Below are 123,663 nucleotides of genomic sequence, written 5' to 3'. Positions count from 1 at the left end.
GTCATTCTTGTTCTTATTAGTTTAATTAATGTTGGGACTAGTTTATTAGTGAAATAAAAGGCTAAAAAAAAGAAGAAGAAAAAAATACTAACATTTCCCTGACATTAAAACAGAAAGACATTACTTTGTGTTCTCACTCTGTTGTTGGTCCCGATATGAAGAGTCCGGAGGTGACACAGAGCAGTCACATTAGTTGAGCTGAAGGATCCTAACCATAGACTGTAAAAAGAAGATCCTAACTCATTTTACTTACAGTAATGTAATGAGTGACATGTGCTGCAGTGAAGTGTCCAAGTAGGTCAGGCGCTGTCAAAGAAACTTTCACCGTGATTTGAACGTTTGCAACGCGTCGCCATGGGAGCCGTTGTAGTCCAGGAAGTGAAGTGTGTTGCTGTCGCCGCCGCCTGTCGTGGCCTTGTTATGACCGGACTGGACTGTCCACACCAGACACGCCACAGAAGAAAACTGTGCTCGAGTTCAATATTGTCATCATCACCTTGTGAGTCTGTGTTAGTGTTTAATCGTGGCTAAATGCGGATAAGACAAAAGACACATTATTAGAGACACCTTTCCAGGCTATCTCAAACCGAACACCACTGTTGCCACGGCAACACAGTGCTTTATAGACCGCCATCTTTTACCCAAGGATAATTGCCCATTGATATTTAGCCTATGTGAACTGCCATAATGTTCAAAACTTGTTTAGACGTGAAGCCTGAATCATTCCAGTTGTGAAGAAGTAGGATACAACTGGACCTTTCTTTTATTTTCATAACATAATGTCTTGACCAGGGCCGTCACTAGGACGGGGGGCAAACTTTCACACAACAAACAAACAAAGAAACACATTATAGAGTAAATTTAGAGTATTGAATCATGGGATAGTAGCCCAATGTATCTAAGAATTAGTAAAGTAACATCTAATGAGTAGCCTAACTGTGCAGAAGTAGGCAGCTAGATGCTAAAAAAATGCTAAAAAAAAAAAAAAAAAAAAGTTAACCTGAGTAATTTTACAGATGTTTTATTATCACGGATATGTCCAAGCAGAATTTGACATTCAGGTTCCTTGGGTACCACACTGGAAAACTAATTATATTTCACTAATAGCCTGTGTCATAATGGTTATACACTCCATCCAAATATTTTTGGCTCATTTTGATTTCACCCAGACCTCTTCACATTTTCCCATTCAAATAAGACCATACAACAGAAATGAAGTGTGACTCCAACTGGAGCAGATATTTTACTAATGAAAAATATAAAATATGTTAACAAAGTGAATAACCAACATAAACCCAAATTTGTAATAGGAGCAGATGTAGTATTTGTGGTGTCAAACTCAGAAAAAACAAACAAACTTCCTGGGCCTGTTTCAAAGTGAGAAACACAGCTGACGCTCCGGAAGGAAGTCACCCCAAAGATAGTAGGCTTATATGGTAAAAAGAGTGCACACTTCACCCTAGAAACCCCTTTTATTTATCTTTATGTAAACAACTATACTAGGACCTTCACAACAAATTTCAGATTTTTTTTACAGCATTTTCTTAAGCTAATAGCCCTATAGGCTATATAATACACATGTTACCTTATCGATTTTATTCTAACCACCTATCCCAACACTGAAGCTACCTAGATTTGTTTTTATTATTGTTCCAGGGTCAAGGAAATTAACTATTATTTATTGGCTTTTGGGACTTGAGGGGGCTGGAGAGGCCCTAGACCAAATTTATGTGCAACAATCACACAAGACTGATGAATATTCACAAGAGGGAAAATCAGTAACCTCGTAAATCCAGTCACGGACTGTTATACAGCAGATATCTGTGTAACTCTGGCCAATATACTTTGAGAACCTACCAGTGAAAAAAAACACAAAACTCTGCAAGCTCATTACGTCAGAGACAAAGCAAGTTGCAAAATGTGGAAAAAGTCCTCCCTTTATTTATATAGCGTCAAATCATAACAGAAGTTATATTCAGGGCACTTAGAGCTGGACTAAAGCATAGTACTCTTCACAATATAATTTACAGAGACCCAAATTCCCCCATGAGCATGCACTTGGCAGCAGTGGAAAGGAAAACTTCCTTTTAACGGGAGGAATCTTTGAGCAGAATCAGGCTCCATCTAAGAAAGAGGAAGGGAGAGAGATCATGGAGGAGGAGCGTTAAGAGGAAAGAGAAATTAGCACATTGGGATGTCTGTTAATAATAATAAAATCTATGATAATTATAATAAAGATGGTCTTTTTTTTGCAGTGGGTGTGGAGAAGGATCATGGAGCAGTGGATAATGTGGATCCAGATAGCCACAGAAGGGAGGAGCAACATATAGGCTAGTAACATGCATTAATGGGATATGAATTCATACAAACAGGAGGAGAGATGAGCTCACTGCATCATGGGAAGTCCCCCAGCAATCTTGGCCTATAGTTGCAGAACTACCGCTATAACTATAGGCTAAGCTTTTATCAGAAAAGACCGTTTTAAGCCGACTGAGATGTGGGGCTGTCTTTAAAGTTGGTGTTATATTGACATAAAATGACCAAAGTAATTGGATCAGTTTATATTCCTGCTGCAGCTCAGGACAATGCCTTCTATAGAGTAACTATATCATTAGATAGGTAATGTGTTTCTGAGCTGTCTGGGGCCAAGTACAATAACTAAAGTTTTGTCTGAGTTTAATAGCAGAAAACTTGCAGGTCATCCAGCTTGTGTTTTACCCTTACACACCGAGCATGCTGTAAAAATTCTTGACTGAAAAAAAGACAGTCCACCTCTGGTGCACAGCCTATTAGTCTCTTGGGCATCTTAACAAGGTCTAACCCATGTGAATGACAAAAGTTTACACACCTGGTGGCAATTATACTCAGGCAAGCGCTAGTATGAGGCCGTTATAGTATGTGTATGTTACTGACTCATAGCTGGGACCCCTAGTTTTTTGGATTTTTTGGGGGCAGTGCTTAATTCAAATCTGCCCTGTCTTAATACACGCCTCGTTTAAGCTCCGCCACTCTTCCCCAGACTTTCTGCAGAGTGAATGAGCACGAGACGCACACGGGATGCTGCAAGAGACAAAAACACAGCAACATTTGTAAGTTTGTGGAAATATGATGTTGCTCAGTGGAAATGATGGATGCGATAGACTCCACTGATCCATACAGCCGACCAGCGCGCAGGACACAATGGATCGTCAGCACCCTGGCTTACCATTACGGACTGGACCGGGGAGTGGAGAACGAAATTATAGTTTTGGCCACCGGGCTGGATCAGTATCTGCAGGAGATTTTCCATCATATGGACTACCAGGGTGGAGGCAAGATCTCCGAGGAGGATTTTAACATCCTGTGTGAAGTGCTGGGACTGAACAAAGACTCGGAGGACACGGAGTGCGTCGGCGTTTTGGACAATTTACCCAGCGAGCTCACCTTTAGACACTTTCACGCGAAACTCTGCGGGTACTTCAGCACGAAGGCGGGGTGTCATTATGAGAACGGCCGGCTCCTGGTGGGGAAGGACAGCGAGCACATAGAGACTCAGATCCGCCTGAGGAGCCCCCTGAAGCGGCGAGAGAAGCTGCTGTCTGTGGGCGTCAGCGGCCGCTCCTCGCCCTCCTCCGAGGAGGGACGGCATGCCTCCGGCTGCAGGGTCGGCTCCTGCACCAAGGAGTGCTATGAAGAGATAGTGGCACTGGAGGAAGCGGAGGACAGGATAACCAAACTGGAGGACGAGAATGCAAGTTTGAGGGAGTTGATTGAGGACATGCGAGCCGCGCTTCAGAGCAGTGACGCCCGCTGTTTGGCTCTGCAGGTGAGGCTGCTGGTGCTGCAGAAGTAAGAGGTGTATGAGGCACAAGCGGGAAAACTTACAAAACTCTCCATAGTAGGGCTAATAACACCCCAAGTTGGATTATACCAACCCCCACCAAACATATCAGGGACAATAGCAGTCCTTGTATGAAGGAACAGGTTTCCTGCTGGCCCCTGGTTTGAGGGGCATGTTGTCAGAAGACAGGCACAGGTTGTTAATAATGGATCATAGCTAAGCATCAGAGCCAGATTTGAAACCAATATAGCCATTATTCACAAGTTATAAAAGCTTTGTAAATGGTGCTCTATCATAAGTGGGACAAGTTGGGTTTAGTCTAGATGTCCTGCCTGTCTTTACTAGAAGGTAAGTAGTCTAACAGTCCAAGAGGAGTGTTATCCACAGGGCCAACTAAAAGGACAAAGCAAGTGTCACTCTGAGGCAAGGCAAACACCAGCTACATGGATGTTTCACAACTTGGCAACCCATAGATTGCAACACATGTATTTAAGTAAATTATTTATTTATTTTCACTTATATCAGGTTTGTTTTTTAGCCAACAAGTGATTACACTTTATTAATGAGTCACTAAACTTTCTTATACAAACTTGTCAGACAGTGATCATTTTGAGAAAAATCAGTGATAATGTGACTATTAATGACACATTGTTAATGAGTAATACCTGTTACATATGGTATCAATTAGGGTAATGCTTTCAAATCATTACTTACAACCAATAAACCCCCTATAAAAGGTGCCTTATTAGAAAGTGGTGCTGAAACCTGTGACCCTTCATTGATGTTTTTATTACAGTTGCAGAATTCATGGTCTATGAGAAAGTGAGAAATATCCAATATCCTTGAATCATAATTCACAACTAATGACTTTATCACTGTTTAAGAGGACTTTATCATCACCTTGACCATTAACCACTTACCATCAAGAGCTTTTTCACAGCCTGGTGAAAACTGTTGGGTTATTTTAATAAAACCATACTATGTACAAATGCTTAATCTTTAATCCTTAATATGTTGTGGTACCATATGTTGCACATTTCAGTATTTATAGGTGATCTCTTGATCTAGTTCCCTGAGTTCACCTGTTCCTCTTCTCCGCAGGTGGGACTATGGAAGAGCCACTCCAAACACAAATCAGAGGAAGGCTGTTTCGTTGCCCACCACAAGCAGGCTGTCCAGAAAAGTATCAGCAACAGTAACCTGAAAAGCAGCACCTACAGCAACCTTAAGAGCCTGCAGAGCATCATCCAGGAGATAGAACTGCTGCAGAGCTCAAGAGACCGACAGGTGGAGGAGGCTATGATGTGTAACCAGAGACTGGAACAGGAGCTGTGGACCTCCAAAGAGACTGTAGCTGCTCTGGAGGACTGCAACCGAGCTCTGAAGAGGGAGCAGGTGAGCATGAGGAGGAAAGTGGAGGAGGCCAGGCAGGCGCTGCTCAGCGGACTGGGCAAAGTGAAGGACCTGGAGGCCAAGGCCAGTCATGTGCCAGTGCTGCAGAGACACATCCACCAACTGGAATCAGAGCTTCTCTACTACAGGTAAAAACTGTGAGACCTCTGTGTTATGTGGTATTTTAGCATCAACAACCACTCTACACATACTGTATGTTCAGGAAGTAATGTATTAAGACTTAAAGCAGAAGTAAGCGATCCGGTCGTTTTGGCTAATGCTGCGTTCCAGGTAGGCTTTTGAAACCGTAAATTACAGCTTCAAGTCACAACTTACGACTTTGTAGCTTTTCAGGCAACCCACTCGTGTTTTTCCGACCTGTTTTACCTGTGAAAGTCACTATAACAGCCACTCGTAACTTCCGACCCGTGAACTCGTACCAGATCGAACTGGTACGACTTCACAGGTCGGAAAAACACGAGTTACGAGTTTCCTTGAACGCACCATAACAGTCCTCGTCCCTACGTCACCACATTCACGCGCATCCCTTGGCTGCACACACAGCCCTTCATGCCGTTCTCTCTCCTCATTGGATAAAAACTGTAGGATACGATAAATGTTTTCTCCTCGGCTCAGAGCAGAGCAGAGGGACTGGGAGACCCGTGTTTCGGTCCAAACACTCTATGTAAGTGATTGCTGTCGGAAGATATAACTATTTAAGACTTATATTAACACAAATATATCACTTACTTCTGCTTTAATTTAATAGACTTAACCACTTATTGTAGTATTTGAACTGTTGCTGGGAGGGAAAGGTATGGTGGTGGATGCTAGGAGCATAGATTTTTTTTCATGCTCACAAACACAATTTGTCTTTCTCATTAATTATTATTAATTTGTTGTATGCTAGCAGTCTTTTTCATTCCTTATATTGGCACATTGCACATTGTGTGTTGATGTGCCACATGGCATGGTTTCATCATGCCGCTGTAGGGGATAACAGTCTACATACACCAGTTGTGTTTCTACACTGATTAAAGAATGGTTGTTGTTTTTTGTTCCTAAACAAATGGCCGAAGACAATTTCTAGGCTTAAGGTGCATCAATCTTACACACACTTGTCGTCAGTTTCCAGCCGACATATTTCACGAGTGTAACAAAGTAGCTGGCAATGTAGGAAAATGATGTTAATACCACCGCAAAATCCTTACTGGTTGCCATTTCTCCAGCTGGTGGAAATTCTTCCCTCAGATGGATCTATACCAGACCTATCTGAATTATTAAACTAAAAAAGTCCTACATGGAGTCTGGAACCAGGCCGATGCTAGTTGACCACTGACCAACCATGAAGATTTACACATGCTTAAAAAAGGGCGTCTTGGATCATCTACCAACGTCTGATTTTGACAGCTGACTTGTTGCTGCTTTGGCCTTACTGTTTTTGTTCAGCAGTCACTCCCAGTTTTATGTAAGTGTTTGGAGGTTTCAAATGAGGAAGTATTAAATCTTTTCTTTTAATCTTTCTCTCTCACAAAACTACCTTTGAGTTTAACAAAATGCAGTGCCACGAGTTTCTTTTGGGACAGACAGTCCAAAAGTCTGCTCTGTTATTTCTGTTTATGCAATTATTCACATCAAGACAGAAAGTAAACAGAGGTCATGGAGAGTGATGATCTAAGTGAAAGTGATGCTGGTGAGTTGGAGTTTCTTCAGATTTTAGTTGGATTAAAAATTGATATCATCAGAAGAAATACGACCCCAAAGTCAAGGAGAGAGGGGATGGACTAGATTTAAGATTATTTTTTTTAAAAACCTCTCCATGCGGTCCAATCAGCTGTCAAACTCTGGACAAAACAATGTCTGGCTGTTCATTATGTCATGAAAAAGAAAAGGCTTGTTTTGGAAAGTTAGGGAGCCCTTTGTGGCCAGATGAACCATAATGAATTATAATTCCTTCTGGAATAAAATGACTCTGTTTACCTCTGGCGTCATGCCTGGAAAACTGCTATGCTATTTATGATGTGGTTTACTATTCCAATTTTCAGCCTTGTTGTGTTTTAGTTTATTTAAGAGGCATCGTGTGTGGCAGGTCTGTCCTGCCTGAGCGCCGCTACTGTTGGAAAACTATTCATTTTGGTGGAAGTAAGGGTGTAATTGGACTTTTAAAGTACAAAGCCATTGGCTTAATGTTTATCTCTGTGTCTGTTGTCCCTGCTCCAACCATATAATCAGTGTCTGCAGGTCTGGCTTTCTTAGATAGCAGATGTCTCTAACTGGTTGTAACATCTACATGATGCTGTTATTATGAACTCTAAGCCACAGTCATGCAGAAGCAGACCCATATGATTAAAGTCCTCACTACTACCTGCCGGGAGGTGGTTCTAAGTAACAAATATAGCAGCCACAATACCCGTCCTTTTACCCTAAACTCCCCTAATCTATGCAGACTGCGTTCCAAAGCCTTTTCACTGCCCTTCCATTGATACCCTAATGGCAAATAATTCAACACCACAAAGGCTCTGACTTGTCAAGAGAGAGCTCCATTGAGTGAGAAGCTCAACAGACTGGCCTTTCTCATCAATCTCGTCTCACTTCTTTCACTCTGCACCCAGATAAACAATACCACATAGGCACCCCCGTCCTATGGATCTTAGCAACCAAGCCCCATGTATATTCCCTCTGAAGGCCTCAATGCTCAATCACATCTGATCCAAGGACACAGGCGAGAACACACAGAGGTTCCAGTTTAGGTCTTAAAAGATTTGAGTGAGATACAAGGCTTTTTTTGTCTTTCTTTACTAAGACTCCGCCTTATCTTAAAATTAAGTTATGACTCTCTCACCACGCTGTCTCACTGTCAGATGTCTAGTGGGTTTAGAGACGCACTAATGTGTCCAGGGATCTGTTGAAATGATTAACCGTAACTTTATCCCTGTGGCTTATTTCTAAACTTCTGTGACAAGTAATGAGATTAGCTTGGATGCTGCTGGATCTCAGAGATACAGGGCTGGGGGCTGGGTGAGATCTGGCGCTGCTCCTGTCCTGTGGAATCTACTTAAGCGAAAAGCAAAAAATAAAAGTGAAAATAAGGATGAGACTGTCAGTGGTTAATGGATCCCTATGATACTCAAAGTCCAGTAACCTGAACGGCCATGTACTTTGCTTATTCCTATGCCTCCTGAAATAGCACCTCCTATAGCATCAGGCGTGGTGGAGCGTCATGCTCTTGGTTACAATAATAGACAAGCAGGGCTGTGTACCGGTGGGTGCATACCTGTGGCCACCCACCACACCTTCATGATCATGGTGACAGTAATAAACACGTGGCTAAGCTCATGGAACCGTTACAGTTTGGTCTTTCAGCCCAAGTTGTGTTAAAATAATGTCATGAATGAAGGAATCGTGTTAAATATTGTTTTCAATCACAAGGTAGTTACTATGACCACTAGAGGTCTCCTAACAATAAAACATAACTATAAGTCCTAACAAGCTGCATGGATTCCTTTGAATTTAATTTTTCATTGTGACTAATATACTGACACCTTTTCTACATTTGGAGTGGTTTATTCACCAATATGTTCTACTACCATTCTTCTACAATATTCACTAATATGTGGCCCTGGCTGATTCCTTGGCATAGATTTTGTGCAGTCAAACAGTATCCAGCTGTTAGTTAGCACGGACTAGAGGCCAGAAACCTCTGAATCTAATTAAAAGTATCAAAATCTACCATCACAACTCATAAATAAACAAATCATCTTTTTTCAAGCAGCACATGAAGGGCTAAAACCAAGTTGCTTCACATGTTAATAAGCTGCAGAGGTGCTCATAGGCAGGGCTTTGTGACTTCTTCACATAGCTACCCCGTTTCACCTATTTCCAGCATTATACTCTAAGCTAACTGACTGTTGGCTGTAGCCTCATATTTACTATATGAGTGGCTCCAGTCTTAACATCTGCAGTAAGTCTCAGCAAGGAATTGATTACACTTTTCCTAAAATGTGGAACAGTTCCTGTTACATGTGATCTGCATCTTGATTTCCTTTTTTTCAAAGTCATTTGTTGATGTACATTTTCCTCATCTAGAAAATCCACTTTCAACTTTCCATCAACATCCCAGCAGAAGTGAGGTTCAAAAAATGTGGTTGTCAGAATGAAACCGAAGATGTGTGGGTGTTGTTGCATAACGTCTGTGATTTCTTTGGATTGTGTGTAAGAACAGAGCGGAATCCATGCACTCAAGAGGAGTTGATTAGCACAAGAAAGTTTTTTGTGGAAAGTGTTGACTATAAGTGTCACTTTTGTTCTGTTTTTTTTGTTTTTTTAAAGTTCCACAGGGTAAAAGGGCATTTAAATCAGTCACTGTAGCCTTTAGAGGTCTGTGGACCAGAGGGACAAGACAATAGGAAGCACAGCACGAGGAACAAAAAGAAATGAGGGGGAGGAAAGCATACCATCTGGAGGAAGAAGCAAACACTCGACTGTTTGTTCATGAAATGACATTCATGTTTTGCATGACCCTCAAGCATTGAATGGCTTCATTCAACTTTCCATCTTTTTTGAGCCCTAAAGAAAACATTGGATGGAGATACAGAATCATAAATGAACTTTGGACATCTTTTATCCAGGACATCCTCTGCTTTACTATCCTCTTGATTCCAGGTCTCCCACTGTATATACTGTAGTCTAGGGATTTCTAGAAAGCACATGTGTCTTTAGTGTGCAATTTTAAAACTCACTTTTTGTTTTAATGGCATGCCTGCAGACTTCTTCTCTGTATGCCTCTAACCCCTGGCCCTCTCAAGCAGGCCTCAGGGGAGGCATAATCTCCCAGCCTTTTCATGCTCCCTGCAGGGTGCCCGAGAGTGAAGGGAAGAGGAGGGTCTAGTAGACCATTTATCTGCCTCCACACAAGAGCCGCGGCATTGTGTGGAGCAGGTGCTGCCACGGCATTCCTTCCCTTTAAATAATGTAGAATAGACACACTCGTGGGATGTGTGAAACCTGGTTCTGCTGCTGCTGCCTTACTGTTGTTCCTGCCTTCAAAAACCCACACTGCCAAGCCGGCTCATTTTCACATTGAACCACTGGCCCCTGCTCCCCCTCTTTCTGGTTTGAAGGTATGCTGACATCAGCAGAAATACATCACACACAAAATATCTTATAAACCTGTGCCACCCACCCTCGTTGGACTTCTCTTGCTGTATTTTGCACTCTACTTTTAATACCTTAGTTTGTTTGACTTTGGGGGTTTCTTTGCACTTTGCTTGCAAAGGAAAGCTTAGCCACTCTCTGTAAATGTTACAGACATTGGTTTTTGGATTAAGTTTTCGTCTAATGGCAAACAACAATCGCATCCCTGAAGCTGCTTTACTTGTATCCCAGAACACCTCATTGTACAAGAGAGAGGACTTGATTAATAACCGTCAGCTATGTAAACATGACCCCTCGTCCTTTTCCATCATGCTGCAGGGCACCGACAAGAAATTCAAGTTCAAGCTCAAGTTAACAGCGTCCCCTCTTTCTAAGCTATTCAGAAAAAGGAGACTGTCATTGACAGATGACACCTGAAAGGGGAAACTGCCCCATGGAGAGAGGAGGAAGGGGGGCAGTGTGTTGATGGAAAGTTCACTTCAGTGGTGCACTGTGATAAACACAGGAGGATTTGGGGTGTCCTGGCTGTAACAACAAACAGCTGGAGAACCCCCCAACAAGCCAAAAGAACATCTCTAGACGTCTGCTAATAGGGCACAATACAGGATCCTATTAATTAGAAATGCCCTGACATAGCACAATAGAGCTCTTCATGTATAATTTTACCCCTGTGTGTGTGCCTGTGGGGATGCTATAATAATTAGGTCTCCATTATATAGGCTCCAAAATGCTTCCACATACATTTAACTATACTGCTAGTTTCTGCCAAGAGTTTAAATGTCAAGCCAAATATACTGATCTAATGATAAGATGCCTTTTTCCTTTATTGCAAAGAATAGTAATGGCTAGTTGGCTACTATGTTACACCATATGACAGCTCAAGAAATGTTAAACTCTGCTCCATCTTTTTCTTCAATTCTTCAAAAACTGCAATATCATTTCAAGTTTTCAGCAACATTTTTACAGCTAAATTCTGTTTTAATTGGTCACCTATCTGCTTTATGAACTTCTATTCCCTGCGCTACTCTGTTGGGATATATCCAAGTCAGTATGGCTAATATATATTAGCAAATTCATACTGATTTACTAGTTCAACAGACACAGAGCCACATTATCGTCTGTCCACCTACTATAGCCTAAATGTGGGTGTTGGACTCATTCTCCTTGTGGCTTTGTTTGGTCTCCACAAACTGTGGACAAAAATATTAGATTTCTTCTTATGCTAGTTTTTAACGTTGCTCACTGTGTGATGCAGAGCAGCTATGGTTTTATTCAAGCTGTAATTTAACCATTATCATTTAAACAAGGCTAAAAACTGCTTTCACAATACTTTCGGCGACGGCTTTGTTTTAGTTTCGGCCAACTCCTTATAGGAAATATATTGCAGGTAAATGCTACACCATCTAGTCGCTAACTGTATCTGGCTCCTGTTTGGCCCTGGGCAGGCACTTTACATAACCAGAGACACAGTTAGTAAGTGTGGACCAAAAGAGTTGATTGGAAATGTCTGCATATTTCTCTTTCTCTCTGTGTCAGCAAAGTAAATGAATTAGCATTTTCATTTTGGCAGTTCAGACTTCTCCCATGCTGCTTTTGCATTTGGTTCACTGGCAGAGGTTCTGTTGCCTGTCTAATGAAATGCTGATCAGATTTTGTCTGTTCCTGCTGCATCCCACAATCTGAGCATTATCCAGGATGTCTGTCTGTCTGGACTACTTTCAGGTGTTTCTGCTCTTCCAGTTTGAATTCTCATATTCAGCAGCGCCACTCAACACTTGATCATAGCTCATCACTGTCAAGCCATGTAACAAGAAACCCTCTTTAAATATTATAAATCTTAACCACAGTCAAAAACAAATCAGAGCAGTTTTGTGTGAAAGTGGAGAGGTCATTCAGTTTAACGGCCTCAAAAGTGAAGTCTTTTTTTGTTGGAGTCTTTTTTTGTTTTGTTTCTCAAGACACAAAGCCATTTTTAACCTTCTATACATGTCAAAGGACTGAACAAGAGGCTCTGGCCTTGCTACAGTATTTGCTGGACACAGGCTGCAGTCTCTCTCCAGCCACTGTCAATTAAAGTGCAATTAGTCACACCGAAAGCCTGCATTTGAAAAAGCCCTCCATTCCACAGTCTATGCGTTCCCACAGCAACCAGAAGAGTTTTGTGTGTGTTCACGTCCATACACCGGCTCCATGTTGGTGCAAATGCAGCTGCTGGCTCTCATAAACTAACTCTGTCTTACCTCTACCATGGCCCCCACTAACTTAAACACGACTCTCTGATTGATTGCCTGAAATCATGCTGCAATTATTGACCTTCAGTGAGGTCAGACATTTCTCCCCAGTTTTGCACAAAGAAATCTAAAGTGGTACACAGATGCAGAGTATAATGTTGTCTTACAGCATAGTCTGCCTCGTGCCAACAGGATATAAGCATGAGGGCTCCGTGACTTTTTTCCTTTTTTTCACAGAGTAAGGCTGTTGAAAACCTTTTCGGATTTTCTTTTTTTTTTTCTTCTTTTTTTTTCTTCGGCAAGACATCATCATCTGGAAACACTTACTCAGTGATTTACGAAGGCCCCCTATCGGATTTCCCCCAACACAAAAGAGCAGACAGCAGGAGAAACCTAGAACATTCAAACCATTGCAGAATTGATTCATATGAACTGTCGTTTGACTTTTTCTCTGTGTGAATGTTTAAATGTGTCCATGGCATATAAAAACATGACATATGGACATTAAATGTTACACATCTTTTCACCTGCAGGTTTGAGCCGACACAGCTTGAAAACCGTTAATGTAGTATTATTATTACCATTGTTCTCCAATTTTACTCCATCTAGTGCTTTTACCTCACATCTTGCGAGCGTACTCTGACACACTAATAGCTCCATTCTACCATTGACCCACTTTACTGTAAAATGCCTGAAAGATACAATGTCTGGCTTCAATTACCCCACCCAGATTTGGCGTACAACATCACAGGCCTCTATAAAATTATCATGGCGGTTGTAGATGTGGCTTAATACATACTGCCTTGTGTTACTTGATATATTCTCTTTGATGTTTGGAATAGGTTTGGACTGAACATTTCTCATTTCTGCATATTTGAAGAACAATTTTAGCTCCTCGGTCAGTGTCAGAAAACATTCACAGCAGCAGAGATATGGTCTCTCATGTACAGAGAACCTGCAGTCAAACAGCTGTGATGAACTGGCTGTGCTCTCTTTTAGGTCAGAGGTGTCAAAACTACAACTCCCAAGCAGCGCCAGGGCAGAGCAGCAGAGCGCTGGCAGCAGGTTGAGCCAGAGATGCTGCTTGGACTCTCAACACGACCGGTGCTCCCCAACAGGGCGAGCTGTGACGACCCCAGACAAAAGTGAGATATCCTCTGACACAGAACCCAGTAAACTGCAGTGCTGATGTGTTTTTCCTGCATAGAGAGAATGATTAAATGCATTTATGTGAATTATAAGTCAAATTAGCACACACGGACAGTTAATTTTACTCCTGATAATTCAAGGAGCAACTGGAAGCCTGCCACAGTGGCTGATGAAGTGGAAAGTTAATTCTCCCCTCCACAATTTTGTCGCCAATTTAAGATATGAATAGATAAAGTTCTGGACACAAGCTGACTTTTCTTCTCTTGCGGTACAGCACTGCTATAATAATGGTGATAATGATGATTCTATTCCTGATGACGGTCTAGTGGAGGAGCAGCTGTTTCGTTCGGTGGAGGGCCAGGCCGCCTCCGATGAGGAGGAGGACAAATGGACCGGGGACCAACAGAGGCAGGTGGACGAGGTGAAGAAGATCTTGACCCGGCTGTCCTGCTGTGGGGAACGGTACTGCAAGTTATTGACGCTACTGATTGAATCACTTACAGGGGGGGATTGGGGTGGCAGTGGCAGCCTGGAAAATCCACTAATTCCTGTCTTGTGTTCTTGACCAGGTGCGACGACAAGGCTTTCAAGAAGCTGATGTCCAATTTTGGGAGTTCCAGGAGTGAGGAGAGCTGCAGCGCTGTGGTGGAGCTCCTGGAGAGGGTGACCAGGTTACATAAGCAGCTGGAGCTGAAGGAGAGCCAGGCAGAGATAAACATGGACCAGGTACAAAAAACCACCGCAGACGTCCATCACACCAGGGTGGGCTACTGCAGCATCCTCCACCCTGTTATGCTGGATCCATTTGCAGTGGACTGTTCTCTCTGGACAGTGCTCTGCCTTGCTTTACATCATTAAGGCTTTTTTTGTGGCTGTGTGTATGGTGTTAAACTAGATTACAGAGGACTGGGAAAGGTTGTTATGAAAGTTGAGGGCTTCAAAAGCAAAACCACAGCTAGTTCCATACAGCTCCCACCTAACCAAACCACCAGCAGCAGAGCACAGCCTCCCTCTGCATATGCGTGTGTGGGTGGGTGTTCGCAGCTGGTTCTTAGTGGAGCCGACCACAGAAACACTCCCCCTTGTCCCGAGTGACACTGAAGAATATCATAAATTAAAGCTCTCCCGTTACAGTCGAGTAGTATTTTCACAACACAGGAAGACAGGCAGAAGGGGAATCGTGACGTAATGTGTTCCCAGAACGTCTCAGCACTCAGACAGGAAAAGTTAAAACCAAACAAAGTCCTGACTGTGAAGCTTTGTTTATGTGCAGGATGTGTGGGGTGAGACCTTTGTCCTTCAATGTGCTGTGACGTAAAGGTGCACTACAGGGAATTCCAGCATTTTTGGCAGACAAACCTAAAAATATGGGCTGAAAATGACTGGATACAGGATATATATTAATTATTATGTTTAGCGGGCCTATAGGATAGAAATATTATATTTCAAAACTGCATATTCTCCTGCTTTTGATTTGGAGGACAGTGTTGATGGTATTGTATATTTTTATGGACCAAAACCAGTTGTAAACTGGTCCTATTTGTCAGTACTGTGTGTGTGTGTGTGTGTGTTTAATGCCTTGGCTTGTGCCACAGAGCTCATCTGTCAGCCTCAATGTTGTACACAGTTGCATGTCCCTTTAATACCAAATACCTACAGTAGTTTATCTTAATCTTCTATACACTGTCCTGCTGCAGGAAACGTGCACTAGAGCACCAAATGTGTGTTAATCTCCAGCTCAAAGTAGAACTAAACAAATGCACCACATCCTCTTTTCTGAGCAATGTTTGCAAAAACTTTACAGTCCCCACCTGCCTGAAGAAATCATTTTGTGTGTATATACAGTATGTATAAGTCAGTGTCTCTGATGTTTATATAAGGTGTTTGTATCATGATTATCATGAAGCACGACACCCAGCTGCTGCCTTATTCCATGCAGAAGGAGGTTATACTATACTTAGGCCAGACTGACTTGTGTTGTGTGTTTCAGATGAAGGATTCTTTGGTCCAGGAGCTACAGCAGAAGGCTGAAGAGACTGAGCTGCTTCAGATGGAGCTGCAGATGTTGGAGACGGAGAGGGTTCGCCTGTCACTGGTGGAAGAGAAACTTGTGGACATTTTGCAGCTCCTGCAGCAGCTCAGAGACCTGGTTAGTCACAGTCAGATTAATTGCACTGTTGAGTCTTGAGAACTGAAGCTCATTATAATGGAGGCTTTGTGATATTCAGCATGTTTCACGATTTCCCAAGATCTAGACATATTGTTTTGATTTTTAACCCAATAAAAGTTTCACAAACAATGCTTAGACCATCATGCAAACTAAAACTCTAGACTGGAAGTCAAAGTAATGAAAATCACTTTGCATTATTGGCAGCTCAGACAAAATCCACCCACAATCCACTGGAGGGATTTTCTGGTCGGTCATCAGAGAGACAAACAGATTGAAAGTATTCACTAGCATTGTTTGAGGACACGCCTCCATAGAGACATTAACTTATTGACACTCTGACATCAAATGTCCACTTTGACCTGTTGAGTGGGCAAGCAGATGTCTGACACAACCAGAGGAATGATAACAGAATGATTAAAGATCGCAGAGAAATTATTTTCACTTGCTGAACAGACTGTCTGTTAAGTGCCTGTTAATTGCCTGATAGTCATCTGAGAACAGCTTGCTCTTGTTTCAGAACGTATCACGGAGGTCTCTCGGGAAAATCTTGCTCAGCACTTTGGAGTCTTGCAGCGACCCGCAACACGGTTAGTAGAGCGCACATGCTCAATAAAATCAATGCAAGTCCTGTGAAACACGGTAATGAAAACTTACAGTTACTCAGGGCAGGGAATTAAATTAAGTCCTTGTAATATGATTCCCATCGGGTCACATCTGCTCTGTTTTTGCACAGGAAAAGCTCACATTCTGGAGGTGCTCAACGCGCTCTATCATGAACTGGCTGCCTGCGAGATCCTGTCGACTGGTGGACCTCTGGAGCGAACACAGAGTCAGCAGTCTCTGAACGCTCTCATCATCTCCTGCTAAACAAGACTGCCACCTGCTGGGCTGATTGATGTATATAGTGTATTATACTGTAGCTTTTATACTCCCCAGACCCTATTATCTATCAAGGGATATTAGTCTAGAATGTTAATTATTGTAGTAAAGGACTTTATTACATATAAAGTAAATTCTTGTTTAAACATGTTTTTGTCAAGAGCTTTTATTGCACATTACTCTTTCACCGTCCCTAAGGATTTTTATTTTATTTTTATTTCTCCACACCATAATTTTGAATGTGAAATGTTTAAATAAGCTAACATTTAAAGCAGCATAAAGCAGCGTGAAATATTTTCAACCTCTGCTATGAATTATAACATGCCTGAGACAACATAGAGGAAGCTGTATTTCAATCTATAAGGCTTTGTCAGTAAACACCTCTGCAAAACACAGAGATCATGAAACCTAATTTGGACAAAGTTCAGAAAACATAGTGTTGTTTCAGGCATTGGTGGTCTTTAATAGTATATTGAAGTGGTTTATTTATTAATATCAGTCACGTTGGGAAATGCTACTGCACCATCATGCAGCATCTGGCCCACACAAGGGCAATGATTATATTAATTAACTGCAGTGTCTAAGCTGCTATATAACTCCCTTATGTCTGTTCTTTTATAATAAAGCAGGTTTACCTTTAATTAAATGCTCTCTCTGAAACAAGACACTTATCATGAGCCTTAAATACAAGACCACTCACTAATATCACTGAGTCATGCCATTAAAGTGTTTTAAGTATGTGTTCTGGATCACTGTGATTTATTTATTGTGTGAAAATCAACTGCCTAAAGTAACTCTCACCACCACCAACTCAAAACAACCTGATCCCATGTAGCAAGCATAAAAAACTTGTGGCCAAAGCTTAGCCTACGCTTTTAAATGCCAGATGGATCTATCGTTTTGGGTAGAGGTTGACTTGTAGTGATCATTTTAATTACAGACTTTCATCCCATGGTGAAAAAGTAATTTCATCAATACTGAATTTCAGCATACCGTGACTGTAGCTACAATTAACAAATATCCTAAATTTGACAAATTTCATCAGTTCACTTTCTAATTTCCTGTTTTAGATGATCAAATAACTGGCCTGTCTCTGTTTTGCCATCACATGCTTTACACTTAATTTCACTCCCAGGTTTTACACACAACAAAATCTGTTGAGATTAGTAGGCCTAACGCTATTCTGACTGCAAAAAAGGTCTCAACTCTAGGCTACTTTAAAATAAGAGAAAAACAACACAAAAACTATAAATTTTCATATTTATCATGCAGCTCTCAAAGCTATGTATTGGAATATGTGCGTGCTATGTTTTATAATATTTAAAGTACTAGTAGCCCACGGCATGTTAATATTTGAGCCTACTCAATTAAAAACCTGGAAACTACTTTTGGACTGTAACTTGATATCAGTACCACACCATCATAGGCCAGGGTCACTCAGCAACCATTGAAATCCCGCGAGATGAGGCGCCCGTCTAGAAAGCAACGAACATCAGAAATTATCAGCCAAACTCCACGTTTTATGAGTAAAGGTAGAGACGAGGGCCATTTGCTAGGTAGGTTTATATGATAAGACATTGTGGATACATGTTTTGTGCTCTGAGGACAGTCAGTTTCACAGCATTTAACATGGGAACTTTACTCGAGTTTCCAGGTTCTCGCGTGATTTCCTGAGTTGCCTAGCGACGCGACGCTAATCACATAGCATACCTGCTCACTGTGGCATCTGTTCTTGAATTGCTCTGTCGGCGAAAGTGTCTGTCTTTATGGACGATTTATAATTTTTAAAAATAATATTTAAGACCGACCACGCTGTAAACATGGCCACGGTAGTTGCTCAGCCCCATTTCATGTTCGGTTTACGGACAGGAGTGACTAATAATTTGTGTTTCTTTGATGAGGAAACTGTCATTTTCCCCTGTGGAAACAACTGTGTGCGCTACAACATCGTCCAAAGATGTCAGAGGTTCATCCCAGGTAGGCCGCTTAATGATTGTTGACTGCTACACATCGCGATGAAACACTTATTTAAAACTTTGTGAAACACGAAATACTACTTTTTTCCCTTCATTTTTGGCCTCTGCTGGTATTACTATTTGTCTGTACAGGCACAGAGAAAAGCCAAGGCATGCGAGCTATGGCCATCAGTGCCAACCGGCGGTACCTGGCAGTGTCAGAGGGCGGTGAGAAGGCCTCCATCACAGTGTATGACCTACAGCATGAGCAAGGCAGAAAGAGAAAAGTCCTGACTGCTGGGGAAATGCCTGTTCAAGAGTTTGTCTGCTTGGCTTTCTCCCCTGATTCCAAGTACCTGATCGGCCAAGCAGGTGGTCCGGACTGGATGCTGATCCTCTGGCTTTGGGAGAAGCAGAAAGTCCTGGCCTCGGTGAAAACCAGTAACTCCAATAATCCTGTCACCCAGGTAAAGTCATTCATGCTGTGACTGAGCAGCATCCAGCTGGTGTGCAATAATATACTATTTACAGTGGGTTACATTGGTCGAAACTGAATTGTCACATTTTCAAAACTCTTAAACACAGTCAGCAAAACAGAAGGCCATATGGAGCTAACTGTGAATCACTTTTCATTGCTTTAACACAAAATGCATTCAATGACCACACTTCCCAGTTACTAGTAGTCCACCACCTGCAAAACACAACACTTTTTACAGGACATTTTTCAAATGCAAACACACTTCTTTCAAAACAGTTAAAAACACAATCAAAACAGAATGATAGAAAAAAATTGTGCATTTCTGCTGCAGTCAAATTGAAATCAACAGAATTTCAAATCAATATCATTATATATTGACAAAATGTAAAATGAAATATCAATTAATACTGAAAATAAAAATGATACGAATAATGAAAATGGCTGAGGAAGAAACGTCAGTGGGCAGCAGGTAACTGTGTATGTCCAGGTCAGAGAAGCACAAACATTACAATCTGAGCCGCTCTCTGCCATGATGGTTTGACATCGTTGATCTCATTGGACCCTACAATGCAGAGAGGTCAAAGGTCAAGAAACAGAATTTTGTATTTGTATTTGTATTTTTATTTAGCACATAAAAGATGTATAAAACAACATATTAAAAAGTGGAACGACAACAACAAAAGACATACAAAGTATACAGTAGATAAAGCAAATGTGCTGGAGAAACCAAAAAAACCCCTAAGGGATTGTCAAGTGGTCCTCCAAAAGACAAACATTCAACATAAATTTAATTTACAGAATGAAAAAACAACATAAAACAATTAAAAAAGAAAATCAATTTTGTGTGAAAATTCAAGATAAACATTTGACATACATTTGTTAAGATAAGCATTCAACATAAATTTATAAAGATAAACATTCAACATAAATTCAGTTTACAGTCATGTGAAAAACAAAACAATTAGAAAAAGAGAGAGAGAGAAACAAAAGTGATGTAAAAAGTATGTGGAATTATGCATTGCTCAATTGGGCCAATAGAAAGTGAATTGTTTGTTTCTTAAATGAATTTATGCTTGTGCAGTTTCTAAGGTGGATTGGTAATGCATTCCAAAAATGCGGACCTCTAAATCTAATTGAGAACTGAGAGAAAGTAGACTTAAAAAAGGTGGGATGAAGATTATTTGCGGTGGGATGAAGATTATTTGCAAAGAATTGTTGTTGTGTGTGATACAAAATGATGATTTTTTCCTCAGGTCAGCTTCAACCCTTTCAACAACACGCAGCTATGTGTGAGTGGAACTGGTGTGTTCAAGTTGTTCCGCTACTCAGAGGGAGCCCTGAAACAGAGCAGCTTCCCAAAGGTGGAGACCATCAACTTCCTGTGTCACACCTGGATGACAGTGGAGCAGATGATCGCTGGTACAGACACAGGCAGGCTGTTGGTGTTTGAGTTTGGAGAGCTGCGGAAAGAGATCAGCACAGCCTCCAAGGCCGCACATGAACAGTCTGACAGGTCAGTTCTTCCACATTGATACTATATCTGTCGTTAGATTACACAGTTATGATGGAAATAATCCCTAACAAATCCACTTTTTCCTAATGTTTAAATGTACGTTTCAAAAACAACCATGAAGACCAGCTTTTATAGTTTTTTTTTTTGTGAAACCACTTCTTATAATTTTGTTAAAAACTGTCCAGGCAAGTGGAGATGGGGAAGATCAAAGACACCAACGTGCATGAAGCCCCAACTGTCTCTTGTATCACAGCCATCCTGTCCCACTCCAAAGGATTTGCATGTTCGATGGGTCCCGGCACTGTCTGTCTATTTGAAAAGACGGAGGAGGACAGTTACAGAAAGAGCAGGGAGATACAGGTAAAGCGTAATGCTACTGGCAACACTGGTACTGCAGGGTTTCTGAATGCAGTGATTATATGTGTCCTCTTTTCTGTCAGATTCCACCAGACAAATACGTTAATGAGGTTACCCGTGCTGAATGCCAGGAGATTGACACCATGTGCCTCAGTCCAGCAGAGGAAACCTTGGCCATCAGTACAGACCAAGGACAGCTGTACAGCATCAGCCTGTCCTCTGTGGACATCAACAAGGTAGTACTGCCACCTGCACCACTGTCACCAACACCAGTGCTGCATTAAAGAGACATATGAGACAAGGAGATTGCACTAGCGGGGGTCCTAATGCTGAAGGCTCTGGTGTCTAGCAGAGAACTTTTTCCACAGTGCAGTCTGATGTAAGCTGATAGGGCTCTGTGTTGGCCAGTCAAATATGTGCAAGCACACATTCTTGGTATGTTTGTTTGTTTATGTTTGTTTATTTATTTTCACATATCAAAGTTAAAAAAGATATAACATATAAAATCCAAAACAATGTGAAGGGGAATGCCAAAAAACCCTCCAGGGGCTTGTAGGGTGGCATTCTCCGACTACAGTTCTAAGCTAATGAGCATACATTTGTGAGGTACAAAAGTCGTTCATACATAATAAATACAAACATGGTTTAACATGATTTAACATTGTACAATGCAATACAAAAAGCTTGATAAACATATGATAAGAAATATAAAATAATCCCAGTTTAGATAGGCAGACCATGTGGAAAGTATTGGCTGGTTAGCAGGAGAGACTTTAGTGCTCTCCTAAATTGTTGTAAAGATAAATCAAAAAAATGTACAGGTAATAAATTCCATATTCTTGGTCCACGATAGAGTATACAGAACTGTACAGCAGGTACAGCAATATTGGGTTCTAAGGTGACAAGAGTTACGTGTGGAATAGGTGTGAAATTGATAGTTGTAAGCAAATATATAATGAAAAAGATGATGGAAGGAGTTTTTTTAGGGAACCATAAACAAATAAACCAATCTGAAGATGATTCACTTGATAAACACTGAGGATACCCGACTGAAGGAATAGAGGCTGTGAAGAATGTCTTGTTGTTTTTTAACATCTGCATAATAACCATTAACTATACATGTATGTATGCGGGTGCTGGATATGATCCTAGCTGGTTCTTGCTTAATTTTGAACATGAATTTGATTTTTCGATATACCACATGATCCATTGTCTGCCTTCATCTTCGTCTTTCCAGAGTTGGAGAATCTTCTTTAGGTGTAAAAGATGTTTTTTTGTTTTGGTGGCTAATAAGTTCAAAAGTCGTGGATCAGTTACCCAAATGTTCCAAAATACCCTCCTGGACCTGTTTCTCTGATGAAGAGTAACAACCATGCATATTGCATATTGTAAGACAGTGCCATTTACTACCAGCATCCGCACACAATCACTACAACCACTCTTAACACCTCTACTAAACTCACCTAAGCTGATTATTTCATATTCTTTATCTTTTTGGTAACACTTTACTTGACTGGTGGGTGCATAGCACATACATAAGACCTTTCACAAGTGTTTGTAATGCATTCACGACAGCTTCATAAGGCACAATTCTATGACACTATGCATTTGTGACTGTTTTGTGAGGCCTTCATGAACCCTTGCAATGGAATGTTAAATAAATAGCGGTATTTTATTTTGTATTCCCAGGTGCAATTAGGGGACTTTTATTTTGAAAAGAAATCCCAGTACATTATTCCATAGCAATGCTGAGTCTTATGCCTTATCAAGCTTTTGTGAATGCATTACGAACAGTGTTGGGAACGTTACTTTTAAAAAGTAATTAGTTATAGTTACTAATTACTTCTCCCAAAAAGTAACTGAGTTAGTAACTCCACTACTTCACTATAATAGTAACTAGTTACCAGGGAAAGTAACTATTGCGTTACTTTTTCTTTCTTTTTTTTTAAGTTTAAATATGTCGAAGAATTTGGATTTTTTTTCTCTAATTTTTAAATTGTATTTTATTGTTTTCATATATTTCACTGATCGCAATTATGGAACGCGAGTGTGTGTTTTACTGGAAGCGAGGCTGGTGTGCCTATGAAAATAGGTTACAGTGGGTTTTTTAAGTGCTGGCTACAAGCAAATCTCATATTGTCTCTGTACAAAGACAACAAAGACCTTTTTAAATGTGAAAACAGCGGAGACCTATTCAAGATTTGCGTTTAATAACAGGCGAAACATCGAAATTAATTTATTCATGGCCACATTAAGTGAAATTATTAACTTTACCGATTATCCATCTGATCATCTGTCCTGCTGCGAGCACACAACTTCCGCGGATCCTTAAAAAGTCTTAAATTCATGTATCTAAAATTAAGGCCTTAAAAAGTATTACATTTATTAGAAAATTCTAAGATGGTCTTAAATATATAATACACAGCATCATAAAATATGTATGCACTTAAACTTTTATATGAAATAACAGAGTATCCGCGGGGTCTTAAAAAGTTTAAAATGTGAAAATCTAAATTTTAGGTCTTAAAATGTCTTAAATTTGTTGAATTATTGTCTTCAAGTCTTAAATAATTTTAGACAGGTCTTACATTTTCTTATGCCCACCATGGGCGAGCATTTCACTCGCATTTGCCCCTAAAAAAAATTCTCTGGCCTCAACAATAACAGTAGTTAGTGTAAGTAAGGGAGAGTGGAGCTGTCGGTGAAAAGAGGAAACAACGCCACGTCTGGTCCTGTTCTATGTTGTTCATTCACACCGTCACTGTTTATTCGTTACGTCCGCGGTGTAAAAGGCCGTAACGCAAAGACTCGGTAGACGCGACTTTTTTTTTTTTTGCGAGGCAATACACCCGGTTTTTTTTTGGCGACGGGACCTTCGCGTCTTCGTCTATTTCATTGTGGAACGCTTTTTTTTCGCTCGAGTTCTGACGCGCGACCAAACGCGAGATACGCGATTTATCGCTCGTTTTGACTCGTGACCATTTTGTGTAAATTTGCGTCTTCACGAGCTCGCCCATTTTCACAACAACAACAACAACAACAACAACATTTCTGCTCTCATCCACCATGGTTGAGGTCACAACGCTGCGCTGTAGCTGCTCTGGAAGTCCGAGACTCGTCTGAGGCCAAACGCCGCCGTCGTTCCGGGCTGATGAGCTACAGAGACTTTAGAGTCAAAGAGGAGCAGTGCGTCGCTGTGTCGGACTGTTTGGATTTAATGAAGAAGCTGCACAGAGTCAGGTGGAAATAGTAATTAGTTAGATTACTCGTTACTGAAAAAAATAACGCCGTTAGTAACGCCGTTTATTTTAACAGCGTTATTCCCATCACTGATTACGAAGACCCTATGAAAGGTCTTATGAATGTGCTATGCACCCACCCAACAAGTAAAGTGTTACCATCTTTTTTTTTGTTTCTGTTTAACTCACTTGTTGATTTCCTTGCTCTGTTTATTGTTTTCCCTTTTAAATGCTGGTATGTACTTTTATCCTCCTCCATTGCCTTTGTAGCACATTCTTACCATTACCTGCCTTCAACTGTATTTCTTTCCTGCATGTTGTAGACATCAAAACAACGTTTAGATCTGAGATGTACATTCTGCAACCTTTTAGGAAGAACCACCACAGTTTGAGTTCCTATCCCAGTCCTTCCACTCAAAGTCCATCACTGGTTTATCCATCTGCCTTTGGAAGCCCCTCGTAGCCACCAGCTCTCTGGACCACTCTGTCCGCATCTGGAACTATGAAACAAAGTAGGCCATTGTTGTTGTGTCTCTGTCGAGTGTGCACATCATTTCACCACATATTCTCAGGGATTTTTTGTCAAAAAGCTATAAATAAATTGCTTCAATGTGTTTTACAACACAGAAAGAAAATTGCTGGGACTTTTTAATGCATATAAAACATGCTACTGTGTTTCTGCTTTGCTATAAAATATCAGAGTGTTGGAGCTGTACAAGGAGTTCCAGGAAGAGGCGCACAGCGTGGCTCTGCACCCCACTGGCCTATTCATCCTCGTGGGCTTTTCAGACAAACTCAGACTGATGAACCTGGTCATCGATGAGATCCGCCCTTTCAAGGAGTTCACTGTGCGCTGCTGCAGAGAGGTGATGTATATATGTGTGGGTGATGATTGTGTGTTCACTCAGCAAACTTGAATTGCTATTAGAAAAGCTGCATTATGCTGCACTCTTTAGCTCTAATTCTCTTCCTCTCTCCACACCTCAGTGTGCTTTCAGCCACGGTGGCCACATGTTTGCAGCCGTAAATGGAAACGTTATTCACATCTACTCTGTCACCTCTTTCGACAATGTCCTCAATCTGAAAGGCCACAATGGAAAGGTGAGTCATAAGAGACATAAGAATGTATTCTCCAACAGACACATGCTCATTATTGTAATTAACTAGACAGTCTGTGAATATTCTCATTCATCCAGGTCATCGTTATCTCTGGTCAACAAATTGAATGTGTTTGTCTAGGAAGACGTTTCGCCTTTTATCCAAGGGGCTTCATCAGTTCGTAACGCATCGGTCTGACTAGTCCTCACTAGTCTAACTAGACAGTTTTTCTTTTTTGGCAGATACGTGGCATTGAATGGAGCCTGGATGACAGCCGACTGGTGTCATGTGGGATGGATGGTGCGGTGTATGAGTGGAACACACAGAATGGCAAGCGTGAGTCAGAGAGCGTCCTCAAGTCCTGTAGCTACACAGATGTGTCCTTCTCTTCAGACTGCAAGACCATCCTGGCTGTGGGCAGTGACCTCACACTGAAGGAGATCCAAGACTGTCAGGTAAGTAGGAGCAACGTCCTTATAATTAGTTGTAGCTGTGTGTCCTGAGACCAAAAGATTGAGTTGAAATCATCTTCACTAAATAAGAAATATGTACTTTACTCTATTTGTGATTTAAAAAAATATATAAAAAACAAAACAAAACAAAAAGCTGAATTTATTATTTTGATCATCATTGTGCAGGACAATATTCTCTTCTGTAAAACTCAGTTGTTGGTTCCTCAGGTACTTAAGGAGATTCCTGCTGATGAAGTAGCTCACACTGCGATAGCGGTGTCTCACTCTGGTAAAGTCGTCTTCACCGGGACCTCCAGTGGATCCATCAGGACAATTAAATACCCACTACCCATCCAGAAGGACTGGATCATGTATCAGGCCCACTGTGGCCCAGTTACCAAGGTGGGTCTCAGTGTTGAAGAACAATGTTCACAAAACAAAACACTAACATAGAAGTGTGGGATTTGAGTGCTGGAATATTTTGGGAACCAGAAATGATCTGTCATGTCAACCAATAACAAAAGAGACCTTTTACCTCCTCAGATGGTGATCACTTATGATGATCAGCTCCTGCTGACAGTGTCTGAAGATGGCTGTCTGTCAATGTGGAAGATCATTGATAAGGAGGGCCGAGGGCTGAAGAGCAACAGGCAGATCATCCACACTGAGGAGATTCTTGTAACCAAGTCTGACCTGGAGGAGCAGGTCTGTGTGTTCACATCAGCTGCTTGAAATACGTCTAAACACAACATAATGTGATCTTGACGGACATTGTGTGATGGATGATGTGTAGCTCATTACAACTACAGTCCATGAGAGTGATGTTTGTCTCTCTAGTCAACATCCAAATTATTAGTACTTTTCAGAAAGATAATATATTTTATTTTCTTAGGGAGAAGCCATTTTCCCAGGTTATTGTTGTCAAACTGAAAATTTGTGACACCGGTTGATATCATTCAGCTCTACATTCCTGTCTGTCTGTGTTACAGACGCAGAACATGCTGGAGCTGAAGATGCGTCTGGAGGAGCTGCAGATGGAGAATGAGTACCAGCTCCGCCTGAAGGACATGAGCTACAATGAAAAGATGAAGGAGATTTCTGACAAGTTTACCCAGCAAATAGAATCTCTGCAAACTACACAGCAGGTCTGCTGGTCACAGACCTACCAGCGATATTCCAGACATAAGTCTATGCATCATTTATATTAATATCTAGATTTAGCTGTGTGCAGTATTTGCCTGCATTCAATCAGCATGGTTGTTCCTTTTGCCTTTGGAATGTTTTATTTTTATTTTTATTTTTTATAATTTTTAATTATTGTGTGTTTATGTACTATTCCCATAGTCCATGAAGGCAGAGATGGAAAAGCAGAAGCGTGAGCACCAGGACAATTCTGCAGAAGTCTCTCTGAAAAACTCCAAAGAACTAAAGGATTTAGGTAAGATGAGGACAGGATGAGTGTGAAGAGTCGGTGTGTTTTCTTTCTATAAATATCAGTCTATGCATCTGTCTCTCAAACGCAGAGTTATCATACAGCCAGAAGTTGATCGTGGAGCATGAGAGATACCAGGACCTTCTGTATAAGTATCAAAGAATGCAAGAGGACTATGAGAAGCAGCTGAAGGCTGCAGAGGAGAGCAAAACCCAAGCCTTAGAGGAACTGACACAGTGCTCAGAGGCCAAGCTGCAGGAGAAAATTCAGGACCTGGCTCAGGTCAGTCAGCGAGAGCAGGAGGAGGTGGCAGAGCTTTGCTGGATGAACTGGGATGGCCACTTTGATTTTGTCATGTTTTTATTTTGATAGTGTCAGGAGGAGGCACAGCAGCAGACCCGTGAGTTTGAAGAATTCATGAGGCAGGTAGAAGAGGATGAAGACAGGAAGATCCATGACATCCAGATCAAGTATGAGAAGAAACTAAAGACAGAAAAAACGACCAACACAAGTCTGCAGGCAGAGACTGGTATCATGGCACAAAAGGTGAGAAAACCTTCTTCAATTAACAAAGATTTGCTTTTCGTTGAGCTTGTCAGTGGCCTCTGATTGCGTCCGCTTCTCTCTCATCATCATGTTTGTGTCTCACTCAGTTCTACAGTCTTCAGAGGCAGATCGATGACAGGTGCTTAGATATAGACAAGCTGAAGCAAGAGCGACAGAGGCTGCTGGGTTTGATCCGTTCGTTGGAGAGTGACATCGAGGACCTGAAGAGGCAGATTGCCGGACATGAAAAGACCAACCAGGACAAGGTGGCTGAGTACAGAGCATTATTACATTAGCTAACACTCTATGGTGTTTGAATCAGTCAACTCAAACTTATACAAACCTCTTCCACTAAAATCTCTCCACCTGATCATGCTCATGCAGGATGAAACCATCTCTGGCTTGAAGAAGAAGAACCAGGCTCTGGAGAAACTGAAGTTTGTTCTTGAATTCCAGTTGAATGAGTTTAAGATGCAGGCTGAGCCTCAACAAGAAGACATCAGTAAGAAGAAGGAGAGGATCCAACAGGTGTGTTAGGATGATGGCTTCATCTGGAGGCTCAGAAACCCCCTGTAGATGTACTCAGTTTCACATTTGAAAAGAAGAATAAAGTAGATGGCAGAAGACTCCAGCGTCAGCACAGAAATCTGATATCTGTTGTAGCAAATGAACGTTCAATATAAAACATCTGTGTGGTGTTAACAGTGATGTGCCGTCTCTGCTCTTCGACAGCTGGAGGAGGAGCTGGTGCAAACGGACAAGCGCAACACTCAGCTGAAGCTCACTGTCTCTGACCTGAGGCTGAAACTGGGGACCAGAGAGAAGGAGATGCAGAGGGAGATGCAGAAAGTCAGCACACACCTTCAACACCTACCTCCATATGATCACTATATGCTAACCTTTCAGTTTTTTAAATGCTTTGGAGAGCCAGTAAATGATTAATACTGTCGAGTGTTGAGTGGAGCGTTGCTTTTGTCTCCTCTCATTGATTTCGCTTCTCAAAGACAGATGTGTGGCAGATGTTCACATTGAGCTGTATTACTTTGCCCAGATTTATATCAAATAGTTTCACATTTATTAAGTCCATCTTAAAAGAACACTACCATACATATTTATAATATATATTAAAAGTGTCAGTGATGGCTGTAAATGTTTCTACATGATTACATTGATGATACAATGATACATGATACAATTAAATGTAGATTAATATGTTTTCTGTGGCCAGTTGAAAGATCTGGAGACACATCTTCAGCGGCTCAAGTCAGATCTCCACGACTGTGTTGGCTTCATCCAAGAGCCAAAGAAACTGAAGGACAGCATAAAGATGATCTACGCCCGCTACGTATCGCAGGCCGATGGGGTGAGTGCAGGTTCATACAGGAGATCCCTCTCCAGCTGCCTGTCGGCTTTCTTTCAAGGGGGAGTGTAGCAACCAAAAACGTAATAACGGCCAATAACGTAATAATTTTGGCCATTTTAAATGTAATAAAGCCAATAATGTAATAACATGCCAATAATGTAATAAAACTTTTGAGCCAATAACGTAATAACATTTTGCCAATAATGTAATAAGTTATTACATTATTGGCTGGTTATTACGTTATTGGCCTAGTATTAAAAAAACCTTTGACAATGTAATAACTGGTGCCGATAATGTAATAATACATAGATATGACTGCAGTTCTTGGAAATTAAAGGCAGTTTTGTGCAGTTTGCTAATCAAAAATAGGTATAGTGGATGACATAGTCGTCATATTTATTCATCCAAGATGTACCATCTTTCACCTTTCTCTCTCTCTCTCTCTCTCACTTCTACCGTGCTTAATGATATGTTTGCAAACGGAAGAAGTAAGCATTGTAGGCTATCAACAACCTCCAAAACATAACCAAACTTGTGTATTGAATGGTGTCTGCCAGCCAGTTTATGTTTCAGTCATGTATAACTTCCTGCCTCAGACAAACCATTGGGAATAGGTCATGTTAAATGTGATAATCCCAGCATGGCTTGGAGGAGCAATGGCGTTGATTTGATTTTACCATTGATTTTTTTTTTAATTAACATATTTAGCCATCATTTGTCCAAGGGTTAGGGTTATAGGGTAGTCATCCACTTACCTATTTTTGATTAGCAAACTGCAAAAAAATCTTTTATTTCCAAGAACTGCAGTCATATTTATGTATTATTACATTATCGACACCAGTTATTACCAGCCAATAATGTAATAACTTATTACATTATTGGCAAAAAGTTATTACGTTATTGGCTCAAAAGTTTTATTACATTATTGGCATGTTATTACATTATTGGCTTTATTACATTTAAAATGGCCAAAATTATTACATTATTGGCCGTTATTACGTTTTTGGTTAGGTCTAGTTTGCTTTGCAGCCTTTTGTAGTGAAAAGTACAGAGAAAACAAACTGTTCTGTGTGTGCTGTTTCCAAGGTGGAGAAGAGCAGCGTAGATGAAGAAGAGCAGAGCACATTCTGTCGTCAGCGTGAACACCTGGAGAAGACTGTCTGCAGTCTGAAGACGAGGCTGACCAAGTCCACTGCGGAACAAGAGAAAGCCTATTTCAAGATCATGAAGGTAGATAATAACACCACCTGTAGGTCTGGGGAACATTGTCACTGCACAGATGATCCTCCTTGTAAAGTATTTATATCTTGGTTTTCCCAAAAAAATGTATGTATAAATGGTCTAGTCTAATATGTTGAGTCAGTGGAGAATGAGCAGAATAATACCACCATCTATTGATCAAGATAGGACTTGCAACAACAGAAAAATAATTCCCACAGTTGGTTGCCAGACCCTTGCAATCTATCAATCCACCGATTGATTATAAAATGTTTATGATTATAAGATCCACACTGAATAGCTGAAGACCAAACTGGCTTTGTTACAGGGAGAGAAGCAACATGAGAAGAACATTGCACATTATACACAGACAGACTACATACACTGGTACTAATTTTCTCATTAGTTCAACATTTTGTTGGATAGGAAATTGTAACGTTAATATGGAAATATTTACATTGCTGATGTTCGTGTTATAAACAAAAATAAAATTAAAGAGTGCAAAAAAAAAATCAACCAAATGAGACAATGTTGGTACAGTGCATAAGATATTCTGATTACTTGGGTGATTTCCATCTCTGCAGGACAATTCAACTCTAATTACTGAAATCAATGAACTGCGTAAGGAGCTGCATTCAGTAAGGAATCAGGTTAAAGATTACAAAGCTCAGCTGACCATGTACCAGAAGACCAAAAAGGCCAGGCCCCTCTCCAAGGAAGGACCTGAAAAGGAGCCTAAACATGAAGACGTCAACTGATTTCTTCGACAACATCGTCCATCATTAGGGGTTGCACCGAGACAAATAATGAGAATTTCACAGCCTTTATATGAATTGCATTTTTAGCGACTGGAAATGAACCACTCTCATAAATCATGATTTAGCTTTAGAGGTCAAAGTCGACCTGAAATATTATGTTATTATTTCTGATTATGAATAAAGAACGTGGACAGTATGTAACTTGTCACTTTGATTATTTATATAAAATGACCAGAATTTTCTGTACACATGAAAAAACATCACTAGATGCCTCCAAGCTCCCATCAGCCCATGTGTTGGACCTGCTGCGAATAAAGCAAACATTAAAAAAGTATGTGGCATAAGAGTGCAAATACAAAGAAAAATACACACAGGCATAAAAAAAGTAAGTATAAAAGGCTTTTGGGTAACTAGTTAGTTTGATCAGATCAGATCAGCGCCTTACATCCCACATTGACCACACATCTATACAGCTCAATATTCTATATAACCTGATAGAGAGCAACCATCTCACTCACCCATTTCCATAATTTTTAACTGTTAAATTGCATGATTCAGTGTTAACTGTTCTTTCAGATGCCTTCAAAGTTTCAGCATCTCAACTTTTCTTTGGCACCTTCAACCTCCATGCTCAGTCCAAGCTAGCTAGATAGTGTAATTGCATTTTTAAATGGAAGAGACAACATCATACTGTTGGTTTGTGAATGTAGCATGACTTCATGTTATCAGGGCAGACAAACTTGAATAGTTGATAATGTCATCATCAATATTGATCATGATATAAAATCATTAGATTGTCAAGAACATAACACATTTTACTTTGTGAGAAATGGAAGCATGAGATTTATTAATTACTGGAAAAATGAAACATTTAAAATACAACTTTATTGAAAACATTTTAAATAGGAGCGATCGGAAAGACAAAGGGTTAAACAGTGAAGACAATGACAGGTTAAGTAGCAACAGTAACATAGTAAGTGACAAAAACAAGAAGCGATCCATTTAAAAGTTTGCCGACATCTTGACGACGTCTTGTTTCAGGTCCACGACGTGCATCTCAATTCTCCTGTGCAGATCGTCCATGGAAGCCGACAGGGTGTCATACAGAGCCTGGACAGAGTGAAATCACACACGTTAAGTCTCAAAAGCGTTATGAAAAGCTGCAGAGTGAAGCAGAAGATCCTGACTCTACCTGAGCCTTTTCTGTCTCTTTGCTGCAGACGTCTCTCAGGCTCTGGATCTTGCCCTTCAGCTGCTGCGTCTCTTTGGAGATCTCGTGGATTTTTTCGGCCATCTCCTCGCGCTTCTGGTGGATTTGGTTACACTGCCTGGAGAACAGGTGAGTTGAGTTTTATTTCACAGAACAAACGTGGCCGTCAAATTGTTTGTGATATTTAGTCTGTGATATTAAAGGTGTACACAGAAATGGCCGTTTGTCCTGTTTGTCGCACCGAGTTGTCACGAGCTGCAACACGAGTTTACCCGAGTAAGGAAAACTAATTTGATTGGTCGTTATCGAGCGGGCGGGATATTCAAAAGCTCTGTGTGCGTGTCTCAGACGTTTGAATGACGGATTACGGATCCAATATCAGTGGCTGGTGAATCGTGTACAGGCTGACGTATAATCCGTGCGCCTGCATTATCCAATGCGGAAAAAAAAAAAACACACTTTCATCCCAGATTTACTCAAAAATAGAATTTTGCACAAAGTTTGGCCTGCATCGTCTGATAGATGAGTTATTACACTAATTTTATGACCCAGAGTGGGCTTAAATTCAATTTTCTTTTCTGTACACCTTTAAAAAAAACGTGTCCGGTGGCGAAGCGTACTGTGAATATTATGACATTAAAATACCCCAAAACACCCTGAACGTGCTGCTCCTTCATCTCTCTCTTCATCTGTCTCCGGATGTTCTGTTTGGACTCTTTATCCAGCTTCATGCCCTGAGCTCGCTTCATCTGACCTTCCTCCATGCACAGGTTCTTCAGCTCCTTCTGCTTCTTTTCATATTGAACCATCAGCTCCTGGTGCTGCAGACACACACAGATACAACCCACCAATCACTATTAGCCGTTTGTTCATCATACTGACAAATTGCCTTTTAAATGAGTATTTGCCCCTTTGTGCCTATAGACAGGCTAAATCATGTTAATCAGTCTGATAATGATTGCTGATAATAATTATGATGTTTACAATAATTCAGTTGTCCTTCCTGTTGGATAGTTGTTGCTTTGCTCCTTGGAAGTTTTTTGGTTATGAATCAGGTTAAAGCCTGTTGTGTTGACTGAATACAAAAAGATTTTGGGGTGGAGTTGTTTTGTTAGGTTGAGCTGCAGCTGTCGGTTGACTGATCTCATCTAGATGAAATCAGTATTGGCGCCCCCCAAAAAAAGTGATCGGCGCATCCCTCCTTCCTGAGATCATACAATGGTTCCTTGGAAAAGCTCTTACAGCAGAAATAGACCAGTGCCAGATTCAACAACTCATTTACTTATCTGGAGCACGGATTCCTTCTCACTGTCTTGTACCGTGCATACTTGATCATAGATCTGGTCCACTTATTCTGTGCTGCTTTGGAAAATTCCCATTTTCCGATTATTCATTTATTTTGATGTTTACCTGAATGCGAGAAAGATCTTTTCTTTTCTATGTATCAGAATGATCATCACATATTTGCCTGGGCTGATGTGGTTAAAATACTTGTACACTGTTCCTACCGTCTCCTGTTTCTGCTTGGAGTTGTTCATGCTGCTCTCCAGGTCCTGCAGCAGATTCAGCATCTGCTGGATCTCCGCCTCAGTGTGAGTCACACTCTGCACCATGTTCTGCAGCTCCACCACACGCTCGTCTGTTTCTGTCTGAAAATCGGCGCAATCACAAAACTCGTTATAACTGGTTGTTGCACGTGTCGGTCTAACCTCATTTCAACAAAACATCTGTTCTCTTTTCCGCTTACAGTGGTGCTCTTGATGCTCTTGACGTTCTCCCTCATCTTCTCCATCTGACTCTTCAGCTCCTCTGGTGACTCCACGATCTGAGACTTGAGTTTGGTGATGTCTTCTTTCATGTTGGTGATGTCCACCTTCACCTGGGCCTATCACACAAACAACATACTTCTCATCAGTGAAAGGCCTCAACTGAGGACAGGGTTCCTACACATTTTAAATTTCCAAATTCCATACTTTTTCCAGACCCTAATTTCCGGATTTCCACTACAAAAAACTCAAAGTCTTACCAAGAATATTTGTCTTATTTCTAGTCAAAATGTAATTTCTAGTCAAAACAAATCTCATTCTACTTAAAATAAGACTCATCACATAAAAAGTAGCTTGTTTTTAGACACTTTTTACTTCTTTCAAGCAGATTTCCACTTGAAATAAGTAGAAAAATCTGATAGTGGAGCAAGTTTTTTCTTTCTATTACAAGCACAAAAAACTTGCTTTCACTGGCAGATTGTTCTACTTATTTCGAGTGAAAATTTGTTTGAAACAAGTGAAAATGATCTAAAAACAAGTACATTTTTAGGTGACGAGTCTTATTTTAAGTGGAAATAGATTAGTTTTGACTAGAAATGAGACATTTTGACAAGAAATAAGGCAAATCAAATATTCTTGGAAAGATTTTGAGTTTTTGCAGTGTCTCAGTAAAATTTTTTAAAAATAATTTGTGACATTTGAGTAAATAGATTTGTTTCACGTTAATAAAGCATGCAATTAATCATTTGTTTTCATTATTCTGAATTTGTATGCCATTATGAAACCAAATCATTTCCAGGATATTGTAGCTAGGTACAATAGCGCATAGGCTACAAAGTAATAATGTGAATAAGACCAAACCCAGATAAGTATTAAGATAAATATATTTCCATACATTAGTTTCCGTTTTCCATACTTTTCAAGACCTGGAAATGTATGAAATCAAATTCCATATTATTCCATACTTTCCATACTTGCGTAGGAACCCTGTGAGGACATTTGGGACACCAGTTGTTACATATTTAAGTGACAGTCACGCACCAGTTTCTGTGACTTCTCTGCGATTTTGGTTTTCCACTCTGCGATGCAGTCATTCTTTTCGTTCTGAAAGCAGACGACATTAATTCACTTTGACTCGAGGCTCATAAAACAACAGGTTTGCTGACTGTGATTCATAATCCCCTACCACTTCCCGGTATTCGTTCACAGTGGTGGCCTGCAGCTCGGAGAGAGCGGCTGCCAGCTCGTCTGCCTCAGCCTGCTGCTCTGGTGGGATGGTCCTGAACAAGAACAGGAAACATCTGTATTCATCTCACAGTGAAACACCACTTTGATCTTTCATGTGAGTGGAGGGCATGCAGTTCAATGTCGTGTTTTGAATCAATTATTTTTTTTTAAAGCTGCAGCGACTTTTCAAGCAAAAGCAAAACGTTTTCATGTTCCAGCATCTGACGTGAGGATTCGCTTTTTTTGTCTTGTAATGACAAATTGAATGTCGACAATCTGAAGACGCCCCCGTGGCCACATTGAACGTATTTCCCACTTTTCAAGAAAATAATCAAACGTTTAAGCAGTTATGAAAACAACTTTGCTACAGTTTAAATAATCATGTTGCTTTACTCTTTGGTCTCAAAAAAATGCCACAGTAAAACTGATCTGTGTTGACAAATGTTTGCAGAGAACAGGATGGTATCTTAAAACTTTTCAATCCTGTTTTCAAAAACTGTTCAAAAGCCCAAAATATCAGGGTTAGGGTTCAGTATGACTAAGCAATCCTACAATTCCTCATAATAAATCAATGTCTAGCATGTTTACATATTAAATTGCTTCCATAAATAATTGATTATCAAAATGGCCGAGGACAGGGCTGAACAATTTACTTAAAAATGATTATGGAAACTATAATAAGTTCAAGATACCTCGGCCTGAAGCTCATATTCTCCAGATGTAAGTAAAAAATACTTGTTTGGTACGAGAAACCACATCCGTTCATATTTTTTTCAGGGAAAATGAAAAGCAAAGGCAACCTTTTCACCTAAAACTGTACACGATATCTGTGCACATGATTGCAATATGTTTTTATTAGCATGTAGTTTAGCCCCAGTTGCAGATTTTGGGCGTCGGTTTAGTAATTAATTTTTGTTGAGGAACTTAACAATTAATCATTCTGCCAAGATCAAAACATAAATGTTCTTAATGTTATCTATATAAATACACTAAAAAATATGTTATCTCTTCCTTGTGCAACTGGACAAACAAGAAATCACATGTTTCATCAAAGACTTACGTCAGAATCTCAATCTTCCTCTCTGCTTCTAAAACGCTTCTTTTGTAAGCCTTCAGTCTGTCCGTGTCTGCCCTCTGTCAAAAAAGTGTTACAATATGTGACACACCAGGATAATGGCTAATAGCTTGATACCAATCACAAAAACAAGATTATGGGTGAAAGAAATCCTCATCAAGAAAAGCAATTGGCCAACAGTGACCATCATTTAAAAAAAGCCAAGATAAAAACATCGTGATCACATGAATCAAATTTAAATTGTTCCCAAGTTTCACCAATATTACGGTTCATACCAATTTGGCCTGTTTCTCCAGCATCACGTCCATCCTCTGCTTCCTGAAGTGAAGAAAGTTCATGATTGCACTAAGAATCGTCAGAGTCCTCTGTTTTTCTGGAAAGAAACAGAATGAACAAATACCTGGTTACAAGGGTTGAAATGCATTAGCTCCAGAAACATCTGGTGATTTTTAAAACAAGCTTTAGAAAGCTAAAATAATAAGAAACATGTACTCACTTGGGGCTAGAAGATCATTCAAGGAAAAATCATACACCATGCATATGGGCAGAAATTGCCGCCTGAAAAGATGAACAATGTTGGTGAATAAATACTGTTGACTGAAAATGGAAATCATATTCGAATCCAGCAACTTTTCAATACTGAACTCAAACAATTAAACTGATGATTTATTTTCATTTGAAGGATACTGTCTGCAAAGATACGGGAAAGTGTCCATGTTTCTGTTTGTCCAGGAGAGACAGCAAGAAAACTCACATGCGCATGTAGACGCTGATGATAGCAGCCGCCCCCTCATGATATTCTGGATAGGGAATGTTCTCCTGAAGTGGAAGCTGTTGGAAAACAAAAAGTGGATCAAGCTTGAACCGAAAGCAAGGACAACCGATGGTGGTGGTCTTATGGTGAAGACAGACATCAGCTACAGCATTATATCTGTCATTAATGCAACCTGGTGAAAGTGAATTAAAAGACTACATATCAAGAAATTGACAAAACTCTTTAGCCATGAACTGGAATTAAACAGTTGTCTGGATGTAAAGTGTCTGGTAAATCCAACACAGTACTTACCACAGAGTGACACTCGGGTCTGAAACGATACAGGAGATGCAACACTCGCATGTACAACGTTTGAATGGCATCTGGCTGTGAGAGAGAATGATGATCAGGGGTTAAGTTCATGGTCAGTAGTTTAAAGTACCTTCAATAAAACCTGTTAACCCATCTGGTCTGGTTCTTTGGCTCATGGAGGTTTAGCTACAGCTGGTTCGAACCTGGCCCATCCAAGTGTGTAAATCGGAACATAATTAAAACAGAGGTTTAGATTCCTCTGTCCTTGTGTGTGTGTATTGAAAAATGTTCTATAAAATGGACTTCTATTTGTAATCAGTCCTCCTGTTTGTATTGGCTGAATAGTGATTAATAATAACAAGATTCAAGTGTAAGAGATAGGAGTTACAGGGCGCCAGACTAACTTTTTTTTTTTTACTAGGAACACAGTGGCCCTTAACTTTATATTTTAGGAGCACAAGCAGAAAATGTAGGGGTTATATATTCACATTTCGATTTCATTCATGATCCTCACACACACATTGGCCTGCCACTTATAATGACAGATTCATTAAGTCGCCCCTTTCACGTTTCACCAGTGTAAACAAAAAAAAGAGCCAAATTTACTGGTTGCACATGCACAAGTAGATCAAAAATGCTTGTCAAAATACTCCCAATTAGGATCAGTCTGGAGCCCTGAGATAAAGTCCACAGACCTTGTTCTACGACGCTGAAGTTAGCCTCCGATTCAATACTTAAGGGGAAAGTTAAGAGGAAATTAACATAACGTGCAGTGCGACTGTTTGTACACTGATCGTCTGTTTTTTTGTGACACTTCTTGATGTAAAAACATTTTAGACATTTTTGGTAAGACATTAACTTTGCCTGACACCTACTATTGTGTTTGTGAAACGTTTATTTTATTTTTGAAAATGCTAAAGGGGAGATTTCACCGTTTTTGTTTGATACCTACAGACCTTATTAGACCAGGTCCAGATCAAAAACCACTGTACCCAGACTTCTCAAATCTGTCCTCCTAGGTTATCCTAAAGAGGCTAAACATTCATTATAACACAGTTTCTGATCTGTGAAACCTTTATTCTTATTTGTGAAAATGCAATAAAGGCACATTTCACTGTTTTCTCAGCATATTATAGACCACATTAGACCAGGTCCAGGTCAAAAACCACTGTACCTAGACTTCTCAAATCTGCACTAGATTAATCTAAAGAGGCTAAACATTCATTATAACACAGTTTCTTATCTGTGAAACCTTTATTCTATTTGTGAAAATGCAATAAAGGCACATTTCACTGTTTTCTCAGCATATTATAGACCACATTAGACCAGGTCCAGGTCAAAAACCACTGTACCTAGACTTCTCAAATCTGGACTGAAGATTCATTCAGACACAGTTTCTGATCTGTGAAACCTTTATTCTATTTGTGAAAATGCAATAAAGGCACATTTCACTGTTTTCTCAGCATATTATAGACCACATTAGACCAGGTCCAGGTCAAAAACCACTGTACCCAGACTTCTCAAATCTGTCCTCCTAGGTTATCCTAAAGAGGCTAAACATTCATTATAACACAGTTTCTGATCTGTGAAACCTTTATTCTATTTGTGAAAATGCAATAAAGGCACATTTCACTGTTTTTATGTGGCCAACTTCAGCGTCGTCCTTGTTCTGTGGTTGGATTAGCTTATGTGGTAATTTAGTGCACTGGTATTCGTAGTTCTAAACTAAAAGTAAAGCATTTTGTGTGGAAACTGGGTAAAGTAATCAGTGAAAACAGACGGGGCGCAGTTGTAAAATAACGTAAAAGTAAATATAACGTCACTCTCTTCATTAGGTGCCATTCTCTCATAAAAATGTGTTACTCTCTACTTCTTTGCCTTAACAAAACAAGGCGAAATTCGTCAGTATTTTGATCAGGGTCGACACAGATGACGCCCCTCGTCATGTAATGGAGGCTGTCGCGAGCAGCAGCCGTTAGTTAGCTGTTACCTTGGGAGCAGGAACCAGGTCGCTCTTGTTGAAGTGTTTCGCTTCTTGGTCGGTGAGAACCTCTGTCCGGTAAAAGTTCACTATCGCGTCCGATGTGTAAACAGGGAAGGTGTTGTCCCCCATTTCTTTTCTTTTTTTTTACGTCTAACGTTTAAGTTTTGACAAAAATATGAGACAAAAGGCAGAGAAACTATTTCGATTGCAACGACTGTACGTACGTTACGAAATTGGCGCCTGTGTTTACGCCGCGTCTGATTGGTCAATCCGCCTCAATTCGTCTTCTGTGGTGGTTGTTGTTCAGCGTAGTAGCGCCACCTACTGGGCTGGAGTGTAGTTCACATAACATAATAGAGATGGGATTTATGGCTCTTTGAGGGGAGCCGGATCTTGGTGAGCCGTTCCTTTCAAAGAGCCGTTCAAAAAACTGGCTCATTTGACTGATTTTTTAAATATTTATTACGTTTTAAGAAGCCAGCCTGGTGGTAACTCATTTTATCTTGGAAATAATGGGGTGAGATTTGGAACAAAATAATACAAAATTAGATATCCCACTAATATCTGAGTTTGCATGCCACTTACGTAGACAATGGAGCAGCTTCAATTGACTGTTATGAACACACAGAGATGTTTAAAAAAAAAAAAAGAACGGTTCCCAGCTGTGACTCGGTTCCCATCGTTCATGTTAACGAGCCGTTCAATAGAATCGGTTCGTTCGTGAACGTCACAACACTATAACATAACAGAAAAATATGATTTCTCAGGCACTCCTAAAACCAACCAGAGAAATGTAGCACGCCACGGTTGGTATACAAAAAAAGTCGGGGTTGTTCGATAAAATATTTCAGTTTAGTTGAATCAATTTACTAGTAGGCTAATCATCATACGCTGTGGGGACGACAACTACCTCCTCCAGAAAATAGTGGGACAAAAATGCTTAGGGACACCAAAGATACCAAAGATAAGTCCAATGAGTCCACAGACTACCGGTAAGTTAAAATTAATGACAAAGAGACGATGAAAGTTTTTTTTCTGCCTTTATTTTAAATGCAAATTGTCAGAATACTGACACAGGCTACATACATAACCAGCATCAATAGACAATAACATAAGACAAAGCGAACAACTGTAGAGACAAACAGACAATAAATAAATAAATGAATAAATAAATAAAGATAGAAAATAATATCATAGGAAAATAAGTACATAGACAGATCAATAGTAGAAAACAAACATTATATTAACCCTCCGGAGCAGCAGGGGCTGCTATGTGACACGTCACCGGCACTAAATATGCACGTGACAAAACACGGAAGTCACCTGCTATGTGTTTAGATCATGGGTTGGTGTCATGGTCTTATAATAGATCCATGGTTGGTGTCTGCAGCAAAAGGTGTGTGCAATCCTTTTGGAATAAATCGTTACTGTAGGCAATGGCATAGGGGTGAGCTAAAGAGCCACTAAGCCACTGTTTCTGTGCCGAGGTCTGCGATCTGAGCGACAAATGGCGGTGAACTGGGCCGACAGGATCACCTCTTTCTCCCTCAGCCCGTCCCGCTTCCTCTCCGGGACAACAGCAGAGACTTTCCTGGCAGAGCTGCTCTACGAGCTCCGAGATGACAGAGCCAGTTACAGTGTCAAGGTAAAAAAAATAAGTTAACAAACAAAGCGTTGAATTGTGGTTGTCACTGTAGCTACATGTCATAATGAAACCCTGTACTTCTGTATTTGTTTCGAGGTTATGCACGTATACAATGACTGAATCTATGAGGTAGATATAATAATACTAATAATAAAAGAAATTCTTTATGTAGGTATTTTAATGATAACATTTGTGCTTTAAGGGGCAGGGCCGTTGCTAGGAATTCTGGGCCCCCTGAAAGAATACTAAAGTGGGCCCCTGACTTTTCCACTTTTTTTCATAGACTACGTACTGTATGTATTATCATTTCTTATTTAGCCTACTTTGTTTTGATGCTAATGCAGCATTACTATGAGTATTAGTCAGGATCTTATGCAGAATAATTCAGTCATACAAAGATTAGACTACTGGGGTTTTTTATGGGCCACATTGGGCGCTGGGCCCCTAGAATTATCATCACCTTTCTCCCCTATACAACGGCCCTGTTAAGGGGAAATGTTTGTGTCTGAAAGCCGAGACAGTGGTAATCAGGTGAAGATAAATCAACATTTGATTAATGTGTAATTTTTGAGTGAGAATGACAAAAGATCCACATCTGTAAATCTGAACTGTTACTTTGACCTCAGGTCCTCCTCTTGTCGCCACTGTGCGAGTATCCAGCTCTGCTGTGTCCTTCAGTCTCCGTGGGCGAGGAGACGGCCCTGGATCTCATGTCAGTCTTCGCCCAGTGCCCCCCCACCAAGGCTGCACAGTTTCGTTGCCACCTCCTCCTGGCCCTCACCTCCGTGCTCGTCTGCACTTCCTCTGTGAGCAGCCGTTGCCGTGCGGCTCAAGATTTCCTGGACCTGCTCCTTCAGATTTCCCAGGACGCCGGTGACCTCCACGCTGACGGCGCTCTCCACTCTGTCCGGATCACAGCTTGCGACTGTCTGCGGGAGCTGGAGGCCTGCTCTCCCGGTCTGCTCTCCCAGCACGTGGAGCTGCTGAGTGGGCTCCGGCAGAGAGAGACCTTCAGGCTCCACCAGGCCTACGCAGGACTCCACAGTCTGGTGCTGAGGAACGCCGTGTATCAGCTGACCCAGGAGAGCGGAGCCGGCGCTGTGCAGCTTAAAGCTCTTGTGGGAGGGAATACATCGGTTGCTTGGGAGGCGGACCCAGACTCAGGCCTGACCACTAACAAAGACTCGTCCCTGCTGCTGTCCTCTCTCATCCTGGGACCCATGGGTACAGTGCCCACCCTCCAGACTGGGCCTGATTGTAAGGAGTTACGTTCGGTCCTGTCCTCCCTCCTGGAGGAGTCCTACCTCCTCACTCCTCTGTGTCAGGCGGCGCTATTACACAGACTGATAGAGGTGGTGGCCATGGTGCCCGGTGTCCCTCCGGCCATATTCAGAGCTCAGCTGCTGCGACTGCTCGGCACGAGCAAGGTTTGTGTCAAACAGAATACAGAGGAAAACAATTTATCACTCACTTTCTACTGTTTGTGAGCAGTTTTGTGTCTCTTCCCACTGAACCTGAATGATATTTTGATTATCCTGAGTAAACAACACATTGTCTCAGAAAACACACACTATCATGAGCACCAGAGATAGCACACTAGCACTGAGTAACTTTATATGGTCTGTTAAAATGCCATATTTTGGTATTAATTAATTATAACTGTGATCTTATGGAGTGCATTTTTAGAAATGTATTTACACAATGTAAATACCTGGCAAAGGAAAAACCTCTACAGAGTGGTGTGATGTTGTGAGTAAATCTTCCTCCGTCTGCTTCCAGGTCTCTCTCCTCCACACCACGCTGCTGATGAAGTGCGCCTTCACAGACAGCCTGTTCAGCGCCGAGGACGAAGCCTTCATGCTCAAGCGACTGGTCGTGCTCTCCCAGCATCCCTTGCTCAGTACGCCCGAGAAGCTTTTCTACATGGCCTGCATCCTTCACTTCCCCGAGAACCGACCGATCGACCTCGGCGACGGCGATGAGTCGCTCCCGGTGCTGCTCACCCCCCGGCTGGCCTCGGCCCTCGTGCCCACCATGTTCAATGACAGCACCACCATGCTGGCCCGACTCAACCTGCTGTGTCTGGTCTACCTGGAGGAGGCGGAGGACGGGGACGGGGACGGAGAGGGGGACGAAGGAGGGTCGGAGGGTCGGGGGCTGGCCTACCTCTACCAGCACCTCAGCTCGCTGCTGCACATCGTCGAGAACAAAGGCAGCAGAGAGATGGTCGTGACCTTCTTCCGGGCTGTTTTCCTCTTCCTCTCCTACTTCTACAACATGGAGCGCTACTCTAACGGCCTGATAGAGAAGCTCTGTACGCTCTACCTCCACCACGCACATCTGGCCCCGCACCTCATCAGCCTGGCCGACCAGACTCAGGACCGGCTGTCTGAGTCCAGCTGGGCCGTGGAGCTGCTCGCGGAGCTGCAGAGAGTCATCACTAACGCGCCGCTTACCCAGCTGACCTTGCAGGACCTCCGCTGGCACCTCAGGATGCTGGCACGAGTGGCGGAGGAAGGGAAAATCCCTCAGGACGCCACCCTCGGCTTCCTGTCCAGCGTCATCACTCCGTCTTCCTCCTCGCTGTGCGTGAGCGGAGACTGGCGTTTGGGGAACAGCGTGCTGGGAGTTTGCCGTCGCCTCCTCGTCCACCCCGGTCTGGACTCGCTGCTCATCCCTCTGGCCGACGTCCTGCAGCATCTCTCCTGCCGCTACGGAGACACGGATGTCCAGGACCACGCCCGTCTCTACTACGCGCTTCTCACCACGCTGTCGCGAGAGAAGCTGGCCGGGGTGTTGGCGCAGGGAGCCACCGAGGGAGGGCGTCAGGTCAAGAAGCGGTCGCTGTCGAGCCTCATGTCCGAGAGCGAGGGGCTGACCGGCGTGCTGACCGTTCACCAGACGGAGAAAGCGATATTCGGTTTGGTTGAATTGAATTCTGGCTCGCGTCAAGAAACCCAGCCGGCTGAAGAAAGCGTCCCCAACCAGAACGAGACGCAGGAAGCCGCGGACGTGAACACGACGCTGGGAGCTTATAGAGGTCAGTTCAACAACCCCGACTTTGCCTCAGAAATCGTCTTAAGCTACCAGCTGGTTCACACCGAGGCTCACGACTCCCGCTTCGATCGGCTGTTCAGCATCCGCCTGCACTTCGGCCTCACCGACGACCACTACGAAGAACTGGCCGACATCAGCGTCCCCTGTCTCTTCAGGGAGCGGCGGCCGTCGCCGGTGGTGAAGCTGAGGCTGAAGCCGAGGAGGCCGTACCCCACCGCCCTCCACGCCAGCGCCATCTTCACCACCCAGGACGGGCTCTCCTGGCACACCGTGCTGCCCGACGTCCACGTGGCCTTCCAGCAGGCCTTCACGCCCCTGCCCGCACTCCCGGCCTGGCAACGAGGAGACAAACTGAACCTGTTTGAAGGATTATGGGATGAATTCTGCTCGGAGAGTGAGGACTGTGCCGTCAGCCTGTTTTGCTGCCAGCTGAAGGAGGCGGCTTTGATTTCTCTGGTGGAGAAGCACTTCCTCCCCTACCTCGTCTCAGACTTGGCCCATAGAGAAGAGTTCAAGGTGCTTTTCTTCCTCCCTCCACAGTATCACATGCTGCTGAAGGTCAGGTCGGAGGAAGACGCCGTGCACGTCGACATCGCCACAGACAACTGGCAGCTCTTGCCTCACCTAAGTTCCTATCTACTGACTCTCACGTCTTCACAGGGAGACACTCACAGCTGACTGTGATGCTTCAGACTGTTTTTTTTTTTAATAGCTGACTTTTAATCACTTGATCTGTCATCTCTTTGAGAAATTCAACTGTACTTTAAGTTAAATAACCAAAGATGGCTGATTTAAAATTAAGTTCTTGCACTTTAATTTTCTTAACCTGGAATAAAAATAATGTGTGAAAGGAATGTTGTATTTACCAAATTGTATTAACAAATAAAAAGACATGAAAAATAAGGATTGAAAAAAACTAATAAATAATCCAGGTAACTAGAATAAATGAACAAGTCAAACGTGTCCTCACAAGTGGGGCTGTTTTTTTTTTTTCCTCATTAATTCATTTATTTACTCATACACATGCATCATACTCTGCCACTGTTGTCAGGCTGTTCACTGACCAACACCAGCTAGTGGGAACACACTAACAAACAGAAACACACAAAGAAGATGGCTTCTAATAACAAAATATGGATGTCAACAATGCAAGATTTAAGACCTAAAAAGAGGAAGGAAATGTGTGTTCTGTTTATTATTTACATATTCACATTTAATTAAATTTGTTCTCAATGACACACAGTTCATTCTGGTGAGAAAAAAAACAAAACTTTTATTTAAAATAAAAATAAAAAACCCATGGAGCAGCTTAAACTTTCACCATATCTTAACCAACTGAATCTGAATCAGCTATTAAGCAAATTATTTGCTAAATATTAATTGCTGGAAGTGCCCATGCACAGGTTTGCCAGAGTAGCAAATTCCAGGTTTTAAAAAAGCATCCTTAAGGTTGTGAGTATATAAAATAAAATGTGTAATTAATTATGCATTAAAGGGACAACGAGGAGTTTTGCGAAGCGTTTTCACACTACATTTATGAGCCTCCGCGCGCACCGTAAAATTCTTCGGCGCAAGACAGACTCATATTTTCATTCATCAATAATTAAAGTCAGAGGTTCAAAGAGGTTCACATACCGTCGTAGTTCCGACCATAAACGGCGATTTGGCTGCGTTATTCTCATGACTCGCCACGAAGGAAACGCTGGTCGGCTCGACCAGCGTTTCCGCCACCACTAATAATAACAAAATAACGATAGAGACAGAGCGATATATTTATCGAAAATGGAGCCATTAACAAGTGTGGGTAGCGGAGATTCATCCACATTAACGTGAGACTTTTTTATAACCAAATAAAAACTCCTCGTTGTCCCTTTAAATACTTAAGGCAGTATCTGAAAGTCACAGAGACCTTGTGACACTTTGTAAATCGGTGATTTAAATGCATGTGTGGATTCTTCTCAGTTCAAACTGACAATTACTCTCCACCATGTGTCCTTTATAAAATCCCAGTCCATTATTCATCCCATCGCCAGCAGTCCTTTAATCAGAGAGGCCTCTGAAGTTGGGTTCTGTGAAGGGTGGTAAGGCCGTCTTGCTGCTGAGAAGTTTGTCCATGATGGCGAACTCTGCGTCCCTCTTCTCCACGTCTGCAATGGGGGTCCAGGACATGTCATGTTGGAGTTTGAATGCACCAACAAATGTGTGAGGGCAACTAGGACCCCATTCCTTCAGAGGAGAGAAAAAACAGGATTATGTCATCATCATGAGATTTGTGGCAGCTTTTAAAACCCAATTGCTTCCACAAATTGTGGACCAGAGTATGTGTGTAGTCTCATTCACCCTTTTTCATTTTAAGGAAATATACCCGGCTTGTTAATTTTCACCTCATAAAATGATCTTAGAGAATAAACATTCTGCGTTTGTATAAACCACCTTGAAACAAAACTATGAAAAATGAACCAACTGTATTCTCTGGGGATCCTTCTGTATGACAGCCTATTTTATTCTCATCTATGGCTGCGTCTAACTAACTCCCCATGTCTTTAACAGCTGCCAAATTTCCACATAGCTAAACTGTAACCAGCCAAATCCAACCTGAACTGCCTGTGTTGTTGTCAGCAGCTCTCTATCAGCTCCTCCTTCTGGTTTGTATGAACTTTGACCACCAAACTCCTCCAACTACCAACATTATAAACACATGCTTCCAGGTGTTGTTACTCAACCCTGAGGGGTTTGTTAAGTAACTAGTACTGGCGTTTTGTAACTCTCCCTGAGCAGACAGGGTGACATAACATTGATCGGTATGATGTCGAACCTTGGGAGAGATGATGGAGAAGTATTTCTGTCCAGATGGCCGCTCATAGAGGTAGTACATAGTGCCTGGTTTCTTCACAATATTACAGGCAGCGTGGTGAAGGTCAGCATCTCTTTTAGCCTCTTCTAAAACCTGGAAAAAAGAGAAGAAAAATAAGTATTCTTTAGTTATTTTTTCTTCTTCTACTACTATTCCCATTTCATGCTGTTATTACACAGTCATGTCAGGGTACAAAGACTGATTTGGACATAATAGCTGATAAGATTTTGCGTGCATTTAGGGTCCTTAACCTGCCCAATTTATGCCTTCTGGTGTGATCAAGTGTAAAATAGCAACAAAAAAACTGCAAAAACAAGAAGTAACGTCAGTATAAAGGGTGTACTCCAGTACTAGTTCCCAACATTTTTATGTGCTGCATTTTATTTGAACTATTCGAGAAAGTGAAAGTATAGAATACAGTTGTATAAGATTGTGTGTGTGGTGTTTTTAATCATAATTTAAAAAATAATAATAATTAGTTAAAAAGATATCTTTATCAGTAATTTTTTTTCAAATATTAGACATTTCAGGCAACCCCAAGGTTGAAAAACACTGGTGTACTCTCTTACCTTTTTTGCTTGTTCCTGCAGGTATCTGATCTGATCAGCAATGACAGTCAGTTTGTTGCAGGCATTGGCTTTGATAAAATCATCTCCCTGACAAACAGAGGGAAAACATTTCTATTATATTAAACTCTATCACAAATGTTGGTGCGTACATTTCCAGAGTTTGTGTTTAAATTTAAATAAAGCCACAAGTTACACACAAACCTTCTGTACTTGTGATGCCAGGGCCACCAGGTCCATGGGGTCTCCCACCCTGTGTGTCTGGTAGGAGCTGACCAGTTCGAGCCCGTTGGGGGCGCTGCTGCTCTCAACCAGGGTCACTGTGGTAAATACACACAGGTTACATCACATGAAACCGAACCAGTGATATAATGTAACTTCTTCTGCATAGATGCCACTGATGTAACCACTACAACTTCTGCTGCTGCTGCTGTATCTACTGCACTGTAACAACAGACCCTACCACCAGTAAAAACATTCATATATGACAGGGTAATAGCCATTTACACTAAGCACAAGCCTTTAAAAAAAAAAAAAAAAATCAACATTTTGACTGAACTTATTCAGCTTATGCACAATCCACTATTAATACACGTGTATATGTTTGTGTATATTACAGTTTACTTTTGTTAATAATAACTTCCACTGCTCTATAAAACAGGACTAGGCTACTGTGATGAGTTGTTACACCACAGCTCCAGTTGGCTCTAGTTTACTGGGTTTAGGTTAACACGAGGTTTACATCCAGTAAATCTGTTAAAACAAACCTGTAGTGGTTTTGTCAGGCTGACTGGGGAGGCTGACCGTCCTGTCCATGCTGTCGTCTTCCAGTTTTCACAGTTAAACTCGTGTGTGAATGTAACCAAAGCCCAGTCTGTCCACCAGCTGCTTTTGTAACCAGCTAATATTTGACCAAAGGAGGCTTCACGGGGTCCTAACTCTCCGCCCCATTCAGCCTGAAGTGGTAGGTAGCCGTACTTGTGCCTGTGTAAAAAAAAAAAAAAAAAAGTTAAATTAAAACACACCGTTAGACTTTATCGGTGATACAGAATGTATGTTTTGGACAGGTTCATTTACATTTAACTTAAAATAATTTCATGTAATCAATTTATAATTAACTTATAAACTGTGTGACCAGGATGACTTGTATTTGTGTTCAGGCACAACAACAGCCCAGCCTCACCACAGAGCGTTTAAGCAAGACGAGATAAGTCACTATTGGAGAAAACAAATTTAAGAAACAGACAAGAGTAAAGAAACTGCCACATATTAAACAGTAGCTGTGCTATGACATTTTGAACAAAACAAAAAAATAGCTTCGCATCACACAAGAAGCCCCTGGCGTATAAAACACGAGAATTAAGAGCCAAACCTGCAATTATCTTCTTGTTTTTCGTGGTAGGCTACTCCTATAATAATATAATACATCCATGCTACTCCCCCACTGATCAGGCTTCTCCCGTGATCCTTTGCGGGCGCACTCCACATGTTATATTTCTAAAATAAATAGCCTAAATACAATTGATTGAGGCCTAATATCCTCAGAAGCTCTCTTAAATGAAAAAAAAGAGGAGGTTTAACAAAAAGCTGTTGAAGTTAGGTTTTATTTCATTTTTTAAAAAGTATTTTCTCTTCCCATGTTTGTATCTAACCAAAAAAAATGCATTACTGAAATAAGAAATAAATTGTGAATGTCAACTTATTTCATCCAAAACCTTACTAGCCTATTATGTAACAATCTCTCTAATAAAAACAAGAAAACTGTTATCATAAGAGGTTATGACAAGAATTTATACACTAAAAAAGAAGAATAAAATCAAATCTTTGTAGAATCTGCTACAAAGCCTAGGTGTAGCTAATTAGTACCAAAAAGACACTGAATTGACAACCAATAAATTGGGATTGGGATGAAACAAAAGGATCTCTTTCTTTATTTTTTAATTATTTCAAACATGGATTTGATCAAATGGGTCCAGAATCTTCTGCCACATCCTTATCTAGGGAGTATCATTAGGGCACTGTCAGGTTCACACTGCAGCTGTTGAAAGCACAACATGATTGACAGTAGGCTATAGGATTTGACTGTGATTGAGATAGGAATACAGAATGACATTTTCAAAAATAAAAGCAATTTCTTTACACTGTCTGTTGCTTCAAAGTAACAATGTCATAGAAGCAGTCAAAGCACAATATATATATATATTTTTAAATAGGCCTAAGTGGGTCATTTTCCAAAACAACCAACCAACAAATAAACCAACTCAAGTAAAAGTGCAGATAATTAAAAAAAAAATATATATAGCAGCTACTACTTGGACACAGACTATTTCCATCATGTCTTTGGTGCTGAAAATGCACATTTCACTCTTCTGCCATGCAAGCTCCTATGTGGCTTAATGCAAGTTGAAACAGGCAAATGCTTCACTTGCACATTTAATATGACGTTTGTCTTGATTTATGTGTGAGGTGAACTGCCACGTCTGACAATATAGTCTACATCACACAGTCACAGACAGTCATTCAGTCATGTAAACTTTTATTCTAGGCTACTAGAGTAATTCACAGTTTATAATTATAATTTTCTTCATAAAAGCCTATACATTGATAAAGTCCTATAGTCCTATGATGATGTTGTATAGTGGGGGCTGAGTGAGTGGGGGGTGTTGCCGGGCCCGGGGGCTCAACTCTTCAAACCCCACCTCCAGCCAAGTTACTGTCGGAGGAAGAAGTGAGTTTCACCCCTTCTTCTCTACCGGGTCCTGTAGTCTCCGGTCCAGACTGCTCGGCTACTGCAGTTCAGCTGAAGAGCCCTGAGATTTTAGCGTCATGGAGCTCCGTTATGCGCTTTTGTTTATAATGTGCATTATTGTCGTGCCACTGTGCGCATCGGACAGTAATCTGAACAACCACTTGGTGTTGGAGCCGTATGACAAACTTTTCGACACGGCGGTGGAAGCCTACTACAGGGGAGACTGGTTGACGGTCATCCTGAACATGGAGAGGGCGCTCAGGAACAAGGCTACGGTCCGCAACGTGAAGGCTCAGTGCCGGCTGAGCTGCGCAAACCAGTCCGCTTTCGGCGATCCTCTGTCCGGCTTCGGAGTTCCCATACCGGGGGCCGGGTCTGTGGATGACCTGGGCTTCTTCCAGAAAATCCTGAAACGGGCGGACTGTGTCAAATCCTGCGAGGCTGAGAAACTGGGTTCGCCAAATATGCATCTAGTCGGTGCAGACGTGGAGCTGGAGTTCAAGAAGAGGACCCCTTATAATTACCTACAAGTGGCCTATTTCAAGGTATCTAACCGGGTACTACAGTAGGCTATCTAGTAGGCAGAGAGCTGTGGAGGGTGAAAGTTGATGGCTGCAGTCCGGTGCCGCTGCAGAGTAGGAGACACAAATGCATCACACACCGCAGAGATAATGAAAAAAAACACTTAAACACGTTTTTATTCACGGTCTCATTCAAACTTCAGCTCAGGGTTGATTGTGGAGCTGGCTACTGTAACTACCCCCAACCCACCCCCTAAAAACCTACAGAGCCATGCCACGTCTTAAGGTGGAGTCAGCTTCTGTAGACTCTGATGTAGACATGGGTTTAAAGGCCCAACCCACTGCTTTTCTATTGCTCTCAATAAACTGCAGTAGCCTAAAAAAACAAAAAACAAAACGCTTTGATGAAGCGACGAACAAATAGGCCTGTTTCTTTTGACCTCAAGACATAATCAACATCACTTCTCTTTGTGTGTGAGCAGTTTTTATTCACAGATTAGCCTACTTTGTGGGATGATGAAAAGTCCGACCCTCTGGTAGAACTTGAAAGCAGCAAAATGATGAAAAAAGCCGGGGCAGATTTCAATCTGCAACAGAAAGCATGTCATAGCTTCTGTGTATTTACTAATAGCCCAATTTGTGTCCTAATTGTATCGTCATCGGAAAAAGTAGGCTACAAATAACTACTTCTTGCTAGTTGTCGAGCTTGTTTAGCAGTAAAACAGATTCAGTCCATAAATATTAGTGTGATTACTTACATTTCTGACTTCCAAAGCCCTTTGGATCAGTGAGTCTTATTAAAAGATTTATAGAACCCCAGGGGTTGTTCTTTGGAGATCCCAGCAAAAAAAAAAAAAGAAGAAAGAAAGAAATCCACCCATAAGTAACACAATGACAAAATGTAGCCTATGGATTTTCTGGCCATGGGCTTCACAACACCCACTCCAATAAAACATCTGAAAGAAGATAATTTATTAGTTGGGGGGCCCTTAGACAAAACTTTATCAAACTGTGATTCATGGTTATAATTGAATTTCCCTTTTGGGATTAAAGGGATAGTAGCATTTTTTTTAACGTGGGGTTGTATGATCTCCAAATAGCCCCTAAGTACTTCAATTGCAGTAGAAGACTCTGGGCAGGGCTATGGGCTGGCGTTGCTAACGGGAGGAGTGCATACGTTTACAACATACAGTGTTGTGAATGGACCCAAAGAAACGGCCTATTTTCACGGCCTAAAAGAGGTTTAACCTGAAAAAAATTACACAGTTCCATTGTTCGCTATAATATAATTTTTTCCAGCCCCTCAAAGTGCAGAAAAAACACAGTTTTTATTTGGACCTAACCAACTGCTGATCAGCGGGCGCTAACCCTGGGCGGAGGGATACGTGAGTTGGTTAGGTCCAAATAAAAACTGTGTTTTTCCTGCACTTTGAAGGGCTGGAAAAAATTATATTATAGCGAACAATGGAACTGTGTAATTTTTTTCACGTAAAACCTCTTTTAGGCCGCGAAAATAGGCCGTTTCTTTGGGTCCATTCACAACACTGTATGTTGTAAATCTCTGGGCAGGGCTATTATGGGCTGGCGTTGCTAACGGGAGGAGTGCAGAGAGTCTGCTACTGCAATTAAAGTACTTAGGGGCTATTTGGAGATCATGCAACCCCACGTTAAAAAAAATGCTACTATCCCTTTAATAAAGTAATTTGTATCATGGTCATATCGTACTTTGTCAGTTTAGGGGTCCTTTGTGTAGAAAAAAGGTTTGAGAACTACTTCACTATAACAATTCATCCTCTAGATGTAGAATATTGAATCCTTCATTGTGGGTTTTATTGTAACAATGTGAGGCAGGTGCAAGTTCTGTTATTAGTTTAGAGTTTGTCAGCTCTCAAAAGCTGAGCACAAGACAGCATTTCATATGAAAGAGGTTGCCCTCTTCATGTACTATTCCACATTTCTATGAACAAAAACAATAAGATGGGGGGAAAAAAAGCAAAATCATTCATGTCATTGTTTTCATGTCACAGCCCCTAACTTTCCCGGTTTGTTTCTGTTTAGCTGCTCTGGTTGCAGCTGTTTAAGAGAAAATCATTGATCAACACACAATGCTCTTGTCGAACAGCACCAAACAGTGTTTAACGAGGACCACTGGTATAGTTTGTGAGCAGAATGGAGGAATTTATCAACTAAGAGACAGGTATTGGTCTTACTTGTTGCTGGAGACCAAAACAGAGCTAAAAGTAAAGTTAACAGTATATTTACAAGCCAGGTCTGATGGACTGAAACATGACTATAGATTATATGAATGATTATTGGATTTCTTTGATGTTGAAGCAGCATGTTGGCCATAACAACTCTCTGCCAGTGTTGTGTTTATACAGTAGCTTAAATGTGACCACACACACCAGGGGGAACCCGTGACAAGAAGATAAGAGTCTGTAGGTTTTTCTTCCAGGTGGTTTCTGATTAACAAACTGAAATCAGAGAGGATGAGGAGATGAACTCTGTTGTTTCAGATCAATAAGCTGGACAAGGCGGTGGCAGCAGCCCACACGTTCTTCCAGGCCAACCCGGACCACATGGAGATGAAACAGAACCTGGATTACTACAAAATGATGGCAGGAGTACAGGCAGAGGACTTCAAAGATTTGGAAGCCAGATCACACATGGTGAGCGCAAACTACCAATATGTTGGCTTTCATGGCATTTTAGCCTCATAGCCCACAGTGGACTCCTTGCCTGACATATTAAAGCAGAAGTAAGTGATATATTTGTGTTAATATAAGTCTTAAATAGTTGTATCTTCCGACAGCAATCACTTACATAGAGTGTTTGGACCGAAACACGGGTCTGTCAGTCACTCTGCTCTGCTCTGAGCCGAGGAGAAAACATTTCTCGTATCCTACAGTTTTTATCCAATGAGGAGAGAGAACGGCATGCAGGGCTGTGTGTGCAGCCAAGGGATGCGCGTGAATGTGGCGACGTAGGGACGAGGACTGTTATGGTGCGTTCAAGGCAACTCGTAACTCGTGTTTTTCCGACCTGTGAAGTTGTACCAGTTCGATCTGGTACGAGTTCACGGGTCGGAAGTTACGAGTGGCCGTTACAGTGACTTTCACAGGTAAAACAGGTCGAAAAAACACGAGTGGGTTGTCTGGAACGCTACAAAGTCGTAAGTTGTGACTTGAAGCTGTAATTTACGGTTTCAAAAGCCTGCCTGGAACGCAGCATTAACCAAAACGACCGGATCGCTTACTTCTGCTTTAATTACATTTTGCTGACCTTGCTAATTTTTTTTTTTGTCAATTTTTCTCCAGAAAAATATGACTATTTCTGTGTTAGGACTTGCAATAGAGTAAATAACTTAAAGAAATTGAATAAAATTGTGTGGCACGTAAACTCTGACTAATCCACACAGCTTTATAACAACAATACACATCCCTCCCCTCAGGCTGAGTTCCTGCTGGGGAAGAGTTACTACAGCGACGACTCGTTCGGGCTGGCAGCTGAACACTTTGAAGTGGCCGTAAATGACTTCTTCATTGCCGATAAGGAGTGTAGAGCTCTGTGCGAGGGAGCCTACGACTACGATGGATACAACTACATGGAGTACAGCGCAGACCTCTTCCAAACCGTGACAGGTGAGACGCTGCTACATCTTTTGGTTCTTTGTGCAGAAACAATCTATAAGAAAGTTGGTAACTGACTGTGATTGTGTGTCAGATCACTACATGCAGGTCCTGAACTGTAAGCAGCACTGCTCTGTGGAGCTGGCCTCCACAGCCGGTAAAGACAAACCCTTTGAGGATTTCCTCCCCTCACACTTCAACTACCTGCAGTTCTCCTACTACAACAGTGAGTCTCTCAGCGCTGTCTTCACTGAGCGTCTGTTTCTTGTGTGTTTGTCCTGTGCGCTTAAATGCAAAATAGAGGCCTCTCTAATAGAAAACATGTTGGTGATCTGGCTTAATTAAGTAATCAGACATTTATAACCACTGATAGAAACTACTTCACAATAAAAGCAAGCGAGCACTGTAAACTACTCCCCTCTGGCAGGAGATACAGGACAATTAAAGCCACCACAAACAGATTTAAGAACAGTTTTTACCCCAAAGCAGTGACTGCACTTAACACTGAGTAATGATGAGTGGTCAATGTGTGTTTTATGCTTTTTTTTGGGAATGTTTTTATGAAATTTTGCACTGCAGGAGATGCACTTTTAATTTCGTTGTTGTGGAAATGACAATGACAATAAACGTATCTATCTATCTATCTATCTATCTATCTATCTATCTATCTATCTATCTATCTATCTATCTATCTATCTATCTATCTATCTATCTATCTATCTATCTATCTATCTATCTAGCTATCTATCTAGTTTTGCTAATTACATTTTTTTAATAGACACTGATACCTCACCCCCCCGTGCCAATAATTTGGGGGTATTTTCTTTCTTTATACTGTGTATACAGTGGGGGAAATACGTGTTTGATCCCCTGCTGATTTTGCAAGTTTGCTCCCTTACAAAGAAATGGATGGTCGATTGTTTTTATGGTAAGTTTATTTTAACAGTGAGAGACAGAATATCAATAAAAAAAATCCAGAAATAATATCATCATATAAAAGTTATAAATTAATTTACATTTGATAAGTGAAATCAAAAATCAAAAACATATATCTTTTATTTATATCTTTTATTTACCAGAGATCCTGGTTTGTGGTGCTCAAACTTTGTGGTCATCTGCTTCCTGTTTGCTTTAACCAGATTTCACATGTGGAAAAATAAGTAGTGTGTGTGTTGTATGACATAGTTTTGAAAAGCTCACAGGTCACTGTGCATGTCAGGACAAAAACGAAAGCATCAAGTCCTACGAACTCTCTGTAGACCCCCTGTGATAAAATACTGATGAAACAGGGCAAGAATATAACCCCTTCATCCCTTCACTGACGTGTTTTAGTGTTTCCAGGAGCACAGTGGTCTGTAATAACATAGAAGATGTTTTGAAAGATCACAACTTCCTCCAGTTGGCCGTTAAGAGACCTGCTGAAAGTGCATCCACCTCAGCAGCAATCCATCAATCAGACCTTTTTGATACAACAGCTGGACAGAGACCACTTTGAGTAGAAGTATATGACAGTCTGCTGGAGTTTGTCAACCAGCATTTAAAAGCACTGTGAGAGAAGAGGGAAAAGACTGTCTGGTCTGATGAGACAAAAATTTGATGAAATGTTCAGAGCTCATTAAACCAAACACAGACAAGAATAAAGAGATAGGTGAAAAATGGAGGATTTAAATAACAAAAAGTCTCTAATACATAAATCCCGAAAGCTGAAGGTCCAAACACTGAGGAATTCAGAGGCAAAAATGAAACAAAACAGAAAATCCCCAAACACTAGGAGCAAAGGTTCAAGACATGCAGGGAAATATCACAAATCCAAACTGAAGTACAACAGACAAACAGACTCAGTCAACAGGCAGCACAGAGACTAAATACACAGAAGGAGGCAGGGGCAATTGAGCACAGGGAAAACACATCAGGGAGGGGCAAACAATCATGAAGAAGGGAAACAGGACCAAGATGGGGAGTAAAATATCCACAAGACATACAAAGGAAGTCATTTCAAAAAAAAAAAATCAGGAGATCAAAAAGAAAAAAAAAGTTGAAACACTTAAGAGTCCAAAAGCAAACAGAAATGGTCCTTTCAGGGCAGATCATGACACAAACTCTAGTCGAGCTCCACAAACACTTGATCTTCCACCTCCCACTATCCATCTTGTATCTTTGTCGAACGCCATTGTTTGGTAAACATCTGAATTTCTCAAACCCCACACCTTCAGTTTTGAACGCAGCTAAAGACATTTGGTTGGTTTTTAAAGGAAATTGTACAAAGTCAATTTACATAAATAATTGAACAGGGAGGAAAGGAGTACCACTATACCATATAAAAATGGATTAATCACATATATTCAAGTGCATTCAACAACTTTACAGCAAATTCCGTACCTTTTCTTATTCCATTTCCTGAGCAATGAAATTTGTCTTTTTCTTTTAGTAACATAACTTTTCCAGCTTGCTTATCTCCCTATTGCATTTCTCCCGTCTCTGCAGGTGAGAAGTATGAGCGGGCCATAGAGTGCGCCAAGACCTTCCTGTTGTTCCATCCTGAAGACGAGGTGATGAAGCAGAATCTGGCTTATTACTCTGCTGTGTTGGGCGAAGACAAGGCAGAAACCATATTGGCCAGACAGGTACAGTATAGGTCTCACTTGCATCACACAGAGTTCGAGGCCTTCATCCAAAAAGCACCATACTATGAGTGCAGTTATTTTTAGCTGTTATCTTAATCCATAACAATCAGCAGCAAATCAGCCTCCACAACACGCGCTTAAAGACAAATAGCCTCCATTAGCACTCAAACGTCCTCAAGGGCACGAGAGACATTAAATAGCACTGATGTTAATCTAAAGCACATAAACGTTGGCGGCTGCTATTTCAAGAAGCAGTTTGTAAGATTTTTTTTTACTGCTCCAGGCACCATATGTTCATATCATACAGTATTTACATTGGGTTAATAGAGCTGCCAATTAATATTAATGATTTAGTGATTATTTCTCAGGGTACTGAGACTCTTGCTTTGACAGCTGAACCCACTCATTGGTGTGGGTGAGGCACACGTTTTCTTTTAAGTGCTGCTTCCTGTATTTATATGTATTTATAGTTACTGCTTATTGTGCCAAATCTGCCAAAATAATTGCAATTTGATTATTATTATTTATTTTTTTCCCCCATGTTGTTCAGCCCTGGTATAAAAGTAAATGAATGGTTGCTAATTCTATCTGGCTGCCTCAGGTTCTTGGTGCTGTGCCTGCAGTGCTGGCACCCTGTCACACTCACACTGGGACACATGAATAGAACTGATCCATTGTTAATGTCATTAGTAACACCTGCGCTTTTCCTCCGATGATAACTCATGTCTGCTGTGAAACAGTGCAATTGCAGTGTTCCCCTGGAGTCCCAAAGACTTACACTCTGTCTGCTTAGTTACCTCTTTATCCCTCTTTCCCCCTTTTCCCTGCCAACCTCTCGTTGTCAGTTTTCAAATTAGGTCACTATGAAAGTATACATTTTCTTTAATATTTAATGTCACTCTTACCTGTGTAGAGCCTTTTTGGGAATAACATTAAGCGTAGCGTTAGTTCTGGCATTCAGAGCGCGCCATTTAAACTGCTCTAGCCCGACGTCACCTCCCTTGCTGCTGCTGCTGCTTCCTCTGCCGGCTTTTTTTCAACCCACCTCCACCCCAGCTCCTCCTGTCATTGTACATGTTGGTTGCTCTGCTCTGTCTGGGTTTTCTTTGCTGCTGCGCTCCCTGCTTATGCCGTTCATGATGGCTCGTGAAGGGCAGGGAGGTGCTCTTCCTGCCTCAGGCTTTCCACGGAAGTGCGTGGAAGAGCAGGGGGTCCCAGAACAGTACCATACCGCCAAATAAAACTTGTGCAAGTAAATAAATATTATTTTGACATAGTGGTCCTGACAGAACTAAGCATATTTCATGTATTGAACATAAACTAACTCATTAAAAACAGATATAGACAAGTAACATCTGTTTTTTTTTTTATCTTCAGGTGGTGAAACAGTACATTCAGCAGTCTGTACTGGAGAAAGAGCTTCTCTACTTTGGATATGAAGCCTTTGGAATCACCTTTGTTGATCCAGTGAGTGACCGAACCGTTAATTATCCATCACACTGTGATGGATCTTTTCATGCAGCACTGAAATATACTGGGTGGTATTGGACATTTTATGTAACTGTCGATATGTATTATATTCAGGACACATGGACTCCTGAAGATGTCATGCCCAAGAAACTGAGAGACAAGCAAAAGTAAGATAATAAAAAAAACATCTGTGCAGGACACTTGTGAATTTGCAGTAAAAGATATATTATATTAACAGAGAGCTGTTTCACTCTTAGAGCAGACAGAGAGACTGCAGCAAGAATCACAGAGGAAATAGGAAACCTGATGAAGGAGATTGAGACTCTGGTTGAGGAGAAGAAGAAGGATTCTTCAGATTTGACTAAGATCATAGCACCACAGGAAGGTAAACACGTCACCCCGAGTGCTGCTAGTCAACCAAATGTTTGAATCAATGTTGTGTTTACTATGTTTGGTTGACTCCTTTCTCTTCCAGGCGGAGCAGTGTTGTATGATGACATCAGAGTAAGCATGACGTCCATGCAGCTGAATGGCTCCCAGCGGGTGCTGCTGGATGGAGTCATCAATGATGACGAGTGCAGGGAGCTTCACCGCCTCTCCAATGTGAGTTATCAGTAGAATGAAGTTTCTCTCATCTTGTTGAGTTGAGTTAAAGCAGAAGTAAGCGAGTAACCGGTCGTTTTGGCTAATGCTGCGTTCCAGGCCGGCTTTTGAAACCGTAAATTACAGCTTCAAGTCACGACTTACGACTTTGTAGCGTTCCAGGCAACCCACTTGTGTTTTTCCGACCTGTTTTACCTGTGAAAGTCACTATAACGGCCACTCGTGAATTCCGACCCGTGAACTCGTACCAGATCGAACTGGTACCACTTCACGGTCGGAAAAACACGAGTTACGGGCTGCCTTGAACGCACCATAACAGTCCTCGTCCCTACGTCACCACATTCAGGCGCATCCCTTGGCTGCACACACAGCCCTTCATGCCGTTCTCTCTCCTCATTGGATAAAAACTGTAGGATACGATAAATGTTTTCTCTTCGGCTCAGAGCAGAGCAGAGTGACTGACAGACCCGTGTTTCAGTCCAAACACTCTATGTAAGTGATTGCTGTCGGAAGATATAACTATTTAAGACTTATATTAACACAAATATATCGCTTACTTCTGCTTTAACTTCACTGCCATGACAACCAAAGCTCTGTCAAGAATTGTCTTTTATAATGTAAGTAGTAACAGGATGGACAGAACAACATCCAAGACTGCAGACTTATAAAACTGCTGTATAAATAGACATGTAATTACAGTGAAAGCAGAACATGTACTTTAAAGTGTCAACAACTTTTCCACACACTGGGACACCGTCATTTTTTGAATATCAGCGGTAAGACAGACAATAAGTAACAGAAGAAGCTCCTCTTGTGCCAGTGGATGCCTGGATGCTTTCAATGTCTGTGTCTTTTTTTCCATTGTGTGTGTAAGAGTGTTGACCTGGTGAATATTTTCCAGGCAGCTGCTCTGAAAGGAGATGGCTACAGGGGGCGCACTTCTCCCCACTCCCCCAATGAGCTGTTCCAGGGAGTCACTGTCCTGAAGGCTGTCAAGGTTTGTAGCTCTGATATGTGTTTGGTCAAACCGCCGATGTTCTCATTTACAAAACAGCCACAATTTCTGCGTGCGTGGAGAGTCAGTGCAACTTCTTGCTGACATTGGTTGCCTCCATCTGCTTCCCGCAGCTCGGACAGGAGGGGACGGTCCCCCTGAAGAGTGCTCGTCTGTTCTTTGACCTGAGCGAGAAGGTGAGGAAGGTGTTGGAGTCGTACTTCAGCCTGGAAACGCCACTTTACTTCGCATATTCCCACCTGGTGTGTCGCTCTGCCATCGATGGTAAGTCAGAGAGCCATGATATACTGGTGCTGTGTGTGTGTATGTGGAAAAGACAGGCCCACTGGTTTAGTCTGGCTGGTCAAGTTCATAAAATTATGTCAACCTCTTAGGTCCACCACTAGAGCAAGTTCAGATTTATACTGTATATACTGACTATACTTTTTTTTAATATATGCAATTGTAGCACTTTAGTTTATTTATGTATAGCTGGTTTTATTTTATTGGTTTAGGCTCTGTTATTGGCTCTGTTGAACCACAGCGCACATAGCACTTTAACTTAAAGAGCTGCTGATCTGATCAGTTCTACAGACTGTTTTTACTGACCTATTTGATGACTGATGACCTAATTGTAATAGAGTGGAAGCACCCTTTACTGTTTTGAATACGTGTTAAAGGTGTGAAAGTATATTGTATGGATGTCTTGTATGTATTGTCTTGTGTATGCAGTGGCTCCGAGCCCAAAACAAATTTCCCTTTGGGACAATAAAGTACAATCCAATCCAATCCAATCCAATATTGCTAAATAGCTATAGTTGAACAGAAAAGGCTTGCGCACATCCAGAAGTGCAGCCAGGTGCTGAGTCCAGGGAGGCAAATATCAAAGAGAAGAAAGGACTCGCCACACTGTAGAAGCTCCCAAATATACAAAAATTTATTGGAGGACTACAAAAAGGGACAACGTTTCGAGCAGTGCGCTCTTTGTCAGGTCAATTGAAATTAAATAGCTATAGTTACCATTTTAAAACTGTCTTGTTATTGCCTAAAACATGTTGCGAGTTCAGCAACAAATTCCTCTACTCACCAAGAGCTCTGTCTGGTAATGGAAAGCAAGGCCAACAATAAGACTTCTTAGCACACTAACCAGCTAGCTCAAGCCTCCAATCGTCCTCCTGAATGCTTCTCAGTGCATGTCTCAGTCACCAGCACCTTGTTCTGGCACAAACCGGTTTATGGCCTAAAAGGTTTGAGTTTCTCTTTGTGCTGTTCAGAGAAGCAGGAGGACCGTGATGACCTGAGTCACGCAGTTCATGTGGACAACTGTCTGCTGGTCTCGGAGCTGAACGAGTGTATAAAGGAGCCTCCTGCATACACACACAGAGACTACAGGTGAGCACATTGAACACAAATACACTGTTTTACATTTTTATTTCCATCAACAACTCACATAACATCCTGTTGCCCCCCCCCCCCCCCTCACCCATGCAGTGCCATTCTTTATTTAAATGATGACTTTGAGGGAGGAGATTTCATTTTCACCGAGCTGGACGCCAAAACAGTCACGGTAAATATTCATCTGAATTCAACGCAACATTATGATACTTAATACTAGGGCTGGGCCAATATGCTTTTGTGCCGAATCGATTCTCTAAAGATTTTTGGGTCCCGATTCGATTTAAATTGCGATTCTGATTAAACAAGTATTGCGATTCAATTTTAGCAAGTATTGCGATTTTATATTTCAATTATTATGATTTTCTTTCCTTAAACAAGAGCAGGTTGAACCAAACACTTCACAATACATCATAAGTCATATTTACAAAAAACAATACACACATCACACCAGTTTGTCTGTTGTGTTCGTTTGTTCACATAGATATCTGTGAACAAACGAACACAACAGGCCGGTTTCACTTTGTCGAGTGTAATGGCACAGAATACATGATCGTACAATAAAGATTGGTCGTCCCCCAAAAAAAATAAAAAAATAGAAAAAAAATCGCGATTGATATAAAAATTGATTTTTTTGGCCCAGCCCTACTTAATACCTAATATTGTAAATATAAATTCAGCCATGAATTTCAAGGTTCACCATTATTAATTTGTTTTATGTCGCATGTTCTATGTTTTGGACTTCTCCAGGCTGAGGTGCGTCCACAGTGTGGCCGCGTGGTCGGGTTCGGTGCAGGAAAAGAAAATCCCCACGGTGTCAGAGCTGTCACTAAGGGTCAGAGATGCGCTGTAGCGCTGTGGTTCACTCTGGATCCAGCTCACCAGGAAAAGGTAGAGATGATCTCTGTAGATTAACATCAGTACTCTTTCCCAGCAGCATCGATCAGTGTGTTGAGTATGAAAATTCAACTGAACGTAATAATTGTTGTGCAATAAATCCCGATTCACATTAACATGGAATATAAGATTGAACCTAAATATTAGATTCAACCACAAAAATGTACTTTTTCCTCTCAACATCTTTAAATATTGTCTGTAGAATTGTAGCAATAATTTTCCCAACAGCTGCCAATGAATATGTCAGAAGCAAAATACACAGTGTCATAAATGTATGAACAAATAATAATAAGTGTGACTGCTCATGGGACCCACAACCACCCGATCAAAATGAAATGATGCAGAATACAACAACCACCAACCAAGTGCCATGTACAGTATGTGCCAAAAAAAAAAGCACACATTCTTCTCAGCTGTGGTTGTATCCACGTCATGTCCTTCTCTTCCTCTTTTATACACTGGTTTTCCAGTGTATAAAAATGTCAGCAAGCTTGTCTCTTGCTTTGTTGGATTTTTAAATTGTAAGAACAGTGTAGATGATCAATGTGAGCTGTCAACATGCGTCTGCTTTCAAATGGTTTATGGTTTAAAATCAGTCACTGAATAAAGTCACAAAATCCTTGCCATGGCACATTGTCTATCTAACTTATTACACAAAAGGATCGTGGTGGCTGCAGAGACACAAAATGCAGAATAAACTACCGCAGACTGGTGGAAGGAATTTGAAGGCAAATGAGCAACTGTTTGTCCTGCATGAGAAACACACACACCTACAGTAGATAGAATGAAAGAAAAGAAAAAATACCCAAACTCCCTCCCCCAGTTTTACTAATCGAGCATGAATAGGCCTTTTGTTTTTGCCTCTGATTCTGGTATTTTGATTCCTAACTGGATTATTATGCATACTGATTCTCCTCAAATGTTCCCATTGTTTCTGTAGGAGAGAATCCAAGCAGAGGATATGCTGAAGATGTTTGCTACACCTGTGAATGCAGAGTTCAGTAAGAACGAGGTGACAGGCGGCTCGGAGCCCCAAGCAGCAACACAAGAGCCTCCTGCACAGGCTGACCAGGAGACAACAGATAAAAATCAAGATGATAAACCAGCGGAGCAGAAGCCGGATGCGCCAGCTAACACGCCGAAGGACAAAACAGACACAAAGCCAGACACAAAGCCAGACAGCAAAACAACAGCGAAAGCCAAAGCTGCTCCGAAAGCAAAGGCCAAAGCTGGAGACCAGGCAAAGAACAAGGCGGCAGACAAAGGCAAACCTGCTGCAAAGAAACAGACAGTAAAAAAACAAGCCAAGCAGGTGGACAAAAAGGACACAAAACCAGCTGCAAAAAAGACAGTAAAAGTTGTCGCCAAGAAGGACTCCAAAAAAGCTAAAGCTGACGGCACGTCGGCCTCAGACTCTCAGGATGGCAAGGACGAGCTGTGATCAAACAGCACCTGGGACTGTGTATGTGCTGTCTGTTTCTCTGCTACTTGCTCCAAGGTCTTCTCTGTGGGTGTTTGAATGGAAATAGAGTGAAAGTTACTAAAATGTTATTTTTTTTGCCTTTAAAGTAATTGAATGCAGCAGATGATACCAAGAGACTGCTTTTTTTGTTTTTGTTTTTTATGACAGGTGTCCCTCATATTTTTACTTGAGTATTTTTTTTTTAAATTAAGTGTATTCTTGCTGACAATCTGAAAAAGTGCCCAAATCACTGTAACCACCTTTGTTTGGCATCCAAAGCTTTGTTTGTGTCTGTATAGATGAAACTCAGTTTTTAACCTGAATTATTTTGTATTTCCTGTTGATGTCATGATGTGAAAGCCAGGTGGACAAAAGAGGGAGAGGAATTAATATGAGCAGAATTTCTGTCAACTGTGTGAATCAATGAAATAAAAGTGACGTTTCTAAAATCTGAGTTTTCATACAGAAGCCAAATAGCATACAATGCTCCGAGCTGACACTGGGTGGCAGCATGGAAGCACCATCATGTCATCTGTCATGAACTCAGTGCTCATGAACACACCATAACAAATTCACTTTTGATTGAAATCCTCAGGGAGTGAACTTTGGATTTGGGAAAGTCCCGCCACTGTCCTGCTGTGATTTGTTTTAGACCGTAAATATTCAAACCTCCAGAGCTCTTTGTTTCTCACATTACTTGAACTTTGGTGAATCTTGAATCATTTTTTAAATCAATCTTTCTACTAGTTCTGTGTCTGTGCAGTCCTATGCTTTTTGTAATTTTGTGTGTGTACATGTTTGAGAGAGAGAGAGAAACATTTAATGCACCATATTTATTGGAGACTTTGTATCGCAATTCAGTATTTTGCAAAACTGCACACCATCATTACAACAGTAGTTGTAATATTATAAATATTTAGACATTATCATTTGACAGCTATTAAAAGCATAAAAATAACAGAAAGTCACTTTGCCACCCAACAATATAACATTCTTTACTCCACTGTTTTTTCCAACCAAGTAAAAACAATCAAGTTGTAAAATAATAACCAGCACTTTAATAGCATGGATTTCTTTTAGATTTACAGCCAGTGGTGATAATACGATCAGATCTAATACTGAATATTCGTGGGCGTATTCAGGTCTGTACAGATGATAGATGTACTGATACTGATATTACAGTTTGAATTTGTAAACAAAGGAGGAAGTAGAGATTCATGAATTTAAATATAGGACCTTTGGTGCTGTTATGCCAGGAATAGTCTCTACAGTTTAGCTCTTAGACTAGACATCCCTCAAGATATTCACTACAGTAAAACCTCAGCAAATGGTTAGAAGACACTCAACAAGTCAGTGAAACTCACAGGTTACTCCGATGTGAGGAAGGATTTACTACTGAGCTATTGGACGAGGCACCACAGGATACCTATAATTTTCACCAGGCAGAGTTAAGGGCTTTGTCAATGTCCATATTCCGATCATAACAAAGGGCTCAAAGGGCTCGTCCGGGATTTGAACCCGGGACCTCTCGCACCCTAAGCGAGAATCATACCCCTAGACCAACGAGCCTCCTGAGGATTTACAAAAGATACATTCTCTAAATTTCAAATTCTGGACATTAAACACGAATGTTTGCCTGATGAATTTCGTCCAGACCGAAACGTTGCAATAAAATATTCTCTTGAAGCAAGTTACTCAGTGTGCGGGACTCCACTTCTTCTCATGATCAGTCTGGACCTATGGATCCCAGTCCAATGCACCTGATAAAATAGATGTGCAGAGACGCTCCCTCACTATGTACATTAAACATGAAAGCATATGCATGTCTCAAACTATAGACAGGAGCGTCGGAGAAGACCAAAGTTAAGTAGAGAAAACTCCCGCACACTGTCTGAGTTTGCATCAGATTTATTGAGGTTACAATGTTTTGGTCAAAAAGACCTTCATCAGGAAGTCCTATCTACCATCACTATCTGTTGAAGGTTGTTTCAACCGAGACATTGTTTAAAGGAAAACACAAACTTTTTAATGTACATTAATTGTTGGCACTTTTAGTTGTGATGCATTACGAGAGCAAAAATGCTTCTGTTTGTGTTGGGAGGCCAAAAGGTTGTCAGCAGGGCCGTTGCTAGGAATTCTGGGCCCCCTTAAAGAATACTAAAGTGGGCCCCTCCCCCTAACAGTTTTTTTTTTAGACTACTTATATATTATCATTTTTTATTTAGCCTACCTTGTTTTGATGCTAATGCAGCATTACACTGCAAAAACCCAAGTATCTTACCAAGAATATTTGTCTTATTTCCAGCCAAAATGTCATTTCTAGTCAAAACAAATCTCATTATACTTAAAATAAGACACATCATATTAAAAGTAGCTTGTTTTTTCACTTGGAATAAGTAGAATAAATCTGATAGTGGAACAAGTTTTTCATCCTTATTACAAGCACAAAAAACTTGCTTTCACTGGCAGATTTTTCTACTTATTTCAAGTGAAAATTTGTTGGAAACAAGTGAAAATTATCTAAAAAACAAGTTAATTTTTAGGTTATGAGTCTTATTTTAAGTGGAAAGAGATTAGTTTTGACTAGAAATGAGACATTTGGACAAGAAATAAGACAAATATTCTTGGAAAGATGTTGAGTTTTTACAGTGTACTATGAGTATTAGTCAGGGTCTTACACAGAATAAATCAGTCATACAAAGATTATTCTACTGGGTATTTTTATGGGCCCCATTGGGCGCTGGGCCCTTAGAATTATCATCACCTTTCTCCCCTATACAACGGCCCTGGTTGTCAGTGAGACCTCAGTCAATGGTCAGAAGAGACTCTACATGTTTCAAGGTTTTATTACTTGGCTCTTCGACAAGGCACACCTCAAGGACACCTGAAAGTCTCACCAGATGGGTTTGGGGACCTTTGGCATTGATCACCCTTGCATCATACCCACCCCCACACAGGCTTGGCTGAGATTAGAAGCTGGGACCTCTTGCACCCTAAAGCGAGAATCATACCTCTGACTAGACTAATGAGCCTCCTATGGCTAAATGTCATCTCCAAAATGTTCAATGTCTGTATTTTATGACAAAACACAAACTCTTTACACAGAAACAGAGAGTAGAAGATATGGTTCTTTATCATCTTTCAAATGTGCATCGGTCGTTAGCACTTTTAGTCACGACTCATTACTGTTGCAAATGCTTCCGACTGTTTTATGAGTTTCGGGAGGCCTAGAAAGTGCCACAAGTCTCACAATTAAACATTAATACATATTATGTTGAAAATACAAAATGTGTGTTACTTCACCAAACTAAATTAGACTCTGTGGAACAAAAAGAGTTTCAAAAAAGTGATTTCACAACATTACAGAAACCAGAAAACATAACAAATGTGACTTACTGTAATGTGTAGTACTGTAGATCTTTCAAAACTACTGTATATATACTGTTTACTGTAAGAAAAGAGGTTGTTTGTTTATTTATGTTTTTTTTGTTGTTTTTTTTTTTACCAGTAGCTGAATATAATGTCTCCTCCTCTCAAAACAAACCGGTGAAAAAACAGAATATGTCAATCTCATGTTAACGTAGTGTTTTTCTGGCATTACTTTGGGTGGATACAGGACGTCAGGAGCTGTTTGCTCAGCTTGTTTCTCTGATAAGATAAGATCTAGACGTCCCAAATCCTTCAACTGGTAAAAGGTTATAAAAAGTGCTGGTGACGTGACTTGAGACAGTAAGAAAGTAGTCAACTGGAAACGTTTTAATGTCCGGATATCCCACCGACAGCCTGCACTTATGGAAGCGAAAGTGGAGCAGGCACCATTGCAGCCAGTCAGCCACCTTCTACTTCCGATGTGAGCTTGTTTGACAGGATGTTGGTGCATTGTTCAGCAGTTCAAGTTCAGCTAATGAGTTGATAACACCCTATGGAAGGAAGGAAACCTGCATATTGTGGTTATTATTGGTGTGGTGTGTGATGCCATATTCTCTTAATCAGGTGGTGCATGTTCATACAGTATTTCAGATTATTTGATGGTCATAAATTTAGACAAACTCTTGTGGTACTGTGAACAAGTCAGGTTACAAGGTCTGAGCTGTTTCTGCTTGTTTTAAAGCTGATCTATGGTTTGATGTAGTGCTGTGTGTGTTTGTGCGTGCAGAGGTTTTGTGTAGGAAATTCTCCTGATCAAGTTGTTTTTGGCTGTGATCCCACGTCTGAGTCTTAGTCCATGAGACGTTTGTCATTTTAACCTCCATTCTGATTGATCTGGTGATTTTCACAATCACAAAAACTCTTCTCACCATCTGGATGAGAAAATATTCCATCTGCTGCACAATAAAAATGTTTTTAAGCTTGTTTCTCAAATTTTGACTCTGTCTGGCTTTGGAAGCCATCCAGCTGCTTTCTTTTACTTCTGGCACCCTAACATGCCAAACCAGCACTTGTTCCTCTTGCACTTATTAGGTAAAGGTTTCCCTGAGAAGCTAAAACTACTGGATGTGAGTACATTGCAGTTATTGCTTGATATTTGGGGATATGTACACATATTTGCTTTCTTGCGGAGAGTTAGATTGATATATCTGAAATTCTGTTTACATCAATGCAAAGTAATTTGACCTGGCAGTGAATACTGACTGTGTCTTGTTTTCATTTCATATTCAACATTGTTATTAGGAAAATATCAATGATGGCTGCTTTAAGTGTCTGGTCACTTTGGTTAGATCACATTAGTTGGGAACCAGGCCTCAGGTAGGAAACCACTTGTCTAGATGGAGTTGAGAAGCAAATCATAAATTATCAAATGCATTTAGCTTTTACAAATGCAAATTATAATCTATCTTATATTATTTCTCGGATAACCACGTGCTATTCTCTCTAGTTCTTGTTAGCACATGCTTTATACATGCACTTCTTGTGTGTAGGCAGCTATGACTCTGTAAAATGTGATGTGATGTCTGTGTAGGTTTAGCATGTGGATGAAGTCGTGCCAGCACAGAGCGGCCACCCGGACACATACACACACGTGCATTATGCACACACACACACACACACACACACACACACACACACACACACACACACACAGAGTCAGTGACTGCTCCATCGCTGAAGTCTTAAGTCCACTGTGTGTATTTGTGTTCCTTCAACTTTGTTCAAACACCGTAGTCAGAGCTGACACAGAGCCTTTTCCTTGTAAACATGAGCAATGCAAATCTATACATGACACCCACCCATCCACCAACAGGAGTCTATACACACACACACACACACACACACACACACACACACACACACACACACACACACACACACACACACATCTACAAACATACATTTTGACAAAGTATTAATTTCCATGTTTTACGTTCAGAAGATGCAAATTTTTATTTTGACTGAGTTAGGGTAATTAAGGTTAAAGGCGGATGGACTCATACATATTGTACACAAACCACATGTCGACCTCCTTCAACGGCGGACAGAACCTCTCCCCTTTGCTGTAGTGTGTGTGTGTGTGTGTGTGTTGTACTGTCACTGCTTTCTTTGTATCTTCTTACTCTTGTTCAACTGAAAAGAGGCAGACACACACACACCAACACACACCAACACACACACACACACACACACACAGGCCACTTTGTCTTTCTGTGTATTCGTGGCCTATGGATTTGACCATTGTTTCACTAAAAGAGAGTGGGAGAGAAAGAAGGGGAGGGGGAGGGGAGTGGTGGTCAGAGTTTGAGAGTACAGTAGACAACGGAGGTCTAGTCAGCGATTGGTACAGCCGTCTCTGACTGTTCTGCCTACAGCCACAAAACATTTTCAGTACAAGCCAGAATTTCTCAGTTTTTCCCTCTTTACACACCCCAAAGTGTCAACCATGTTGTGCGTATTCTTGCACGTGCCCAGTGGTTTGGTTCTTATTGCCATGGAGACAGAGGTGGCAGGTTGGGGTCGGGCACAGCAGGGCACAGAGCTGAGATTAACTGTGACTGTGACTCTGGGGCGAGGAGAATAAAACAGCATGCTATCAGCGACTGAGGTGACCTCGGTCTCGCTGCTCCTCTGACTACTGGCGGCACAGGGAAACTTTTCATTGTCCAGTGTTTTGGCTGCTACTTTCAAGATCAGTCTCCACACTTATCTCTAAAACCCCTTGCTCAGCGCTCTGGGAGATGTGTGTGTTCATGTGTGGTATTGTGCCCTTACTGGAAAACCACACAGACACAGCACAATCCTTTTGAGTTTTTTTTTTTTTTTTTTTTGTACAGTAAGTGGGCGTTAGTAATGTAGAATAATACAGTTTCAATGAGATGTTTAAGCAAGTTACCTTTAGAGATACCCCAACAATCATCTGACAGGCTCCCTCTCTCTTTTCATAGCCGTGGGGTGTTACAGTACAAGACAAGGTCAAACTGTAGCTGTCAGTTCCATTGCTGCTGCCGGTCCATCTCAGTGCTGTCCGGCCTCTTGTCCAAAACCAACCTTGTGTTAGAAGGACAGAGGGGTGTATTGTTGTGGTGGCTGTTCTGACGGATGCCTGGCCGATGACTTCAGCTCTGCCATGAACTGCCTCCTTATTCTCCTATAGGACTAGGATCACAGCCGTGCCGGTCTGGGCATGGGACCACAGCTGAGAGGGAAGCAGAGGTCCAGTAATATGCAGGGGCATGTATATATTTATATATGAGGAGGAAGACAGTGTACTACATCTACAGTATGGTGTCGAGAGCAAAATAATTCTCATTTCAGTTTTTTGCTTGATTATTCTCAAGATCAATCTTAGACTGATTTCCTGCCTGGGACACAACCACAACTTCATTCATATTAATAACTATATATTGGAAATTTTACATGTTTAGCCTAATTTAATTAATTTAACTATTTTACTTTACCATATAAGTATAGAAGTGCATTTTGCCTGACTTAAAGGGATAGTTCAACATTTTTGGCAAATTGGCCCATTGCCATAATCCCTATAGTTTTAGGAGTAGGTTCGTTACCTTTAATTATCGGTGCAAGCTATTTTTATAATGGCAGAGCAGAGCCGCTAGCTGCTCAGAGCTACCACGGAGGCTTTCTTGGTTACCCTCATGAAATTCACAATCCAAAAACTCCAAAACGCTCTTGTGGACAAGTTGTGACCTGCACATTCACCATGCTGTGAGATAATAATGGAACGTTACGTTGTTTTAGAGGTAAATTCATGCAAAACCGCTGATGCACATTCCTGTCGAGGGCATTTTTTCGGCAAGCAGTCTCTGCTTTTTGGAGTTTCGAGAGCGTTTTGGAGTTGTTGGATTATATATTTGATGAGTTTGATGAGGGAAACCAAGAAATCCCATTAGCCTCCGTAAAAATAAGCCGCACCGACAATTAAAAGAAACGAACCTACTCCTAAAACTATAGGGATTATGGCAATGAGCCAAAATGTTGAACTATCCCTTTTAACTTGACCTGGACTTGCTTCATTTACACTTTCTGCTAGCACCTGCATCACCTCACTATTAAAGAATGTCTTTGACATTAACAAATTAAGAATTAAAGCATTATCAAAGAAAACTCGACGTTTGCTCTGATATTAAGGTGCTTTTTGTCATCGAAAAGAACATCACAGTTGTCCAGAGTGCACTGATGGCCATTTTTTATTATGCATTTTCACACATCTATTTGACTGCTAACTTCTTGATGTGGATTTAGTCAGAGGGTTGGCATGTCAGTAAATTTGATAATGTGAGCATGTCTCATTCCTGTGTTTTAAAATGAGGCCATACCCTTTGGTTTACATTGGGATCACTGACTGTGAGTTGTTTCACAGTGCAGGTGAGGATCTGGTTAGAGTTATGTTTCTGGCAAGGGATTAACCTGAATGTTTATTTAGCATTGTATGGAGGAGCTAATGGGCCTGAATAAACTCCAGCGCTAACAGGCCAATGACATTTTTATTGGGCGTCATTACAAAGGATGTAAAGATAATGACTCTTTATGAATTCCATGCACTCTAGATTATCCCATAAATGTGCAATTTCACCGTGATGGAAAGCAGAGGTCCAGCAATCAGTATGTGTGGAGGGTTCATATGCTAAGTGAAGTGTTAGCTTGTGGGAAAGCATTAGCTGCTCTTTAGAGAGCAAGGTCACAGTGCCAGGGGCTATTTTAGAGAGGTTAAAACCCACGTTGATATACTAATACTACTTCCTCCCTACCTAGGCTATACCTTCCTCCAAATCATCAGCCCAGAGCTTGTAGGCAGCTGGCCAGTACCCATAAGCTCCCAAGGGAACAGCAGTGATACTTGGAGGCCCTTTTGTCCAGTCGAATGAAGACTTCTCCGCTGGTTGTTATGGTGAAGGCAGGCAGGCTGGGCGATGCTTGGCTCAATGCCACCTACTTACAGCAAGACAGATGGGAGAATATACTCGGCGGGTGGGAAAGAAAGGAGAGGATCTGGAGAGATGAAAGTCATGTAGGAGAGGATGTGAACGTGACAGTATGCAGCTTAAGAGGAAGAGGTATTTTTGCAGGTGACAAAAGGTGCATGAGCTGGTGGGAAAGTCAGCAAAAAGGGGAAGTGAAAGAGACCGAGTGGGAGTTCCTCCTTCACAAGACAGCAGGTACATGGCACATTTTTGGAATAGCATCCAATAAAAAGGCGCTAAAGAGTGTGAGAAAGGTTTTGTAGACACTAGTAGCTAAATGCTTTGCTAACTGCGCCCGGCCAGTGTTAACAACTGGTGTGGAGCTGATGGATCTGTCTGACGTTTACTCATTTCTTTCAACTGAGAGTTTTCAGTCTGTTAGGCTTAGGGTTGTCATTTCATCTTTGTATATTTTAGATTTCTTTGTCTGCCTATGGTTTCATTTGACCTCTTTATTTAACCATTTGGACAATGCTAAATTATTATTTTACACTAAAATCAAAAACCTAGTGATAGTATTTATCTTAACCCTCCTTGGACTCCTTTAGACTTAATGTAGCCTCCCTCTTTTGCGGTAGGCTATTTGCAAGGTTAAAAAAGCAGACAAGGACATGGATTGTATTTTTGCCAGTCTAAAATTCTGGGAGATCTCTGGAAGCTCTACTCAGTTACTACACGGTGCAGACGACGGTCATCCCACTGAAGTGTTAAGCCTCACATGTTTACATCCACCACATAACACAGAGCTTCTGACCAAGGATTGGTGGACAAGGGAAGAACGTGCTGGTTTCAAGCAAGTGGGACATGTTTGATTTTGAGCAGTGAACAGTTTGACCTACTTCTCATGTGGTGTGAAAAGGGCGAGGGAAAGGAAGGATAGTTGAGATCAAGAGAGAGAGAGCGGCAATTTATAAGTTCAAGAGGGCCGCCCTTAATCATAATCGTCTATACCACTTTATACTTCTACCTCTCTGTATTTAATAGGGAATTAATATAGGCTCCATCCATCTACCAGCTGTAGAAATTTACATCGAGGGAGAAGATGGAGAGTGCATGACAGAGGTAGCGGTTAAAGGGGTGAAGAGGTTGGATTGGATCAGGGGTGAGGACCTGTGCAGTGTTTGGTTAAGGCCAGATGGCAGGAGAATGGCGTCTGTAGCCCCTGGTCTGTGTGCTGTGTAGTGAGCGCTGGGAGGAATGCTCATCTTTTCTTTACTCTCTCAGTGAGTGGAGACTCAGAGGACTGCGATATAACAGTGGATTAGGTCCCACATTCCCTTTTTAATCTCTCTATAGTCACCCTCAGCTGTTCACCCTCAGGCCTCTGCTCCTCTACCTCCCACTGCCTGGTTGTTGATGTTGGGCTGGCATGAAATACACACATGCGCACACAGACACATAGACACACACAGAGTGACCCAGGACCGTTGATATGCACCATAACCCAGTCACTCTGGTTGAGAGGGTGCACAGTGGTGTAGTGGTTAGCACTGTCACCTCACAGCAAGAAGGTTTTGGATTTGATCCTGTGTGGAGTGCATATGCATACCAAGTTTTGGAGTTGTTACTCCACATTGGCTGTAATGACTGTATGAGGTTCGTACCTTTGCAGTATAACCAATGGATGGATGTGAGGATCATCTCAACAAAATATGCAGGACTGTTCTTTCATCCCCAGTGTTTGTTCTCAGGAGAAATTTCAAAGATCCCATAGGATTTTTCATGAGGTCTAATGTGCTACATGCTTCTTAGATACTACAAAATAAAACATATCTGAGCCACCTTTCATTGAATTCCAACAGATGTCTGTTAAAAACAGTCTGAAATAAAACTGTTTAAAACAACAGAGAAATTGTGGTAATTCTGTGAAATCAAAACCAGAAACTGAATTTACTCAAAGAAGATATACACACCTCCCCGATTTGCTTTCTTACTGGCAGCGACATGTCTGAGGAATTAGCCATGTATTGTGTGTGACTCTGTCACTCAGCTTGTGCAAACATAAACCAGCACTAATCTTCATTTGTGGGCCTAATCTTCCCGTAGAGACATTTGTCTCTAGATGTGCTCACTTCACTCCTAAGGTTTAACTGATCTGGATAAGCATATTTTCAACCAATCAGTCTGATAATCTGGCTGCATGTGTTTCTTGTCATGTCTTTCTGTCGCAACATCAAGATTTCTCCACAATCACTTCCAGTTGACACCAACACATGTCCCATGACACATGCTACCTTAGGTAACTGACATTGCAAAGGAAAGTGAAAAGTTTCATACATCAGATTGCTCCAACAATCGTTCTTGCTTCATACTAAAATAATATGTAAAAGAAGCAAATTCCTTTTTTTCTTGTATTTGATTTGACGCATTACAACCTGCATTTGATGTAATCCAACATATGATCCAAAATAACTAAAACTTTACATTTCCAGCTGGACCTGCAGGAACAGGGTACTCAGGGGGGCCATTCCAGACAGGTCTTTACTGGGGCCCCTGCTAATAGCAGTTATTTTCCAGAGCCCTGTCTGAACTTTATTGTACAATAAAGCTCTTTCCGGCTCCAGATAAATGCACACCCATAAGAGGAGCCCTCCCCCTTCACCACCCCCAACACTGTAGCACCTTTAAAAGGGGTCCTACTCTCTTCTTTTTTTCCTCCCCCCTTATTTCTTCAAGGGTCAGATCAGCACAGTGCTTTCAGGAATTCAAGGAACCGGATCGAGCCTGGTCATGCAGGTGCAGGAGATTTGGTTCCAGCAAGCGTATGGTACAGGGGGAGGCGGGTAACAAGGTGCCAAGAGGCGGAGGGCAGGAAGGGATGAAGGGGTGAAGACAAAGACTTGAGGGAGAAAAGGCTGGATAGTTTATGTCTGTATTGTGGATGAGGAAGAACAGACTGAGAGAGACGGACTAAGACTAGACTATGAGTCAATGGTACCATCTCCTATTTTGTAAATTGTTTTTTCTTTGAATCCTGGAACATACCAAATTTCCCGAGTCACAGATTAAGAGAGACTACAACACACAATTGATCTGCATATCGCATTAATCTACCATCAGTGTCTTTACTGATGTGAATAGTCATTTCTAAATGTGATGAAAACAAAGCTTGTCTCAACGACGCTTTGTTGGCTTTTCCCTTTCCCTTTTAACCCCATCACTGTTTTCTTCAGTGGGAGGATGTTATTCCATATAGTAAGTTGCTCATTAGTTCATAGCTCAAGTCTTTTCCCCATCAGAGAACAGTCAGACCCCAGTGCACTACAGATCAGACTAACTGACCACATTTTTCTCACATTTAAACAATAGTTTAATTTCAAACATAAAGTGACACTACAAGTACAACATGTAATGACCCAATGATCTTCAAAAAGACACAATTTCCAACCAATGTGGTTTAATTCATACAGGGGTCAAACTATTGCCTGCTGAAGGGCCTCTATAGACTGTAAAAGTAGTATGGTGGAAAAAACAGAGGGAAAGGTCATGAAGGACAAAAGAAGAAACTGGGAACAAAGGTAGGAGGAAGAGGAGGGAAAGCCTGCTAGGGCTAATTAGAGTGATAATAGGGTGCCAGAGCATGCAGAGGTAACTGGAAGGGGTCGACGTGACAAGGAGAGTGGTATGGGAAGAAGGGGGTGGGAATCGTGGGTTGATAGGGAGGAGAGTGGTGGGAAAAGGACATCGCCCTTTCACACACTGTGGGGATGCTGCAAAAATGGAAACCTGAAATCAGCTAAATATGGACATGAGATCAACCTCTAGAAGAATAAACTTTCCTCAGGAATACATGTTACACCCATGTATGTATCTGTCACATGGCTACTCATGCGGTCACGCAGACGGTGTTTGTAATCTGCTTCCGTCCCTTCACGTCGATTCTAGTTACAGTAGGTCTATGGCGATGGGAACCTCTGGGAGGTCCTGTGTCGTTGGGAACTCTCGCCTCTTGTTAGCCACTACATGGCTACGGTCTTTGATCAGCTCAGCTGACTCTTAAGCTCAGCTTAGTGCGGCAGGGGTCTGGAAAATCTGGGGAGAGGGAGAGAGGTGAGAGGTGGGAAGAAATGATGGAAAGAGGGAGCAACTGATGGAACCCACTGAACCATGCATCCTCTGTAGAGGAGCAGCAAGAAATACGAGGAAGCGGAGATGGAAAGGTAATGGGGGATACGTAGGTTGCAGAGGCACTGGGTGGAGAGGATGGAGAAAGGAAGGGTCTCCTCCCACTCCTCTGCAGACATTTGCATGCTTCACAGTCACCATCTGCAGAAGGTGCTGACCCACCAGCTGAACCGAAGCCGCGTGAAAGCACGGTCAACTGTGGTGAGTTTAGGAAACAGTGGATGAGGAGAATTCGCAGAATGCGCTGCCTCTGTGTGTCACTGAATGTCAAGACATTCACAGAAAGTGCCCCCATCAACCTCTCACAGTAGTTTTAAGATTTAAGTGTCCAAAATTACATAATAACAGCAATTAGGACATCAGTCAACAACAATAACCTCTGCAAACATTTAACTCCTCAAACAGTTTTTCTTCTCCACACTCTCCATGTTGTTTTTTGTGCGTCTGCTTTGGAGAAAAGACGCCCTGTTCAACTCTGTAATGAGCAGAGCCAACAGTCTCTTCAGGGGCACTTGAGCCCGACCAGAGGAGCTCTCCTCAGGGCGCAGCCATACATTATTCATTTCTGTGCTTCGTTAGCATTCATTCAGACGCCACCTTCTCATGTGGGCTCTCTGGGTGAAAAACATTAACAGGAGAGGTTTGACGTACTGTAATTACAGTTGTTGGAGAGTGCTACAAGGTCTCTGGGAATACTGCTAACTCATGTGCAGGCCAGCATCCCAAGTGCTATCAATTATATAGTATCTCCCAGATGTATGACTGTAGCTGTACAAATTTGCTTCATTTGACATCAAAGTGAAACTGTCTCAGTGTATAATCCCTACGTGTTTCTTCAAAAAGACTAATCCACAACCTGCCTGTTGTGTTATGTAATTCCCACCCGATGCTGTTTACATGTCCACATGTGTCTCATGGTAACCCTGACAACACCAGCTAATCTGATGTCTCTACTGATGTCTTAATTGTGTGTGCGTGTGTATGAGACCGTGCTAACCACATTTGCTGGTTTCCTGTCAGGGGAGAGACATATCAAAGAGATAAGAGCTGAAAGTAGTGAAAGGGTGTCCACACTGGTAACAGTGGTGGAGCCAGTACAGACAGTGCAGGGATTTCATACAAGGTGATCGAACGTTTGGACTGCAACATGTTTACCATGTTTCAGCTATTCTGGAAGGAAGATTGACATTTTATTTTTCGGTCTTAAACTGTATTGAACCCATGAAGTGAAAGAAACATGATGATGCAGAGACATGTTCTACTGACAGTTTTCTTATTGTTCTAGTTTTAAAGTCCCATATTGTCTAATGTGAGATTTCAATGTCTCTTTTGATAATGATGCTGATCAAAAGTATTAGAAAATGGCAAAAATAAATCTGTGTCTTATCAAAAATATTGTAAATCTGGTAGGAAAGACACCTTTCTGTGTTTTTACACCTTGTTTAGCTGATACGCCTGTAGGTTTTTGACCCAAACATAGAGTTTCCTTTAAACTATTATCTATCTATGCTTGCTCTGTAGTTGTGAACTAACCACTGACTTGGTCCAACGGCCTTAGCTCCTGGAGATAATCTGTGTATTTCATTTCATAAAAACTTACTGAGGCGGGAAAATACAGCTCTGCTCAGATCATTAATCGAGCAATAAGCTAACACAGTTTACAGACTCCTATCTCATTACTGTCTGCATCTTATTGGTCTTTTGTGGAATTTAATTAGTGTAGATGGTGAAACACAGCCATTAACCACATCAGTTACGACTACAACTCTTCGGCCCTCCGTTCTCTCGGTCCAGTAGGCCTAACACTGGGTAAATCTAAAGGAACTGTTGGATTTTTTAATTTTATCCCACTCATGAGAGCCCACAGGGAGTTGTGGCTGACAGACATATCAGATTCACAGGCTCTCAGAGAGGCTCGGTTTAAATAGGACTCTATGGACCCGAAAATGCAGAAGCTCAAGGAAAGCCTGAGGAAACATGGTGGACAATGTTTGAGCTAAGGATGGGGGGGACTAACTTAGTGGAGTGCACAAGACAGCCATGGTCAACAATGTCAGGATGACCCAATGTAAGACAAAGACCCAAACCCACACATCAAGGTTCATCGATGTTCAAACAGACATGAAGAATTTGTGTGGGTCATTTATGATCAGTTAAAGAAAACTTACTATGACAGGCTGTGGTTTGTCCCATTAACGCCATTGTTCAATTTTCACAAATGATCGTATGCAGAAAATGTCCTGTACATATAGCAACATGTGAGAGTAATAACAAATCTCTGTCTCTCAGAACAGCAGCCAATAACAGCTTGACGCTCAATTTGTTCTGTGGAGTTTTCCACTTGACCCTGCACTTGCCTTATCTCCACCAATGGCAGTTTGTTGTTATGATTCAAAATCAGAAAGACCTCCAGAAGCTCCGTTGAAGCCCCCACCCCACTCCACCCACTCCACTGGACCTGAGCACTTGTTTTGCCTCTCTTTCATCTCTTCTCGCCTCCCGGGCTCAGCTGACCTCTGCGCTCTGACCACAACTCACCCCATATACATTCAAGCTCCTAATTAGACACTGAAAAAACCTCATCACATAAGGTTTGCACATACGTACACCCTGGATATACAAGGCTGTGAGACGTGAGTGGCTGAAAAAACGCTTGATCTAAAAACAGGGTTGTTTTGAGCCATGCTAAGACCTCCACTTTTGGTTCCTTATACATGTACATGGTGCTGGATAAGTGAGGTCACATGCATGTTCACATGTCCTGGTGTTTTCTTGAATGTGAGGGGAGATCAGGCTGAAGCTCAAGTTCAAGGCTGAGTTGGTTGGAGAAGTAAAAGAAAAAGAAAAAGAAACAGAAAACACAAAGAAACAAGTGACTAAATGAATGGTGCAGAGAAAAAATGTTGATACTGCTGACCATTTTAGAGAACTATCAATAATCTCTCAGTTTACAATATATCTGTCATTAAACTCGGATTTATTCTCACAATACATCTTACTTCTACACCCAGACAACTGTGAGAGTTCAGGCAAGAACATGCTTGCTGTGTGAACAAGCAGTATGTGTGTGTGTGTGTGTGTGTGCGTGTGTGTACGTGTGCAAAGTGGGGGTGAGACATGTCTCTTACAGATGTGAGAAAACGGCAACGTCTCTGAGACCGAGTGTGTCGACGGTCTGATTGGCCGAATAGAATTATTGAGTTAGTCTGAAGTGAGGATAATTTAATGAGCCAAGCTGAAGGGGAGCCGCACAACTGTGGGAACGCTAGCTTTCTGCAACCCCTCCTCACAAACAAAAGCCTGGAGTGCGTCTGCGTTTACAGCTCCTGCAAGGATGTACAGTCGGGTGAACTCTCTCTGCTCTCTCCCTCTCTCTCTCTCTTTCTCTCTCTCTTCATTTGCCGGGGTTGCCATGGCGACGGCGGAGGCTTGCTTCAGCAGGCCCATAATTTCTGGAGAGCCTGTCTGGATGTGACACTTCCCTTTCAGGCGGCCATTGTTTGATGCTGATTTACGTGTGTTTGTTGCACTTTACCACCACCTTTCTCCACACCTCCAGCCGGGCGGCAAAGTTTTAAAGGATCAATGCATCACATACCTGAGTAAAGCAGCATGCTGAAGTTTTGTTTGCTGACGTGCGTCATTAAATGGTTCCATGTCCACATTATTTCAAGAAAAGCATCAACAAACTTGTCATCATGACTCTACCTATATGATCTTTTTCCTTCCTGAGGCACAGCTTTTGGCTTTTCTTTCCTTCTCTGCTTGAAACAGTGCTTATTTTTCCAACCAGGCCATCCCTCTTCCCTCCTCATGGGCGTTTCTACAACACAGAGGAGTCCAATCACAGGCCGGCCCTTTTCCTCATCTCTTTGTGGTCAGCCTGTTAAGGACTTTTTGTGTTCACGTTTTTTTTTTTTTCTCTTTTCACTTTTTTCCCTGCCACCCCTCATTCAGCCACTTGAGCCTAGAGCAGATGGAAAGATTGTAGTGGGGGGAAAGTAAGTAAGCAAGCAGCAGACAGAGAGAGAGAGGGAGAGAGAGAGAGAGAGAACTGGAAGAAGCCATGCAGAGAGTGGAGCAGACCAGCAACGATGCTTGATGAACTGAACCACTGACCACCACAAAGATTTTCTTCCACTTTGACTGAGCCCAAGGGAGACAAAGAAATCAGACAGGACAGCCCTGAGGGGAGACGTCAACGCATCAACCCAGCTCACGGGGGCCAAACTAGCCCAGGACGTGAAAAGAGAGTGAGAAAGAGCTTGAGACAAGTAGAAAGAGGGGGGAGATCTACAGATGAGAGTTAAAGCAAAGGGGCAGAAGGAGATGCTCAGAGGGACTAGACAGTGAAGCGAAAAAGTGAAACAAGTATCAGGATTGCTGCAGGTGTGTCCACAAAGCCTGCTCAAAGAGAGGGCCACAGCAAAGTCCCCTCAACACAAGCTGTTGCCAGTGAAACAGGAGAGACAAAGAGTGAAGTCAGACAGAAGCAGAGAGGCAGCAGAACTAGACGAGGATGGCCAACTCAGGTCTCCAGTTGTTGGGTTATTTCCTGGCGTTGGGCGGCTGGATCGGCATCATTTCCACCACAGCCTTACCCCAGTGGAAGCAGTCATCGTACGCCGGCGATGCCATCATCACAGCTGTGGGTCTGTACGAGGGGCTGTGGATGAGCTGCGCCTCGCAGAGTACGGGACAGGTGCAGTGCAAGATCTTTGACTCCATGCTCTCGCTGGACAGTAAGTACAACGTTTGAGTTTGGTCGAACAACACCTGGCTCTCTAACTTGTACTCTCTTTTCTCACTCAAACTATCTGGTGCAACTTCTTTTCAAAGGATTATGTGCTCATTATAGGAATTCTGTGAATTGATGATTATTATCATATTTCAAACATCATATAATAAGGAAAATACGCTAAATCCACAGTGGATTGAATGCCTTATGGGGAAGCTGTGCTGTGACTGTAACTGTGATTAAGTGATATTCACCGGCTAATTTGTCAGATGATGAAAAAACACAATTAAAATTCAAGTAAGCCAATAATCCTCTTTTAATGCATCGCTAAGGAAGGTTCCTCTAATTCTTTTAATCGCACTTCTTTTTTTTTTTTTAAACACTTTTTTCTTTTCGGCTGCCTTCCTTTAATTTTCTTTAATATTAGAATTTTTGATAAGAAAGTCGTGTCAGTTTTCATCAGCTGCTTTCACTTTAGTCTTCCCAAGTTCTCCTAAGAAGAATCTACAGTGTTGTATGTGTATTGTAGCCGGTCCGATCATCTGGCCGCACATATGAAACAGGGGGAAAACAACTCCTGGAGCCCCCCTCCATGTGGGACGTTATTGAATTCAGTAGTTGTAAATCTCACTTCAAATGCTGCTGTTCACGTCTTTAATGAAGTTCAGTTCTTTCTTAAAAGTGTAAAGCATCATGAAATGTAGTGTGTGAGGAGTGGGAGGGGGTCAGGAATGTGGGGTTCAGACATAAATTAGCTCAGAATATGAGCCCCTTGTCATCTCCAATCTGTAAGCAGGACCTAGTGACTCATAATTAATGGCTCCCAGATTAAATGAATCCATCCATCTACTGCCTGCTTAAATCATCCTTTTATTCCTTCATTAGTGATTCTAATGAAAGGCTACGGGGGGTGGGCTCGGTCAGAAGCCATTTTCACTAAACAACCGAACATGTCAGTTTGTGTGTTTTTCTCTGCGGTTTGGGGCCGATGTGCCCATGGATCCTGCTGTTGCACACTTGCTGTCCTTGGACAAACAAATGAGGCACATTGCAAACATTTTGGTGTCTTGGTGAGTCATTATATCAAAACATTTTCTGTGGCGTCCTGTGTGCCAGTGAGGAGGGGTGGTGGTGGGGTGGGGGGCCCGAGCTGATCTCCCATCTCCTTTGGTTCGTTGCAGCGACAAGAACAGCGTATTGTCCTTGCGGATGAATAGGGGCTGTTAGGAGAAGAAAAGGGCAGTGTTGAGCCAAACACCAGAGATATTCCCAGAATGTGCTCTGTCTTCCCCACACGCGCACATTGTTCCATTTGTCCATTAACACACCCAGTGAGTGCAGATTCAGACTGAAGACGAACCTGGGCAGAGGGTTAAGTACACGCTCCTCTGAAACAACACTGAAACGAAGAGTCGCAGGCTCAGTGGAGCATTCTTGATCATTCACAGGTTTATTCAGGCGTTTCCCCAGACAGATTATGAAATGGAGCAGATCAGTATTCGGTCATGTGTCTGGGGGTCCGAGAAGGCACTGCAAGACTGAATCCTGATTAAACACCCCCGTGGTTTTTAGTTTGATCCAGTAGTAAGACTGGTTTGAGTTGTGAGTGAACTCTTCCTCTCCGGCTACATTCGCAGTGGGAGCAGCATGTGATAGTGACTGTAATTGTTCACCAGACTGTGCTCCACTCTACTGATGCTGCCAAGCAGCCGTAGTGGGAAACTGCTGCAGGTTGGATGAGCTGAAAAAGGAGATGATGATGATGAGAATGATACATGGTCGAGAGGGTTGGCTGTGTGTGTATGGTAGTGCTGAAAGGACAGCTCTAGAAAAGCAGAAACATCAAAGCATGGCATTAAAAACACATTGATCCAGCCCTGCCAACGAGTTACACATTATAAATCACCTTATATTCATTTAAACAATGAAGACAATGGTTATAGTGCTTCTGAAAGACAACTTATGGGCTTTTTTCTGCTCCCTGAATACAACCTGATAAGGAAACAGCACTGTTAATGTGATGACACTACACCGATGTATCTGTAACTTTATACTCTTGATAGTTAATCTAACTCTCCATCAGTGGACAAGCATCAACATACTTACTCCATAGTCTTTCTTTACTCCCTTCTCTTGCCCAAGATCTGAAGCCCATTGGTTTCTACTCAAGATGTAAATATTACAGTATCACAATACTTCCATTACTTTTTTCACAACTAAGTAACTCTCTAAAATAGTTTCAAGTGAACACGAGCCACAGCCACTGATGGATACACATTCAGTGTGGTAGTGACTACTTCTGGCAGCAGGACAGTGTGTGTGTGTGGGACGAACGAACGAACAACGTGTTCATTAAATCTTTCCCTAACAGTTTTTGGACAACAGCGGATCTCTGGGGCACAGAGGATATATTAAGTTTGGGTACACGTATTAACTGATTCACTTTGTTCATGGAGTTTATTTATAAGAAAATATAGAAAATCACCTGGATTATCCTTTAAAACTGGAAAAGTATCTGTAATGGTCATGATGAGTGACCTACTGCTACTGTAAAGTTGCTGTTGTCCCATCCAAAGACATAAGGAGGTGTGGTGTGTATCTACTTACACAGGGAGCAGTAACGGCACATCCTCCCCTGTGTCTGATTTGTTAGCTTTAAGAGTTTGATCTCAACGAGTCACGGTAATTAGGACATCCCCCTTTAAAAGTGGAAATTAAGTAAGTAGAAATTGGTTAAGGTAAATTCAATTTTAGTTTCAGAGAACATCATGTGTGTGTGTTTGTACTGGTGAAACTGGATGGGAAAGAGGCTGGAGATGTTAAATGTATGGTTTTATAGTGGAGCTGTGAGTGGGCAAACAGATATTACGTACGAAAGTGTCACAAGTGATCTCACAATAGGACCTTACAGTGCCCACACACACAAAACAGCAAGCACACACACTCATTGAAAGCTTGTGGCTGGCACTGCCAACCTTGGCACTGGAAAGAGAGGGCCCAGTGGGAGAACCAGCCCACCTCCCCTCTTCTCTGCCTCCCTTTTAACCTCTCAGTCACACTAAAGTCCCTCAAATGTCCCCTTGGTTTGTCTCTGACAAAGACTGGTCAAAATAGTGTCATTTACCATGGGGGATCCTAAACCCCCCACACACATCTTCAGAGGAAAGAAGGAATGCTAAGACTGGATGAAAGAATAAGAAAAATCAAACCACCCTCTGTTGAAGACCATTCAGATACTCCATCAAAAGCAGCTCTGGAGCAATAAATCAGACTTCAAAGATTGTTCCATCCTCTTCCTCCTCATGAGTCCCCTCAGGTCAGCGTCTGAAATACTACATCACTGCTGCGCCTTGAATGATGGTGTGTGTGTGTTTCTGTCACAATGACAAATGATGACTTTAGGTTCCCACTCAGACTGTTGCTCAACAGGAAGGGGTTTTATTCTGTCAAACACACACAGTAAAGTTAGAAAAACAAAAATAGAAAAACTTTAAGGTCCACTTACTTGATTGTTGTAAAGGAAATATGAGGTGTGGTTGACAGCTTGAATAAAAAATCTGTTATTCTGCTAAAGCATGACGTTTCTTTTTTGGAATTGGACACAGAAGTGTGACGATAGACTAAAAATGCAATGAGTAGTTTAACAAAACTCTAATCAGGATGCAATTGAAAGCTCAGGAAGCAGTAAGTGGTCATTGAGTTAAGTCTAACAACTACTGTATTAACTCTTTTATTTGGCTAAACTCTCCTGTTCTGTTTCAATCTGAGCTCTTTAAATGTAAAACTTTATTCTTGATGTTGATCATCATTGGGTTTGGTTGAAAGCTCAGGTGAAAAAGAATCTAATAAGTCGACCATGAGTGAAGTTGCCACTCTAATTCTGCTTTAGTCTATTCCCTGCCTTTGTGTTGTGTGGGTTTGACTTCATTTGATTCCTGCCTGTCTCCTCTGGTGGATAAACACTGGCTTACATGTCAAGTCATTGTTATTTGAAGCTAATGTCTGTGACCTTGGCTGTTACACCTGTATGAAAACCTCTGTTGTGTTTACTTTAATCACCATATTTGTCAGCTCTGTCAGATAGCAGAATCAGGATGTTGGAATATGCAGTTTTTTTTTTTTTTCCCACTGCTGGGATTTCAACAATCCCCTCGCTTGTTGTAAATAAGACACACTCCATCAGTATTTTGACAGTATCATTAAGTGCTTAGCAGTTGCTTTCGTGCTAACACTTTTGTGTGTGGCTGTGTTTGAGGCAGTAATGTCTGATCGCTGTGGCGACAGCCCCATGAAAACAATCTTGCTTTGTGACAAAGCCACACTAATCCCACTGTGTGAACCATGTAAAGCAGGCCCTCCTACAGCAGCTGTGTGTGAGAAGGAGCTGTGTGTTTCATCTGTGCAGATATTGTGTACTCGTACATACATGTGTGCGCGTGTATGTGTAAATATGTGTAAATACGTTCCTCCCACTAAGTTATGTGTGTGCTGAGGCCTGTGTGGGCAGCAACATTAGGCAAAACTACAGAGGAAGGATCTGGAGAAGATCTCAAAGATCATTTAAGGTCTCTGGGCTTGGCCCCGAGAGTCACCTCTGAACATAAAAAAAGCTAGAGCGGTTCCCGCTCTGCAAAGTAGGACAGTGGTGGACACTCTGTAATGAGCTTCCTGTAAAAATACATGCGGTATCCCATCAATTCTTCATGGCTTGTGTAACGTCATTCCTCTGTAATTATCACTTTTATGTCTGAAATGAAATGTTGTGTTTGTTCCAAGTGATGGTCTGAAAGATTTAGTTTTCTCATCTCCTCAACACTTTGCTCCCTCTTTTTTTCTTGTCCTGTACTTCCACTTCTTCTATTGTGCCACTATCACTCCCCTCACTGTGTCCCCCTCTGCCCCCGCGCCTCCTTCTTTCTTCTTCATCTAGTCCACATTCAAACATGTAGGGCCCTCATGGTGGTGTCGGTACTGCTGGGCTTTATGGGCATCATCATCAGCGTGGTGGGCATGAAGTGCACAAAGGTCGGGGATAACAACCCAGCCACCAAGACTCGGATTGCTGTGACCGGTGGAGCTCTCTTCCTACTCGCAGGTGTGATTTCTGCAGTGTGCTGTGAATGTTTTGTTTGTTTTGCAGCTAAAATTACACTGCAGTATGTCCTGCAATTAGCGCATTTAGCAACAGAGATTTGGCATTTTTCTGGCCTGAATCTATCACCAGGAGTCTTCTGGGTAATTAGAGTCCCTGCTGTAAACAGGAAGTGGTCATTTCAGAGGCATTAGCCACTGATCTCAGACATAAACCATAACCACAGGGGGAGAGCATTAACTAAACAAGGATTCCCCAGTTTATGTGTATGCTGCTGTAGCTGCAGTGAACATTCATAGGCTTAATGTACACACACACACACAGTTCATTCAGCTGTATTCATCTTTCCTCCTTCCACAGGTCTATGTACGCTGGTGTCTGTGTCCTGGTATGCCACTCAGGTGTCCTATCAGTTCTTCAACCCAAATACACCACCCAACGCCAGGTATGTAGCTCACCTGATGCCAAACTGGCACATGCTGTCAGAAAGAAACCAACTAACTTCCCATGGAGTTGTCAAGCATGCAAGCCATGAGTGATGGACAAATGATGCATTCTCATGGGTATTTTGTGCCATTTAAATTCTGAAAGACCCGTATTACTGTCATCATTATTAAGGTTGGCTGAAAAAACAGTCCACTGTCTATTTGAGAAAAAACATCTAACTGTTGCCAATTGCCTGACGCAATCCAAAAAAACATCAAATTAATCACTTGAGGTTTTGTCTTTTAGCTATTATATTTGAATAGCTACTGTCATATGTATGATGTGGGACTGAGTTACTAATGGGAAAAGACACAAGTTTGATCTGTTACGCAATTAAAATCCGCAAAAATTCCATAAATGCATAGGCTAAGTTGCAAAAACAACAAAAAAACAATGATGATTTTAATATTTATGTCACAATTAAAAAGTTTCAGAATGAGTTATCTTGTATTCCTCCCGGTTGCTGCCAGATACTCCCAGTCTTCTTGTTCAATAACATCTTTCACCTCCTCAGCCCAGGTTCATCATTTCAGACAAGTCAGAGGTTTTGTGATATTTTTTGCACATGAAAATAAATATTGATACCAGAATGAATAATGTAGTTGCATCTGCTGTGAGGCCTGTGTTCGACAGTGACTAATGGTCAGTACCACAGACTTTGTTCCAAAAAACGCCGCTGGAAATGGCTGTTCAAACTTCATGTTGAACTAAAGCCAAAGAACACAAAACTGTCACTAGATGAGTAAACATCAGCATATGCATCATGAGGTTGTTGTTAAAGTTAGTTAACCCTCACCCTAAACGGATTAACATGTGGCATTTTTTCGCCGGTCTTGAGTTTATACCAAATGATTAAGTTGTTTTTATCCATGTCTTATCAGCTGCTTTGTGGGAACAATGTTGAAATGATTCTAGGCTATCTGGCCCTCTGTGATAGGCTTCATAAAATGTAGAAAAACACACTAATTACAGTTAATCATAATAAATCAGTGCAAACACTAACAACAGTAAACCTCTTCACATCCTCTCTTCTTCCCTTGCTTCCTGCGCAGGTATGAGTTTGGCTCGGCCCTGTTCGTGGGCTGGGCAGCGGCCAGTCTGACGGTACTGGGTGGCTCCTTGCTGTGCTGCTCCTGCTCCAAAGACGACATGCGAGGACAGCAATATTACCGCCAATCACAGCCTTCCACAGCCAGGGAGTACGTGTAAACCCCACCCCCTCCCAGCAGCCACCCAAACAGGACACACTTGGCACCACCACCTTTTACTCAGATTATGTCTGCTAAAACAAAACCAAAAAGACTATCATGCATGCAATCACGTCGCACCCCACTTATAGACACAGGGACTTATACATACCACATATTTATATGTGCCACAGGATGTATTTTATGGCTAAAACAAGTTATAAATTTAAATTTGTGGACGCACAACCTACATATTTAATGTCAATCATCCACTCTACTGATATAATGACAAGCTTGTGTTGTGAATGGAAGTCTGTGCTTTTATGTCATTATTTAACCACTTAAAATTATGTGGCTGATTAAATCTGACCCAAAATCACTAAATCATCCACTTTCTGAAAGACATAATGGTCACATACATGTGCATCTTGCTACAGCAGGTGAGTTGTAAAGCAAAAATAAAAACTGTATCATGGCAGAGAATGTTAGAGAGAAACACCAGTGCTGTAAAACACACTGATTAGCTTGTCCTATGCTTCCTGTTTGGAGCTGCATCTGTGTTTTTGCCTCCATATTGTGTTGTGTATTCACACTCCACTGGTGCATTTAGGTTGTGTGAAGGGTGTGTCCCAAACCTGTGCTGTGCAGATATGTAAAAGTTACAGAGCAGCTCCTCTGTCTTTCAGCTCACAGGCCACAATCAGAGAAGACACTGATTCTTGCTGCTCCGAAAAATACTACACAGTATGTGATCTCAGTAGTTCAAACCCTGATGAAGACAGCTAAAGTGTGATGAACCAAAATAAAGGGTGATAAAGAATCAGGTGTGTTAAGTGCTCTTTGTAATTAAGTCCTCAGATGGCCATTTTGTGACAGCTGTGCACCTTACTCACTTTAAAACAAGGTAAGCCTTGTTTTACACAGCGATCAGCCGGTGAGACACAAACTGAACTGCAACAGTGGAGATAAACTGTTAGTGAAAGGTGGCTGCTGAGGTTGTACTGAGTATGAATGCTATTGATGATCATTTCACCATTTTATTCAGCACTGAGAGAAAGTGGAGGTTCACTTTGACACATATCATCACCGCTCCGTTTACTAACATCATTACTCCACAATCATACGCTCATGTAATCTCTTGTGTAACCAATCTAATGTCTAAGATCTAAGATGTTTCATACACCTCTCATGTCTTAAAAATCTGACTGGGAATCATAAGCTAAGATGCTGTTTCACACGATGCTTTACAGTGAACCATGAAGCTGACATGATACTGGAAACACAGCAAATAAACACAAATCATATCATATTTAACTTCACTGCAGTCAACACTGCTTGGTTTATTACATATAATGACTCTATGGGGAAAAATGACAATAGACATCTGCAGCAGTTTTAAAGTCTGCCCCAGATAAGAGCCTGTAAAAGCCCGACAGCAGACCTAAATTGGCTCTTGAGTTCCCCCTTGATGCTCCTACATTGCTTTGCTCTCATTTGTGTTTCTAAAAGAGCTGGTCCATCACTGTTCCAGATAATAAAGCCATTAACTTTTCTTAGAATAGGTCCCAGTATCCCCATTTCCCGGACATACGGCCTCACTTCTTGGTAGACACTTGTTTGTCGAGTGCTCTATTATTGTCAGATTGGGGAGGGGGGCTTGTAGGTCTATAGGAAATTCCTTGTACCCTTTAGATAAAGGGAGATGTCAGGCGTCACTGGTATGTCAGTACCAGCTGTGTTTTGAATGGAGATTGTTCAACAACAAATGTGATAGAACTACCTATAAAGCTATGTCCAAAGATAAGAAACTTTAAAAAGAAGGGTTTGACATTTTGGGAATTACACTTATTCACACACTTCCCAACAGCTCTATTCATCTGTTAAAGGTTCTGTATTTTACACTTCTCCTGTGTTTTATTTTAAGTTTTAATATCCATAAGAAGATGTAAAAGAGAACCACAAATATCTAATAGTAGTTTGACATCTCCTCTATAGAAGAAGAGGAGGCTCTGAGCCTGTCCTCTGATTGGCTGACTGCTTTCTTTGCGATCCAATAACAGATTACAGTTAAACACTCAAATCAAATCCTGCAAGTGTGGGTGATAGATCTGCTTAATAATAAGAAAACTCTTAGAAAACTAGTTTCAAACAGTAGAGGACCTTCAATTATGAAGCTGCAGCTGTGGGATTGTTAGCTTAGCGTGGAAATAAGATTGGAAATGAGAAATAACATGCGTGGCTCTCTGTAAAGATGCCTAAACTAAACTGTGTCTCTCAAAAATATTCAAAGTAAAGATGGTGAACCAGCAGCTAACTTAAGCTCAGCCTGAGAAATCTTAACCTGTTGTTATCATCATTACTAATGGGCTACGTATTTAGTACATGTACGTTTTTTAAAGTGTAGATTAGAAGCCAGCTGACATGTAGCATCACCTCCCATGTTCCTTTTCACTGACTTTCACTCTTTTCCTCTAACACCCTTACAGTCAATCATCATCTCATTATCTTTCTAACACTTCATGTCTGCTGTGAGAATCTGAGAGGTCTTGATGTGTCTCTTATTTCCCCTTCTGTCCTCTAATCCTTGTTCTTCTCTGACTGTCTTCTTCTCTCCTCTGATTCAGGGCAGAGTTGTTGAGTGAAACTAGTTTCCCTGACTGATCAGCCCTCGCCTTTTTATTGAGGACTGTCCGCCTGTCCAACCACTGTCTCCCCCCCCCCTCCCGCCCCGTTACCTCTTAGACCCAAATTTGGACTTCTCTTAGCAGAACATTTCCCCCTTCCTCGGTACTACACCCGCACCTTATCAGTTATAATGGGAACTAAGATGCACTGTCTTCTCCCATTTTTTCCCTACCTTCTGAGCCTTTTCTGTAAATATGGACTCTGATCAGATCTTTTCCATAAGAAATGAGGTCTCCTCCTCCATTTCAGCCTGTAAACACTCTATTTCTCCTCCCACACACACCCCTCTGCCCCACTATCAGCTGAGAGTTAACAATTTGTGAAACACTTTGTGGTTTTGTTGCGCTGACTGATGACTTCACTTATATCCTGTGACCTCTGGGTGTTTTTGTAAATGTGTCTCTTTTGGGTTTATTTTGTTTCCTCTGTGACTGTACTCTGACTGAAACGTGTCTTTTTTCCCTTTTGAATTGCAGACCAAATGTTAAAAGTACCCCACCAGAGAAAAGGGAGCAGTACTTGTAGTTTGGGAGAGTCTTCTGGCCTTACCATGGTTTAGATTCTGTCAACAGACAAAACCCTCTCACTGAGCAACTCAAAACAGACAGACACCACTAGAGAGAATTAATGAACAGCAACCTTTCAAGTATATTGTGGCAACAGAAATTATGAAATTGTTTTGGTAAGATTAAATGAAACATTTGTTTCAGGGGGATTGAGAAAGAAAGAAAATCCTTGTCTTGTCTGTTTTGCTGACTTTGGGAGAGACAGTCATTCAGGGTATGTTTTCTATAACATGTTAAAATGCCCGGGTGTATATACCACCTGCTCTATTCTTTTTTGTTTTGTTTTGTTTTGTTTTGTTTTTCTGTTTTTTATTACATTTACATTTATAATATTTTACTACAGTGCCTTATAACACATGTTTGTTGTTCACTACATGGATTCTTCATAGTCTTGCGTCCCATCTGAGGGATGTGTCCATAGTTTCCTCTGCCAGCAGTTCTGTCTACCATTTTCTGAAAATGAATGTGAAGCTACAGTACCACTTAAGAAAAAACAGAGACATACGTACGATCTTCAACATAATGCCTTATGCACTGTTTGTAAGAAGCTGTGTGCCTGTCTCCTATAGTACCCTGGATTGAGGATATACCCAGTACATTCATTTTGTTTTGTTAAGTGCCAATATGATTTTGTGTGAATGACAGAGTCGTTGTACTTGTGACTCTAAAGGATGTACTGTACTGTGTGCTGTCTCCTGTACTAAGGAATGCCAGTGTTCAAATGCCCTTCTGATGCCTACATTTATTTACCATGCCATTCCTTTCTCTAATATTTACCTCCTCCATGTTGTGTATCATCTCATTTACAGTATACCCCTGTCTGTTTCTTTTAGAATAAAGTAAACAGCGAAATAAAAATGTTGTTGACTGTGAGTCAGTGCTTCATCAGTTGTTTCCTAACTTGTTTCTCTCCCTCCACTCCTTCTTCTTCCTCTCCGGCTCAAATACTTCTTTTGCACCCTGTTGTTCAATAATTGCAGATGTTGGAATTCCACTTCTGCTCCACTGGACTGTGGCACATTCTCAGAGGTGGACTCACAAAGTTAACTTGTTCACCACTGCTACCACACATTTGTTAACCCATGGGCATGGAATGAAGGGTGAGCTGGATGGACACAGTTATATGACCATCGCGTTGCCACTGGTGAAATTGTTTTGAGACCCCTAAAAGATTATCAAAGGGTCAGATTAGATTGTTTTTAAAAAATGTTTAAAGGTCAACTGAAATTAAATCGCATTTTCTATGGCCCAAGGTCTCCTCTGTGAGTCATTAGCACCAATAGTGAGATATTTAAATGTTAGATAGATTCCAAATAATTTGTTTACATTTGATATCTATGAGAAATATTTTGTGGTTTTAAGAACTGAAAACCACCCAGCTGTAGCTCCAGTAATACCAGGTTGGTAAGCCAATCAGAAGAGATAAAGCTTTGAACTTCTCCTCTGATTGGCTAACAGTATTGAGTGATAGAATGAAAATAAAGCAGATTTCAGGTAAAGACTCAGAGAAACCAATTTCTGTAATGTTGGATGGTGTTTTCAGCTGGGTGGGGCTTTGGTAGTGGCTAACAGCAGTGATTGCTTTTTTCCGACATCACAAATTAACAGCAGGAGTGACGGCTTATTTTAAGACTGACACAGACTGTGTGTATTTCTCTGTGATCTGACCACTTTAACACTTTGACAGAATTAAAAAAAGACCTGCTTTACAATCAAATAATACCTGGAAATCCACCTTTATACAGTACAATATGGGACCTTTAATTCAACAGAATGCCAATGAGATCTTATCAGAGTAGTGCTAATATCAATTTACAGACTAGACTGTGATTGGATCACATTAAAACCAAGTAAAATATTCATGACTTGAATAAGGGAAACAACAGAAAATACAACTTCACATGAGGTCAGAGGTGTGTGGGAAACAAGGAAGTATTCAGCTGTTTTAGTCCATGTGTGTGTAAACAGGTGGTTACATAAGAAGGGGGTATCCTCATGACAAGTATAGATAGAGACCAACCACTTTGATGCACATGTGGACACATGGGCATTGCATTAAAGACATTTGGGACCTCTTCTTTTAACCACAGAAGCAGTAAATAGTCTTCAAAGGTCTCAAACATGTGATTGCATAAAATGAATGTAAATCAGCTGAAGCAGATCATGAAGGCCAAGGGCATCCGTTTCAAAGCTGCTGTCATAGGCAGAAAAAAGAGACAGTCAGTCCATGGGTTTGTATACACAGTTTAAGTAAGGCACTTTGAAAAAACTGAAGACACCAGTGGTGGGAACAGAGTATGGACGTGAAATCTCACATACAGCTGACATGTACAAATGCACACATGACTAAACAGTGTGTCCCACAATACTACATACTAAGACCGTCATGCAAAAAAAACAAACATTTGCTCCAAATGGGATGCGCATATACAGAGGCATTTCACAACAATATGTAAAATTAATAAAGTTCACAACTAAATTAAATACATATATCAACATCTGCCACTTGTGTATTTCCTGACACGCTCAATGTGAGAGATATTTTCATGCTTGTTAAAAGAAAAACCTCTTTTACGGATATGAGATATTGAACTACTGCCACACACTGTTATCGTAACTGATACAAAGGGAGGTTTCTTGCATGATGAACCCGATGAACTGAGCCAAATTGTTCTGTTAAACACAGGAATGTGTTTTCCAACTTATGACTCTGAATGATGGATGATATGTTACACATGTGTTTTATTCGAAGTTGCACATCGTGGTTATTTAGGAATGTGAAACTGCGAACGATCTAATTCATTGCTGAACTGTGAACGCTTTTACAACAATGAAACATGAAAACATGTTTTTGTAGTGAATCTTGCCATTCATAATGAAGAGGAAACAAACATTGGCACTCTACTTAACAGTAGTGATTCATCAACAAATCAAATCAATCAAATGTCAGCCTGAAAATTACCAAATTTCTAATTTGAGCATGTGATTAGAAGTTGTATAAGGATGATGTTGATTTTGTCTTGTGAAGTTTTAAATGTATGTCTTGTTGGTTTGTGCTGTCTGACTGTGAGTAAGTCTTGGTTGCGCCCTGATGTCATCATGATATGAGGCACCCTCCTGATTTCTAACGCGGCCAAGGTCAGAGAGCAGACCACGCTTCCCAGCACCAACCAGTAGGAGAGCCCAAAATCTTATGTGATCCCCTCAGTCACCTGTCAGAGGAGGAGATGCAGTAATAATGAAGTAAGCACATTATTTCGTAGTTGCCTTAAAGGCATGAAAACTTCATGTGTCTTTGTGATGGTATTATTAGAAATTCATTGAGTGTGACGAAACCCAGCGTCTACCTTTTAAAAAAAGAAAAAAAAGAAAAACTTCTTTGTGAACACCATTAAATCTGTGCTACAGGCTCCGTATCCATCCCCTGTCTGAGACCCTCTCTGTGAATTCCTCTGCCTGCTGGCTGCACTTGTTAGTGTCTATAACTGGTCCACAGCTCTTTCAACTTATTGTTGTAGCTCGACTTGTCAGGTTTGTGTCTCAGCTCCACTTTGTATCTGGCATCAAAACACACTGACTCACACTCAGCTGATTCAGGACCGGAGGACTTGATTATACATGGAAACTTATACCCAGTTTAATGTTGCGTTGTTTGAGTATGTGTTAATTGATTAGTCTGGCCGCTCAATGGGCAGTGTAAGAGAATGTAAACGCCACATTGATGTATTATCAAACAGCTGACTCGCTTCAACAACAACAACAACAGAAAACACAGATAAATAGACAAAATACAAGCAATTCCAGAAAATATCTTCAATAGCAGACAACAAATCCAATGCAAATACACACAACACAACACAACACAACACAACACAACACAACACAACACAACACAACACAACACAACACAACACAACACAACACAACACAACACAACACAACACCATGCACACTTATTGTTGAGTGCTATATTTTTTTGTACTGTATGAAATACATGTATATCAGATTAGAGGAACACAACAGTGTATCACTGCAAATTATTGACACAGTGGGATTGATTTAGTCTACTTGCCAAAAATGAGTACCCGGAAATGTTGAGTACCCCAATGTTTTATGTTAGAAATATATAGTATGGGTCTCCAGTATTCAGAAACTGCCGGATGCTAACTTATATATATTGGGCAATTAGCACAATTGACATAATTAGCATAAATTACCATAGTTTCCTATATGGGCAATATTTCCGCAAAATTGACTTGGCTGATCTGGGCAATATTGGAGTGGTTTTAGGGGTTATTGATGATGCTGAATCCATTTCTGACATTTTCAAAATTCAAAATGGCTGTCTAAACCGGAAGGGACCAGATTGAAATCCATCAAAATCGGCCCACTGGCGGTTTAAATCTGGTCACTACCGGTTTAGACAGCCATTTTGAATTTTGAAAATGTCAGAAATGGATTCAGCATCATCAATAACCCCTAAAACCACTCCAATATTGCCCAGATCAGCCAAGTCAATTTTGCGGAAATATTGCCCATATAGGAAACTATGGTAATTTATGCTAATTATGTAAATTGTGCTAATTGCCCAATATATATAAGTTAGCATCCGGCAGTTTCTGAATACTGGGGACCCATACTATATATTTCTAACATAAAACTTTGGGGTACTCAACATTTCCGGGTTCACAATGGGGCCCTATGGGCTGGCAAGTAGACTAATTCTGTATATTTTTTCTTAAAAAAAAAAGGTACATTGCATCCTTTATCATGATTACTGTAAAGTTTTGATTATTTTATGAACATGGTTGCACTCTAGTTGAATTTAAGAAGATAATAAATAAATACATAAATAAATAGGTTCACTAGAATGAAGATTACAGTAATTTGCCCATACAGTAACATACTTTTGTTGCATTACATTTGTTAACAATGCTAATACGTAAATATAGTTGTCAATACAAAGAACTATTGTAATGAAATTCAGTTCAACAAAGAGTGTGGAAAATGGTGAAAGTTAAGTATCTTGGTAAAGCAAAATGAATAAATACGAGCTGAGTGGCAGCTAGACAGAAAATGAAGATGCTGGTTGGACAACAGTGGGTCATGTTCTGAAAGTATATGAGCAACAGATGGTAAATGAAAGTCATCATTCATCTTGGCGGCGCAGAGGGGAGTGATTCATCAATGCATAAGATCTTCCACTGCTTCTGTTGGGTAATGAAACCCACTTGCTGTTTGTATTTGGTCTAAGTGTTCCCCCTGGCCCACTACTGCACCACACACACCTGAGAGACACACATGCACATTTACAGTATAGACCAATCCACAGAAAACGGTGAGTCAGAGATTGAAAATTGTGTAAAAAAAAACCCCAACACACTTAATTATGTGGAGATGTGTTTGAACCAGGGAATGATATGAATCTGAAGTAGTTACCCACTGAGCCAAAACCACAAGCCAAACAAACTGCTTGTGGCTGGAAACGATTACTGTCTGTAAGGCTGTGACTTGAGGGTAATGAGCGGCAGTGCCAACCTCCACACAGACAGAGGGCGCCAGAGATCTGCAGCAGCTGTTCCCTGAGCTGGCTGGCACACTGGGGATCAGTGTTGTACACCTCAGGCTGGGGATCATGATGAGGATGGAAAACACAGTGAGCACACACACACACACACATCCCCACTGACGCCAGTCTCATAGCCAACATGTCATCAGCTGTGGAGAGAAAGACAAGAAAAATACACAACATGCTCCAATGGCAGTTTATTGTCTGTTCTGCATGTTAATGTGGACCTCCTTATCACAGGGATCAACTGTGCGGCCATGACTTTTTCGCATTTTAATTTTTCAATTTCATTTACAATGACTTTGTAAATGAATATGTCAAATATAGGGAAAAACAAACAAAAATACATGAGCACTTATACAATAATGTAAGATTCTTCATTAGGCATGAAAGCTATTCAATTAACAACCCGAGGGAATAAAAGTGCATTAACTATTATCAGGAAAAGGACTTAATGTCTTAAAGTGGGAGCATTCAAAAAAGACTCCTGAAGGGGTAGCCTATATAATGTGTATTAATGGTGTGGCTGCCTATCACAGTCTTTGTAATTAGGCTATAATACTCTTAGGTTTTAGTAATATGGGATTTAATGCAACTAACACATACTGTAGTGATTCCAGCCATTTTAATTTCTGTATGTATAAATGCCAGTGACATAATAAATAAATAAATAAATATATCACATCAGTCTTATTGTGTGATTTTAAGGTGCAAATCTGAATAGCTAACAACTGTATCAGTCATTGTAATATTTTTATTCTCTCATTCAAAATCAGCACCAGCATCAGTAACCTGTTTTTTCCCTGTCATGTGTCTCTGTAGAGAGGCCGCTCTCAAGCAGCTGTAGCCTGAACACAAACGGCCCACAGCTAAACAAAGTGTCTGAAGAGACATCCAGAGAGCCGCTTTGATGAGATTTGTGGCGTAATGGGCTTCACAAATGGCTGCAAGGACATATGTTGCTTATATGGATGGAAATCCACCAGCTGAAAAAAAAAAAAGATAACAAAACAGTCTGAAAGGGACTGCAACACTGAAACAGTTTGATACAGAGGAAAAATATTAATTCTGTGCTCTATTATAAAATAATGACAATACTGTTAGCACAAGTAGATGTTTTTTTTTCTTTTTCTTAAGAAATTATTTAGATTTGTCTTTCTTTTTTTGGTGCAGAGGTCCAAATTAATTTTCACCTTTTCCCTTGTTTAGCCCTCAAAACACAATCATCACAGACTATTTACCATGTAAACCCCACAATATACTCTAATTTTAGGCTCTCTGTATTTGTGCCATGCATTTAATAGAATTACAGGTGAGAATGAACCATGCATGTTGTTTCACATTTGAACTTTTCATTAAACATGAGAGAGCAGATTAAGGTGGCCAACCAGTATAAAAGACACTCAACCGTACTAACTGTTCAAAGTTTTTACCTTTGAATAAAGTCAAGACCATAACGGTCTAACAGTGGCAATAATTAGCAGCTCTTCATTGTTATAATTAGGAGATAATTTGATTGCTATATGGATGTGTTATTGTACCTGGCAGATGCTCCACGTAAGACAAAGATACATCACAGGTCCTCAGTCCCACCGTGCTGTCATGAACACATTCTCCCCACAGGCCTCGACAGCACAAGCTCAGACCCACTGAGGCCAGCTGGTCCTTGGCTGCTTGCTGTATTAGGAGACACTGTGTGAAAGACCTGGCTGCTACTGTAAGTGGGACATTATGATTAAAGTCAGGGAATAAGTGATAAGGTAGAGGTAGCATAATAGAAAATCATGAATATTGTGTCGCCACTCGCAGACTTTACATGAGTCATGTGTTGCCACACACTAAAGCTCAGAGTTTTACATGCGCCTCTAGGGGATATTTTACTGGACATTTTGCTGCTGTATGATATTGACTGATTTGTCTGTAAAACACTCAGACAGCCCTTTATAGTGCTTTCTTATCTGTTTTATGTTTTTTCTCTGATCTTAACTGTAAAAAAAATGCTATGAATATATTTTACTAATATGAAGTGCAGCCTAGTGGTTATTGTACTCTTCCTACATAGCAGGATTAGCTGTGTTTGCAGATATATGTATGAGAGCAGGCATATGTTCCTACCCTCCAACAGTCCTTTCCAGCAGCAGCGATTAGCAGCAGCAGGCTTGTCAGTGCTATCAGCAGCCCCAGGACCTCAGCCTGTCCTCTGCTCATCCCGTCCTCTAGTCAGCTGGTGGGAAAAGAAATTAACAACTTCTTTCATAAATGAATAAATAAATAATCAACAAAGAGAGACTCTGTAGGGCTGATGTTTCAGCGGCGAAGAGAAGCACACTCAGACTGAGTTGGCAGCGTTTGTGAAATAATGAGTTTTACGTAAATGGAGTTAATGACCTGTACACTAATGACACCTCATCAGCACAAGTGATGGAAAAAGTATTTAGATTTTTTTACTCAAGTATAAGTAGTAATACAACAATATAAAACTACTTCACGCATTAAAGAGCCTCATTCTAAATCCTGCGTAAATAAAAGCACATTAACTATTATCAGCGAAATTGGTTTCATGTATTAAAGTGAGAGCACTCCAAATCATGTCCTCTGTAATTTGACTACCGCATTTGTGGGTTTCAGTAAACTGGGATTTGCATTGTGCAACTACAACGCAAACATTGCCAGTGGTTCATAGCCAATGACTTTGTAAATGAATATGTCAAATATAGGGAAAAACAAACAAAAATACATGAGCACTTATACAATAATGTAAGATTCTTCATTAGGCATGAAAGCTATTCAATTAACAACCCGAGGGAATAAAAGTGCATTAACTATTATCAGGAAATGGACTTAATATGTCTTAAAGTGGGAGCATTCAAAAAAGACTCCTGAAGGGGTAGCCTATATAATGTGTATTACGTAATGGTGTGGCTGCCTATCACAGTCTTTGTAATTAGGCTATAATACTCTTAGGTTTTAGTAATATGGGATTTAATGCAACTAACACATAGCCATTTTAAATTCTGTATGTATAAATGCCAGTGACATAATAAATAAATAAATAAATATATCACACCAGTCTTATTGTGTGATTTTAAGGTGCAAATCTGAATAGCTAACAACTGTATCAGTAAAATGCAACAATAAAAATGTACAATAGTGAATTAGAACCATAAAAAAAACACAAAATAGAAAGTAAGTAGGCCACATAATATTTATACACAGTACAAGCAGTCACTGCTGCTTCATGTGAAAATCAATTTGTAACATGGACACGAAAGACAGTATAGTGTACCTGAATCTGAAGAGATAAATATTTGTTAAGATGTTTTTAGTTATTATTATTATTATTATTATTATTAGAGAAATTCTGGTCAAACAGAGTAATGGACATTGGAAAACAATACATCTCCCATGACTCAGATTTATTATACTGTATATAAAAGATATAGCTCTCAGACAACCTCCATACTTCAAGATGGATACTATACTTCTGTTTTCAAAGAAATTACATTATCTTTTAATGAGCAAAATTTCTTTTGCTGTTAATGTTATCTCCTGGTGTGGTGAAACAGCCTTTTCTTTAATTTTTGGAAAAAATAAGGGGGGGAAATGAAAGCAGTAATCTTGTGTCTGTCATGAGGGTAATGAACAGTGCTGTGGAACTATTCAAGAAAAACTCTTTATTTCAAGGACTGACTCTCAAAGTGTGGCACTGTTCATTTTCCAAAAAAAGAAGAGTGTGGGAGAAATTTGGTGCAAAAGGCAAAGCCCCAGACTGTGTGTGTACAAGCGTCCTTGCCCTTCATCAGAACCAAATTAAGTCTTGTAGGCCTGTGTGACTGCGGTTTGGCAAAGGGCTGAAATTAAGAATCTAAACAGATTAACCACGCATGACCTTAATAACTGCACTATGACTTTCCATTTTGGCACTCCTCTCTGTTTAGTCTTTGAAAAGTTTCACCCACGTCACAACTTTGACACACAAAAAAGAATCTTTCTCCACACAAACCAAAGGAATAAAACAAAACCAAAAAAAAAAACTAATTCAAGACATTTTCTGCCATTTAAGATATCTCAGATGTGCTGCACAGATATTTGTGTCGAGATGACAGGATAAAAAAAAAAGAAACATTTAAATGCATCACAGATAAATGAGGGAGCGTGAGAGACAAAGAGACAGACGGAGGGACAGAAACAGCCATATTGAGATGTTCAGATGGATTATCGTGGAGTGAAAATGCCAGCGGGCTCCGTGCCAGCTGCCTGTGAGCTGCTGCCGACAGGCTGAAGAGGGCAGTGTTTGTCTTCCCATTCTGCAGCAAAACCTCACTGGAAATATTTGAGTTGTTAAGCATAAAAAAAAAGAAAAAGAAAAGAAAAAAGAAAAATGCTCTTCCATAATTACTTTCAGTGATGTATACTGAATCCAGAAAATTCTACATATTAATGGGGAGTATTAATAGGTTTCACAATAATTAAAAGTGCAAAAAAAAAAAATAAAAAAAAAATGATGAAGATTAGTTCAGGTCTTATAAATAAATGTGCTTTAAGAAAGAAAAAAAAGGAGTTTGTTGTGAAAGCTTGTGCTGGGACAGTTATTAGTAACGGAGATGAACACACACAGTGACATACAGTGACACGTTAGTCACCTGTGTGTATATACATGTGTCATTCCAGTGTGTTCATGTGCATATTTGCAGATTTAGTGTTTGTATATATGTGTTGTGTGTATATATACCACTGTATGTGTGTCTGTGCCTGGCTGTGTCTCTGTGTGTGTGTGTCCTGCCTTTGGTCTCGCTCCATCCCCATCTTCTCTGTGTTACTCTCCTAACAATATGGCTTAAAACCTCATAATCACTTATTGATTCCTCATCATCATTATCACAGTTAGTGTCGTGTATGATCTGGATGGTGGAGGCTGAGGCAGAACTGCACGGGACCGACACCCCCACCCACCCACCCACCACACGGCTCCTCCTGCCTTTGACATGAACAAGGTCAAAGGAATCGATCCCCTTTAATCAGAGACCTGCTCAGAGAAAGTTTCCACAGGCGCTGCGAGCAGAGCACATGAGAAATATGTGATACCGCCGCTGAAGTCAAACCCAGGCTAATTTCCATACAATACCAGAATTCACATAACACAAGGGGGGGCGACAGGTTAAATAAACTGGCTGTTTTAACTGGCTATTTTATGAATAACAACATGACAAATTAAATTAATTCCTGGTGAAATACACAATGAAATAAATAAATAAATAAATGCCCTAATTAAAGGAGTCAGTATTTACATTTTGAAAGCTGTGGGTCAAAACAAATGAGACTTTGTTTGGTGAACATAACAGACTGCATTTAAAGTACGGGTTGTTACCATTAGAGATAATCATTTGACATGGACTTGTAACACTAAACACAGTATAAAAAAATACATTTTCATAATCCCTTGGCTGAAAATAATAAAACAAATCTTTTTTTTTTTTTTTTTTTACTGGATCAATGTCCAGTGATCGCAGGGGGACACAAACCTGACTCTGCTGAACTCAAAAGTCGCAGTCATGCTCACAGCTATTTATTTATTTTATTACTTACTTCATAACCATATTTATTCATTTGGCTGGTAAACTCACTTTTATCAATTGGATTGAAATTAAATTCAATTGTTTTAATAATGTAAGGAACTCCTGTTTTTTTTTTTTTTTTACATGAACATACACAGTGAAATCTGGACAGATATGAATCACTTTCCCACGCCCGGTGACAGTGATAAACGTAGCCAACAGCCACAACAAACGGCCTCTCTCTCTGTACCTGGATAATGCTGCCACTTGAGAGAATGAAGTCTGCCTCATCCTGGCAGATTCTCCTCCTCTTCTTCTTCAGCCCACCTCACCTCAGGCCCGCATCACCTAACTATATTCTGGACTGTGATTAAGTTATTTATAAGATTAAGTTTCAGTTTACAGTACTACTATATACATCACATACACAGTGTTGTTGTGTTGTACTGTTCCAAACATGACAGTCTGTCATCAACACTGTCAACACTGCTCCAAGGCTGAACATACTGCAAGACAAGAAGTACTGCCAACCTGTTAAGTTGTAAGAAATATAATCACAATCTAGTGTGTTTATGAAGTATGTCACAGCGAAGTTGACCTTTAACCCAGTGTTTTTCAACCTTTGGGTTGGGACCCCATGTGGGGTCGCCTGGAATTCAAATGGGGTCGCCTGAAATGTCTAGTAAATGATAAAAAAAAAAAAAAAATACTGATAAAAATATTTAATATATAAATATTTATATTTAACTAATTATTATTCTTTTTTAAATTATGATTAAAAACACCACACACAATCATAAACTATTCTATACTTCCACCTTCTCAAATATAAATCAAGTTCTAATTAAATGCATCATATAAAAATCTCCAGAAATTTTTGATGTCAAAATGGGGTCACCAGCCAAAAAAGGTTGAGAACCATTGCTTTAACCATTTAGATATAAAATATAATCTCTTCATTTGTTATTTTAGACATTTGCGTTGCATTATGTCACAATTAAGCTATGGATTCTTGAGTTAGGCAAAAAAACATGATTTGAGATGCTTATAGCGACCTTTGACCTTTCACCATCAATTTCTAATACATTCATCCTTGCAATATAAGAGAATGATAGAGCCAGATGTAAAGACATTTGTCAGTTTGATATTTTGTTTTAACCCAAAAAACGGGAAAACTCATGCATCATTTTCACAACAGCATGAGGTCACTATGGCCACTATGACCTTTAACTTTGCCCACAAATCTAACCTGTTCATCTTTGAGTCTAAGGATGTGTCTGAAATCACTCACTAGTCCCTGCACAGTTTGCCATTTTGTAGTAGAGCTCGCTGAATATATAATTTTTTCCTACATAGTGGACTCCCGCAGTGCAGTGTGATAAGTATTGTATAATGAATGGTCCTTACATTAAATACCATCATGCGTTGCACTCATGCTGAAAGACAGAGAGAAGCTGATGAGAAAAGAGTCTGAACGTGTGTCTTCATTTTACAGATGAGCTCACTACATAGAAGTCCCTCGGTAGTAAGTAGGGAGGGGTATAAGCGGCTGTGGATACAACCTAAGTAAATGTTTATACCAAATCTGAGGAACTTCCCTCGAGGCAGGCTTGAGCTATCACAAGAAGTCACAGTGGCTTTGACCTTTGATCACCAAAATCTAATAAGTTTAACCTTGAGTCCAAGTGCACTTGTACAAATTTGCAGGAAAAAGATATCTGAGCTTTCTCATTCACAAGAATTGGACAGATGGACACCTCGGGCCCGGGCTGTCAAGGGTGTGGAGGCATAGAAAAACAATCTTTGAGCACCCACCCCACCCTCCAATCAGCCACTGAGAACCAAACAATTAGAGGATACAGAGTGTAAAGTCATGAAGTCCTCTAAACTTTCGCAATCCAAACAGTTATCTGTCACTGCTGCTTGCGGCGGAGAAGCCTTGGGCGGCATCACAAATAAAGCCATCTCTGCATCTGTTCTGTTGTTTTGCTGATCTTTGAAGTCTTTCCATTGAGAGACAACAGCACTGAAAATTCATGCTCGCTTTTTCTTATCGTACTCTACTGTTTCTGCTTTGAGACTTTCCTGAGATCCAATTCATTTTTTTTCCAACCTAGATGGCTGAAGGCAGGGCTGCGCCTGGCACGCTACACTGCACCTCTACAATCCAAAACAGCCTAAGGATTTGTGAATAATTATCTAAATTAGCCTGTACTTGTCGAGCTGGACGGCAGACTAGGCCTCTCTCTGTTCCACCTAATGAGTGAAATAAAGCAATATTGTCTCTCACAACTGTTACCTGCTGCCAAACTCTGAGCGAAGCTTTCAGAGCAGAGTTGGCTGAACTCAGGACTGCTTTTCATTTCTTCCTTCAGGTTTGCCTGTAACACAGACTCGGAGGACTTCATCATTATATTAACTGCACACAAGTGATTGCTTCCAGACGCAATCACCAAGAATCAAACGTTGGCACGCATTCCTGCACAGATGCACACACACACACAGGCAGAAGTACAAACCTAGCTTAACCTAGAATAAGTCAGAGATCCAGTTAAAAGTGTGTTTGGGAGACCTCCGCAGCTGCACGCCCAGCAGCTGACAGCTGGAGAGTTGTGTGATAGAGAGTGTTTGTCACAGTGTGTGATGTGTGCCCGTGTGCGCATGATAAGCTACGAGTGATTATCATTGTTGTTGTATCACAGTTTATCACACCACGGGAGAACAGTTACACTCACCTGGCCATGTTTTCCCTGGAAGCATCATCATTTTGATATGCACACACACACACACACACAGACACACGCACCTACGCATGCACACACACACACACACACACACACACACACACACACACACACAGAGGCGAAAAACTTAATCTAATCTGTGTGTTTTCTCTCTGCTGCAATAATACAGCGGCCTAATTGGCTCTGACAACTTGGCCAACTCAATTCCAGCCAGTCTCGTCCAGAATGCCTCTCTATGTCTCTAATTAGGTCCAATCAGCCCAAGTGATATTTATCGATTCACCTCATCCCTCTTTCTCTCTCTCTCTCCTTCTCTCCCTCACACACACTCTCTCTCTCCCTTCTTTTCCTTCACACCGGGCTCCCCTTATTCTTCCTGTGTTGCTTTCTGAAGGAGACAGTGTTCCTCCTTTCTTCGGCTAATTTTAGTATGAGTAAAATAATTATGATTGATGCAGGTGCCTCTACTTCCTTCAAAGCCTTTTAAATAGATAAACCCCCTTCCCCACCTCCACGTCCAAAAAAAGAAGCAAGCAGCTAATTAGCGTGCGAGGATGAGTGAGGAGAGAGGCCTTATCGAGCCGTTATCAGTTCGCCTGCCCCACAGCTTTAAACATCATATTAGATATCTTAATCGTTCATTCTGACAGGGGCGTCAGGGACAAACTTTCTCATTTTCCTGGCCAATTGATGTGCTCTATTTTTCCCCCTCTGGTTCCTAACTTATTTTTTTCCTCCTCCTTTTCTTTTTTTTCTTTTCTTCCCGAGACACACAGACGTCAGCTACGTGTCGGGAATGCTCGATGCTTTAATTCATCTAAACAACCTTTTAGCCGCTCTCCCAATGTAATGCTACGTTTGAGAAAGTTGCGCGTGCGTCATTACAGCAGTATTGACGTGCCAACCTCGCCGCTGAAGACACGTTTGCAGTGACATTGGAGCTGACGGTTGTTTCTCCATGTCGGTGCTGGGACAATGGCCAGATGCAGACAAAAAGGGAAAAGGCCAAAAGAGAGAGAGAGATTAAGTGCATAGTGTGTCAGCATGCAGCAATGGCAACAAGGTTGATTAAGGTAAAATCTTTTTTTGAAGTTCATCTAACTCTGATCCAAGCCTGTCACACTATGTAGCACGGCCCTTGGTGGCTTATTTGGTCTTTTGGTCCCTGAACCTCCTGTGCATTTCAGTCACTTAGGAAGGATAAAAGGAAATGATTTCAGGAAAAGTTTTATTGGCTGCTGTACACTGCCTGCTAATCACCAAACAGCTATCAGGGGCCAAATAAGGGAGCATTTAAAGGGACATTTCTTGTCTTTATCAGCAGTTGGTGGTGACAAAAACATGCAGAACCAAGAGAGTCTGAATTCACTCTCCTTTTCTTCCTGTTTTGTCTCTCTGACTTATTATGTGTCCAGAAACATAACTGCAAATTAATGTTAAAGGGACAACGAGGAGTTTCTATTCGGTTATAAAAAAGTCTCACGTTAATGTGGATGAATCTCCGCTACCCACACTTGTTAATGGGCCCATTTTCGATAAATATATCGATCTGTCTCTATCGTTATTTTGTTATTATTAGTGGTGGCGGAAATGCTGGTCGAGCCGACCAGCGTTTCCTTCGTGGCGAGTTATGAGAATAACGCAGCAGAATCGCCGTTTATGGTCGGAACTACGACGGTATGTGAACCTCTTTCAATTCAATTCAATTCAATTCAATTCAATTTATTTTTTAAAATGGGACAATGCGAGTTCATGAACGAAACAATCGTAAGCACGCCGGATTGTAGCCACAGGCTAATTTACATCCGCTGTCCCATACATAGATGTTCCCTGGTACACACAAATTACAATAAATAAAAACAAAGGCATGTTATAAAAATAGCAGCAGTACAATAGATAAATAAATTTGAACCTCTGACTTTAATTATTGATGAATGAAAACATGAGTCCGTCTTGCGCCGGTCAAAGGAATGTACGGTGCGCGCGGAGGCTCATAAATGTAGTGTGAAAATGCTTCGCTTTTCCAAAACTCTTCGTTGTCTCTTTAATTTCATGGTTTATGGTCATTTTCAAAGTGTTTTACCAACAGCTGAAAATGAATGACACTCACTCAGGAGAGTGATTGAGTGTCATTCTGATATAATAAATAAATGATATGTTCAGATTCACATCATGCTGTCTGAAAGTCTGAACAGAAAAAACTCTTGATCAAGGTGGTAACTAGCTTAAATTGATTTGTGATGATAAGTCACAGTGCTATTTCTTCTTTCTGTTGATACTGTTGCTGCAAAGCGTGGGGTACAGTTGAGCAATATTTAGATTTCACATTTTACATTTCAATTCAATGTTAATCATGTAGATTTAGGTTAACACATACATTTTTAAAGGCAATTAATCTGATTGGCTAACTCTTCATCATTATTATTATTATTTGGAAACACATTATAGACAGTCAACACTGTATACATTTCAACATATGACATAATGTGCCCAACTTCATAAAGGCTAAACTAGTCTGTATGCAGCCACAGCTTGTCACTCACCACTGTAAACACTATATCAAAAACAAACAAACAAAAAAACAAAAATCTGTTACTGTAATATGGTGTGTAATGGAGGGCAGATAAATCATGATTTTTGTGTCTTTAAACTTGATTGATTTTTTTTTCTTGTTATCTCACTCTTATTAGAATAAAACTTGCCTTGAGTTTCTATGCTGTCAAGCCTACATGGACATTATGATTATAAGTCCATAATCAGAGTGATGGTTCCAGTATCAGGTACCATATAAAACCACACTCCCAGCAGAGATCTACAAACTCCTGCCAGGCTGGACAGGCAGGGCCGGCTCTACGCAGGGGCAAGAGGGGGCAGCGCCCCCTCAAATAATTGTCTTGCCCCCTCAAATCCAAATTTTAGAAGTTGAGAAAGCACATTTTAATATACTCAAAAAATGTGTATATTACAAGTTGACAAAATTATCTGCAGTAGCACAAAAATCCGCCGAAAAAGGGACACTGTTATTTCTAAAATGTTCCGTTCTTTTTTCTTTTTCTTTTAGTATTCATAAGACTACCTTTCAGTTTTGTAAATCTTGACTATAGTAGACCCCCCCCCCTCTTCTCAGAGCACCAGAATGCTTCACTCACATTTTAAAATCACAAAAATTTTCTGGGGGGGATGCCCCCAGACCCCCCAACAGGGGTTTAGCTACTCACCTTTTTCACCCCCTCTGGGTTTGCAATGCATCTTCAGGTATATGCACCCCTAACCCCCCATATAATGTGGCTCTTTGCATTACGACAGTAAAAAATTTGGGCTCTAAGACCCTGGTTGGCCACCCCGGCCCCGAGTTGGACAGGTCTGAAGGTAGAGGCCTGACAAAGTGCAATCCACCTCTCCAGGTTGGGGTTGGACACATAGCCAACAACCCAATTCAATGAAGTTACTATAAGCACAGAGAAAAAAAAGTGCTGGAGCATGATGTGTTCACATGATGCCCCCTTCACATTTCTGACTGCCCCCTCATATATGCCTGCCTAGAACCGGCCCTGCGGACAGGTCACCTGTAAAACCTCAGTTTAATTCTGAAGCTAATACAACAAGGTCTTGTCGTCTTTCAAATAAAGCAGCAGGTTGCCGTCATCACTTTCTCCCCCGTTGGAAGAGTCCAACCTTTCACTTGGTCTGCTTTCCCCCTTATTTGCTCCTTCATACAGAGGTGAAGTCAGGAGTGGTGCTTGCCGAGGCTCTCTGACCTCCACATAACCCCGATTTAAGGCAGAATGATGCTTTCTGATCTCTGCAGCTCTACCCCGAAACCTGCTTCTCCCACTCTGCCTCAGCGTCTCTCTGTCGCTCTCTCTCCCTCTCTGTTCTGTGCAGTGTGTGTACAGGCTGGCTGTTTGTGTACCTGCGAACTGACAGACTCCGCTTTGATCAGGTCCGAGCCCTGGGGGCAACACACCATTGGCCCTCCTCTCTCTCTCTCTCTCTCTGTACACACACACCCTGCGCGCTCAACATTCACACACTCATTCATGCGCACATCACAGAGGCAAAGAGAGATGATGCGAGATAGATACGGAGAGAAGAAAGAGGGAGACGGCAAAGACTTTGATGTGCTCAACATTTTCTGTGTTCATGTTTCAAACAGCAGCCATCAGAATGTAAGAGAAGAGGTTCAGAAAAGATTGGATGATGGATGATTGACCCTTCAAACCTGTCCAATTTTAACTAGGGGAGGGGGAGGGGGGAATCACATGGGCAGACTCATCGTCTCATTTCCTCTCAACTTCGAGACCTGGCCCCCACTCGCCCCTCCGACTGACAGACATCCTCTGCCAGACTCTTAAAGTGAGCACCCTGCTATGGTGATTAGCAGTTTTCTGTTACACCGCCAGTGTGCACTTGTGCATGTGCGTGCGTGTGTATGTACGTGTGAGAGATGTGGCAGAGAAAGAGTGCCGGTACTTGGAGAGATTTTAAAGTGCCGAAATTGGCTGCTCAGATGCCCCAGCTCTGACCCCTCTCCAGCGAGCCAACAAGCAGATGGCATTCAAGTGGTTAGACCGCGGGTGGATGGAGCGGAGGTTGAAGGCGTGGTTGGTACAATGAAGTGGCAGGTTACCTCACTTCTCCTTTCCAATCGTTTTAGGACAGGCGTAAAGGGGCACGTTAAGTGATTTTCATTTGGGCGATTAAACTGTCTATTCAGTGAGCCAGCTGAATTTCATCCCCCCGCTGTGCCACAGACACGATTATGGAGGTTAGGGATGTCATTTTTCTCTCGGTGGATCATCTCCTACAATCAACTTGAATATATGCACTTGAATACCATCCTCGTATCCGACTCCATCCGTTGCATCAGCCCTGAGATGCAGATGTGTCATTTATTCCCCACCCCGATGCCTCGGCTGATGTAGAAATGATTCGGTGTCCAGGTAAATGTTTCATGTTCGGGGCACAGATCACGTCAGGAAAATTAAGTCTCCCTGGATGTATTCCCTGGCTGGTGAAACACTTGAAAAGTCCAATCAGGAGTAATGATCCCCGGTGCTGTATTGAGCATACATGATAGTGATTTGGCTCCATCTATCAGCAATGGGGCAGTGCCTCCTCCCAGGTTGCAGGTTATTAACTGACAACACAGGGTGATGAGAAATGAAATGTAGCCGTAGCTTCAACACCGGATCTAGGTCAGGCTAGTTGTAGATGGGCTATAGGACGTTCTGGTATACAAGACGGGCTTGGGTGCTGGAGGAGGGTGGGGGAGGAGACAAGGCCCAGACAACATGGGATTTTTTATTTATTTTTTTATTTTTTTGCTCAGTAAATCACTCGTGGTCTGATTCCAGTTGGGACAGAGCCAGTGTATTCTGCAGAGAATAAGCAGGTGTCTACTGTTATGACTGGGCTGAAATAACACACTCCCACCCCTCTCGCTCACAATTACAGCCCATTCCCCATTTCTATGAGCTGCTTTGTTTGCTGACAATTAGAAATGAAGGGAGCAGGGGTATAATGTAACAGCCAAGCTTCTCCAGATGTACTACTGTGCCTGATAGCGTGACATTGTCTGTGCCGACCTTCTGGACACTGGTCAAATCATCTTTCGCCCCATTGAAAGCTGCATTCTAGCAGCTCTGTGATGCTGACATGCTTGCAATGACAATACATGCTGATACTTAGTTAAGTTGTTTGGCGTGCTGAAATTTGCTTAGCTGCACAAAAGACAGTTGGACAATATGAAACTTTACTTGATGATGTTGGAGGAGAAGACAGAGGATCACAAGTTATTGAGATTCATCCACTTGGAACAGTGGAAGTATAAAATCTAATCAAAAAGTTGCTCAGACATTTCTCTAATGAGAAAAAAATGTCAATTTCATGGTAGGAAAAGTCAGGGGACCATCAGAGACAGTAGAATTCATCCTCTGTGAATCATTAATGTCTTTATTAAGAAACGTATTCTGTCTTGTTGAGACATTGCATTTAATAAGTGAAAACGGACCTGCAGCCTGCAACTGTTCAGCCTCTAGGGTTCATGGATATCTGAACCAAATTAATGGAAATCTATGGAGCAGTTTTTCTTTCTCAGGAAACCAACAAGGTCAACCGTCTGATGGCATCATGGGGAATGTTTGCAAAAACATCCTTTATTTTTACTCAGCTTCAGTTATTAGACTTTTCTGGTGATGCTTAATCATACCACTGTGGTACATTCATTGTGTTTGAAATGGTAATAGATTACTTCAAAAGCAATATATTGTACAAGCATTGTGGATGATAAGGATTTTGATATTATTACAATACTTAAAATGTACTTTGATATAATTACTTCTTAGTGTTGGCAGCTGAAAACATCCTCATTCAGAGAAGATGCTGGTGATTCACTGTGACTGTCTTGTTCTCAAACTAAGGCCACATCTGCTTCATTCATCAGCGAGAAGCCTGTTATAATATCAGATAAATAACCACTTTGAACACACACACACACACACACACACACACACACACACACACACACACACACACACACACACACACACACACACACACACACACACACACACACACACACACACACACTAAATGAATCTGACACACTGCTACCAAACTGTGTTCACAAGAACTATGTCAAAGCTGCTTTGCCTGTGATTTTTTTTTTTGTGTCTTTTCTCATTTGTAGCCTACTTTTACTTTTTATCATGATAAGTTCCCCTGGAGTCCTCTTCATCATTATCAGTGCATTCACTACAAACCATTTTGTGTCACTACAGGAGTGGACTAAATCAATTTCAATTTCAGGGTTACACATAAAAATAATTATTTAACAGGTCTCTGTTACGTTGGGACCAAGGTAGCTCGATTACACTGTCCCCTGCACTACTATCCCCTATTTATATATTACGTATACTGTATATGTATATAATATAAGGACAGACAACAGAGGGCGTGGTTCAGTTAGCATTGGTTACAGCACCTGGGTTGCATCCATCTGTCGCATTCTGGCTTAGTTCATCACTTGGATGAAGAGTGACAGAGAGAGTAAAAGAGAAAGACTATATGCACTATTGTATGTGTCAAGGTTTTCTGTTAAAGTCATATCTTTATCATGGACTGAGTATAATCTATATTTTCATCAGAACAGGCTGGTCCACAGAGACAGAGGAGGTTGCTCCTTCTCTTTTCTTCACAGTAGTTATTGTCATTTATTCATTCATGCTCTAATTGTATGTTCATTGAAAGTGTGAATGGCCTTAGGAGTCGGGTGGTCTGACTTTTTCATGAACTGTAGCATGAAGCTGAGGCCAGAGGGTCAAACAGGTGCTGCCCTGGCTTAGAGTCCTTGACAATGTAAGCCACTGTTTTCCTGCTTAATTTTTAATTGAGCAATAGAAAGTTTTCAAATGTTCTTTTAAGTCCTCAGCTCCCACTGACTTGTATGTATGTATTCTAAATTAGTTTTTCTGCTTTTTGTTTGGACTATTTGAATGCAGCCTTAAAAGTGTTGAATGTGTCCTGACTGTGAGAGGTACTTTGTAAATCTTTTGTTTAAACAATAACACTACGTGAATTAAGTCATCACTGTGTTAATATTAAAATCTACACACACAGCTCCCAAAAGATCACACAAATAACTTGTGCAAACTGATGCACTGCATTCAGTGTGTGATCCCACGGCAGCAGAGATGCAGCTTTCCTGCATAATTAGGACAATACTGATTGATGCGTTATACCTCTCAATCTCTGTAATCTGCTGTGATCTTGAGTTGCATATGCTCCATCACAGTTTTCGGAGATTGCAGAGCTGGGTGAATCCTGTGGCTGACTCTGTGTTGGCTGACAGCTTCTCTTCAGGGGGGCTTGACTTCATTACAGACAGGGAGTCCATCTGCAAACAGCAGAAGTCTCCTCATATAGCGCTCACACATGGCGTGTGTACGCTAGGATGAGACTAGAGACCGAAGCAGACCCACGTTAGAGAAGATATGTGGCTGCTCAAAGATTATCTCCGTCTACAAGATGCATGTAAATGTTCCAATTTTCTCTTTCTCTGATTCTGAGTTCACAGCTGAAATGGAGGCCGCTGGCCTTTTGAGCTTTTGAAAAAATATGAAACAGCTGCGAGTCTGCGACTGCCCATTGCTCTCTTGTTGTGGACCCAAATAGAGACTGCAATTAACCTAAGTGAAAAAAAACCCTGCTTACTTTAAATCATGTAAATGAGTGAGACTGTGCAATAATGGCTTGGAGATTTTCCTCTCCACACCTGGCTGTGAGTTGCCAGTCGAGGGACGTCACGTCCCTTTTGAGGGTCAGAGGTCAAGTTATTGAAGTGGAAATCAATGGCGGTATCCCCAGTGGCCTTAAGAGGACTAGAAAGGAAAGGAACATTTCAAACAAATAAATAGCAGCATTTTCAAGGTGCCCTCCGTACTTCACAGCTGTGGATTGATCTCACCGGTTTAACCCAGAGGAGGAGACAGAGAATGGGAGAAGCAAGGAGAGCCTCATTCTGACTTGCTCTCTTTTATGTAATTGCTACTTTTTCACCTTGCTGCTGACATGCTCCCTCTCTGCGTTGGTGCCAGCGAGGCTGGGACTGCAGTCTGTCCAGACTCACAGGCGGCTAGTCAAGGGTAATCTGCTTCACATGCAGCCTGGGCTAGTGTACACTTTCATACAGTCACATCTCACAAGTCTTTGAAAAAATTATGTTTTAAGTTCAATTAGCTGCAACAACTTTCAGATGAAAACTGAAAGGCAGTTGGGACTTTATTTTATCCACACAGGAGTCCTCAGAGGAAATATGTTTCACAGTTCTGACCAGGACAATAAAAAAGTAGCAATGTAATTAGTTTGTGAGTTAAATTGCATTAAGAACATTGATGTAGTGGTGGTGAAGATGGTTAAACTCAGTTCAAATAAATATTATCTGGAGGTAAAATACAGTCATTGGAAAAACACATCACAAATGCTCCAACTTATGTTTCTTTTCCTTCTTTAAACACTTTCATACTTATTTTCATCATCCCAAAAAAAGAAGGCTAAAAAGAAAGAAAGAAAAGAAAACAAAAGAGATTAGATGAGATTTCCTTGGCTGCATTCCTGATGAAGAAGTGACGTTTTTGGTGGATCCCTCACCCAACACCCTATATGCACCACAAAACCTTTATCTGTATCTGGGTGCAACTTTCCCTTAGATTGTTCTTGTGAGCTGATCTGTGATGTGTGGTGTTATCTCCCTGGGATACATGCATAGATCAGCTTAATGCCAGGCCGTCGACCTGGGAGACCTCTCTTTGGAGCGACATCCTCTCCTGCTCAGCCTCAGATAGATAAATATCAGGGAGAACAAAGGGCCCGCCTCTCATATCCGCTCTGACTCTGACGGACGCCCTGGTCCCTCCAAATTGGGTTTTTTGTGGTAATCCGTGCCCTTGACTGGACTGAGCCCAGGCAGAGGGGTTATGTGTGGATTGGTATGATTATGGCTATTGGTAGCCTAAACACTGACTGCAGCCAAGGTGAATGACAAGCTCTCCACTCACAGGAATGATAACCAGCCCCGGTGCCCACCATATTGGCAGAGCCATGACAAAAAGGAGGAGGATGCAGAAGTCTACCATTAAGTTAGGACAGCTGTGTGTTTGGGTGAGGAAGAGTATGCAACATTTTTGCCTTTTGTTCCCAGGAAGTTTTATTATTCACTTTTACTTCTGTTTTGAGCTACATTTTTGGCTTGATGGCTGTGACTCAGGAGTGTTGTCCACTAACCAGAAGGAGGGTGGTTCAATCCCCAGCTCCTCCAGCTCCTTGGGCAAAAACTGAACTGAACCCATGTGTGTATATATATATATATAGGCTATTAGTGGTCCTAGTGCAGGTATGGGCAAACTACAGTATGGCCTGCGTGCCATATACAGCATGTTGGGCTTTTTAATCTGGCCCATCAAATATTGGTACAAAATTGTCCAAATTAAGGCAAAAAAGGGTGACCAACAACTCTGCTCCCACCGAAACTGAATGTAATTTGAATGAAAATTTCCTTTTATTTTTAGGTAATGGCTTTTATATGTAATTTATCACACAAGCACTCTTCATCTATCTGATACTGGCCCTTTAAACAGCAATCAAAACCATTACTTTTACCCAGCAAAAAAATAATACATAATTAGCCAACAAAACAAAGAGTGTTTCTGATCATTTGCATTTCTCTTTGATTACACAGTGTGCTGCCACAGCTTGAGTTTGCCTGCTTTAATGACAGCTGACCTACATATATTATGCTTTTGTGGTTTACAGGATAAATGCATAAATGTTATTAGATTCAACTCCCTGGATTTGGGTTAACCCTCCCGTTCATCCTGTCACAGGTCTGGGTTATTTCATTACAGCAAAGGAGACAAGGTCAGGCCAGCACAATGGAAGAATATTGGACTGTTATTGAAACTCAGATATCAGCTAGTCACATCAGTCACATCGTCTGATGTCATCAGATTGGGACTCCTGTCTGACCACATAGCTATGTCATCTATAGTAGTTTTTATAATTATATTTCTACCAGGTGTCTGACTAGAGGAATTAATTCAGTGTGATGGGAATACGTTTTTTATTCCATCAAATATTTCATACCGTCAGTGTCACCCATCCTACATTCGAGTCCCATTAACATGTGATTTTCAGTATGGCATGAGCTTGAGTTTGTCCAATTTCACATACTTCTAGTTCATGTGTTAATTTCCATCCAATTTCCAACCTTCTAGACTGAAAAAAGAGACTAGATGTGACACAATTTTGTGCGCTTCATCTGAACAATGGCAACAGTTGCAGCACTACAGCTGACTGGATGCGTGACAGGCATCTACAGCAGTGGGTAAGGAGTCTCAACAGGGCCGTTTGGCGTAATGTCCCATTACAAGAGGCGTCAGTAACATAATGCTCCATAGATGAAGTAATAACACACTTCAAACCAGATGTAAAAGCTGTCAACATTTCAATGCTACATGTGCCCTCCTCCTCTTCCTCCTCCTCCTCCGGATTTACAGTGAGCGTATCACGTGACTTCCTGTTTGTGCTTACAGTGCTCGTTGCTGTGTGTTAGATGCTCTCAATCTACTGACCAATTTGACTGCCTTCAACACCACTGTACCTCCGCCACTCCCATTCTGGGGGAACCCTGGTCTGATTAGGAGAGATGGCATCCATCCTACTTTGGATGGTGCAGCTCTCACTTCTAGGAACATAGCGAAGTGTATTAGTCATCCAAAGCCCTGACAACCAGCCAGAGTTCAGACAAGGAGGCAGAGCTGCTGTCTTATAGCCCTCTGCAGGATGCAGGTCACCCCCCAACCTTCCTTACACCCCATAGAAACTGTGTCTGCCTCGAGGCTGTACTGTATATAAGCCCAAACCCAAATCTGGAGATTTATTCATACAGTGGCAAACAAGGTAAAATCAAAACCACTACTTCAGCAAACCAGGAGAAATATGGTCAGTTAAATATTCTGTCCAAGTCTCTGCTAGTAAATGATTTGATAATTGATCACTGAATTGATGTACTGCCCCTCACTGAAACTTGGTTGCAGCAGGATGAAGATGTCAGTTTAAATGAATCAACCCCTCCTAGTTACATCAACTACCATGTGCCTCAAAACACTGGCAGAGAAGGAGGAGGAGTTGCTGCAGTTTATCAGTTAAATCTGCTTATTAACCCTCGACCTAATGTTAAATGTAACTCATTTGAAAGCTTTACTCTCAGCCTCTCTCACTCAGACTGGAAAGCAGACTAACCACTCTTGCTGTAGTGTATTGTCCTCCTGCGCCTTATTCTGAGTTCTTAGATGAATTCCCTGACTTTCTATCAAATTTAGCAATGAATTTAGACAAAGTAATTATAGTGGGTGACTTGAACATCCTCATGGATGTTGAAAATGACTGTCTGGCTTCTGCATTCAAATCACTGTTAGACTCAATTGGCTTCTCCGAGAGGGTAAATAAACCCACTCACTCTTCTGGTCATAGCCTATCCTTGATTTGATGCTAACTTATGGCATACTGTAGAACCCAATCACATTACAGTTTTTCCTCAACACCCTGTTTCGTCTGACCATTCTTTAATAACATTTGAATTTACTTTAACAAACTATACCTTGCCTGTGAAAACTTCCACTACAGTAGATATATATCTGATGGTGAATTTACATTTAGAGAAGTAATTCCAGCACAACTTGATGCTTCACCTTGTAGTAATATAATGGAGGACAGCTATGTTGATTTTACTCCCACACAGGTTAACTTATAGAGAGTACTGCAGTGACACTTTCTGGGACTCTCGATGCTGTAGCCCCTCTGAAAAAGAAGATCATTAAACAGAACAGAATAGCTCCCTGGTATGATTCAAACTTGCACATCTTGAAGCAGCAGACTAGTCTGTATTAGGTCCAATACTCTTCATTCTTTACTTGCTTCCATTAGGGGATGTAATCTAGAAGCACTGCATCAATTTCCACTGACAAAGCTCCATCCTATCCTAAAGACCCCATCATTCCTTAATGACCTGGCAGAACACTTGGCTCCCAAAATGCGGGTTTGTTACTGGTTCCCACTGTCTCTAAAAACAGACTGGGAGGTAGAGCCTTCAAGCTGAAGTAAGCGGAATGTTTGTGTTAATATAAGTCTTAAATAGTTACATCTTCCGACAGCAATCACTTCTATAGAGTGTTTGGTCCGAAACACGGGTCTGTCAGTCACTCTGCTCTGCTGTAAGCCGAGGAGAAAACTTTCCTTGTATCCTACAGCCTTTATCCAATGAGGAGAGAGCACGGCATAAAGGGGCGGTCCTCTGTGTGTGTGCAGCCAAGGGATGCGCGTGCATGTGGTGACGTAGGGACGAGGGCGGGGACTGCTAACTCCATCCGCGGACAGGAAGTTAGCCAAAACAACCGGATCGCTTACTTACAGTATGCTTTCAGTTACCGGGCTCCTCTACTGTGGAACCAGCTCTCTCAATGGGTCAAAGAGGCAGGCACTTGCCCCACATTTAAATCCAGGCTTATAACCTTCCTCTATGACAGAGCTTTTAGTTAGGGCTGGCTCAGGTTGCGCTGAACCATTTCATAGATATGCTGCCATAGGCTTGGACTTTTTTTGGACATTTTTGTCTTTTATCTGTTGTACTTTGTAGTTTGGCCTTGGTGTCATGCACTCTTTCTGTGTTCTCCGGAGATTTCTCCAGAGCTCCATCCATCTGCCGCCTCCATCACCTCCTTTCCTCTGCTCCTAAACCAGCCTGCCGACCACCAGTCCCCTTTAGCTGGTCTGCTGTCCCTGCTTTCCCTGTATATGGCTCAGCCTGCCCACCAGAAGCTGCCTCCATCAGCTCCTCCCTGACTGATCAATTACTATTTATTCCATATTCCATGTTGTTTTTTGTACACAACATCTATTGCACGTCTGCCCGTCCTGCATGGGTGTTGCTCACCCTGAGGTTTCTCCCATTTTGTCCCTGTCAAGGTTTTTTTTTGATAGTTTTTCCTCAGTCGATGTGGGAGTCTAAGGGCAAAGGATGTTGTTATGATACTTGAGACAAACTGTTTGTAAAAATGGGCTATACAAATACACTTGCCTTGCCTTGCCTAGACTTGATCTTGTCATAACCTTTATATTCTTTATTTTCATTTTATATACCAGATGTGAACTTGCTTGTTTATCAAAACAGCATCATGGAAATTTTAAGGGATACTTTAATACCAAAGTTTAGCATAAGGATGGTGATGATGGTTGGACATGGTCCAGAGCAAATACAGCTACAGGTTTCTCATGAAATCTGTTGGAATAATTCATTTTCCCTGGATAATTAAGTTTATGATGTTTTGTCTATCATCTGTTATAAATGTACAAAAAACATAAAGATACATTAATTATGGTTGGTCATGATAGCATGAAGATGATTTGGAAAAACCTCCATTCAGTGACTCAGGGGGTTACAGTTAAAGGGTTTACACTGTCTCTGTCTCATCTGTTACATCAGGCTCCTGAGGGCCTTTTGGACACAGACACCACATCTGTGTGTCATCTGTGTGTTTAGTTTGTATACACTCCCATGATCTCAACTGGACAAACTTTGGAGGCTCAGACTGAGGGCCATTGGCTGCCACGCACACTCACAGCATCCTCCCACTCCTCACATCAGATTGGTGCATTGAGATGCTCAGAAACAAAGACACTGACAGGCTGAAGCTCACAGCCATGTTTGCTAACTTTGTGCTGTGTGGGCACCGTGCTGGTGCATGACTCTTCATTTCCCAAATGATGTGTTTGGATCTTTTTCTTTTCAGGTCTAGGCAGTTTGCAGAATCCACACCATGTTGAACTTACAAACAGCTGACTGCAGTGATCAGCTTTGCCTTCATTTTTTCAGACACTGTTTCATGTATTTGAGAGGAGAAGAATATGACTCCAATGCTCCTGCTTCCTGAGCAGAACAGAGCAAAGAAGCCTGACTACTTGTTATTTCCCATGTGGAACAGACGATATCAGACTTTTTTTTGTGAAAACAGCTGCTGCTGATGAGAGCGGTGAACCAAACAAAACATTTTTAGGCCACAAAACAATAAGTTAAAGACTCCAAAACATTTCCTGGAGCTGAAAGGATCAACAGAGTTCATGCAAGTATTAATCAGTGACTACCGATTGCTTATTATCCCTCTGTTTTTGAGCCATATTTGGCAAATTCAGCATCATTGTTATTGTAAAGCATCCTTGTATGTGCAAGGCAGTATATAAATCAAGATATTATTATTATGATTATTAACTCATTGAGTGCCAGACCTTTTATAAAATGGTTAGTGCCATGTGCCAGCGTTTTGGGGCATTTTGAGTAATATGTCAAGACCCAGAGAATATTTTGTACTATGACTCTGTAAACACCAAACAGCTCAAAGGAAAGAGGAGACTCTCTATTTAACTAGGGAAAAAACATTTGTTTGTACCTTGTTCCATTCTTGATATATCTTAAGTTGAATAGAGCCTGGTTGCACCAAAAAGACCACTTTTTTTCTAGAAAGCTGAGAAAAATGCATTTTTGTGAAAGAGAGTCTCTCAAGAAAAATTGTGATTTATCCGTTTTAATTTTGGCTTCAAAAACATGTAAGACATCTGAAAATTTCATTTCACATGTTTTTTCCATTGACCCCCACCCCCCCCACACATAAAAAAAAGACAAAACAAAAAACAAAACAACAACAACTTAAATACAAGTACGAGCAGTTGCTGCCCCCTCAGCCTCTCCTACCCCCCCCCCCCCCTCTGCCCCTCCCCTCTCCTCCTTCTCCTCCTGCTGCATCCCCTCGTCTCTGAAGTAGGGAGGGAGATGTCATGCCGTCTTCAGCCTCTCTGCTGGACGCGGCCGCAGCAGCAACGCACCGCGCTGATCTCTCGGTTCGTCGTCACGTCGGTTAGACAGCAACTGGTGAAACTGACTCCGCGATCCGCTTCCGCTTCGGCATTTTGGTACTGATCATCTAGATGAGTTTACCTTTCCTGCCTCCTCTGATCACTTCATGCTGGAGCTATGCTAATAGCATCTGTGGCTAAGCTTTCCTCCAGCTCCACGTTACACTTGTTCCAGGCTCTGCCCGTCGTTTTTCTCTAGGAATAGAAACTTTTTTATCTCTGTACCGATCGCGCTCGTCTTCTCCTTCCTCTTCACTTCTTGCTCTGATCTACAGTCTCCTTCGTTCTACACATCCCAGAAGCCCCAAAATTACTCACAGTGTGCGCGAGAGCGTCCCCATTTACCAGCCGCAGAAAAGTGCGTTTGACGTCTATGGACGTCAATGGCACTCAAGCGTTGGATTTTGATTGACGTCCATAGACGTCAATGGCACTCAATGAGTTAAAATGATGGCTTTCAAGGTGATGAAACAAATTGGTGGTATTACCTTCGGTTGACCCCATATGTTAAATTCACCACCTAGTAGCTGTGTCTGATAAGACCAAATCAGGAGGGGAGGCAGGTGTTTACACCCACCCAGACTACAACACAACCCCAGAGTTATCAAACTAAACAGGGGTGAACAACATTTCCAAATGTTGTTTGGAAATGCTGTTCTGGAGTAGCGTGGATATCAGACATGAAGGTATGGAAAAAGTGATAGCCTACATTTTAAAGCTAAAACTTATCAGTGTGGATGTAACCTCAGGCTGAGTGTTTGCACTCATATCATCCATGTTGCCAGCTTCACTTTGAGTGGAAGTAGAATAATGCGAGGACACGTAGCTGAAAACAAGAGAGGAGTCAGTTCATGAATGCACAAATTGGGGAAAGTTTGAACCTTCATGAGGAAGATGAAATTGGTGAAAGGTGGTTTTTCGCTTAATTGCCCAGCCCTAATTTGACATTTGGAAACCATCAGCCTTCAGTTTCTGCTTGAAGTGGAGTATAATTTGAATTGTGTAACTGCACTAACTGCACAAACAGGGAAAGTATAAAAATTGCCCACAGTAGGGAACCTGTATGTGGATAATAAGTGTGTCAGCTTTGAGTTTCAGAAACTATCACTACAGTTGAGTGAGGCTGAGCTGCAGCTCTGCAGAGGTCAGTCGTTCATTCCTTCACCCTCCAGCCTTTTCCTGTGGTCACGGTCTAGAAGCCCCCTGTGGTACCTACACAATCCCACCTCGGCCCCCGCTTACTCCCCGGCCCTGGCTGCAATACGGTATGGATCTCGTGGTGCAGCGATGTTATGCTACAACATGGCAGTTAGCTGGATGAACTCCCTGTCAACCCTGTGTGTGTGTGTGTGCCTGCCTTGCTGCGCTGCATTCAGGGGTGTCTGCCTGCCTTCGCCTCATCTCCGTCCCTCGCTCTGAGGAGACTTTGAATTAGTCTAATTACCATCGCCTGTGTCACGGAAACATGAGGAGGTAGGTATTGTCCCCGGGAGGCCTTCTTGGATTTAAAGCTGTATGTGTGTTTATGATAATGTGTGTGTACCAGTGTATCTTTTATGAATTGCCACAGCTGTGGTAGACAGCTGCTGGAGGGGCTGCATTCAGCAAAGGCGCCTCCCCTTTCGTTGCTGCTGAAAACATGCCCCCGTCTTCCCGTACACAAACAATTATGGGCACAGTCTATCGCACACAGTCAGGGCTTCACATAATTACAGAGTTCAGCGCTTACATTTAAGAATATATGCAAATTCATTCTGATCACCCTGAAGAACAGTATGAGAGGATGATGGCAAACAGCGCTTGAGAGCAGTCAAGCATGTGTGTGTGTGTGTGTGGGTGTTTGTGTGTGTGTATTTCTTGTTGATATTGGCTGCTGTTATGAAGACCATTTCATCTTTAGCCCTGGGACATAGTTCTGACAGGAACCAGAGAGAGGCTGCAGGAGTGAAAAATCCTCCTTCCCTTGTAGCAGTTGTGTGACATTAGCTGTGGGCAATGGTGGCTGCTGCGTGTCAACACCAAGGGAGTTGTTCCTCTCCCCACTGTGATGTGCGAGCTGCAGACTCAGCAGACTTTTCTGTCGTCTCGTGGCCCGTGAAAAGTTCAAAATATTCACTGTTCACAATGCACCAGCTGCTCACACTGGGCCCCGTGTGAAGGAGAGAAGAGATCAATTCTCCCCCAGCGATGGAGTCTGGAGCATTCACGGGCTGCGTGACGGGTTGAATGGGACGTAAATTAAAGCTGCATTTGAGACCCCTGAGTTTAGGTGTTAGCACCAATCAGGCATGGGGGTATGAATATATCAATTACTTTTTAAACCCAAGAATACACAAGTTGAGCATTAAAAAAAAATAAAAAATCCAGGCCAGTATTTTCGCACATGCCTGTATTTTGAGGGATGTTTTGTGACAAATAATAATTACCAGTGGAGATTTACAGAACACAAGGTGAAACAAGTCACTAGGCTCAGTAGAAAAGAGGGAACCTGTAGATGGTGGTCTTTGAATTTGTCTCTACAACAGCCTTTCTCAAAAAGCAGTCTGTGTGGATCAATCATATCAACTCATATGTAAAATATGACTGTTGTTGGACGGTTTAGATCAAAATGTGACATTTAAATGTGAATGAAAATTAAGGTTCTGTATAAACAGCGCCATATGGTGCCATGCAGTGTGGAAAGTGGTGATAATCAAAACACTAAATGGTCTCTGACTTTTATTTTAGTGGTCAGTGACACCTTTTATATATCACACATAGTCAATTGAGTAATTGTTTTACATATTGATTAGTACACCTTCAATGATCTGACACGATTACTGTAAACATTGACATGAAGCCTATATAATGTATGTGTGTGTTGATGAGGTAAGTTGTAGTTGTCTATGGCTGTTGTCGACCCTTGCCCACACAAAGGTTAGAAGGTCAGATAGAACCTGAATCTCCTCCCTAAAATGAGACGTGTTCTCACTCCCACAGAGAGACCAAAACTCATGGTGCATTCAGTTGTCATCTTGTGAAGTAAAAAACTTTCACTGGGCA

At 41.4% G+C, this 123,663-nt stretch overlaps 7 protein-coding genes, 1 long non-coding RNA gene and 1 other non-coding gene across 12 annotated transcripts; 5 read left to right on the top strand and 4 right to left on the bottom strand.

Moving 5' to 3' along the window:
* The first annotated feature begins 2,673 nt into the window (after positions 1 to 2,673).
* Positions 2,674 to 17,428, top strand: efcc1 (EF-hand and coiled-coil domain containing 1). Its single transcript, XM_085776531.1, has 8 exons — positions 2,674 to 3,805; positions 4,922 to 5,361; positions 13,597 to 13,742; positions 14,073 to 14,208; positions 14,316 to 14,472; positions 15,737 to 15,895; positions 16,434 to 16,503; positions 16,650 to 17,428. Exons 1-8 carry the CDS (start codon positions 3,125 to 3,127, stop codon positions 16,781 to 16,783), a joined length of 1,923 nt encoding a protein of 640 aa, XP_085632657.1. The 5' UTR covers positions 2,674 to 3,124; the 3' UTR covers positions 16,784 to 17,428.
* Positions 17,429 to 18,293: 865 nt separating this feature from the next.
* Positions 18,294 to 31,397, top strand: cfap57 (cilia and flagella associated protein 57). Of its 3 annotated transcripts, XM_085776530.1 has the most exons (22): positions 18,294 to 18,327; positions 18,697 to 18,772; positions 18,904 to 19,217; positions 20,482 to 20,741; positions 20,927 to 21,101; positions 21,182 to 21,334; positions 24,710 to 24,849; positions 25,038 to 25,203; positions 25,325 to 25,438; positions 25,678 to 25,890; positions 26,116 to 26,289; positions 26,431 to 26,592; positions 26,877 to 27,032; positions 27,232 to 27,325; positions 27,411 to 27,601; positions 27,692 to 27,865; positions 27,973 to 28,131; positions 28,250 to 28,393; positions 28,598 to 28,714; positions 29,094 to 29,228; positions 30,315 to 30,458; positions 31,031 to 31,397. In XM_085776530.1, exons 3-22 carry the CDS (start codon positions 18,924 to 18,926, stop codon positions 31,202 to 31,204), a joined length of 3,339 nt encoding a protein of 1,112 aa, XP_085632656.1. In that variant the 5' UTR covers positions 18,294 to 18,327; positions 18,697 to 18,772; positions 18,904 to 18,923; the 3' UTR covers positions 31,205 to 31,397. The 3 variants fall into 3 exon arrangements, with proteins under 3 accessions (XP_085632656.1, XP_085632654.1, XP_085632655.1); XM_085776528.1 differs by lacking the exon at positions 18,294 to 18,327 and having other exon boundaries at positions 18,429 to 18,772; XM_085776529.1 differs by lacking the exon at positions 18,294 to 18,327 and having other exon boundaries at positions 18,429 to 18,772; positions 28,322 to 28,393; positions 31,031 to 31,292.
* Positions 31,398 to 32,075: 678 nt separating this feature from the next.
* nuf2 (UF2 component of NDC80 kinetochore complex) lies at positions 32,076 to 39,791 on the bottom strand. The gene is made up of 13 exons (XM_085776527.1): positions 39,539 to 39,791; positions 37,549 to 37,623; positions 37,237 to 37,313; positions 36,979 to 37,040; positions 36,758 to 36,855; positions 36,468 to 36,541; positions 35,367 to 35,460; positions 35,222 to 35,284; positions 34,162 to 34,299; positions 33,923 to 34,063; positions 33,060 to 33,235; positions 32,397 to 32,532; positions 32,076 to 32,314 (listed from the first exon to the last, which is right to left on the bottom strand). Exons 1-13 carry the CDS (start codon positions 39,659 to 39,661, stop codon positions 32,207 to 32,209), a joined length of 1,365 nt encoding a protein of 454 aa, XP_085632653.1. The 5' UTR covers positions 39,662 to 39,791; the 3' UTR covers positions 32,076 to 32,206.
* A 1,045-nt stretch (positions 39,792 to 40,836) lies between these two features.
* Positions 40,837 to 45,072, top strand: ap5b1 (adaptor related protein complex 5 subunit beta 1). Its single transcript, XM_085776525.1, has 3 exons — positions 40,837 to 41,177; positions 41,804 to 42,604; positions 42,957 to 45,072. The coding sequence occupies exons 1-3, from the start codon at positions 41,040 to 41,042 to the stop codon at positions 44,910 to 44,912; spliced, it is 2,895 nt and encodes a 964-aa protein (XP_085632651.1). The 5' UTR covers positions 40,837 to 41,039; the 3' UTR covers positions 44,913 to 45,072.
* Positions 45,073 to 45,195: 123 nt separating this feature from the next.
* On the bottom strand, positions 45,196 to 45,580 carry LOC146987373 (uncharacterized). The gene is made up of 2 exons (XR_015035840.1): positions 45,438 to 45,580; positions 45,196 to 45,396 (listed from the first exon to the last, which is right to left on the bottom strand). It is a non-coding gene; the product is annotated as an uncharacterized LOC146987373 (long non-coding RNA).
* A 506-nt stretch (positions 45,581 to 46,086) lies between these two features.
* Positions 46,087 to 48,600, bottom strand: c5h1orf50 (chromosome 5 C1orf50 homolog). The gene is made up of 5 exons (XM_085776526.1): positions 48,422 to 48,600; positions 47,859 to 47,974; positions 47,658 to 47,744; positions 47,050 to 47,181; positions 46,087 to 46,460 (listed from the first exon to the last, which is right to left on the bottom strand). Exons 1-5 carry the CDS (start codon positions 48,468 to 48,470, stop codon positions 46,275 to 46,277), a joined length of 570 nt encoding a protein of 189 aa, XP_085632652.1. The 5' UTR covers positions 48,471 to 48,600; the 3' UTR covers positions 46,087 to 46,274.
* Positions 48,601 to 50,356: 1,756 nt separating this feature from the next.
* On the top strand, positions 50,357 to 64,198 carry p3h1 (prolyl 3-hydroxylase 1). The gene is made up of 15 exons (XM_085776521.1): positions 50,357 to 50,948; positions 53,441 to 53,593; positions 54,376 to 54,565; positions 54,648 to 54,779; positions 57,038 to 57,177; positions 58,555 to 58,644; positions 58,762 to 58,814; positions 58,905 to 59,032; positions 59,123 to 59,250; positions 60,152 to 60,247; positions 60,379 to 60,529; positions 61,519 to 61,636; positions 61,736 to 61,811; positions 62,390 to 62,530; positions 63,477 to 64,198. Exons 1-15 carry the CDS (start codon positions 50,481 to 50,483, stop codon positions 63,975 to 63,977), a joined length of 2,565 nt encoding a protein of 854 aa, XP_085632647.1. The 5' UTR covers positions 50,357 to 50,480; the 3' UTR covers positions 63,978 to 64,198.
* A 1,297-nt stretch (positions 64,199 to 65,495) lies between these two features.
* trnap-agg (transfer RNA proline (anticodon AGG)) lies at positions 65,496 to 65,567 on the bottom strand. The gene has a single exon. It is a non-coding gene; the product is annotated as a tRNA-Pro (tRNA).
* Positions 65,568 to 80,481: 14,914 nt separating this feature from the next.
* cldn19 (claudin 19) lies at positions 80,482 to 92,149 on the top strand. 2 transcript variants are annotated; one of them, XM_085776518.1, is made up of 5 exons: positions 80,482 to 81,279; positions 86,206 to 86,370; positions 86,728 to 86,812; positions 87,906 to 88,052; positions 91,202 to 92,149. In XM_085776518.1, the coding sequence occupies exons 1-5, from the start codon at positions 81,057 to 81,059 to the stop codon at positions 91,248 to 91,250; spliced, it is 669 nt and encodes a 222-aa protein (XP_085632644.1). In that variant the 5' UTR covers positions 80,482 to 81,056; the 3' UTR covers positions 91,251 to 92,149. The 2 variants fall into 2 exon arrangements, with proteins under 2 accessions (XP_085632644.1, XP_085632646.1); XM_085776520.1 differs by having other exon boundaries at positions 80,497 to 81,279; positions 90,665 to 92,149.
* The last annotated feature ends 31,514 nt before the right edge of the window (positions 92,150 to 123,663 follow it).

The sequence above is a fragment of the Trachurus japonicus genome, chromosome 5 (genome assembly GCF_045865225.1).
Source record: "Trachurus japonicus isolate A0001 chromosome 5, Traja_1.0".
NCBI lineage: Eukaryota > Metazoa > Chordata > Actinopteri > Carangiformes > Carangidae > Trachurus > Trachurus japonicus.
Note: the sequence above shows the minus strand (reverse complement) of the source record. Positions and strands in the feature narration are given on the sequence as shown.

What these genes read in the sequence shown, in the direction of transcription:
- efcc1 (XM_085776531.1), top strand. Translation starts at nt 3,125, where the DNA reads ATGATGGATGCGATAGACTCCACTGATCCATACAGCCGACCAGCGCGC. An exon ending in TCAGAGCTTCTCTACTACAG is followed by an intron (nt 5,362 to 13,596) that starts GTAAAAACTGTG and finishes GCTCTCTTTTAG; the next exon opens with GTCAGAGGTGTCAAAACTAC. An exon ending in TGTGACGACCCCAGACAAAA is followed by an intron (nt 13,743 to 14,072) that starts GTGAGATATCCT and finishes ATGACGGTCTAG; the next exon opens with TGGAGGAGCAGCTGTTTCGT.
- cfap57 (XM_085776528.1), top strand. Translation starts at nt 18,616, where the DNA reads ATGGCCACGGTAGTTGCTCAGCCCCATTTCATGTTCGGTTTACGGACA. An exon ending in CTCTGCAAACTACACAGCAG is followed by an intron (nt 27,033 to 27,231) that starts GTCTGCTGGTCA and finishes CTATTCCCATAG; the next exon opens with TCCATGAAGGCAGAGATGGA. An exon ending in TGCAGAGGGAGATGCAGAAA is followed by an intron (nt 28,715 to 29,093) that starts GTCAGCACACAC and finishes TTCTGTGGCCAG; the next exon opens with TTGAAAGATCTGGAGACACA.
- nuf2 (XM_085776527.1), bottom strand. Translation starts at nt 39,661, where the DNA reads ATGGGGGACAACACCTTCCCTGTTTACACATCGGACGCGATAGTGAAC. An exon ending in GACCCGAGTGTCACTCTGTG is followed by an intron (nt 37,314 to 37,548) that starts GTAAGTACTGTG and finishes GTTTTCCAACAG; the next exon opens with CTTCCACTTCAGGAGAACAT. An exon ending in GAATGATCTTCTAGCCCCAA is followed by an intron (nt 36,856 to 36,978) that starts GTGAGTACATGT and finishes GTTTCTTTCCAG; the next exon opens with AAAAACAGAGGACTCTGACG.
- ap5b1 (XM_085776525.1), top strand. Translation starts at nt 41,040, where the DNA reads ATGGCGGTGAACTGGGCCGACAGGATCACCTCTTTCTCCCTCAGCCCG. An exon ending in GAGCCAGTTACAGTGTCAAG is followed by an intron (nt 41,178 to 41,803) that starts GTAAAAAAAATA and finishes CTTTGACCTCAG; the next exon opens with GTCCTCCTCTTGTCGCCACT. An exon ending in GACTGCTCGGCACGAGCAAG is followed by an intron (nt 42,605 to 42,956) that starts GTTTGTGTCAAA and finishes GTCTGCTTCCAG; the next exon opens with GTCTCTCTCCTCCACACCAC.
- c5h1orf50 (XM_085776526.1), bottom strand. Translation starts at nt 48,470, where the DNA reads ATGGACAGGACGGTCAGCCTCCCCAGTCAGCCTGACAAAACCACTACA. An exon ending in GCCTGACAAAACCACTACAG is followed by an intron (nt 47,975 to 48,421) that starts GTTTGTTTTAAC and finishes TATTTACCACAG; the next exon opens with TGACCCTGGTTGAGAGCAGC. An exon ending in TGCAGGAACAAGCAAAAAAG is followed by an intron (nt 47,182 to 47,657) that starts GTAAGAGAGTAC and finishes TCTTTTTTCCAG; the next exon opens with GTTTTAGAAGAGGCTAAAAG.
- p3h1 (XM_085776521.1), top strand. Translation starts at nt 50,481, where the DNA reads ATGGAGCTCCGTTATGCGCTTTTGTTTATAATGTGCATTATTGTCGTG. An exon ending in TGGAAGCCAGATCACACATG is followed by an intron (nt 53,594 to 54,375) that starts GTGAGCGCAAAC and finishes CCCTCCCCTCAG; the next exon opens with GCTGAGTTCCTGCTGGGGAA. An exon ending in TACACACACAGAGACTACAG is followed by an intron (nt 61,637 to 61,735) that starts GTGAGCACATTG and finishes TCACCCATGCAG; the next exon opens with TGCCATTCTTTATTTAAATG.
- cldn19 (XM_085776518.1), top strand. Translation starts at nt 81,057, where the DNA reads ATGGCCAACTCAGGTCTCCAGTTGTTGGGTTATTTCCTGGCGTTGGGC. An exon ending in AATACACCACCCAACGCCAG is followed by an intron (nt 86,813 to 87,905) that starts GTATGTAGCTCA and finishes CTTCCTGCGCAG; the next exon opens with GTATGAGTTTGGCTCGGCCC. An exon ending in CAGCCTTCCACAGCCAGGGA is followed by an intron (nt 88,053 to 91,201) that starts GTACGTGTAAAC and finishes TTTGAATTGCAG; the next exon opens with ACCAAATGTTAAAAGTACCC.